Consider the following 144,179-nt stretch of genomic DNA (forward strand, 5'->3'; position numbering starts at 1 on the left):
GCTGAGCTGGCCTCATTACTGAACAAGATCAACCAGGATAATCAGGGCTGGAAACAACCATCAGATATTACAGAAAGGAATCACCCTCGGTTTAGAAACAAGCCATCTAAACGTTGCACCTTTAATTGAGTTGAGCCTTGCTCCAGCAGAATGGTAGGCCCTTATGGTGAGTGGTGCCTCTAACCAGCTTAGTCTTTGGCCATTTTGTTGGAGTGGGGCCTCTAACCAGCAGAGTTGGGGGTATCAGGGTGGATTGAGCCTAGTAGGAGCAGAATTGTGCAGCGCTGATGGTGGAGGAGGAGGAGGAATTGTAGAGGTTGAGCACACACATGAAACTTCATGTCAGGGCGCTTGACACTGGTGGATATGAAAATGATGGGTCTATCCAGTGACTGTTCATTTTGATGAAAGTCAGCCGGTCAGCACTCTCAGCTGACAGCCGGCTGCACTTATCCGTGATGATACCACCGGCTGCACTGAACACCCTCTCAGATAGGACGCTGGCGGCAGGACAGGACAGCACCTCCAAGGCGTATAGTACAAGTTCAAGCCACAAATCCAACTTCAACACCCAATACGTGTAGGGTGCAGAGGGATCAGAGAGGACAGGGCTTGTGTCAGCCTGGTACTCCCGCAACATGCGCCTATACTTATCCCTCTTAGTGACACTATGCCCCTCAGTGGCGGTACTTTGACCACGGGGTGCCATTAACGTGTCCCAGACCTTGGAGAGTGTGCCCCTGGCGGATGTGGACTGGATGACAGTTTGTCGCCTCTTGGAGGAACTCTCCTCTCTGCCGCCAGCGACAGTTGATGGAAACATCTCCATCATATTCTGCACCAGTTGCTTGTGGCAATCACTCATGCGACTGGCCCTCCCCTCTACCGGAATAAAAGACAAGATGTTATTTTTATACCGGGGGTTGAGGATTGCAAATATCCAGTATTGGTTGCTCTCCATTATTTTGACAATGCGTTTTTCACTTGAAAAGCAGCCCGACATGAAGTCAGCCATGTGTGCCAGAGTGTTACTTGGCATGACTTCGCTGCCCCCACTGGAAAGGTCACTCTCCATTTCCTCCTCTTCCTCCTCCTCCTTCCTTTCGCCCCATCCGTGCTGCAGAAATGGGACAGATTGAACTTCCCCGCTACCCTCCTGTGTGACAGTCATATCATCTTCTACTTCGTCATCCTCCTCCTCCTCTTCCTCCATCATTACAGGCTGAGAAGCGGACAGGAGTGTGCACTGACTATCTGTCACGACCTGAAGACTTGTATAAAAATTATGTGTTTTTCTGGTGGGGTTTGGATCCGGTGGTCTGGGGTCTTCTGGTGGTTTCCTTGCCATTCAGCCATCTGTTTGGGGATTGAGTATCGGCCTTCAGAATTTACTTGAGGTTCTTTGGATGGAACCTCAGGTGTTGGTTGTTACCATTATCCTATCAGATGATTCTGGGGCTTGTATAAGGAGGAGGGCTGGCTCCATTAGTTGCAGGTTTTCGTTGTTATCACCTGGAATTCGTGGCTCTGGGATGAGGATTGGTTTGTGGTATTACAGCTGACTAGGAAGTGGTGTGAGTGTTGCCTTGTGTGTGAGTGTCGCCTTGTGTGTGAGTGTCGCCTTGTGTGTGAGTGTTTCATTGTGTGTGAGTGTTGCGTTATGTGTGAGTCTGGTTTGTCCCGCCACACTTCTCCTCTCCCCTGTCCTCAGTTCTGGTTGCCTGGCACTATCTGTTTATTTGTGAGGTTTGGGTTCCAGTTTGTTTTGCCCCAGTCCTGTGTAACCCTTTCCTCACCTCTCCCCTGTCCCTCTCCTCATTCTCGTGTTGTGCTGTGTGTCTGTTGTCCAGCACATCCCATCCTGTTTTGTCGTCCTTTCCTTACCAGAGATACACTAAAGACACTTATTGTCTCTCTGATTCATTCTCGCCTTGACTACTGTAACTCCTTACTAATCCGTCTTCCCCTCACTAAACTCTCCCCTCTACAATCTATTCTGAATGCAGCGGCCAGGCTCATCTACCAGGCTAGACGCTACAGTGATGCCTCGGGTCTGTGCCAGTCGCTACATTGGCTGCCTATTCATTATAGAATAAAATATAAAGTTATCACACTCATCCACAAGGCTCTCCATAATGCCGCACCTCCCTACATTTCCTCCCTCATCTCTGTCTACCGCCCAACCCGTGTTCTCCGCTCACTCAATGACCTAACACTTACATCCTCTATTATCAGAACCTCCCACGCTCGTATACAAGACTTCTCCCGAGCTGCACCACTTCTCTGGAATGCTCTACCCTGGACAATCAGACTAACTCCCAATTTCTACAGTTTCAAACGCAAACTAAAGACGCATTTTTTCAGACAGGCCTATCACAATTCCTAATGCAAACCCTTCTTGATGCCTTTTCAGCCTAACATATTTGTCCATGCTCTATCCACATGTTAAAGGACACTACTAGTGACGGCCCATAAAGCTTTGTTTGTGTAATGGCTGCAACCTCTATTACAAAATTGTCTGAACACTGTATAAGCAATGCCGCCCCTCCTACCTCTTGTGTCATCCTCTCTACCTCATAGATTGTAAGCTCTTGTGAGCAGGGCCCTCAGTCCCATTGTGTGAAATGACGTTCTTTGTTTTGTATCTGTCTGTATCTAAACCCTACAAATTGTATAGCGCTGCGGAATATGTTGGCGCTATATAAATAAAATTTATTATTATTATTATTATTATTAGTCTGCAGCTGCACCTTGGTTTCTGTAGGGGTGACCACCTTAGTATCCCCATTCCCTAACTCTCTTGTAGCTCTCGCCCTGTCAGCTAGGCCTTCGTGATAGAGAGCCAGGAGTTGTCGGGGCCAAGGCTACCTTGGGTACAGCCAACCACCACCCGCAAGCAGGGCCTAGCTAGCTGCCGTAGCGTCAGGGAAAGTCTCCTTCTCCTGTTCCCGTAGCGGTGCAGTTTTCAGTCCCAATTCTGGGTCTGGGCATAGACACGAACATAACACTATCCTGCTGGGATGGGTCTGCTCCTATCCCGGACTCCTCAGTGTGATCTGCGTTATCCCTGATGGCAATGAGAGATTCTCGCATCACACACAAGAGTAGGATGGTTACACTCACTAGTGCGTCGTCACAGCTGACCCTCTTGCTGGACTCCTCAAACACCCGTAGGATTTCACATAGGTCTCCCATCCATGGCCAAAAACGGTTGAGAAACTGATAGAGCTGACTTTGATGAACCCTTGGGTTTTGTAGCTGGTATTCCATCAAAGGTCTCTGCTGCTCAGACACCTTACTCAGCATATGATATGTTGAGTTCCAGCGTGTGGGGACGTTATACAACAGCCGGTGCTTTGGGCAGATGGAGGCGTTGCTGGAGTGTTTTGAGGCTAGCAGCAGCTACTGTAGACTTGCGAAAGTGGGTGCACAAGCGCTGCACTTTCACCAGTAGCTTGTGTACATATGGGTACGTTATCAAAAAACATTGCACCACTAAGTTAAAGACGTGGGCCAGGCATGGGCCAGAGCTGCTACCAGGTTCCGGCCGTTATCACACACAACCATGCCTGGGCCCAGTTGCAGCGGCTCCAAGCTGCAACTGAGACGAACATGGCGGCCACTATTCTTATAAATTGTAGGTCACCTGATTTTGGCAGCCAATGGCTTTTTCCTATTTTTTTTTCAATGCCTCCGTTGTTGTAGTTCCTGCCCCACCTCCCCTGCACAGTTATTGGTGCAAAAACAGCCCCAGGGAAGGTGGGAGGGGACACAAATTTTTACTGCTTATGCCACATGATATTTGATTTGAGTATCTCGAATAGCCTGATATTTGATTGAATACCTATTTGATGGAACGCCGTTCGCTCATCTCTAACTATTACTAATAATGTAATGGTCACTGTAAATACAACCCGCACTGTTCACTCTGCAAATCAAAGAAGTCCAAGAATCCTATTCTGTAGGGGAAGCTTTTTAGAGAACGGCCCCTGTGCAGTTAATTCAGAATTTGTACTTTTTAGATGTATTTGTTCTATTCCCAGAACCGTGTAGTGTAATTGGATTGTGTAGAGATGTCGTATCCCCTCGGGTAGCTGAGTGCTGATATATGCAGCTTGGATTAGACAGGGCAGAATTCACTATGCAGGGACCGTCCTTGGTGTGTGACGCCCATTACTAAAGCACGACTGGTTAGTGCACAAGACCTGCCATGTTTGCTCCAGCAGGGGCAGCTGTCAGGACATGCTGGGAGATAGGCCGGAGCCTTCACATGTGGCAGATATGGCTGCAGAGCTCTCTGATACTGAAAATCATCTAATCCGATAACTGGCACTGATATTCAGATGCAGAAACCTGCTGTGTGTGAAGGCAGCCTTATAGTTGTACAACAGCTGGTGCTCGGCATTATAGGGCTGGATCACTCACAAGAGACCGTCGCCCCTGCCCCATCTATACCATGTCCAGACCAGTCCAACCTTCATCCCCTTATTGTCATCTCAAACTTTATTTCAAGACACCGGGCAGAGCTGATATATACAGACACCGGGCACAGCTGATGTATATATACAGACACCGGGCACAGCTGATATATATACAGACACCGGGCACAGCTGATATATATACAGACACCGGGCACAGCTGATATATACAGACACCGGGCACAGCTGATATATATACAGACACCGGGCACAGCTGATATATACAGACACCGGGCACAGCTGATATATTCAGACACCGGGCACAGCTGATATATACAGACACCGGGCACAGCTGATATATACAGACACCGGGCACAGCTGATATACATACAGACACCGGGCACAGCTGATATACATACAGACACCGGGCACAGCTGATATACATACAGACACCGGGCACAGCTGATATATACAGACACCGGGCACAGCTGATATATATACAGACACCGGGCACAGCTGATATATATACAGACACCGGGCACAGCTGATATATATACAGACACCGGGCACAGCTGATATACATACAGACACCGGGCACAGCTGATATATACAGACACCGGGCACAGCTGATATATATACAGACACCGGGCACAGCTGATATATACAGACACCGGGCACAGCTGATATATACAGACAATGGGCACAGCTGATATATATACAGACACCGGGCACAGCTGATATATATACAGACACCGGGCACAGCTGATATATATACAGACACCGGGCACAGCTGATATATACAGACACCGGGCACAGCTGATATATACAGACACCGGGCACAGCTGATATATATACAGACACCGGGCACAGCTGATATATACAGACACCGGGCACAGCTGATATATACAGACAATGGGCACAGCTGATATATATACAGACACCGGGCACAGCTGATATATATACAGACACCGGGCACAGCTGATATATATACAGACACCGGGCACAGCTGATATATACAGACACCGGGCACAGCTGATATATACAGACACCGGGCACAGCTGATATATATACAGACACCGGGCACAGCTGATATATACAGACACCGGGCACAGCTGATATATACAGACACCGGGCACAGCTGATATATATACAGACACCGGGCACAGCTGATATATATACAGACACCGGGCACAGCTGATATATATACAGACACCGGGCACAGCTGATATATACAGACACCGGGCACAGCTGATATATACAGACACCGGGCACAGCTGATATATATACAGACACCGGGCACAGCTGATATATATACAGACACCGGGCACAGCTGATATATATACAGACACCGGGCACAGCTGATATATACAGACACCGGGCACAGCTGATATATACAGACACCGGGCACAGCTGATATATACAGCTCGTTGTTCTGGTTCTCTTTGGTCCCTAAGTCTGGCTTTACCCCCTCATGCCCTGCACTGACAATAGGGCAGATTGGTATTTTTGCCCTGAGCAGATGTTTAACTAAAATGTTATTTTTTCATCAATCTGTAGTTCAGGTGCAGATAAGAAGCTTTGTAATATCATGTATTAGAGAAGTGCTGTGCTTAGTTATTCAGCCAAAACTGTACAATGAAGTCTATGCCGGGGGATGGGGAAGAAAGTGAGAGAGACAGATCGTGCAGAGAGACATCGGCACTCTATAGAGACAGCTCCTTTTCACAATACTGCTGCGTTATCAGGAATTACACCTCAGCCCTGTGATATAAACTACTCATATAATCCTGGAGACAGCCTCATAGTCTATCCCTCTTCATAGATTTCATTGTAAACTGAGACTGTCTGGGGACAGAGTAAAGGCAGAAGTTACAGCTACAACACAGACGCTTCCCATAGTGAAGGATATTATAACGTTTGTTCCCTTCATCTGCACTGAGGATTTAGGAAAAACATATGAAAGGTTTGCTGACACTTTAAGCCGTGTTCACATTGATAGAACCTGTTACTTGTCTACAAAGAGTCGGTCACATATGGATGAAGTTCATCAGGATTGTAGACTCTTTATTGTAATTTTTAGGATAATTCTCAGCTATTTCTTGGTCTTCTATGTCTGTGGGTAATAGATTGTTCTGCAAAGTATCATAGTGTTTGGTAGGTCTGAGACCGAAATGTTTCTGTGCTGAAAATATTTTTCTGGATTAAGTTTCATAAAAGGTTTTGCTTTGTTGTGTTTCTAGAGCTTGCCTGTATTCACACTACATAGCAAGCTTCAGGATGGAGTTTAGTAATGTGACATACAGCTCGATCTCAGGCCGCTCTCTTCTCTTCTGAACAGTCTTAGGGTGCATTCACACGGAGTAAACGCGGCCGCAAACATGCACCGTCAAAAACCCGGTGCAAACGTCCCGTAAACGCAGCGCATTGTGTGCCGCGTTTACTCCGTGTGAATGCACCCTTAGGCATACAGTCCTATGAAAAAGTTTGGGCACCCCTATTAATCTTAATCATTTTTTGTTCTAAATATTTTGGTGTTTGCAACAGCCATTTCAGTTTGATATATCTATTAACTGATGGACACAGTAATATTTCAGGATTGAAATGAGGTTTATTGTACTAACAGAAAATGTGCAATATGCATTAAACCAAAATTTGACCGGTGCAAAAGTATGGGCACCCTTATCATTTTATTGATTTGAATTCCCCTAACTACTTTTTACTGACTTACTGAAGCACAAAATTGGTTTTGTAACCTCAGTGAGCTTTGAACTTCATAGCCAGATGTATCCAATCATAAGAAAAGGTATTTAAGGTAGCCAATTGCAAGTTGATCTCCTATTTGAATCTCCTCTGAAGAGTGGCATCATGGGCTACTCAAAACAACTCTCAAATGATCTGAAAACAAAGATTGTTCAACATAGTTGTTCAGGGGAAGGATACAAAAAGTTGTCTCAGAGATTTAACCTGTCAGTTTCCACTGTGAGGAACATAGTAAGGAAATGGAAGAGCACAGGGACAGTTCTTGTTAAGCCCAGAAGTGGCAGGCCAAGAAAAATATCAGAAAGGCAGAGAAGAAGAATGGTGAGAACAGTCAAGGACAATCCACAGACCACCTCCAAAGAGCTGCAGCATCATCTTGCTGCAGATGGTGTTACTGTGCATCGGTCAACTATACAGCGCACTTTGCACAAATAGAAGCTGTATGGGAGAGTGATGAGAAAGAAGCCGTTTCTGCACGTACGCCACAAATAGAGTTGCCTGAGGTATGAAAAAGCACATTTGGACAAGGCAGCTTCATTTTGGAAACAAAAATTGAGTTGTTTGGTTATAAAAAAAAGGCGTTATGCATGGCGTCCAAAAAGAAACAGCATTCCAAGAAAAACACTTGCTACCCACTGTAAAATTTGGTGGAGGTTCCATCATGCTTTGGGGCTGTGTGGCCAATGCCGGCATCGGGAATCTTGTTAAAGTTGAGAGTCGCATGGATTCCACTCAGTATCAGCAGATTCTTGAGAATAATGTTCAAGAATCAGTGACGAAGTTGAAGTTACGCCGGGGATGGATATTTCAGCAAGACAATGATCCAAAACACCGCTCCAAATCCTCAGGCATTCATGCAGAGGAACAATTACAATGTTCTGGAATGGCCATCCCAGTCCCCAGACCTGAATATCATTGAACATCTGTGGGATGATTTGAAGCAGGCTGTCCATGCTCGGCGACCATCTAACTTAACTGAACTTGAATTGTTTGTCCAAAATACCTTTATCCAGGATCCAGGAACTGATTAAAAGCTACAGGAAGCGACTAGAGGCAAAAGGAGGAGCTACTAAATATTAATGTCACTTTTCTGTTGAGGTGCCCATACTTTTGCACCGGTCAAATTTTGGTTTAATGCATATTGCGCATTTTCTGTTAGTACAATAAACCTCATTTCAATCCTGAAATATTACTGTGTCCATCAGTTATTAGATATATCAAACTGAAATGGCTGTTGCAAATACCAAAATATTTAGAACTAAAAATGATTAAGATTAATAGGGGTTCCCAAACTTTTTCATAGGACTGTATATATATATATATATATATATATATATATATATATATATATATATATATACTGTCCAGTCCCCTCCCTGCCCCAACTTATGGTCTTTACACTTCTTCCCGTCCATCAGTCTTAGACTACTATCACATAACACATCAGACGTTATCCCTCATTGTGTTTCCATGTTATATCTGTCTCAGATCCGTGCGCTATTGGTGTTTCATCCATCTTATTTTTGAGTCTATAAAACCCCCCAAATCCTGTTTTCTTTCTTTTTCAGCGTCAGCAGAAATAAATGTGTAGTAAACGGATGAAACACAAGCAGCACACGGAGGTTTCCTCCCGCTCCATAGACGTCTGCTCCGGACAAGTAGAGAGAACAGACCAGACAATGATCTCTCAGCATTTCTTGCTCTGTCACTATAATGGATTTTTTTTCTTTCCACAGACGGCACCTAAACTTTTTTGGTTTTGTAATTCTCCGTTGCGTCTGACTGTCTTTCCCAAAATGCTTATTTATAGTTTGTTTGTTTTTTTTTCCAGAAATCTTCTCCTGAATTTTTAGGCTTTGCTAGAAGACAAACAGTAACACGGATCTGGACTGTGAGGTTCTTAGACTTGTATACGTTCAACAAACCGTCCCAAGATCTGGAATTGGAGGCTCTGGAGCGGTCAGTAGAGATAATTCTCTCCAACCAAGACGCTATCCTACATACAGAATACCTCACTTATTATCTGTCCTAGTCTGGAGATCTTGGCCTGTGAAGATGGAGGAGAAGAATCAATCCTTCACTAGCTTCATCCTCCTGGGTCTCTCAGAGAAGCCGTATCTCCGAATGCCCCTCTTCTCCTTATTCATCACCGTCTATGTTCTCTGTATTCTTGGCAATGTGCTGATCCTTATCCTCATCTCTACTCAGCCTCAACTCCACACCCCAATGTACTTCTTGTTGGGGAACCTTTCCTTCGTAGATGTTTTCTTTACATCTATTACCATCCCCCGGCTTCTTTATAGCCTCCTCTCTAAGGACTTGTCCATCTCATTTCATGGTTGTTTCGCTCAGATCTTCCTCTTCCACATGCTGGGTAACATGGACAGCATTGTGTTGGCCATCATGGCCATAGACAGATATGCTGCAATCTGTCGGCCATTGCATTACACATCTATTATGAGCAGGAGGACCTGTATCAGTCTCCTGACTTCTTCATGGATTATAGTGAGCCTTAACGGAACTCTGTACACTGTCATGACCTCGACTCTTTCCTACTGTAGTTTGGTCATCCACCATTACTTCTGTGATATCCCAGTCTTGCTGTCTCTTTCCTGCACAGACACATCTCCTCAGAAAATGGTTCTCTTCACTGAAGGCTCGCTAATCCTCGTATCGCCCATGTTAGTCATCCTGTGCTCCTACGTTCTCATCATTAGAGATATACTGAAGCTACGTTCTTCCAAGGGCCGCCAACGAACCTTCTCCACATGTTCTTCTCACTTAACCGGCGTCTTCTTGTTCTACACCTCAGCTTGTTTCATATACTTTCGTCCAAAGTCTCTTTATTCTCCAGACCACGATTCGGTTATAAGTGTGTTTTACAGCTTGATAACGCCAATGCTCAACCCATTCATATATAGCTTGAGGAACAAGGATATCAAACAAGCTGTGAAGAAGATAATACAGTGCGGCAGGAAAGAGAAGGAGCATGGTGGCTCAGTGGTTAATACTGTTGCTATATAGAAGTGAAGTCCTTGATTTCAACCGGACCAAAGACAACATCTGCAATGAGTTGTGCGCCCCAATGGGGAAAGAGACCGATAGGGGGTTATAACAGTAGAATACATTCGTGCCATAGAAACGGTAAAAAAAAAGAAGTGGAAAATGAAGAGTAAGAAGATTCTGATTTGTCCCCGTGATCCCGATGCGTCACTCTAGATGGGAAGAACATTGGAACGCTTTTACTTATCCAAGAAACTTTACTTATCAGAGCTTTTTTCATATCTTTATTCTGCTAAAAATGGCTTGTGTTTTTCAAAAATAAAGATAATATAAGAAAAAATGGAAAAAAAATCTGTTTTATTTATATGTTTCTTCTAAGATGGATAATAATTGCACACGTTGTTAAACAAGGTTTATTATATTATTATACAACAATATCAGTGATCAGTGTTATACTTTTATCATTTGTGTTACAGCTTCAATTTTCTTATTTCTCCATTCACCTAGACTTACCAGGACTTGTTTTTGCAGGGCAAGATGTAGTTTTTATCAGTATCAAATCTGTAATAGGTTTTTCTTAATTTTATGCAATGGTTAAAATCAGAAAACTCCCCCTCCTGATTCCATGCCCTGTAAAGTAATTATATATACTTACATTGTATACTAATACAAATTGATAATCCCCTTGGGCCTCAGTTCTTCAAAACCTTACAACTTAATCACTTCATGTAGTCTTAGTAGGGTTTCCCATGAACATAACCATACATACAGTGTTGGCTAAAAGTATTGGCACCCCTGCAATTCTGTCAGATAATACTCGTGTTCTTCCAGATAATGATTGCAATCACAAATTCTTTGGTATTATCTTCATTAAATTTGTCTTCAATGGAAAACCACAAAAAGAATTGTCAAAAAGCCAAATTGGATATAATTCCACAGCAAACATAAAAAAGGAGGTGGACAAAAGTATTGGCACTGTTTGAAAAATCATGTGATGCTTTGTGTAATTAACAGCACCTGTTACTTACCTGAGGCACCTAACAGGTGGTGGCAATAACTAAATCACACTTGCAGCCAGGTGAAATGGATTAAAGTTGACTCCATCTCTGTCCTGTGTCCTTGTGTGACCACATTGAGCATGGAGAAAAGAAAGACCAAAGAACTGTCTGAGGACTTGAGAAGCAAAATTGTGAGGAAGCATGAGCAATCTCAAGGCTACAAGTCCATCTCCAAAGACCTGAATGTTCCTGTGTCTACCGTGTGCAGTGTCGTCAAGAAGTGTAAAGCCCATGGCAATGTGGCTAACCTCCTTAGACGTGGACGCAAAAGAAACATTGACGAGAGATTTCACCGCAAGATTGTGCGGATGGTGGATAAAGAACCTCAACTAACATCCAAACAAGTTCAAGCTGCCCCGCAGTCCGAGGGTACAACAGTGTCACCCCGTACTATCTGTCGGCGTCTGAATGAGAAGGGACTGTATGGTAGGAGACCCAGGAAGACCCCACTTCTTACCCAGAGACAGAAAAAAGCCAGGCTGGAGTTTGCCAAAACTTACCTGAGAAAGCCAAAACCTTTCTGGAAGAATGTTCTCTGGTCAGATGAGACAAAAGTAGGAAAAGGCCTCAACATAGAGATTACAGGAAAAAAAGAGGCCTTCAAAGAAAAGAAGACGCCCCCTACAGTCAGACATGGCGGAGGTTCCCTGATGTTTTGGGGTTGCTTTGCTACCTCTGGCACTGGACTGCTTGACCATGTGCATGGCATTATGAAGTCTGAAGACGACCAACACATTGTGCAGCATAATGTAGGGCCCAGTGTGAGAAAGCTGGGTCTCCCTCAGAGGTCAGGGCTCTTCCAGCAGGACAATGACCCAAAACACACTTCAGGTCAGCACTAGAAAATGGTGGTGAGAGAAAGCCCTGGAGACTTGTAAAGTGGCAGCAATGAGTCCAGCCCTGAATCCCATAGAACACCTGTGGGGGAGGGGGAGAGATCTCTTGGTGGCAGTTTGGAGAAGGCCCCCTTCACATCTCAGGGGGGACCTGGAGCAGTTTTCCAAAGAAGAATGGTCTAAGATTCCAGCAGAGCCTTGTAAGAAACTCATTGCTGGTTAGCGGAAGCGGTTGTGCGCAGTTATTGTGTCTAAAGGTTGTGCTACCAAGTATTAGGCTGAGGGCGCCAATACTTCTGTCCGGACCAGTTTTGGAGTTTTGTGTAAAATGATCATGTCAGGATACGGAGTCGCCGCGGTCTCCTTGCTGCGCGGCGCCTCCCCGGGAGACGTGTTAAGAGTTCTATTGGTTGTGCTTAGGTGATTAAGGGTTAAATCTTTTCCTTGCTCTCAGTTCTCCATGCCATTAGCCATCACAGGTGTTTTCTTTGCTGCTATTTAAACCCCACCCAGGCATGGATCCTTGCCAGCCATTCACTTAGTGTTTCCTGGTCTCCTGCTCTGTCAGATATCCTGTCTGTGTGTCCTTCAGTCTGTTTATTGGTTACTGTATACCCGGCTTGTATTTGACTAATCCTTGTCTTCTGATTTGGTACTTTATTCTTATCTCCTGGCTTGACCTCTTGCTCGTCCGACCTCGCCTTCTCTACTGTGTTTTTGCTGGGACTTGTTGTCCTCCCTTGTTCCATGCTATTTTGTCTTTGGTTTTGCATTGCATTTTACACTGTGCTTTCTGCTTAGGTGTCACCCGCGTTACTCCAGCCCCTAGCACTTTCAGGGCCTCCTCTTCCCTGACCCTAGCCGCCTGGACAGTAGTGTAGGAGTTGTGGTAGGCGCACTTCAATTAGGAAGTGCATTGGTCTGCCTCATCTCAGATCTACAGCATAGTTCTAGCCTCAGGGCCTACGACCCCTTTTGTCATTAGTTGCACAGTGTTGCTTTCCCAGCTGTGTCACTCTGCACTGCCTGACCCTGACTCCAATCCTTACAGATCAATGATTTGACTTTTTTTTCATTCTCTATTGTGTTTTTTCATTGCAAGCAAAATAAATGAAGATATTACCAAAGAGTTTGTGCTTGTAATCATTTTCTGGGGGACACCGAGGATTATCTGACAGAATTGCAGGGGGGCCAATACTTTTGGCCAACACTGTAAATCATAAAAACAGGGGGGGGGGGGTTCCAAAATGATTAGCAGCACCTGAAAAGCCTTTTTAAAGGCTATTCAGGCATATGATTATCCCAGATTGCCAAAATCTAATGTTAGAGAGAGATTAAAGGGGTTGTCCAGAGCCTGAAGATAATTGATACTAATGGTTGATCCAAATGACCAACACCTGGACCTTACCCCAGTCAGCTATTTCAGCCATATAATAGGTCATATACTAGGAATACAAGTGAACAGGAACAGAACAGCGGTCCCCGGTGCCATCACTAAAGTGCAAGCGCCATATGCTGTATCCAGTGTGAACTGTAGCCCCTCGGAGGCAGCAATTCACAAGGTGAGAACATTAGAGATGAGTGAACGCCGTTCTATTGAATAGGTATTCGATCGAATATCATGGCGTTCGATGTATTCGTTCACAATGGAATACAAGGCCGCATACGCAGTAAAAATTCGTGTCCCTTCCCACCTTCCCTGGCGCGTTTTTTTGCACCAATAACTGCGCAGGGGAGGTGGGACAGGAACTACGACAACGGAGGCAGTGAAAAAATATGGAAAAAGCCATTGGCTGTCGAAAACATGGGACCTCCCATTCATAAGAACGGCCGCCGCCCTATTCGTGTCATTTCAGTTTTGCAGTGATAGAGAGAGTGTGGTGTCAGACTGTCAGTGCGATACAGGGCTGTGGTTAGGCAGGAATTGTCAATAATAACAGCTCAGAGCTCAATAATCGCTAGCTTGCAAATCATACAGCAGCGTAGCAGCAGGGGACGTGGGCGAGGACGTGGATAACTAGTTGGGTATCCACTCCATAGTCCAGGTACTGGGGAGATTCAGTCAGCAAACAATTTCCTCTTCCTCCTCCTCCTCTTCCTACAACCCCAGCCTCTAATTCTGCATGTGAATTTTTTTTTTAATATAAAAAAATATATATATTTCCATTATCTACCCCCCCCCCCCCAGGGGGTTGCAGCAGCAGTGGACTTGGTGACTCTTCTGAGTGGAATGGTGGGATCCCCTGAAACGAAGCATTTTCTCCCATAGACTATAATGGGGTTCCATATTCATTCCAATAGTCCAATATTGAGCGGCTATTAGGAACGAATAACGAACATCGAATCGAACATCGAACTGTTCGCTTATCTCTACAGAACACTTTTTGATTCAGGTGACCCTAATATATCATCTGACATGCTGGGCTCTGGTGCCGTCACTACTGTGTATGGACCATAACTGCAGTCCCACTCCCATTCCCTTGAATAGGAGCAGGGCCGCTTCTGACCGTATACCTTATATATGGCCTCATGTGATTGGTGTGACCAATGTAATACAATGCTGTGGATAGGTCATTGGTACTAATTATCTTCAGGTCCTGGACAACTCCTTCAGCACTATGGTCCTTTCACCACATCCACCAATTCTAGTTCTTAGCATCTGTTAATAGTATCGGCTCCTCTGATTCCAGCACAGTTAGGGTTTGTGAAGATGGACGATGCCTAAGCATGACGTGTAGGAGGTCTCTGACCTAGAGGTGTGAGGTGTGAGCTGGGCTTGGTGTTAGACTTGTGTACAGACTATTTTATTAGTGGAGAAGTGAAGACCCGGACAGAAATGTGCAAAGAAATGTGTCCATTTAGCCATTCGCATTACATAGAATTTACTCTGTAGAATCTTCTTAGTAATGGCCCCCATTTAGTCACTGCAGAATTTGTATTTTATTGTTATTTCCTCTATTCCCAAGGCCTTGCAGAGGTAATTGGTCTGTGTGGGAGATGTCGTATCCCCTTGAGTGGCTCAGTACTGATAAATGTAGCGTTGATTCAGACAAGACAGAATTCCCGATATAAAGTGAGGAGCTGGGAACGCTCTTGACTCGTGATGTTCATGATTATTATCATGGCCGGCACTGCAGGTTTGTGCACAGGACCATTATTTCTGCAGCTATTGGAGATTGCATTCAAATAAAAAAACAAATTATTGGCCTGTATTGGAGTTTTCCATCTTTGTGAGGCTTTGCAGCAGCTGGAGAACAACCAGTCTACGTCATACACCATTCAAGGTAAGAAGAAGCAGAGCTGGATTTGCTCCTACTGTTTAGATCTCAATCTCTACATCCACTTGACACCTACCAGTAATCCCTGCCTATTCTCTGGAATGGGAAAGATTGGGATAAGCCTTGACATAGGTCCCTACCAGATAGGAGATTGCATGAAACTATAGATCCAAGCAGTGGTCTCCAGCTGGTGGCCCTTTGGCAGAAGTTGCTCCAGTTGAAGATCACTGGTTGAATGCATAACAAACATGAGGGCACATTAGTAGGTAATCCATCAGTGAGCTGGGCTGGATTTGTGGCTCTTGTGTAGGGGGGTCTCCACTTTGGTCTTAGGGTGCATGCACACTACGTAACGCCGGGCGTGTATGAGAGCCGTACACGCCGGCGTTACAGCAGGGCTGCCGAACACTTCCCATTCACTTCAATGGGAGCGCTCGTAAACGCCGCTGTTACGAGCGCTCCCATTGAAGTGAATGGGAAGTGTTCGGCAGTCTGCCGTAATGCCGGCGTGTACGGCTCTCATACACGCCCGGCGTTACGTAGTGTGCATGCACCCTTACTCCAAAATGCTTTACACAGTTTGTTTTTTTACTTCACGTTTTCCTAAATTTTTCGGTTGAGTAATGAATGTATTTGATATTCTCAGATTTATGGATGGTTCTCGAAGGATCTTCTCAGAACTGATCTGTAGAGACAACATGGGTTCATTTATGTTTGTAATGTTTTCATTCTGAATTTTTCCATATTAGATAACGTTCCATAACCATCTGGCATGTAGATGTCTCAGACACATAATATAGTCCATCGATGGAAGAAGAAGTCCGCCATGTTGTCTCATCTCCTATGCAGCTTTTATTGTATGGTGTTTATGGCAATGGAATATCCGAGTTTCCCGATCTTTATATTCACCACTGTCCCTTGTCCATAATATATCTAGAATAGTATATTACTCCTACACCTGAGGCCTAAGTCGTCTTATCACTGACTATTTGTGCTCTGAAGATATGGATGTGAAGAATCAGACCTTCGTTGGCTTCACCCTGCTGGGCCTTTCAGAGAAGCCATATCACCGATTGCCCCTTTTCTGCTTTTTCATGGTAGCCTACATTCTCTGTATTATTGGCAATCTGCTCATCCTTCTGCTCATCTCAACTCAGTCACAACTCCACACCCCGATGTACTTCTTGCTGGGGAACCTTTCGTTTGTAGACATTTGCCTAACGTCTATCACCGTCCCCCGGACTATTTCCAGCCTCCTCTCCCAAGACTTGTCCATCTCATTTAATGGTTGTTTCACTCAACTCTTCTTTTTCCACATGGTGGGTAATATGGACAGCTTCTTGCTGGCTGTCATGGCCTTAGACAGATATGCTGCAATTTGTCAGCCATTGCATTACACAACCATCATGAGAAAGAAGACATGTGTCAGGCTACTGATCTCTTCATGGGTTATAGTGAGCCTTCACTCCGCTTTGTTCACAACCATGACCTCTACTCTTCGCTACTGTGATTGGTTCATCCACCATTACTTCTGTGATGTCCCGGCCATGCTATTACTCTCCTGCACAGACACATATGCTCAGCAAATGGTTGTCTTCATAGAAGGCTCACTAATAGTCATGGGGCCCATGTTATTTATCCTAGGTTCCTACATTCTCATCATTAGAGCTGTGCTAAAACTGCGTACTGCCAAGGGTCGCCGGCGGACCTTCTCCACATGTTCCTCCCACTTGACTGTTGTCATCTTCTTTTATAGCTCAATTATTTTCATGTACTTTCGTCCAAGTTCCCTCTATTCTGCAACCTACGACCGGGTCATAAGCGTGGTATACAGCATCATAACACCAATGCTCAACCCATTCATCTATAGCTTGAGGAACAAGGAGGTCAAAAATGCCGTAAAGAAGGTAATACAGTGCGGCAGGAAGAACGGTCAGAAGTGGCTGGAAGAAAGGAAAGATAATGAGGTCTAGAGATGTATCTGCGCAGTGATTGTGGTCAGAATTTTTTATATTGATCTTATTCATTTAAGGGAATGTTCAGATTCAGGACGAAAATAAGAGACAAATGTTATTGTTTGTATAAAGAAAAGTTCTACAAATTTCCAATATAATTTCTGTACCAATTCCTCGCGTGTTATTTATTCCTTCTTAATCCCATCAGATATAAATCAGTCCATGGTCATGTGATATATAGTCCATGGTCATGTCATATACAGTCCATTGTCATGTGATATACAGTCCATGGTCATGTGATATACAGTCCATGGTCATGTGATATACAGTCCATGGTCATGTGATATACAGTCCATGGTCATGTGATATATAGTCCATGGTCATGTGATACGCAGTCCAGGTTCATGGGATATACAGTCCATGGTCATGTGATATACAGTCCATGGTCATGTGATACACAGTCCATTGTCATGTGATACACAGTCCATTGTCATGTGATATACAGTCCATGGTTATGTGATATACAGTCCATGGTCATGTGATACACAGTCCATTGTCATGTGATATACAGTCCATTGTCATGTGATATACAGTCCATGGTCATGTGATATACAGTCCGTGGTCATGTGATATACAGTCCGTGGTCATGTGATACACAGTCCATTGTCATGTGATATACAGTCCATGGTCATGTGATATACAGTCCAGGTTCATGTGATATACAGTCCATGGTCATGTGATACGCAGTCCAGGTTCATGTGATATACAGTCCATGGTCATGTGATATACAGTCCATGGTCATGTGATATACAGTCCATGTTTTATGAAAATTATCAGTAAACCATTATAAACCAGTCTCCAGAGTCTGTTGCCACTACCCAGTGGTGTGAGTAAAGTCTTGTGGCCCCCGATGCAATCTTATGTCCAGGGCCCCGCACCTCATCCCTACAGTGAATTCTTGATAGTGATGGTTACGGGTGCTAAGGACTTTAATCATCCTTAATGTGGTCGGGTAATCTGGGGGTCTTCGTGGCTTATGGGCCAGATGGAAGCTGCAATCTCAGTACTGATGCCGCTGATTATGGGCCCCCTAAGGCTCCTCGGCCCCAGTGTACTGCACCCTCTGCACCCCCACAAGTTACACCCCGCCAATACCCCCGCACTACATGAAACTATTAGTGTTGTCTGTTCCACTTTTGATCAATGCTAATCTTCAGCAAACACACGGGCCTTTTATATTTGTGGAAAACTTATTTTTCAAAATGTGTTATGAAGATTTTTTATGTAAATGAGAAGACTTACGTGTAATCGCAACCAAAACTCACTGTCATAGAAATCAGTTCTACACCCAGGAGGAAGGAGACTCTTATAGGACTCTATCCTGTAATTCTCATCTATAAATTCTTAGAGAAGTCTCAAATAGATGAAACTAAAATATCACCAAAATGTAAAAATACATAACAGAGAAAACCAAAATGACAGGTGAGAGGCCGCCTACGCCAGGTTATTCTACTCACTAATATTGCACCAGGTTGTGTTTACAGCCAAACCCCTAAGGATATTAATTAAAGGGTCTCAACCCACCCCCGTCACTGGCAAGGACTGAAAGTGTCTCTTATTAAAGCTGCCCCTATACACAGACAGATCTCCAGACTCTCTCCTATAGATATAGAGGATTTAAGATCGCAACTAAAAAAAGACCAAAGTGCTAAAGATTGTCTTAGTCCATCCCTATAAATCAGGGGTCAGCAACCTTTGGTTCTCCAGCTGCTGTGACACTACAACTACAAGCTGGGAGTTGTAGTTTTGCAACAGCTGGAGAGCCATACGTTCCCTACCCCTGCTATAAATGAATTGTAGGGTAACTCTCCTTAGCGCCCCCTATTGGAGCTGCCCTTATACAGAGACAGATCTCCAAGTCTTCTCCTATAGATACAGTGGGTTTGAGATTGCGGCTAGCAAAAGACCAAAGGGCTAAAGATTATTTTAGCCTATCCCTAGAAGTGAATTGTAGGATATCGCTCCTTAGTCGCTTATCCCTATAAGAATTACAGCCACTCAGATATGGCAGCAAACACCACAACACATGTCTTACAAGAGCGTTCCATGAGACACAGACTCAGATATATTTACCCTCGGACTTCCATACCAGGCTAATGGCTAGTGTCCATATTCTATCATATATCACTATAGTGTCCCTACAGATAATACACAATACAGACATGAGGGCTCATTTACACCTGATATCCCTATCCTATGGCTTTAAGTATCTGTATGTGCGCTTCCCTGTATGTTGTTTCTGACATAGTTCACTATTTGTCCTCCTTCCGCAGACACATTAGTTATCCCTATGTAATAAAAAGAGTCACGCCGCTGGTTTTTGCTGTTTCACCTGCCAAAAATATTGGAATAAAAAGCAATCAACTAAAATGGTCCGAATAAAAAACACATCTGCCCCTGCAACATATGACGCCCTGTACAGCCCATACACAGGAATATTAAAGAAGTGACAAATAGCTAAGAAATGTATTTATTCTTTTTAAAGTTTTTTTTATTATTACTTATTGAGACCTAAGAACAGCTGTACACCTCTGGCATTCTAATCACCCCCATACTACACATATACAGACGTCATATTTGCTTCACAGTAATTTCCATAACAACAAAGTCGCGCAAATGCAATTTTTCTAATTCTTCCGCATTCTGAATTTTTTCCAGTTTTCCAATGCACCATATGGAATATTAAACAGTATCCTAATGAACTACATTGTGTCCTGCAAAAATCTGGCCCCCAAATGGCCCAGTGAGCAGAAAAATAAAGGCGGGGAGTAAAAAACAAAAATTGAAAACTGGATGTGGTGGGAAGGGGTTAAGGCATTTTTTGCAACACAAGTATCAAAGCGAACAGTTGAAGTCAATATTCTGAATCTGTATACGGTCTTAACCAACAGGTGCTGAGATGTTTTTGAAAATATTGTGTTAATATTCCCCATTACTAACATGGGTGTCAAGGACTTGCCGGGGTGAGGGGGCTCCATACTAGGAAAGCAGTCATGCAAACATCCAGGCAAGTCTTGCAGCCTTCACTATTCTTAAGGGTTCTTAAGGTGAGTGCAAATGTTTTTTTTCTTTTTGCACACCTCCCCTGCGCCTCCACCTAATAAACTATAGGGTCTGAGAAGACCCTAAAATATTTCACTTCCATTTCAATCCAAACAAGTTCAGACTGAAACAAACCGGAGGTGGATGAACCTGAGAGAAAGCGAATCTTCGGAGGTTCGTCTATCTCTAGTGGGCAAGGACAGGACAACCAGTTCTGGAGACTGAAGAGCTTAATAATAAGCATCAATTTTCTTATTAATTCTCTCACAATCGCCAGTGATTTCCCTACAAATCTGTGAATGAGCTTCTGTAATTGGGTATTCTGGGACATCCACCCTCTGTGGAGCACTGCACTTGCTTTCTATGCCCCTGAGGCTTAGAATTGTCACTAATGGTCAGGGGGAGATGTCCGTGTCCTCTACTGAGGATCTGTGAGACAAGTCTATGCACAGAGGTGGCTGGATGTTCTACCAGATGTTCTCTGGGATCGAATGGATTTAGAGTTCACTGACAATGGGCAGATTTATGAAGGCCGGTGTATTGTATGGACCAAGAGATTAAGGAGAGAGTGCAGCCTGCTGGAGGTCTTGATGTCGGGATGGAAATCTACACCACGTAGGAACATTTCTGATGAATTCAGGGCCATTTTTCAGTAAAATGGATGGAGTTACCAGACACACAGACAAGCAAAGGACACATCGTAGGTGGAGATTTAACAAGCAAAGTGTGTCAGAATTCTTGTGTAATTTGTGCCCATAAAACTATTGTGACCAACGTTCATCAAGGCCATAGACAATAGGGATTGTGGTATAAATTGCAACACCATATGCCATAAATGTGCCAAGAAACTTTAAGCCCCCTACTAAGTGGTCCAATGTCAGACTCGACAGTCACACTCGATTCATCAAACAGGACCAGACATTTGCACAGTTTAGAACTGTCTAGTGCAAACCTACACTGACCTAATACTTCTACACTATTAGTAAATCTGCCCCAGGGTCCCCATAATAATGACAGCTACACAACCCCCTATAGACAGAGGTCGCCATGAGCCACCATAATAAATAATGGCCAGGTGATCACCTAAACTGTGACCCCCATACACAGACTCTACAACGGGTCCTGCCAACGGCTCCTGCCAACGGGTCCACAATAACCAAGACGTGACCATGGTAGGAAGCTATATGTAATGTAGAAATAATGTATTACAATGTTTGATGATTTCTTCACTAGGAATTTAGTAGAACCAGGGGTGAGACCCTCAGATGGCGCCCTGGGATCCCTGTCCTCGTACGCATTTTAGCTGACCATTAAGTTTGACCAACATAATCCCCAAGACATGACAACCAATATAAAAACATGGTTTAAAAATGTTAAGAAAGCTAAAACATCTAAACACATAAAAAAAAGTGGCAGAAGGGGAAAATGTTATATTCTACTTATAAATGACTACGGTAAAAAAAAAATTTTGTACTAAAATTAATCCGACATGAGAGAGCATAAAAGTTCTTACAGAGCAAAGTCAAAGAAAAATTAAAAAATGCAGAGAGTCCAATCTTTTTAAAAAATATGATCTTTAGGTAATAATATATCATGGTGTATATGAGGGATCATGGTGTCACAGGGCAATGTTTTTCCACTGTTGAAATTTCTAATTTCCCTTTTGGTCGGTCTGATTTGTAGAATGTAATAGATCTTTCTTTTTCCTTCTCGGCTCCCTCGATGTTTGGACTAATAATTGGTTTAGTGGGAATTGTTGGGATTCTCCGGGGTCCTCCCAGTTGGATGAGGTTAGTTGGTGAGGGACATGTTCTGCTCCTCTAAGGATCTATTAGAAATCTCAGTTATTGCCATAGATGCTCGTCTGAGGGACCGCTCCTCGTATTCTGGACAATATAAATTCTGAATATTTGTATATACTGAATGATACATTGAGATCAAGAAGGAGACAATAGAGGACGTCAGTGAAGATCATATACAGGTAACAGAGAGAACATCTCCTGCTCTTATCATGGGACCTGAGATTGAAGGTCGGCCCCTTACCCCCGTTATATTCCCATACATTTATCTAAATAATGTTTTAGAAAATGGTAAAATAAAAAACCTCTTTCCCAGAGTTTCCCATTTATTCATTTTACATTTTCTATTTTCTTTTGCTTTTAGCTAAACATTCCATAAGACAGAAACAATTTTGCAGACATACACAATAAAAGAGATGACCTCAACTTCTAAAACCAGAAAATGTTCCAACAAAATAAAGTAAAATAAATTCTGCCACTTCTTAGGGCCAATATGGAAGACTTTACAGCTCATCTTTTTTGGAAACTTGGTTGGAATATTTGCTTAATTTTCCATCAATACAGGAGAGGCTGTAGATAATGTGAGCACAGACGTGTGTGATATTCTAGGAGAGATGGGTAACCATAAGATAACAGAATACAATGAAAATGAATTCCTTTATGGCAAACCTGATAAGTTCGCCCAGTACATCTTAATGTCTGGTCCATCATTTTTGCACATCATATTTCCTCCTCTCTAGTGACTAGTCAGTTTTGGGCTGAGGTTTCTTGACCCCAGCAAAGAAGATACTTTTTTGGATCACCCTCCATCTATAGAACAGATTATATGCATTTATTAAATTGTGATCTTTCTTATCACTTGATACATCATCAGTATGGCTGGATTCACACGGCTATAATACATCCATGTTATACAGACAGTATTACAGCTGACCCAACCTAGATCCAAGATCTCTGCAATGGGTTAACCTTCCTTACAGCAGCCGGGCGTGGTCGACTGTTTGACTGACTGCGGTGTCAACCAATGCGCGCTAGGCATGGGCAGCTGGGCTGTTTACTTGGGACCACCCCTTGCCTATTTAAGGGGGCTGGTCTGGACGCCCGGCGCTCTAAGATCAATTCTCAAAACCTGAATGATATGTGTGTATGTGTGCGCGTGCGCACGGGCGGGCGCGTGTTTGCGCCTAGGCTCCAGCCTGAACAAAATATCAGTTGGCCTTAGCTAGCAAATACCCCTGAGATAGCAATGCCATTGTTAGTTGGGCAGCTTTCTGCCTTGTGTGTTGTCTGTGAATAATCTCAGCTGGCCTTAGCTAGTTTTACCCCTAGTCAGTATTCACACTGACAGCTGGTTTGGCAGTAGTTGCCTTGTGGGTTGGGTGGAGCTGTAGCGCCCAGTGTTAGTCGGTCTCTGTCTAGTCCAGGTGTTCCAGGGCCACTCTGATCTGCGCAGGTCTCTGGTTAGTTTTGTTTAGCTGGCGGTGACACTAACTGCTAGACTGTGTTCACACCAGAGTGTTATAGCAGATCAGAGTCCAGTAGGCTCCGCAGGATATTAGTTTATTTTAGTTTTTTTTCTATATCCTGCTGACTGTAACAGTCCATTAGACTGGCAGACATGATGAGACTTGGGGCTGTAATATGGTCTATATAATACAAACCTATTCTATCCATATGAATCCTGGATGGGCCATTTCTTGGTCCTCAAGTGCTCGAATCCTTTGACAAACTATTTGGAAACTACATGTGTGGCCGTAGTGACTGTCACCGAACATTCCCCTTTCCTGGATAAAAATGGCTGAGGAGAATTTGTAGTGATATGAGTGAGATGGATTCCTTTTAGGGGGACGTGGTGTTTCTCGATAGATGATGATAACCAATGAGACATTTGTAGTAGATATTAGAGACACCGAGACATTGGCTGAAGAGGAACAATTGGCTGGATAATTTCTCAGATGTTTTCTTACATTTTTCTCTGATCCTCTTCCATATACATGGACCTCTAGAAGACGATATCAGAAACCTCAATAGAATAAGGACCTGTCGGCTTAAACTCCTATTACAACTTCCTGACCCAATTCTCAATATTCTTTTAATGTGATAATATTGATCATTGCTATCAGATGTGACTCATATTTTGATTGTCTCATGTAGACATGGAGTCCATGAATGAAACTCATGCTGGGTTCATACTGTTGGGCTTCACCTTCACTTCCAACTCTTATCTTTCTTCTTAGGTGCCTACACCATCTGCATTACAGGGAATTTCTTTATTTCCTTCCTTATCGTCTTACAACATCAGCTTCACACCCCGATGTATATGTTGATTGTAAACCTGGCAATGGTGGATGCTACGTTTACCTCTATCATTATACCGAGGGCCTTGTATGGGCTCCTCTCTGGAGACACCTACATCTCCTTCCTTGGATGTTTTATGCAGCTTTTCTTTTTCTTGGCAGTGGGTAACATGGAGAGCTTTCTTCTGGCAATCATGGCTTTTGACCGATACGTTGCAGTCTGTCATCCATTACGTTATTTATGTAATAATGAACAGAAGGACATGTATCTGCCTGGTGGCCTCCTCCTGGATCATCGTGAGCCTACATTCCACTTTGTACACGGCCATGGCTTCTACCCATTCCTACTGTGGTTGGGTTCTTCAGCACTTCTTCTGTGATTTTCCCATCATCATGTTGTTGTTCTGTCCAAATAATGTAGCCACTGAACAAATGATTCTCTTCATTGAAGGAACATCCATAATTTCTAGTCCATTGCTCTTCATCCTGGGGTCCTATATCCTCATCATTAGAGCTGTGGTGGATCTAAGTACATCACAAAGTAGGTGGAAGACCTTCTCCACCTGCTCCTCTCACCTCACCATGGTCATCTTGTTCTACGGTACAGTCATGTTTATGTATTTCCAACCGATATCCATCTATTCTCCAACTTATGACCAGGTGATCAGTATAGTGTACACTTTTTTCTGAATGTCCCTATTAAAATTTAACTTTTATTATTTTTAGTTAAAACGAAGATCCCTAAACAATATGTTACTAACTGTGCAGGACATGAGTTTTCTGATATGGGACTTCCTTATAGGGTTAACTGTAGTATTCAGCCCTCACTCAAACACTTGTAAATAAACCACTTTCACTGCATTCTTGCATAACCCTATATTCAGATCCAGTATCCCTTTACAAGTCACCAGCACACCGATATCATTACACTAAATGTCCCCTGGACACTATTGTATTTGTAACAATTTTAGTGAGTAATGTCCCTGTTATATTGCTATTTAACCTGGTCCTGTCGATCCTAAAGAACCAGGCTGCCAAACACTGGACCCTCACCCGATATTCACTATAATATACATGCCTCGACGCGTTTCCCTAACTGTTCATCAGGAGGTATATATGAGAGTAGCGTAATTGCACGATAGATGTGCAATTGATAGGACTCCTGGCAATGGTGGATGCTATGTTTACCACTATTATTATACCAAGGGCCCTGTATGGGCTCCTCTCTGGAGACACAGACATCTCCTTCCATGGATGTATCATGCAGCTTTTCTTAGCAGTGGGTAACATGGAGAGCTTTCTTCTGGCAATCATGGCTTTTGACCGATACGTTGTAGTCCGTCATCCATTACGTTATTTGGTAATAATGAACAGAAGGACATGTATTTGCCTGGTGGCCTCCTCCTGGGTCATTGTGACCCTTCATTCCACTTTGTACACAGCCATGGCTTCTACCCATTCCTACTGTGCTTGGGTTCTTCAGCACTTCTTCTGTAATTACCTGTCGTTATGTTGTTGTTCTGCCCAAATAATGTAGCCACTGAACAAATGATTATATTCATTGAGGGAACTACCATCATCTTCAGCCCAGTGCTCTTCATCCTGGGGTCCTATATCCTTATCATTAGAGCAGTGCTAAAACTAAGTACATCTCCAAACAGGTGCTCTCCGCCGCAAAACCGTTTTTTTAAAACCGGACACAGAGTACTGCATGTCCGATTCTGTCCGATTTTAAAAAATCGGTTTCGCAGCGGAGAGCATAAAACGCTCACTGGCGCTCATGGTCGGACGTCTTTCAATCCCATTCAAATGAATAGGCTTGAAAAATGCCGGCAGGTTTCCGTTTCCTGCCTCTGTTTTGTGCAGGAAACGGAAACCTGCAGAACGGAGACCGGGCGCAGATGTGAACGAGCCCTGAAAGTGACAGTGACATAATACAATGACCCAGTATTACAGAAACCATAAGAAGGCTTGTTATTTAGTAAAACCACATATGGGTACAGGAGACCAATTTTAGCTGACGAAAAAAGTGTGTGACAAGCTGCGACTCCCAGGCAGGTTCCCCTGTACAGATAAAGGATTGTGTGTCATACTATTAATAAAATGAGTCCATATGTAATAGTCCAGCCAGTCTGCGACCCACTGACCAGAACGGGTGGTGTAGTCGTGTCAGAGGGAAAATCACCAGAGGCTCAAATACAAATATACAAATACAGGAACCAACTTTACTATGGTCGATTGTAACTGGGCAAGAAAACATATTTACATGCAGAAGATAAAGCAGAGTATGGTCAGTAGGCACACAAGATGGAGGACACTCCTTACCACACTCTCAGGCTACGTCTTCAGTTCCATGTGATGTAGGTGTTTTCTGGACCAGTGTGGGCCGACCAACCAGATCAATTCCCCTGACGACGTCTCCCAGAAGAAGCAAAGCTTCTCCTATTTATCTACTTCTGCAAGAAAACAGAGGAATCTCTACGTTGTGTTAACCCATCGCTATAATAGTCCGTGAGACATGTGCAGCATGGAATAACCACCATTAGGCCCCATCTTGTGGAAATGCAGCTTTCTTTGGTGCACATATTTCTGTGTTTATTGAGCCAATATCAGGATTGGATTGGAGAGAAGTAAGAAGTAGAAGAGATTCCTGGATACTTCCCATTCTTGGAAACAAAATCTGCAATAATAAAAGCTGCACAACATGGGGCCTTAGCCTTACTTTTGGAGTCTCACTTGTCTTGGGTCGGGACTTGTATATGGTCCTCCACTATCTCCCACCTAAGGAGAATATGTTTATGTCGTACACCAAGGTCATACATGTGATTCCTCAGACACAACATGATGGAGATGTTCCTGATCCCCTTCGCTCTCCTACATTATAATAGAATGTGGGGTCACCAATTATAGCCAACAACTGTCACCCAAAAAAAGTCAAATAGAGTCAACAGTAAAAGCGTCTCGGTAACGAAAACCACAGTCGCACAATGGCGGCTTATCTTCATATATATTTTTTATCTATTTGACCTTTATTTTTTGCTTAATTTACCCCTGTAATAAATATCCATTGTGCCGTCAGTAATTGTGTCTAATGGGAATTACTATAATATCTACGATTATATCGATGTTGTCAATAATTCTCTCAATTACGGATGATTTCCCTACATACTTGTGAATGAGCTCTTGTAATTGGGTATTCTGGGAATTGTCGTCTCTGCGGATCACTGCACTTCATTTATATGTCCCATTGGCTTAGACTTGTCATAGCTGATCAGGAGGGAGATGCCGTGTCCTCTGCTGAGGGTCTGTAAGACAAGTCTATTCACTGAGATGGTTGAATATTCTGCCCGATGCTCTTTTGTACATGAGATATCACTGGACTTGGAGTTCAGTTTTGTCTTCTCCATAGTCTTTAGAAATTTCCACTAATCCAGACCATAAGAGCGCTCAGGACCATCAGTCACGATGGGGATGGTGAACGTGTAAATGACTGAAGTTCAGTAGAAACTTTGCTCCTCACTTCTGTCCGTTGTCTCATCTCACTTATGATGGAGGTGAAGAATGAGACCCGGAGTGGCTTCATCTTACAGGGATTTTCTGAGATGCCGCACCTCCTCCTCCCTCTCTTCTCCGTCTTCTTAGGAGCCTACATCATCTGCATTGTAGGAAACGTCTTCATTTCCCTGCTCATCATTTCACAACCTCAACTCCAGACTCCAATGTACGTCCTGATGGGGAATCTCGCCCTAGTAGATATAAGCTTCACATCCACTACCATTCCAAGGGCCTTGTATGGGCTCCTCTCTGGAGACACCTACATCTCCTTCCATCACTGTTTCATACAACTCTTTTTCTTTCTCGCAGTGGGTAACATGGACAGTTTCCTTCTGGCTATCATGGCCTTTGACCGATACTCTGCAGTGTGTCATCCATTGCGATACTTTATTATTATGAGTAAGAGGACATGTGTCAGTCTGGTGGCCTCCTCCTGGGTCATTGTCAGCCTTCACTCCACTCTCTACACAGTTATGAATTCTTCCCGTCCGCACTGTAAATGGGTGATACCTCACTTCTTCTGTGACTTGCCCGTGGTAATGTTATTGTCTTGTTCAGTGTCTTCTGCCATTGAACAAATGGGTGTGTTCATTGAATGCGCTGTAATAATCTTTAGTCCAGTGCTCTTCATCTTAGGGTCCTACATACTGATCATCAGAGCTGTGCTCAAGCTCCGCACCTCAAAAGGAAGATGGACGACCTTCTCCACCTGCTCCTCTCACCTCACCATGGTCGTCATCTTCTACAGCACAGTCATATTCATGTATTTCCGACCAAGCTCCATCTACTCTCCAGCCTATGACCGAGTGATCAGTATCGTCTATTGTCTATTTATCCCAATGTTTAACCCTTTTATATACAGTATGAGAAATAAGCAGGTGAAATCCGCTGTAAAAAGAGCTTTAGTACGAGCGTCCAGCTGAGAGAACCTGCCAGATCCTAAATATCGTCTCTAGAAGATAGAAGATGCTGTGACTCTATTTAGGGGAATATTTCTATTGCAGGAAAATGTTAAAATCTTGAAATATCTGAAATTCTGTTGTCAATAAATATGATATGTATGTGTGTGTGTATATATATATATACACATACATATCGTATATTGTTTGCTCCATGATATGTGAGTTACCTGGTATGGAGTTCTAAGACCAAAGACACGTCCTTCAATGGTGACAGTTCTTTATTGTATTCTTTATGTTGCTATTAGTCTATATGGTCAGATGGAATATATTTTACATGATAGAATATCACACTGCTGTAATATACATACAGGGTGGACCATAAGTAAGGCTACACCCTGATATGGAAACATCCAAAGTCTCCGAATCTCACTCCCTTGGACTTCTAACTCTGGGGCCATTTGAAGGCCATGGTGTCCTCTGTGAAGATCCAGGACATGGGGCATCTGAAACATCCTTTAGTGGGTTACTGTCATTGCTCCATGTCATAAACTGTTAGGACTGTGCAGCACGTGCGGCCATAACATCAAAGTCGCAGCCTGTTCCTCTGCGCAGTCCGGCAGTCATAGGGTTAATTCTCTTTGCAGCAGCCGGGCGTGGCCAACTGTCTGACTGACTGGGGTGTCGACCAATGTGCGCTCAGCGTGGGCAGCTGGGCTGTTTCCTTGGGACCGCCCCTTCCCTATTTAAGGGGGCTGGTCTGGACGTCCGGCGCTCTAAGATCAAATCTCAAATCCTAATTGGTGTGCGTGCGTGTGTGCGCATGCGCGTGTCTGAGTTCCAGCCTGTATAATCTTAGTTGGCCCTAGCTAGTAAATGCCATGAGATAGTAATGCCATCATTAGTTGAGCAGCAGCTGCCTTGTGTGTTGTCTGTGAATAATCTCAGTTGGCCTTCGCTAGTGTTCCCCTCAGTCAATATTCACACTGATAGTTGGTTTGGCAGTAGCAGCTTTGTGTGTTGGGTGGAGCTGTAACGCCCAGTGTTAGTCGGTTTCCGTCTAGTCCACGAGTTCTGGCTACACAGTTTTATTGTAGCGGCCGCTCTGATCTGCGCAGGTCTCTGTGATTTTGCACCCGGTTACTTTGGTTCTCTGGCAGTAACTGCCAGGCCGTATTCACACCAGGGTGTTCAGCAGTTCAGAGTCCAGTGGGCTCTGCAGGGTTTTGTTTTTTTAATAAATCCTGCTGACCGTAACATAAACTTGTCAATAACCCGATTCAGAATAAAGCAATGTTAAAGATGAGCACACCATTGTTTTTCTTGTGCAATTCTCCATGTGTTTGATGTTTCACATGACGCCATTGAAAAAAGTAAAGTTGAATCCAAAATGGCAGCTTTGCAGTTGGCCATCATGGGTGTCACCAGCCTCAAATGTTTCCCCCCTCCCATGTACTAATATGTCACAAATGGTAAGGTGATATCAGCGACCACCTCCATTTTCTCTGGGTGTATCCATACTTATGGCCCGCCTGTACTTCTTGAATCTGCACATGAAAATGTTGCTGCGTCTCTCACCTAAATGTCAGGGCTGGACAGAAAAGCCAGTCAGATGTAACCACGGTGGTCCAAACCCCTTCAAGATGTCTCCTAAGCCAGTGCTATGCAGGAGGCACAGTCTATGGAGACCCAGTTGATATAAAGTATGACATGGACATGAACCAGGACCAGTATCAGGGACTAGTGAGTGCTGCTGGGTGTAGGTGTGCATGCACATGGGCAGGTGATACCTAAGGTGGTTTACTGATCGATTCAAATGTGCACAGGCAATGCGTTTCGACAATGAACCGGCGTCATCATCAGTCCAACTGGAAAATGATAACGATAGATAGAAAGGGAAAGATAAATAGTTACAAAAATAGATATAAAATAATAGATATAATAATATAAAAATATAAAAATATAAGTATTGAAATAAATTATATAATAATAATAATAATAATACTACATCATGAGCCACTGAGTCGTGTAAGACGTGAGACAATATACAGATTATGGCTATTAGAAGAGGGAACAAATATCCAAAAATACAACTTCTCTGTGGCAGGGTGGGGATAAACGGAGGCATCTGACAGATGTAAGGTCTTGTTTCATTGGAAGGAATGGGGTTTATATCATAAATTGCCAGACACAAACTTTCACTCTCGGACATACAGCCCACAGACAAGCAAAGGAGACCCCATAATAAGAACCCTCTAATATTGACAGCTACACGTCCCCTATTATCAGAGCTCTCCATGGGCTTCCATACACAGGGTCCTCCATAGGCAGATTCTACCAACACTACAGACTCTCCTGGCAACAGGCCCAACATAACTAAGACGTGATCATTGTAGGAAGTTAGATTTCTTAAGAATGAAGGACCTCAGATAGATCCCTCATCTAGTCCAACATCAAGTGGACCAACATAATCCCCAAGACATATGAGAGGCCCATATCTAGAGAAATGGCTTTAGGTGCCGGGACCTCGAGGTCAACCACTTGGCATCTTGTGTATGACTTTAGAAGCTGTACAGTTACAGTGATGGTTGCGACACCATCTTAGAATACTGTTACTAATAATTGCAGCATCATAGAACAGCAAGGTCAAAGAAAAAAAAAGAAATGTAACCCCCAGAATGCAGAGAATGGAAAAAAAAGATGACCATAAGGGGTTAATATACCAGGAATCATGGTACCACAGGGCGATGTTTTTCCATTCTTAAAAATTGAAATCTTATTTGGTCTAATTTTTTTTATTTATTGCTTATTTCTTTTTCCTTCTCCTCGGCTCCCTCGATATTTGGACTAATATTTGGTTTAGTGGGAATTGTTGGGATTCTCCGGGGTCCTCCCAGTTGGATGAGGTTAGTTGGTGAGGGACATGTTCTGCTCCTCTGAGGATCTATTAGAAACCTCAGTTTTCGCCATAGATGATCGTCTGAGGGATCGTGCCTCGTATTCTGGACAATATAAACCCGGAATATTTGTGTATACTAAATAATACATTGAGATCAAGAAGGAGACAATAGAGGACGTCGGCTAAGATCATATACAGGTAACACAGAGAACATCTCCTGCTCCCACCATGTTATACACAAGTCCCCAGATTCAGGGAATGTCACTTACACCAGTGATACATGTACAGGTATATACTGCTGTATAGTGATAGTCACATATGTTTGTCTACATAACATTTCAGCAACAAAAAATTTAATTTTCACTGTCACTCATTTCTTTAAGTTTTATGATTTTCTTTCACTTTTCGAAAACCATTACATAAGCCAAAAACTATTCTCAACACACAAGAAAAAAAGATGGCATCTACTAAAACCAGAAAACCCCAAAACCAACAACAAGGTAAGTATGACACCTTCTTATATAAATAACAAAAAAGCAACTATTGCAATTTCATATCAAAATTTATTAAGTATCAAAAATATGGACAAACATGAAAAAACAAATGCAAGTGCAAGGAAAGAATTGGAAAAATAGGGTACCAAGATGGAATCAGGTCCCCATGTATTGCTACATAACACCTAAGGGAGGTAAGTACACTAGTATAAAATGGCAAAATTGAGATAGTCTAAGGCCATAAGGCGGCCAAAGTTAATGTAATTCCTTTATGCCAATATATCAATAGTCAAGTACCCCTAATTCGACAGAAAAACATATCCTGGACCACCGATAGCTGTAAAAACAAGTCTGCATCTCACTAAAAGCAGCACAAAATGAATATGACTCAGGACTTACCCATGTGGGTAGTGTGGTATGAGCAACCAAGGGACCGGTCCCTATTCTCCAATGGCCCGACGCGCGTTTCGGCACGCAGCCTTCCAATTCTTTCCTTGCACTTGCATTTGTTTTTTCATGTATGTCCATATTTTTGATACTTAATAAATTTTGATATGAAATTGCAATAGTTGCTTTTTTGTTATTTATATAAGAAGGTGTCATACTTACCTTGTTGTTGGTTTTGGGGTAACTGTTATTATGGTAAGGACACAAAAGTGGGTATGGCCAGTTAATTTTAATTTTTTTAGGGGATACAGTACACTACAGTTATATCCCTATTTGGTTTTGTGCATATTTTGTTCGATATTTGTCTCTTAAAACTAGAAAAAGTCATAATAAATAAAATAAAGCGTAGGAAAGTGAAATAAAGTCCTATAGTTGCCCCCTTCTAAATTCTGCCACTTCTTATGTCCAATATGGCGGCCACTACCGCTCTTGTTCATCTTTCTTGGAAGCCTGCTTGGGATATTTGCTTATATTTTCACCAATACAGAGGAGGTTGCAGAGAATGTCTATTGTATTTTGTGCATCAGATCTCTTACTCCTAATGACAAGACGGGTTCAGGTTTAGGTTCCTTGACCCCATAGAGGTGACAATTCTTTGGATCTCCCTCCTCCTATAGAACAGATTGTATCCACTTATAATTACATTGTAGTCTTTCTTATCACTCGATACATCATCAGTATGGCTGGATTCACACAGCTATAATACATACAGCAGTCCCAACCTAGACCCAAGGTATCTGAGATGCAGTTGGTTTGGTCCATGATGATATTGGGGGCCGTAATATGGTCTATATAATACAGACATGTTATAGCCATATGTTTCCAGTCTGGGCCCATTAGGTGATACTCAAGTGCTCCAATCCTGTGACAAAGCACTGTATTTGGAAACTGTATTTGTGACCATACTGACTGTCACCAAACATTGGTTTTAATATTAAGGGGGAGTGGACTTTCTTGAGACATCTCTATTGCAGATATTACAGGAGATTAAAGCATTGATTATATAGGAATGATTGGCTGAATTCCTCTCTAACCATATGGAAAATCTCTTGAATGTTTTCTTACAATTTTCTCAGCTCCTCTTCCATATCCATATACATGGGCTTCTAGAAGAAAATCATGGCAACCTCCATTTGTTAGACCTATCCCTCCATCTTCCCGTCCTCTCCCTTCTCTCTATATTATATTTTTCTGATCACATTATTCATCACTATTGGATTTAACTCGGTGAATCTTTTCAATAGATTGGAGTCACATGGAGTCCATGAATGAAACTCATGATGGGTTCATTCTGTTGGGTTTCTCCGAGATGCCTCACCTTCGCCTCCAGCTCTTGTCTTTCTTTGTGTGTGCCTACACCATCTGCATTACAGGAAATTTCTTTATTTCCTTCCTTATCCTGACACAACATCAGCTTCACACCCCAATGTATGTATTGATTGTAAACCTGGCAATGGTGGATGCTATGTTTACCTCTATCATTATACCGAGGGCCTTGTATGGGCTACTCTCTGGAGACACCTACATCTCCTTCCCTGGATGTTTTATGCAGCTTTTCTTTTTCTTTGCAGTCGGTAACATGGAGAATTATCTTCTAGGAATCATGGCTTTTGACCGATACGTTGCCGTCTGTCATCCATTACGCTATTTGGTAATAATGAACAGAAGGACATGTATCTGCCTGGTGGCCTCCTCCTGGGTCATTGTGAGTCTCAATTCTCTTTTGTACACAGTCATGGTTTCCATCCATTCCTACTGTGGTTGGGTTATTCACCACTTCTTCTGTGATTTTCCCATCATCATGTTATTGTCCTGCCAAAATAATGTAGTCACTGAACAAATGATTGTCTTCATTGAAGGAACTACCATCATCTTCAGCCCACCACTCTTTACCCTGGGGTCCTATATTCTTATCATTATAGCGGTGCTGAAGCTAAGTACATCACAAAGGAGGTGGAAGGCCTTCTCCACCTGCTCCTCTCACCTCACCATGGTCATCTTGTTCTACAGTACAATCATATTTATGTATTTCCGACCAAGGTCTGTCTATTCTCCAGATTATGACCGGGTGATCAGTATAGTGTACAGCGTCATCATCCCAATGCTTAACCCATTTATATACAGTCTGAGGAACAAGGAGGTCAAGTCTGCTGTAAAGAGGCTTTTCAGACTAGTGTAAGATGTTATCCAGACTAGTACGTAGGTAACCTCCAAGCCGGACCTCTGGCTGATCTTCTCGTCCTCATTTCTTGCTTCCCACCTAGAGTATGTTGAGCGCATTGTATTCATGTCATGCACATTACATAGAATTTGTCCATGACCATCGCAGACAATCCTTTATAGTATTTTTTTCAACAATTGTTTTTAGAACCAGTCATTTCAGGAGAGTGAAATCTAATTCTTTACTGTCTATATTTTGGTGGTAACAGCTGGACCCCTCTGATCAGGAATTACAGAATTGCGAGGGCCTCAGTGTTACATTGTATCCACAATACAACCAGTTCTACTCAGTTAGGGAAGGAGCCGAGATTTATTAATACATTCAATACTCATTGGATAACTGATAGCAGTGGCCTGTATTCTAGGACATTGTGCACATCATACTCATTAAACATATGGGAAAGATTTTCTGAAAAATATATCCAAATGATCCAAATTAGTCAAAAGGAGAATGAAGTAAATTATATATTATAAAATAAAATAATCCATCCTCTATGTTATGGCTGAAGGTTTTGTATACTGTGTGGATTGGTCAGTATGTGGCGAGTGGATGTCTGAATCAGTGAGATCTTTAGGAATAATGTTATCAGTCCAGTGTCAGACCAGCCCACCAGAATATCAGAGGGTCTTCCATGGGCCCAGCGCTAACACAATAAGGGTAATGGTTCCACACAAAATTCCTCACCATTTTCCTCTGTGTGAATGGACCCGAATGATCCAGAAGAAGACCTCAACCTTCAGGGTGACTACCTTGTATCATTATATCTGGTGAGCCCATGGAACTTCAATCTGACACAGTCTCAGTTCATTTCTAATATTGATGGTTTTTTTTTGTTTCTTACGTGGCATGGTGTTTACATGTATCAGGGAGGCGTCCTGCACTGCAATGGCCGGGGCCCCATTGTTACTCCAACTAGGGCCCTGCTTTTCCTATGTGCAGTTCACTCCATTGACTTTTAGAATAAGTTTCGACCTCACTGTATGCACAGAACAGTATCCCCAACGAGACTCCTAAAAGACACAAGAATACTTCTATTATAGTAAGACTTTGTTGTATCAAGTGAAAATGTAAGTAGGCTGTAGTTCTGGAAGTTAGAAAGACACCACCTGATACATCGCCTATGGGTGCAACATCGCACTAATCCAGAACATGCTAGAACAAGATGTGGAGTCAGCTGTAACAACTGAACTGACCGTAGGATAATACAATGATACAGTATTACAGTAGCCATAAGAGTCATCAGCAATGGTGAACATGTGGTGTGAGGTCTAGCATGAGCGGGGACTCCTACCTATAAACTACATGTCCTCCGTATGGGACACTACTGTGGCCGGGGTAACTTCCACCACCTTCCATATACAGAACTACTAAGTGCGGCTATAGTACAGTCATTGGTAAGTTCTTTGGTGTATTTACCTACATCTGCCCTGACTGACAATGCAAGGATAGAAAATATTGGGGCAGATTTACAAAACCAATCCTAACAATATGGGGGCACCACAGATTTTGTCTCTTTTTGTCCTTTCAGAGTTGGGAGGTATGAGGCCGGGACCCTCATACATTGGGAAAACAACATTTTTATTCCCAGTCTTGTAAGGCAGCCAGGTCTTGTGTCTTGTGTCATGCCCATTGTTATAGACCAGGGGTCTCAAACTCAATTTCCCCCGGGGCCGCTGGTGGTAGAGTTTGGGTGAGGCTGGGCCGTATCAGGTTTTCCCAAATTTTTTTTTTCTAAGAGTCGCCATATTCTGACAGCTGTAACTTTTTTATACGTCAGTGTATGGGGATGCATAAGGCGTCTTTTTTTGCGGGGCCGGGTGTACTTTTTAGTTCTACCATTTTGGGGAATTGCTTTTGCTTTGATCATTTTTTATTAAAATTTTTATCAGAGGCAAAACAGTGAAAAAACGGCAGTTTGGCACTTTTAACTATTTTTCCCACTATGGTTTACCGTACAGGAAAGATATTATTATTTTTTTTTTTAAATGTAGATTGTGAGCCCCACATGGAGCTCACAATGTACATTTTTTCCTATCAGTATGTCTTTTTTTGGAATATGGGATGGAAATCCATGCAAACACGGGGAGAACATACAAACTCCTTGCAGACGGTTTTATGCCCTTGGTGGGATTTGAACACCAGGACTCCAATGCTGCAAGGTTGCAGTGCTAACCACTGAGCCACCACGTGGCCCCTCAGGAAAGATATTTTTATAGATTTGTAGAGCGGGCGATTTTGGACACGGTGATACCTAACATATATGTGTTTCACAGGATTTAACTACTTTTATATGTGTTCTAGGGAAAGGGGAGTGATTTGAATTTTTAAAACTTTTAATTTTTTTTTTTAACTTTTTTAAATTTCTTTTTGCATTTATTAGACCCCCTATGGGTCTTGAACCCCAGGGGGTCTGATCACTAATGCAATGCATTACAATGCTAATGCATAGAGCATCCTGCAAAAGAAAATCACTGCAGACCGGCCAGGGAACCTTTACAAGGCTCCCGGCTGTCATGCCAACGTGATGTCAGCCCTGGAGCATGCTCCAGGCACTGGCGATCACTGGCAAAATGGCCTAGGCGCCTGAGGGGTTAATGCCTCCAATCGGTGCCTATCTACAGCAGACCGGCACCGCAATGGGGAGCAAAATGGCGCCACAGTACGTTAATCTCTTCATGGCCAAGCTTGAGAGTGACTTCCTCTCCACCTGCACCACCAGGCCTCTGGCCTACTATCGCTTCATTGACAATATCCTAATCATTTGGATTGGGTCTGAACAACAGCTGAAAACCTTCCATGAACAATTCCACCAGTCCCATCCCACCATAAACCTGACGCTCAATCACTCCTTCTCGGAAATAAACTTCCTAGACGCAGTCATCAAGATACAGGACAACAAAATCGTGACATCGCTGTATCGGAAGCCGATTGACCGCCCAACCTACCTAAGATGGGATAGCTTTCATACGAAACACATAAAGAACTCCATTGTCTACAGCCAGGCCATCAGATACCATCGCATATGTTCAGACCCTGCAGATAGAGACAAACACCTTGGAGGCCTCAGAAACACATTCCTGAGGCAGGGTTACCATCCAAGAACAATTGATAACCAGATCACCAGGGCCACAAGAACACCACGATCGGAGATATTAAAATACAATACCAAACAGGAGAACAATCAGTGCCCCTGGTTGTCACATATAACCCCCACCTGGAGTCGCTGAGAGGAATCACACGCAAACTACATCCACTACTGCAAAAAGACCACCGTCTAACATCCATATTTCCAGACCCCCCTCTCCTGTGCTACAGACAGCCACCAAACCTCAGGAATATGGTGATTAGCAGCTCACTGTCACCTCCAACTAACACAGGAACATTCCCATGCGGACAGAAAAGGTGCAAAACCTGCCCCCACATACTGACCACTGACAGGATAGATATACCAAACTAACAGGGAATATAAAATCCCAGGTACGTTCACCTATAACACACCTAATGTAGTGTATTTGATCATGTGCACCAAATGTTCCACTGAAAATCTGTATGTTGGAGAGACCGGCCAGAAACTCAGAATGAGAATTAATTCACATCGCCATACAATTAGAGAACAAAGATTGGACCTTCACGTATCAAAACATTTCTGCCAGGAAGATCATAATATCACCGATCACATGAAAATTTTGATTTTAAGAGGGAATTTTAAATCAACAAAACAGCAACTGATTTATGAGTACAAGTGCATGACCCTATTCAAGTCTCTGGACAGTGGTTTGAATACATCACGTGGATTTATGTCTTTTTATACAAATCATTGAACTACTCTGTTTCCCCGAAAATAAGACACCCCCCCCCCCCTTCACCTTCTGGATCACATACAACCGGCAGTCATGCCGGCACTCCGCTAATTGTTCCCCGCTTTGTTTGCCGATTGTTCCCTGCTCCAGCCGCTGCATAAAACATCCCCCGAAAATAAGAAAGGTCATATATTTCGTTAGCTAATTAATTATAAGAACATGTCTTATTTTTGGGGAAACAGGGTAAGACAGCCATAAAGATAAAGACTCTGGGGATTGCTGATTTGTTTTTATATGTATATAGTAATAAGCCTCTTCCCCCCCCTCCCCCTCCTGTAATCCTGTCCCTGTATCCAGTTTTATATATATATATATATATATATATATATATATATATATATATATATATATATGCAGCCCGCAGAAAGTGTTTTTAGATGTATCTGAAGAAGGAGTTCAGAGTAAGCTTTGAAACGTCATATTTTGTCATCATTATGAGTTAGCCATTAAAAAAGGTATCACCTACTGAAGACTTGCAAGTTTTTTGTTTTTTATATTTAATACCCACTGGCTAACACGGTACAAGAACAAACATTTTCCTTATACCATGGTGGCACATAGACAATGCATTTCCATTCTTGCCCCGATTTACATTGAATATTTCTTTTTCCTTCTCCTCGGCTCCCTCGATATTTGGACTAATATTTGGTTTATTGGGAATTGTTGGGATTCTCCGTGGTCCTCCCAGTTGGATGAGGTTAGTTGGTGAGGGACATGTTCTGCGCCTCTGAGGATCAATTAGAAACCTCAGTTATTGCCATAGATGCTCGTCTGAGGGATCGTGCCTCGTATTCTGGACAATATAAACCCGGAATATTTGTATATACTAAATAATACATTGAGATCAAGAAGGAGACAATAGAGGACGTCGGCTAAGATCATATACAGGTAACACAGAGAACATCTCCTGCTCCCACCATGTTATACACAAGTCCCCAGATTCAGGGAATGTCACTTACACCAGTGATACAGGTACAGGTATATACTGCTGTATATGATGTTCTAAGAAAGCTGGAGAAGAAGTGAAAGGAGCCAAATAATTTTATATATTTACAAGTCAATAGAATATAATGAGAATGAATTTGTCTATGTCAGACCTGGCGATCAGTTCCCCCAGAGATTCCTAATGGCGGCTTCATCATGTATCGTATACTGTCCATCAGTTTCAGGTTTGGGTTCCTTGACCCCAGCAGAGAAGATAATTTTTTGAATCGCCTTCTAACAGATTACGTCCACTTATATTCACATTGTAGTCTTTATTATCACTGGACACGTCATCAATATGGCTAGATTCACAAGGCTATAATACAGACACATGATACAGACTGTATTACAGCCACAAGTTCTGTCCCAACCTCCATCCAAGATCTCTACGATTCTGCTGGTTCAGTTCATTAGACCAGTAACCGTGATGGGATGTGGGGCTGTAATATGGGCTATATAATACAGACATATTCTAGGCAGGTGAATCTAGTCTGGACCCATTGGCTGATCCTCAAGTGCTCCAATCCTGTAACAAACTATTTGGAAACTGTCTGTGGCCATACTGACTGTCACCAAACATTCCTGAAATAAAGAGAAGTCTCCAGTAGTTGATATCTTTTATTAATGGCTAACTTAAAATATGATGACTAGAGATGAGCGAACAGTGTTCTATCGAACACATGTTCGATTGGATATCAGGGTGTTCGCCATGTTCGAATCGAATCGAACACCGCGTGGTAAAGTGCGCCAAAATTCGATTCCCCTCCCACCTTCCCTGGCGCCTTTTTTGCACCAATAACAGCGCAGGGGAGGTGGGACAGGAACTACGACACCGGGGGCATTGAAAAAAATTGGAAAAAGTCATTGGCTGCCGAAATCAGGTGACCTCCATTTTAGACGAATAGTGGATTTCAAATCCGGGTCATATGAGAATGTGAACTTTGTGACTATGAGACAGGGATAGCTGTACAGGCAGGGATAGCTAGGGATAACCTTTATTTAGGGGGGAATGTTATTAAAAATAACTTTTTGGGGCTCTATCGGGTGTGTAATTGTGATTTTTGTGAGATAAACTTTTTCCCATAGGGATGCATTGGCCAGCGCTGATTGGCCGAATTCCGTACTCTGGCCAATCAGTGCTGGCCAATGCATTCTATTAGCTTGATGAAGCAGAGTGTGCACAAGGGTTCAAGCGCACCCTCGGCTCTGATGTAGCAGAGCCGAGGCTGCACAAGGGTTCAAGCGCACCCTCGGCTCTGCTACATCAGAGCCGAGGGTGCGCTTGAACCCTTGTGCACACTCTGCTTCATCAAGCTAATAGAATGCATTGGCCAGCACTGATTGCCCAATGCATTCTATTAGCCCGATGAAGTAGAGCTGAATGTGTGTGCTAAGCACACACATTCAGCACTGCTTCATCACGCCAATACAATGCATTAGCCAGTGCTGATTGGCCAGAGTACGGAATTCGGCCAATCAGCGCTGGCTCTGCTGGAGGAGGCGGAGTCTAAGGTCGGACCTGAATGGAGACTGGTGTGGAGCGATCTTAGACTCCGCCTCCTCCAGCAGAGCCAGCGCTGATTGGCCGAATTCCGTACTCTGGCCAATCAGCACTGGCTAATGCATTGTATTGGCGTGATGAAGCAGTGCTGAATGTGTGTGCTTAGCACACACATTCAGCTCTACTTCATCGGGCTAATAGAATACATTGGCCAATCAGCGCTGGCCAATGCATTCTATTAGCGTGAACTGAGTTTGCACAGGGGTTCTAGTGCACCCTCGGCTCTGCTACATCAGATTGCTACATCTGATGTAGCAGTGCCGAGTGTGCATCAGATGTGTAGTTGAGCAAAACTGACTCAGCACTGCTAAGTCTCTGCATTCGCATAGGAATGCATTGGCCAGCCTTCGGCCAATCAGCGCTGGCTCTGCCGGAGGAGGCGGAGTCTAAGGTCGGACCTGAATGGAGACTGGTGTGGAGCGATCTTAGACTCCGCCTCCTCCAGCAGAGCCAGCGCTGATTGGTCGGGTTCCGTACTCTGGCCAATCAGCACTGGCCAATGCATTTCTATGGGGAAAAGTTAGCTTGCGAAAATCGCAAACTGACAGGGATTTCCATGAAATAAAGTGACTTTTATGCCCCCAGACATGCTTCCCCTGCTGTCCCAGTGTCATTCCAGGGTGTTGGTATCATTTCCTGGGGTGTCATAGTGGACTTGGTGACCCTCCAGACACGAATTTGGGTTTCCCCCTTAACGAGTTTATGTTCCCCATAGACTATAATGGGGTTCGAAACCCATTCGAACACACGAACAGTGAGCGGCTGTTCGAATCGAATTTCGAACCTCGAACATTTTAGTGTTCGCTCATCTCTAATGATGACTTATTGAGAGCTTTCAAGATATTACAGCTATCCCTTCATCAGGCGGTATAACACAATATCTGAAGGCTGCATATTTATATAGGAATAGAGTGTTAGATGCAACATCGATGGAAATGCAGAACATGCAAATACACAGTTCAGAAAAACATATCTATCAGTCACAGGAAAGTTCTCAGGGTTTATGGCTCCGTTGATCAGTGACGTGGTGTCTACTTGTTGTAAAGCGTCATAAAACCCTGTGACTGGTTTAACACCATTTGGAGAGTGTCAAAGGTCATCATGAGTTTATATTCCCAAATCCTCCGATCTTTTTTGTTTTTGAAATTTCCACTTAAAACCAAGATCTTCATGTCATTGGTGGTATTATGATTGTGATTGCAGAAGTGTTTTGGCACAGGGAGGTCCATTCTCTGTTCTCTAATCGTATGTCTGTGTGAGTTCATCCTCATCCTAAGTGACTGTCCTGTCTCACCTACATACAGGCCTCCAGGACACTTGTTATACAATATCAAATACACTACATTGGGTGCACTGCAAGTGAAGGTACCCGGAATCTTGTAGTCCTGATCAGAGTTGGGGATCTTTATCCTGTCAGTGGTCAGTATGTGTGGGCAGGTTTTGCACCTCTTCTGTCCACATGGGAATGTTCCTGTGTTAGTTGGAAGTGACAGTGAGCTGCTGACAACCATATTCTGAGGTTTGGTGGCTGTCTGTAGCACAGGAGAGGGGAATCTGGAAATATGGATTTTAGACGGTTGTCTTTTTGCAGTAGATGTAATTTGTGTGTGATTCCTCTCAGCGTCTCCAGGTGGGGGTTATATGTGACGACCAGGGGCACTTAGGATGAGGATGAACTCACACAGACATACGATTAGAGAGCAGAGAATGGACCTCCCTGTGCCAAAACACTTCTGCAATCACAATCATAATATCACCAATGATACGAAGATCCCGGTTCTAAGAGGAGATTTCAAAAACAAAAAAGATCAGAGGATATGGGAATATAAACTCATGATGACCTTTGACACTCTCCAAATGGGGTTAAATCAGTCCACTAGCTAACACGGTACAAAGATATTTTTCCTTATACAAACATTCCTGGTTATTTAAAAAATGGCAATGTGATTAATATATATTTTTTAATTTTAAAAGGAATCCATCTTTCTTGATAACTGGTAACCAAAGAGAGATTTATATTACAGGAATTGGCTGAATTCTCTTCTAACCTTCTGGATGAATACTTGGATGTTTTCCTTCATTCCTCTTCTAGAAGACAATGACACCAAACCTCAATTTTCCAGACCTGGTGGCTTGAAAACTACTCCAACTTCTTGGCCCTCTCCCTGTTCCCAACATTATTATGATCATATTATTCATCACTATTGGATGTGACATCTTTTTGTTAGATTGTTCCATGTAGACATGGAGTCCATGAATGAAACTCATGATGGGTTCATTCTGTTGGGTTTCTCCGAGATGCCTCACCTTCGCCTCAAGCTCTTGTCTTTCTTCTTAGGTGCCTACACCATCTGCATTACAGGGAATTTCTTTATTTCCTTCCTTATCCTCTTACAACATCAGCTTCACACCCCGATGTATATGTTGATTGTAAACCTGGCAATGGTGGATGCTACATTTACCTCTATCATTATACCGAGGGCCTTGTATGGGCTCCTCTCTGGAGACACCTACATCTCCTTCCCTGGATGTTTTATGCAGCTTTTCTTTTTCTTGGCAGTGGGTAACATGGAGAGCTTTCTTCTGGCAATCATGGCTTTTGACCGATACGTTGCAGTCTGTCATCCATTACGTTATTTGGTAATAATGAACAGAAGGACATGTGTCTGCCTGGTGGCCTCCTCCTGGATCATAGTGAGCCTACATTCCACTTTGTACACGGCCATGGCTTCTACCCATTCCTACTGTGCTTGGGTTCTTCAGCACTTCTTCTGTGATTTTCCCATCATCATGTTGTTGTTCTGTCCAAATAATGTAGCCACTGAACAAATGATTCTCTTCATTGAAGGAACTACCATAATTTCCAGTCCATTGCTCTTCATCCTGGGGTCCTATATCCTCATCATTAGAGCTGTGGTGGATCTAAGTACATCACAAAGGAGGTGGAAGACCTTCTCCACCTGCTCCTCTCACCTCACCATGGTCATCTTGTTCTACGGTACAGTCATGTTTATGTATTTCCGACCGATATCCATCTATTCTCCAACTTATGACCGGGTGATCAGTATAGTGTACAGCGTCATCATCCCCATGCTTAACCCATTTATCTACAGTCTGAGGAACAAGGAGGTGAAGTCTGCTGTAAAGAGGATGATCAAAGAAGTATAAGACATTATCCAGACTACACTTCTGCATATGTACATAACCTCTAGGCTGGACGTCGGGCTGATCATGTCACTACCTGTTCTTCGTGTTCTTTTTTGCTCTCGCATCTACAGTAGCTTCTTCTTTGTTCTCCATTCGATCCCACTTGTTTTGGGTTAGGACTTTATTCTTTCTTAGTGACTATGCTCTAAGGCTCTATTCACATGAGTATTGTATTCATGTTTAGGACCAGCTGTACAGATTAGATAAAATCTAAAAAAAAATTTTGAATGATTGTTGTCGGAAATTTTTGCTGACTAATGTTTAATCTGTGCTGCCATTTTTACTGTCCATATTCCAGATTTAACACCTGGACCCCTCTAGGCACTGGTGCGGCTACCTGTTCACCTTCTGTTCTGCCATTCTCTTATTTGTAGGCCGCAAGCTTCTTCAAGCCTGTGGTACAGGGTAGCCTCACTGCAATTGGGACTTCTGCGCCCAGTGCGGGGGGTTACAATGATGTCATTACACCACCGCCCCTATGCTGGGACACAGATGTCTTGTAGAGGCTTGCAGCCTACAAGTAAGGAGGCGGCAGAAGAAGCATGGCTCCAATCCAACACCGAGCATCAGGGATCTGGAGAGGAGGTATTATTTTTTATTTTATTATTTTTTTACACTTTGGGGGGGGGACATTATTCATATCACAGTGGAATTTGGGGTAGGATGGATATATAGGACAATAATATAAAGGGACATTATCATGGCAGTCCAGATGGACTCCAGAGATGAGAAATGTGAACAATTACAGTCATAGATGTCACCAGTAACTCAGTACATTTTTCCTGTTTTGTACTTTGGCCCGCAGACACGGCATATACTGCTATATAGTCACCATATACTGGAAGTATTGGTATACCTGGGTATGGCGCCCACTTAGGTGTGTTTGTCCCTCTTGTATCGAATCCCTAGCTATGCCTCGGACTCTGTGGCTCTACTGAAGAGGAATTAAAGTATTGCCGGGACTCTTGGGTGTTACATTACATATGAAATACACACGAGGGTCCGATACTTATTAATACATTCAATACTGTTGGCAGAGCGGACTGTAATAACCTAATCTAGGCCAGTGATTCCCAACAAGGGTGCCTCGGTAACCTGCCAGGGCCACAACACTCCGGTAGGGGATGAACATGCCTTCGTGCAATGCTAGCTCTGTCCTTAGGATATTCTTTGTCTTTTGGTAAAAATGATTTGATAGCGGTGCCCTGAGGAAATCGTTTTTGTTCCCCAGGGGTTCCCTGAGTCTGAAGATGTTGGGAAACATTGCTCAGGCTCTTGTGTACAATATACACATATATAAGCATATGGAAGAGATTTCTAGTAAAAAAACCCCTAAATTTACAAAAATAGCAGAACCAAGTAAATGACGGAATTCCATCGGTTATATAATAACTTATGATTAAACTTCTCAACTCATTATCAGGATCTTCTATAATTCACTTCTTCTCCTTATATTTCCCATATTGTGTCTCGTTTTCATCACGACAGAATAAAATGATTCCCCCAGTAGTTCCTAGATCTCAGACAAGGCTGGAGTTTTTGGAGAGACTCTCTGTTCTTGTCCATGGTTGGTCCAATCACCTGGATACCAGAAATATGCCATGAGCACGATGGGTATGTAAATATAAGGCTACGGTTCTCTGCAATGGCCACTGCATGGAAAGACATGGAGATGAAGCCAGTGGTGAACCTAGCCTCTCTGCTGCCTGAGGCGGACGATCAAAAGACGCCCCCCCCCCCCCCCCGTATTGAGTCCGGGGGGAGGGGGTTGTTTATCTTTTGATCGGCCGCCTCAGACAGGGGGGGGGATTGGGGGTGCTAGCAGTAGCATTACAATAAATTACAACTTTACAATAAATACAATGCAATGTGATATTTTGTGCAGTAATACTCACAGGAGACGTCTTCCCACATTTCCCGTCTCTTCCCTTTGGACCGCCATGACCACTTCTTCCAGCTGTGACTTGACTCAGTAAAGTTTGAAACACAGACATCTTTGACTCCTCACTTCTCCACACATCCAACCCCTATATATATATATATATATATATATATATATATATATATATATATCGAGAGAGAGAGAGAGAGAGAGAGAGAGAGAGAGATATAGAGAGAGAGATATATAGATATATATATAGATCTCACAGCAGCCCCTGCAGCCTATATTATGCCCCACAGTGTATGAGCTGACAGAGGTGACGCTGCTGTAGAAAGTAGGGGAGGATCCAGCAGGAGAAGGAGGCGGCGCAGGATCTTGTTCTCGCATTTTCAGCGCTGAGGCCCGCCCCCATCGCTGCCAGAGAACTAATTTACATACCGGTAAAAAGTGGTATTACTTGGGAACGGCGCGGCGGAGATCCCATCTAAAGGTAGGAGACAAATAGCCTTTCTAAAGGCTATTCCGACGTGTTAGCCACAGAAAAAAAAAGTTTTTTAATGGTAGAATCCCTTTAATAGAGGTTGCAGGGGGGCCACTGTAGGGCATAATAGAGGTTACAGGGGCCACAGGGGACCCTTCAAGCTCTATTATGCCCCACAGTTGCACACTCATGAACTATTATTATACTCAGGGGTCTTTTCAGACCCCGAGTATAATAATCGGATCCCCAGGGGAGGTGAGGGAACATAATAAACACTGTTACTCACCTCTCCGGGATCTGATCTTACTCCTAGCAGGCTTCGGGTCTGTATGGTAATGTGTCAGACGTCACGTGGTCTGGGATATTACCAGATAGGCCCAAAGCCTGTGGTAACAGTAACAGCCTGTAACCATACAGGCCAAAAGCCTGTGCTAGCAGTAACAGGCTATTACTACTAGCACAGGCTTCGGACCTATATAGTACTGCTAGCACAGGCTTTGGGCCTATATGGTAGTATCCCAGACCACGTGACGTCTGACACATTACCATATGGCCCCGAAGCCTGCTAGGATTAACACCGGATCCCGGAGAGGTGAGTATCAGTTTATTATGTTCTCTCACCTCTCTGGGGCTCCGATTATTATACTCGGGGGTCTGAAAAGACCTCCGAGTATAATATCAGCGGCAGTGGGATCACGGCCTGGCCCGGGCCTATTCACTACCGCCTGCCGCGGCCTAAAGTACAAGGGGAAGCGGGGGCGGCAGTGAGCAGGTCCGGGTTGGTAATAGGCCGCTGCCTGCTGGTAGATACTCCAGCAGGCAGCGGCCTATTATAAAACAAAAAAAGAGTTACTGTATATACCACGCGCTGCTGCTGCTCCCGCATCCTCTTCTCCCACAGGACGTCTGTGTATCAGCGTAGGCGGCGTCATCACGCCGCCTACACTGATACGTAGATGTCTGAACCAGCGCAAAGAGAGCGGCAGCTCTCCTTGCGCTGGTTCTGAGGGGGGAAAAAAAACAAAAAAAAAATGCCGGGCTGCCGCCCGCCCCTGGACCGCCGCCCGAAGCGGGCACTTCACATTGCCTCATTAGAGGTGTGGCCCTGGATGAAGCTACTGCTGCAGTGATAACTCTGGTTCTTGGCTGTTACTTAACCAAGGGCAGACTAACCGCATCATGGATGCCATGATCAATAGCAGTCACACCCCCTAGAGGGTCCAAGGGCAAGATCGCAGGATCCGAGGGGTTGCCAAAGCAGCCAGGAGGCCAGGCATTGGCCTATGCACAGTTCCTATACGGAACTTATGTGCGATGTTCTGCAGTACTATGTATTGCAGTACATTGCACTTGAGATCTGAGATGGTTAATGGGGTCCATTGGTTTAATACTGCAGGACTCTCCTCTCTGCCAATTTTAGACGGAGTCTCCAATGCAGATGTGAACCTGGCCTAAAAAATATATATTCAAAAAGTTTAAAATAAAGAATAATAAATAATAAAAAGTAATAAAAATACACCTTTACATTTAAGAGACATAATGTCAGCTAACCCCGTGTGCATATCAGCCCCAACTATACAAAAATAGTGTTATTTATCCCGTACGGTGAACACTGTAAAAAAATGTAACAATGTATACCATAATGCTCAAACTAACGTATTTTGGTCACTTTGCTTTCCCCCAAAAAATAACAAAAAAAAAATTATAAAAAAGTCACATAACAAACATTGGTAGCAATAAAAAAAGTACAACTTGTCCTGCAAATAAAGAGCCCTGACGTATCTGTCCACAGTACGGGAAAACAAATTATAGGCGTCAGAATTTGATGACCCCGGGAAATTCCTTCATTTAGAAAAATAAAGTTTTATTTGTATAAGCCGTAAAACGTAATAAAACCAAAATCAATCAGTTATCGCGGTAATCGTAATGGCCCACTGGAGAAAGTGAGGAGAGTCCAGAAATAAGTGGCGCTATTGTACACCTTATAGTTCGGAGAACCAACTCCCGGGTGCTGCTCTGCATCCCAGTATGGAGTCAGATGAGATACATGGAAGAACAAAGACAAGGGGGCGCTCACCTATTCAAAGAAATTTTCTTTAAAAACTTATTTCTTTGAAAGCGAAGAAATAAAACAATCCAGGAGGGAGGAATGACATGCAAGGCGTGCGCAACAGGCGTGGGCAACAGGCGTCAGCAACAGGCAATGGGCAACAGGTGTGGGCAACAGTCGTATCACGCCGGCTCAGGCGCTTTCTCAAGCCAAGTATGTGTCAAACAACAAGCAAAGTTAGACAGGTATATACAGTCCCAGAATAACAAGGGTTTATGCACTAACACCTGGGCGCTCGTACGCATCACAACAAAGACATTTTTGAACCTGAAAACTTTATAGTGAAACAGGATTTTTTGAATCGTCTTCTCTCATGTGTTTTCAAACTAAATAAAGAGATGTTGAATTAAACGGCTTATCTGTCTTTTACTATTTCATAAATTTCACATTGAGAAAAACCTTAAAGGGATTATAGAACGTTTAAAAGGGACAAAAAAGGCAAAAGCCTGATTGCGCATGTGCATACATGAGCGGTCCAGATTTCAACCAATCAGAACATTGCCAACACTGGACAAAGCTACCATGTTAATGGAGAGCGAACGCCGTATAAAATACATGCAGGAAATTATGGTGTGACCTTTGCACTTTGGAGGAGGAGTCCTGGAAGTGATGATCCCGCCCCCACAGATATCATCCTGATCTCATCATTCAGTCTGTCTGGGATCACATGAAGAGACAGACGGATTGGAGCAAGTAACATCCACAGAAGATCTGGGCTTTGTCCTCCAAGATGGCGGCAGGAGCAACCTCCCTGCTAAGTTCTGCCATAACCTGCAAGAAAAACTGATGGAAGGCAAAGGGTAAAGGTCACACTGAATATTGATGGGATCTACATTTCTCTTCATTCACAAAAATAAACTATTAACCCTTCTATTTCTGGAAACTTTCTTACTGGGCTGCATTTTCTCCAGAGACATTCCTAGGTTTATAGCTTGGAAACCAGAACCGCTTCTCTGTTACGGACTTGGATTTGTAACCACTGAGCCATCAGTTTGTCCATCAGAACTTTTGGAACATTTTGTTGTTTTCCATTATACAGAATTTCCTGAAGCAAAGGAAAACCCTGGAGGAATTGGCCGATTTCACATCAGGAGTCTCCGCCGTGCTCATTAACTTTCTTGTTGTTGAGGGAATTTCTGCCCTCGGGAGACGACACCATCTCCCATATATACACACATACACATACATACATATATATACCCTTCATGTTCCGGATCAAACGTCCTAATGAAACCAAATCTTTCCATTTTTATCCTATCACCTCCCACCCAGATTATTCTATGACACGTCTTCATATCCTAAGTGTCCGGCTCCATCCTCTCCGCCCTGACCTCCTGAACTTCTCTCAGCCTCAATTCTTCTACTTTTTAGGATTTCTTGCTACTTTCTCCACTTTTTCCATGTAACTAAAAAACTGATCTCTTTCTGGTCTGATCCAGATCTAGGGCTACAGCTCTGAAAGATTATCAAGGACAAAAAGCAAACAAGACTCAGGTAGGAAAGATGGGAGGAATGACATGAGATGAAGGTCTCATGAGGAGATCACATGACATCTCCACCATTTCTCCTTATAAAGCCTCGGCACGCTTGGATTTTAGCTTTATCCATCTTTTTTGTGCATTTCTCCACTTTGGGCGCGGTGTTGACAGCTCAATATGATTGTTCAGACTCCACTGACGCCATGTTCCCGTAGATCGCACTGCCTCCACCGACGCCATGTTCCCATAGATCGCACTGCCTCCACCGACGCCATGTTCCCATAGATCGCACTGCCTCCACCCACGCCATGTTCCCATAGATCGCACTGCCTCCACCGACGCCATGTTCCCAGAGATCGCACTGCCTCCACCCACGCCAAGTTCCCAAAGATCGCACTGCCTCCACCCACGCCATGTTCCCAGAGGTCGCACTGCCTCCACCGACGCCATGTTCCCAGAGATCACACTGCCTCCACCGACGCCATGTTCCCAGAGATCGCACTGCCTCCACCGACGCCATGTTCCCTGAGATCGCACTGCCTCCACCGACGCCATGTTCCCAGAGATCGCACTGCCTCCACCCACGCCATGTTCCCAGAGGTCGCACTGCCTCCACCGACGCCATGTTCCCAGAGATCGCACTGCCTCCACCCACGCCATGTTCCCTGAGATCGCACTGCCTCCACCGACGCCATGTTCCCAGAGATCGCACTGCCTCCACCCACGCCATGTTCCCAGAGATCGCACTGCCTTCACCCACGCCATGTTCCCAGAGATCGCACTGCCTCCACCGATGCCATGCTCCCATAGTGCACCCTGATGCCATGTCTGCCCCCGGTAACTAATGCCCCCGCCATCCACATGATATAAACATGGCACAGGCCTAGAAATAGGGAGAACATGTAGTCCTTGTGACACGATGACTGCTGCACAATGACCGCCCTTGTTTCCTCTTACAGTAATAATTTACTGCTACTGTTTGTTATTCTGTCCATAACAAGAATCCGTCCTGTAAAGCGGATCTGTCCTCCCGTGGTCTGTCACCCTAATCTAAGAAACTTCAAACCTGATGTCAAATATGGCTTATTATTACAGACATTGACAGACTCCATATTTTTTCCTTTTCTTGATCTTGAGAATCATTTTCCATGAATTAATGATATATGCTTAACCCTTTCCTGCTCTGAGCCGTACTATTACATCATGTTGAACATATAGTAAATGTCATAGTCAGCTGTCATGACGTCTGGGTCTCAGCTATGTAAAGCCGGGATCACACTGGGCATTTTGGTCAGGATTTTAACACGGAATCCGCGTAAAAAAAACACCTCCCATTGAATTTAATGGGATCTGGAATCCACCGCAGTCTGCGGCACAAACACTCCGGAGCGGAATGCCACGACTTGATGCCGCTGCACTGTATGCTAGTCTTTTTTTGGACCGGATTCTGACACGGCCTCCACCTCAAAATCCGGTTCAAAAAACCCCATGTGAACCTGGCCTTAAATGATCAGGAGCCAGGACAAGCTGCAGGAGTCGCAAAATGCTCCAATTCTGGAGGCCTAATCCTTCAGATGTCGTGATCAATAGTGATCAAAGCATCTGGATGGTTACGGGATCACATACAGAAGTATTGTAATGCATTGTACTGGGAATCAGGAGAGATCAGTTCCCCCCCCCCCCCCAAAAAAAAAAAAGAAAAAGGTAAAAATGTATAAAAATAAATAAAATTAAACGTAAAAAATTGAGAATTTTAAAACATAATGTAAACAAAACAAGTTAACAAACCTATTCAGTGTCTGCGCACAAGTCCACACTATTTAGAATACGTGTAATTTATCCGGTGCAGTATACGCCATGAGATATATATATATACCGCAATGTGCAAATGATTGTGCTTTGGTCACCTCGTCTCCCCAATAAATTGTTATAAAAAATGATTAAAAGTTCTACATACACAAAATTGGTTCCAATAAAAACTACGACTTACCTCGCCAAAAAAGAGCCCTTAATATCTCCGTCAAAAAACAATTTAAAAAAATGATGGATGTCCAAATTCGCTGACCCCAGGAAATGTATTTTTATTTTTGAAAAAAACTGCATTTTATTTAAAGTGGTAAAAAATAATAAAACCAATATAAATATGGTATCGCCGTAATCCTAATGAGACGCTATGTCAGAGCACACACAGAAAATAATGATAGAAATGATGAGTTTTGGAACACGGAGATAGAAAATATAAAAAAAAGTCGATAAGCAAAGCGGTCCAAGTTTTTAAATGGTTAATTTTGGTCAGTGGTTTGAGGTGTGTTCCAAAACCCCCCGATCGTTCTGCCTTTGCACTCACATTGGCTCCACATCTATTCATGTGTGTATGAAAGTTTTGTGATTTGAAAAATGAAACATTTATGTTTGCACCAAAAAAATGTGAAAATTGACTGTAACTGGGTGAGCAGAGGGCAGGATTTTGCAGCCTATTATATCTGTAGTCTGGTGTCAATGTTAGTTTTTGGCACAGACATCTTGGAAATATATATATAGCATATCACCCCAGACCCGCAGATAGATAGGTTAGTCTGCAGGGCTGCGGTGATATGCTGGTTCTGGTGACAGTAACCTATCTATCTGCAGGGCTGGGGTGATATGCTGGGTCTGGTGACAGTAACCTATCTATCTGTAGGACTGGGGTGATATGCTGGTTCTGGTGACAGTAACCTATCTATCTGCACGGCTGGAGTGATATGCTGGTTCTGGTGACAATAACCTATCTATCTGCAGGGCTGGGGGGATATACTGGTTCTGGTGACACTAACCTATCTATCTGCAGGGCTGGGGTGATATGCTGGGTCTGGTGACAGTAACCTATCTATCTGCAGGGCTGGGGTGATATGCTCGTTCTGGTGACACTAACCTATCTATCTGCAGGGCTGGGGGGATATGCTGGTTCTGGTGACAGTAACCTATCTATCTGCAGTGCTGGAGTGATATACTGGTTCTGGTGACAGTAACCTATCTATCTGAGGGGCTGGGGCGATATGCTGGTACTGGTGACAGAAACCTATCTATCTGCAGGGCTGGGGTGATATGCTGGTTCTGGTGACAGTAACCTATCTATCTGCAGGGCTGGAGTGATATACTGGTTCTGGTGACAGAAACCTATCTATCTGCAGGGCTGGGGTGATATGCTGGTTCTGTTGACAGTAACCTATCTATCTGCAGGGTTGGGGTGTTATGCTGGTTCTGCTGACAATAACCTATCTATCTGCAGGGCTGGGGTGATATGCTGATTATGGTGACAGTAACCTATCTATCTGCAGGGTTGGAGTGATATACTGGTTCTGGTGACAGTAATCTATCTATCTGAGGGGCTGGGGTGATATGCTGGTTCTGGTGACAGTAACCTATCTATCTGCAGGGCTGGGGTGATATGCTGGTTCTGGTGACAGTAACCTATCTATCTGCAGAGCTGGGATGATATGTTGGTTCTGGTGACGGTAACCTATCTATCTGCAGGGCTGGGGTGATATGCTGGTTCTGGTGACAGTAACCTATCTATCTGCAGGGCTGGGGTGATATGCTGGTTCTGCTGACAGTAACCTATCTATCTGCAGGGCTGGGTGATATGCTGGTTCTGCTGACAGTAACCTATCTATATGCGGGGCTGGGGTGATATGCTGGGTATTGGACACCATAGATGATCATTGACAATGGACTGATGTAAGACAATATATTTCTTCTTATAGATGGATCCTGATCTCTCACTTTCTCTCTTGGCACCTTCTGTGATCTCCAATTCCTCCAGCATCCAGTTTGTCCTCCTGGGTTTCTCAGATGTTCCTTACATCCGGTTCTATCTGCTTTTCCTCGTCTTCATGATGTACCTGTTTACACTCCTGGGGAACCTGCTCATCATCTCCTGTATCTTGTATAACAGAGCTCTCCATTCCCCCATGTTCTTCTTCCTTGCTAACCTCTCTCTTGTGGACATCTGTTTTGTCTCCAGCACCATCCCAACCCTTCTCTCCACTCTACTGTCTGACATGAGATCTCTCAGTTTCCTGTCTTGTATTGCACAAATGTTTTCCTTCATCTCCTTTGGAAACTTGGAAAACAACATCCTCGCTGTCATGGCCTATGACCGGTACGTAGCCATCTGTAGACCGCTGTGGTACCAGTCCAAGATGAGTAGTAGTTTCTGCATTGTGCTGGTGGTCATCTCCTGGGTGGCTGCCTGTGGTCACTCACTTCTCCATACTCTCATGGTAACTACACTTCAATACTCGGGAATAAAGCAAGTCAATCATTTCTTCTGTGAAATCGCCCAAGTCTTGTCAGTTTCCGATTCTGACACTACAACCAACTTCTCCCTCATCCTCACGGAGGGGGCTGTATCTGTGGGCGTCCCATTCCTCTGTATCATCCTGTCTTACACCTTTATTCTTCTGGATCTCATTCACCTTCACTCCATGGAAAGTATGCAGAAGACCTTCTCCACCTGCTCCTCCCACCTGACCACTGTCTGTCTGTTCTATGGGACAATCACTGCTGTCTATTTCCGTCCTTCAGCCAACTCTGTAGGTCTAGGAGAACGAGTAACCACTTTAGGATACACTCTGCTGACCCCCATGATGAATCCCATTATATATGGACTGAGAAACAAAACCATGAAGAAAGTCATAAGCAAAGTGATCCAGTAGAGTCGCCAAAATCTTACGTCTTCATGTGGTCATCTCCTACCCAATGTCACCAGCTCCATTCTAGTAATCATTGTACAATTATATAGACAATAAACGAGAATTCTTACATTATAGTAGTTACATTCTTGTACATAGGAGTAGTATTATAGTAGTTATATTCTTGTACATAGGAGGTAGTATTATAGTAGTTATATTCTTGTACATAGGAGCAGTATTATAGTAGTTACATTCTTGTACATAGGAGTAGTATTATAGTAGTTACATTCTTGTACATAGGAGTAGTATTATAGTAGTTATATTCTTGTACATAGGAGCAGTATTATAGTAGTTATATTCTTGTACATAGGTGTAGTATTATAGTAGTTATATTCTTGTACATAGGAGGTAGTATTATAGTAGTTATATTCTAGTACATAGGAGTAGTATTATAGTAGTTATATTCTTGTACATAGGAGTAGTATTATAGTAGTTATATTCTTGTACATAGGAGTAGTATTATAGTAGTTATATTCTTGTACATAGGAGCAGTATTATAGTAGTTATATTCTTGTACATAAGAACAGTATTATAGTAGTTATATTCTTGTACATAGGAGGTAGTATTATAGTAGTTATATTCTTGTACATAGGAGTAGTATTATAGTAGTTATATTCTTGTACATAAGAGCAGTATTATAGTAGTTATATTCTTGTACATAGGAGTAGTATTATAGTAGTTATATTCTTGTACATAGGAGCAGTATTATAGTAGTTATATTCTTGTACATAGGAGGTAGTATTATAGTAGTTATATTCTTGTACATAGGAGTAGTATTATAGTAGTTATATTCTTGTACATAGCAGTAGTATTATAGTAGTTATATTCTTGTACATAGGAGCAGTATTATAGTAGTTATATTCTTGTACATAGGAGTATTATAGTAGTTATATTCTTGTACATAGGAGTAGTATTATAGTAGTCATATTCTTGTACATAGGAGTAGTATTATAGTAGTTATATTCTTGTACATAGTAGTATTATAGTAGTTATATTCTTGTACATAGGAGCAGTATTATAGTAATATTCTTGTACATAGGAGCAGTATTATAGTAGTTATATTCTTGTACATAGGAGTATTATAGTAGTTATATTCTTGTACATAGGAGTAGTATTATAGTAGTTATATTCTTGTACATAGGAGTAATATTATAGTAGTTATATTCTTGTACATAGGGGCAGTATTATAGTAGTTATATTAGATTGCCTGTATAATACCGTCCTCTACATTTAGTACAATAACTCTGTAGTTGATCATTTTCTTTCTCAGTGCGGTTTGGTTGGTTTCTTCCTGATGTGACGTCTGAGCCCTCCTTTGTATTCTGGGGTTATCTTTGCAGCTTATGCTCTTTATCCGTCTTCTTCGCATCTCCCGTTTATGTTATTACACTATTTTATTTTGCTATATAGCGCCGTCATATTCTGCAGTGCTGTCACATTGTCACTATAGATCTGAGAGGGTTTCTGATAACAGTAATAACTACAGGCTGCAGGAAATTGATGATAAAGTCACTTTCCTGATAACGAGATCATTACAAAGACTGTTAGAAATCGGACATGAAACATACAGCTTAGGCCTTACATACATGGCTATATTATGGCACCGTGTGATATTGAGCTGTAGCCCATAGACTTCCACCACGTGCCACTGATTTTATACACCAGCCCTATTCCAAAATTCTTTTCTACAGCAGCACCAAGATCCCCTTTGCATCTACTATGAATTATACAGATCACGCTACCGGGAGTTACATGGTCGATTTGGAGGTTTTCATGGTAACTTTAAAGTATAAATTTCTTTCAAAGAATTTATCCCGATATAGTGCTAAACAGATTAAGGTCCTGCACTGCCCCCCGCAGGTTGTCTGAATAACTGCGCAAATACTTCCTGACAGATAATAAGCAGTGCACTAGTAATTGATAACACAATTGGTTGCACCACCAAAGATCACTGCTACCCTACGACTACTCGGTCACACTGTGATCTCAAGGAGACAGTGACTGCAAATTCTAATTGCAAAAACATTGAACATCTTCGGATCGCAGTGCAGGTCCATTCACTTAGGGCAACACTGTGATCTTTGGTCACACAAAAGAAGTCACGGTCATAATAGCTTTGTGGCCTATCCTAAAACCAACTATCGCGGTGGTCCCTCTGGTGATGCCAAAACAAAAATTCTTCTAAAGGAGTCTGTGGGTTCTAGCACCAGGATGTGAGCAGCAGATCCTTTACGTCTTGCAGTGGTTGCTGTGGATCTTGAGATTTACATTTTGTTAAAGATCTTTTTTTTCTCCCTGTCTGAATGCTGAAAGTAGCCAAAGTACAGCACGTGGGTATCTCTGGCACTCCATTAAAATTAAGAGGTGTGCGAGCTGCCATCACGCCATTCAGAAGGGGGACAAAAGTTGCCCCTTCTCCTGATCAGTGGAGTACGAGTAGTCGGACCTCAATGATCTGCCAAGTTCTATCATTTGCTTTGATGAGTAATCCCCTTTAGATCATAAGAAAAACACAATATAAATTTGGGATCGCACAACCTCATTATCGTTGCAGCAAAGTGAAAAGGCGTAAATTTGTAGTCGGAAGGGTTTAAGTTGCACCATCAAAAAATACATCTCATCCCTAAAAACATGAGCCTTCATGTGGCTGCACTGTCATTGCTCTTGGAAGAAGAAAGTACAAAATTGAACAAATCTAAAATTGGTGGAAGCAGAAAACTAAAACGCACAGGAGCCTCCTCGCGAGATCCTTATGGTCAGTAACAAGAACAGAAATCGGTTTTGTTTTTTTTAATTTCAGACACCAGAACTATGATTCTATTTTACAGACAAGCTCAGAGTGTAGGATACAAAATCTGATCTTCGTATTAATACATTAGTGTCGTGGCCTCAGTAGTCCCCCAGCAGCGCCACACAAAGGATCTGACTACTCAGCGCCAACAGAAGCTTATATTTATCCCGAGTTGTCAGTGATCGAAGTGCCCGAGATAACATCTCCGTCTTGTCCTGTAAACTCAGCGCCATCAGAAATCTTATATACGGCTCTCTTCATAAGATAGAATAGGTTGTCAGGAGTCAATGGTAACAGGTAATTGCCAAAGTATTTTTTCCCAGGAGGAGAACTGTAACGTCTCAAATCTATAAGGAATTTCCATGTTTAACCCCAATCACAAGGCATTACTATAGAAAGGAAGGAAAAGAAAAGGAGGCAAAGATAAAAAAAAATACAAACCCACCATAACAATTTCCTAATCACGAGGTTACCCCATAATACAGGACACTAACAGAGGCTTAGAAAATGACCAGAGGACCTGGAGGAGAAGGTCGGCCTCTCACACCATAGCGGCAGATTTCACTCACGTACAGTATTGTATAGTGCAGAAGATATCGGTACAGGGGAAATAAGAATACATTCAGAAATAGAAGGGTTAATAGTTTATTTTTGTCAATTACAAAAAAAAAAAAATGAATGCAGAAAAGAGAAATGTAAATCCCATCAATATTTCGTTTGACCTTTGCCCTCTGGAGGAGGAGTCCTGGAAGCGATGATCCGGCCCCCACAGATATAGCCCTGATCTCATCATCGTCCAGGCTGTCTGGGATGACATGAAGAGAGAGACGGATTGGAGCAAGCAACATCCACAGAAGATCTGGGCTTAGTTCTACAATTAACCCTTCTAATTCTGAAAGTATTCTTTGTTGCATTTCTTTCCACACCTGCCTAAAACTTTTATACATTATTGTATTTTAGATGACGACTGTCTTTTGCACTAGACACAGACGATGCCCCTTTAAGAACCTCCTCCATCTCCAAAGCCCTAGACCTGCCATACTGGTATCCGCTATAGCAGCGGCTGCTCCACCCAGTCTATTACATTGTACTGATCAGTATCTAAACTGTAGCCTGCAGCACACACAGAGCGAGGGACATGCATCCCCCACCGGGCTCCTGTACGGGCTTCATACGAATACCATAACCACCTAAACCATGGTCATAATGACGGGATCCATCAGCTGCAATCGCCAGATACTACATCAAGGCAGTAATAAGTGGGACATCACCTTTGGCGAATTCTATGGACAGTGTCTGCCCACCGGGCTCCATTCCTCCAGTACAGGTACTTGGGGCCCTTCCATCGCTGACAATATGGGTGGAAATCCCAGAAGTCCTATCAACAATACTTTTATGACCATAAAAAAAAAAAGAAATGAATCAGTTGAAAAAAAATAAATAAACCCAAACTAAAAGGAATTAGAAATATTTGAGAAAACAAGTTATGAGGTACAAGTGACCCGGCCAATGGCGTCATACCTGGTCTCATATACCATTATGGCACCTGTCTATCGGCACAAGCGGCAGGAAAGACATTCAGGCACATTATCTACAATGTGATGGGCGCTCTTGGTAGCTGATCTAGGGCCAAATGGTGAAGTTCCAGAATGGGAGACCCTACTCTATTGCCTTAGGGTATATTCAGACTCGGCAGATTTGTGGTACAAGTTTCAGTGACTCAAAATGAGTTCCATACTTGTTAATGGATTCATTTCTGTGCACGTGCAAGGATATTTCGCAAATCCGATTTAGATACATGAGACGGCTGCAAATATTTTTGCAACAAAACTGCCGCATGTGAATTTACCTTATGGGCGGACTGGAATATGGATCCTCTAAACTAGACATTAAAGGGGATCTCTGGGGACAGCTTCAATACTTACTTCTCCAAGTTCTGCTTTGGATGGTTTCTAGGTTGGTTCCAACTCCATGTGATCATAACCAGCACTAGGCCCCTAAATCACCTGTGCCCTTCCTCCTCTCCAGTGTTCAAAAGTGGTTACCTTTATTATTGGGGCTGGCATTATAATATCAGCCATTACCCCTCAGTGCAGGCAGCAAGCAGTGAACATGGATGAGAAGGGAGGAGGATGGGTGCTGGTTCTGATCATGTGACCTGCCCCAAAACCTGAGGTTCAATTGCAATGAAACCAAAAGTAAGTAAGTATTAAACCGCCCCTGGAGAAACCCTTTAAGGGATTGTGCAGTTATGGCCACTTATCCTGTGGATAGGGGATGGGAGTCAGATCGCGGGGGGGGTCCGGCACTTTTAAGTCATATTGCTTCAAACATGTCAAGGATTTGACCACCTTATACCAGGCTGTTCTACGACACCCACAGATAGGTCTCCCTTATGTGGCACAAATGTTAAAAAAGAAACAGACACCGGCAACTACAGAGAAAACTTACAACAAAAGCAGAAAACCTACAAAGCTAAAATGAATGGTAGGGGCGATAAGCGATCACTATTTGGATCAGTCACCTGAGGTTGTTCAACCAGTGAAGGAATGGGCTTGAAAAGTGACAACTACCTTAAGTGAGCTGGAAAGGTGCCGAGTAGTTGTCAATTTCCTGACCCGACTCCTGTTAGATTGACTAAAATTACTCATCCGGGGATGACACTGAGCCTCGGGATGGGCACTGCACTTGCACTGTACCCCGAGGTATCATGGGAAGGACAACTGGGGTAAACATAATAATAATAATGGACACATTAACCATAGATCTCCACCTCTTGTCTCATTGTGGATGGTGCCCAAACGTCATTCATAAATACTCGTCTATATGTCTGCCTTTACCTACAGTCCCCCTCAATACTACCTCACATAGCGGGCTCCTGATACCCCACCCCAACCCCTGACATCACAGCTGATGTTGCTTCTCCTCGGGGCTCTACATTATTGCAGGTTATCAGTGTTACTAACACATTTCTCTATGTACACCTGTAATGACATACGTTATGCTACGTATATATGCACACAAGACCTCAAGGCATATCTGCTGGCCATATGTTGACAACACGTATCACTTTTCTGATCGAGACAGTAATCCAGTGACACCACCTCAGAGTATGGGTCATCTGTAGACCTCAGTCCACCATGTTTTGGGACTCCAGCAGATCTGCATCTCAGAGGTCCTACATAAAACAGTATAAAGACTCTTTGTTAAAATATAAAAGATGATGTGATGCCGATATCTCATAATATACCACAATAAAACCAACATTTTTATAGACCTCCAGCAAGTACAGTCCAGAAGAGGGCAGCACTCAATACACGGCAGCTCTAAATGCAGTCTCCAGGCTACAATAGTACAGATCTAGGACTACTCCTGGTTATACGGACGTGTTCATTCCTGGAAAGGTCCAGAAAAAGTAGCTAATGTCATTTTCTAGAACAGAAGGCCCCTGTTTATTCTTCTTGGGTTGAGGGGTTCTGGAGTTTATTTGTAAGTCCAGCATGCCCCCGCCCACCTCTGTCCTTTGCAAACTTCCTTGTGCTTCTGAAAGCAACTTTCCATCCTGAATCTGCGGCCACAGTCTTCGCAAGTGAACAAGTTTCCACCATGTGTTTTCATGTGTTCTGTGAGATGATGCTTTAATTTGAACTTCTTGTGGCAGACAGAACAGCCGAAGGGGCGCAAACTGAAGGTCAGCATGATATGGCGGTCACGTTTAGGCTTTACTGCAAACCGCTTCCCGCACAAGCAGCCAAATTTTTTCCCATCTGGGGCAGCCACAAGCTTAACAGGAGCATGAACAGTTTGAGCCTGAAGAGCTTGGGATACAATCTCATTTCCATGAAGGTCTACAGGTTTAGAAATTGTGAAGGAAGTTGGTTCAGAGGCACCATAGAGTTTCTGGGGGATGCAGAGAGAAACATCAGAAGATGATGGAGATAACGTAGGAGGGATGACGTAGCTCAGCTCTGATGGATACTCGGACTGCACCTCAGTGACTTCAAAAGCCTTCAAATAAGCTCCATCCTCTTCTGTCCGCTCATGCTTGATATAGATGACTTTGGGGCTTTCAGGTGATGAAGAAGAAGAAGGGAGAGCATAAGAGCAATTGGTGGCAACAGACTCATCCAGGACATTTCCACCACTCTTGGAATCCTCTTCCTCCTCCTCTTCTTCCTCCTCCTCTTCCTCCGAAACACGAACCTTGATCACTTCGTCATCATCCGAGCAACCCAACGCGACTGTTGGCGGTGCTGGTGGTAGTGGCTCATCACGTTGCAACTGGAAGCTGCTGCTCGGAGATTGGCTTTCACTGGCACGGCTTGACCAAGAGTGTGGGACATAGGCTTTCCGCTCTTTAAGAATCTCAGAGCATTTGTCTACCACTTGCCACATCTGTAGACCACTGGCCACTAGGAGATGTGCTGGTAATGCCTCCATTTCAAGACAAAGTCTACCAGAATAAACAAGTTGCAAGAGATTCTCGAAAGCCTCGGGCTGAATGACACTAGGCAAAACCAAACAGCTGGTGTCATTCAAGAGCAGCTTGTCATGGAAGTAAGGAGAGGAGGCGGCCAGGACAGTTTTGTGAGCTTGGAAGACACGATCTTGGACCTGGACAGACAGATCACAGAACTTCCCCTCCAGTCGCTGCTTATTCAGTGTGTCCAGGAGCACAGAGCTGTAGTGTGGGAAGTCCAACTGGACGCTCTCAGTGCCAGACATGGTGATGATCTAAGGGACACAAAAACAGACAATGAGATACAAAAACATTTATACAATTGTCATTACCATTCTTCAGACCACAAAACTGCTGCAATGTTGTATCAGTTTGGAGACAGAATTTGTGTCACTAATAAATTGTGTAATATATTTTAACATATTTGACTCCTTCCTGTACCTTATTTATTCTTGCCCTGTTTCTCTATAGGCAGCAGAAATCCTCTGACTGCTATTTACTGTGAGTATGGGGGTGCTGAGGCTTCTTACTGTATATTATGGGGGGCTGAGGCTTCTTACTGTATATTATGGGGGGCTGAGGCTTCTTACTGTATATTATGGGGGGCTGAGGCTTCTTACTGTATATTATGGGGGGCTGAGGCTTCATACTGTATATTATGGGGGGCTGAGGCTTCTTACTGTATATTATGGGGTGCTGAGGCTTCTTACTGTATATTATGGGGTGCTGAGGCTTCTTACTGTATATTATGGGGGGCTGAGGCTTCCAGGAGTCACTAATAAATCAGGAATTCTGTTTGATGAGCATCGCCCTTATACTTTACTTCCAGAGATATCACCAGTTGATCTCCATACTGATCATCCAGAGTCAGAGCTGGAAGCAACTGGAGCGGTCTATAAATATGCCAGTCCTGACTGTTTTGTCAATTAGCACTCAATAGGAACCCTTTAACTACAAAAATTTAGTTAGGCCTTATTCACATGACAGAGCCGTTCATCACGGAACTAATGTCTGTAAAGTTGGCTGCGTCAGTCCGCTGCATGGGCTTATTCACATGGTAGAGGGTAATAGCCAATCAGCTGCTTTAATACCCCCAAATTGTCTGATGAATGTCTAGGGGTCTATTCACATGGCTCTATCTATGTCCACATGAATGGAGCCCCTCAGTGTTTATGATGCCGTATAAAGAGAACATGTGAATAGCTCCATAGACAGTCATGGTTATTAGAAGGTCATTTCCCAGCCTAGGTTACACCGTTTTCACTGGATTCAAGGGTCCTGCATTTAAAGGCTCCACAATTTGATCACATTATGTACCAGACACCATTGACTAAGCCTACATTCACACAAACATTGCAAATTCTCGACAGTCAAAGAATTAAAAGTTTGGTCTTTTTTCTTACAGCCATTTTGGCTGACCCGCAGGCAACCCGATTTCACAGATCCCTCACATGAGTCTACAGTTTCATTGAAAACCGTAGACATCAAACATTTGTTGTCGTCCTCAAAACGGCTTTAGTTGACTTTAGAGCCACTTGCTTTCTGTCCGTTGTTCTGATTCATTATAGAATCAGAACCGACTGAAAAGCGAACAAAATGAAGGATGAAGTTGGAGCCCTTTCAGTCTGCAACTGTCGCCAAAGATGAGAGCCTTCGTCCTGCTCATTTGTTATGCTTGTAGATAGAACATAAAAGAAGTCGTGTCATCTAACATTTCGTGCACGCAGGACTTTATCTTCCGTTTGAAGAGTAAATCAACAAGAAAAAAGTGTCCATCTTGTCTTTAACATGAGAGCAAATGGGGAACAACGCAAATGGAGGATTCTACGTCTGTATTCGTCAATCTGATTCTATGATGGATCACTGGTGTTCCCTACTTTAGAGAAGCACAAAACAAAAGCAACGCGCGGCCTAGAGCATTACCTTTAACAGTATGGTATAATAAATGTTAAGGTATAACTATAATCACCTTATGATATGGTCACAGCAACTAAATAGTCTCACACATAAATCAAAAATACTAGGGTGTAAAGAATCTCAAGAACAGGACCAATCCAAACTACACAATTCACATGTAGAGGAAGACAAATAGATCCGCGCTTACCAACCGTAGTCTTGTAAGAAATCTTTAACAAAACCCTTCACACACAACGCGTTTCGAAACCTATGGCTGGTTTCTAAAAAAAAATTCTGTAGTTTGGATTGGTCCTGTTCTTGAGCTACTTTAGAGAAGAGACTGGAAACCCGCACTGATCATTGACAAGTGTGCTCTGATAAATCCAGGCCGAGCTGTTCCCATAACGCCTTGCAGAATAGAACGTGGGCCACAGGAATTGCCGGCCGTCTCTGCCGTCTTCTTCCTTGTAGGCCACGTGTTGTGGAAAAAACGTGTTTTCTAACATATCCTGTAAGCGTGACCATGAAGTATTAATATGAGGGCGAGACAAATATCCGCACTCCGGCTGTAGAATCTATTATGATCAACTTTCAGACAAGACAAAGGTGTTGTTTTTCATCAGAATTTTCCAAATTTTTGTCTATCAACACAGTTTGATATTTCTTCATTACAAAATGTTTGGGCGGAGCTGCGAGCCGCTGTCTTCACCTCTTCATCCTCGTAGGGATTCTTTCAGAGGACAAAACAGGCGATCGGTTCACATGCACGCTCAATGTTGTCGTGGTCTGCGTCCGACTCTTTCTTTACAGCGGACACTTTCTGGAACTTCTCTATCCATTCTCACACTTCTAACACTTTCTCCAACCTGTTCAAAGTCCTCGCTAAATATCAGCACCAGACTCCCCCTCTGACACACAAAAGCAATCGCTGATCTTCCTTCGTGCAAATCACATGTGGGGCCGCCATTTTTTCCTCACACCGCATTCAAAAATGAACTGAAGTAACATCATTGAACCTGCACAGCAGGAACGGGGAGACGGCGACCTCGTACGGCGAGCGACGAGAAGACAGCGCGACCAACGGAAGGTTTATTATAACCTGCAGATCATTTCTGACAACCTTGTAGGTATATAAGAATATCACACATCTATATATACAATTATATACATCTCCGTACATACAGTACACATACACCGGGTCATATCGCTATATACACATATACATAGAGATTACTGGATATTGTAACACACCTAGACATGTAACTATATACAATCCAAAGACGTGCGCACCCCATGCTGCCGCTATCCTGTATATACTGCTACTGACAGCACTAAATCTACTTATATCTAGCTATAGCCCTATATTGTATATAACACACATAATATATTTACAATGTGTGGAAATATAATATGTGTATATACAGTAACATGTCATGTATAACTCTATATACCGGTGTGCTTGTGTGTAGAATATATATACAGTATATACACCTCTCTAGCTCACTGTGTTTACATTTTGCCTTATAGTCACACACCCAAGTATATTACCGTATATACACACACACACATTACCGTATATACACATTAGAGTGGGATGAGGGTGTCTCTGTATACAGAGGGCTCAGACCCCGGTACTCTCCATATACTGCAGTTTGGGGCACTCGGTACCGGCCCCGTACTCAGGCCGCCGCCGCCGCCGCCCCGGCTCTCAGTTACCTGTCTCTCCCCCCGCAGATCCGCACTGCTCAGCTCTACACTGCGGCCGCCCCGGGACACGGTCACAAGGACAAACATAAGCTATCCCTGCGCCTCTGCTGGGTAGCCAGGCCCCGCCCCCTAGCCTCAGGGACAAACATAAGCTTACCCTGGGTTAGCCTCAGGTCACGTGTCCCCCTTGTGACGTATTACGTGTGAGGACAGCGCGCTATTAGCGGGAGAGGCGCGGGCTCCGGGGATGGGGTGACCCCGCTGGGGTTGTGGAGAGGAGCTCTCCTAATGTCATTGGTTGTGTAGCTGTGACTATAGGGAAGAAGCTAAGTGCCCCCCAGGAGGGGGTGGAGGGGCCGGGCACTTATTTCATGAGGAGAAGCTTTACCTTTGGGCCGTATTCACACAACAAGTTACTCAGCAGTGTTGTAACATGGGCCGTGTGCAGCGGTGTGAACACTCCCTTATAGGCTGAGGCCCAGGTTGTGGGAAGGCTGATTTTTGGCTGTCGAGTCGTCTTCAGTTATAAATCTACCTCTCAGTTCTAACCCCCCCCCCCCCCCCCCTTATAAATAATGGCTCCTCCTCATAGACGCCTAGTGTATAACAGTTTCCCCCTTTATAGGCCTCTTATAGATCACTAGCCGGAGGACGCGGCTTCGCACGGGTAAATGTCACGTTCTGTTTGTGTAGCGGCCCCATAAGAATTACCCAGTCTTGCACTGCTGTATTTTGTGTATTGTTTGTGTCCATAAGCGCTATGTGATCATGTGTATCTCAGTTTGGATATCAGTGAAAAACCTGTTATTGGTTGTTATGGAGACCTGGAGTAAAGCTGTGTGAATGGGAACTTGTGTAACAGTGTCATCAACAACGCCCTGCCCCTGTATTTACTCCTCTGATGTGTGATACTGTGCGCTGAGCTGTGTATCTAATCCTCTGATGTGTGATGCTGTGTATCTAATCCTCTGATGTGTGATACTGTGCGCTGAGCTGTGTATCTAATCCTCTGATGTGTGATACTGTATACTGAGCTGTGTATCTAATATTCCATGTGATACTGTGCACTGAGCTGTGTATCTAATCCTCTGATATGTGATACTGTGCACTGAGCTGTGTATCTAATGTTCCATGTGATACTGTGCACTGAGCTGTGTATCTAATGTTCCATTTGATACTGTGCGCTGAGCTGTGTATCTAATCCTCTGATGTGTGATACTGTGCGCTGAGCTGTGTATCTAATCCTCTGATGTGTGATACTGTATACTGAGCTGTGTATCTAATATTCCATGTGATACTGTGCACTGAGCTGTGTATCTAATCCTCTGATATGTGATACTGTGCACTGAGCTGTGTATCTAATGTTCCATGTGATACTGTGCACTGAGCTGTGTATCTAATGTTCCATTTGATACTGTGCGCTGAGCTGTGTATCTAATCCTCTGATGCGTGTATCTCAGCTTGGGTATCCGTATTGGATACACCTGGAGTAATGCTGTGCGCATGTGGAGTGACCATGTGTATGGCAGTTGGAATATGAACAAAAGACTTGCAGGTCTGTATTGGCTAATTCAGGTCATTGTTTTGGGAATACTGTATCTCAGGAACTGTGTGCCCGAGAGACTTGAGGTCCGGTCTAAAACCTTTCCAGACACCTAATGTATCCGTGTGCCAAAGTTGGTGAAGTTCGGTCCAGTCGTTTGGTCACGTATAGAGGACAGACAGAAACTTTATATGTACGAGGAGGTACCCAAAAGTTTCCAGAAAAGTTGTTTTTGAAGCGTGTATTTATTTTCTTGCACAAAATTCCTTCAAAGTCCTCTCCTTTAGTGGCAATACACTTGTCAAATCTCGTCTGCCATTGTTCAAAACATTTTTTAAACTCATCCACTTTGATGTGTGCAAGCGCCTCCGTCATTTTCCTCTTCACCTCCTCCACATCGGCGAAACGCTTCCCCTTGAGGTTCCTCTTCATTCGTGGGAATAAAAAAAGTCACTGGAAGCCATATCAGGTGAATAGTGTTGGTGGGGCAAGACAGCCATGCCGTTTATTGCCATGAAAGTGGTCACCGAGATGGCGGTGTGGGCTGGGGCATTGGCGTGGTGGAAAAACCAATCACCAGACTGCCACATTTCGGGCCTTTTTCGCCGCACACTGTTGCGCAACCTCTTGAGAACCCCCAAGTAGAAAACCTGGTTGACGGTCTGACCTGTTGGAACGAATTCCGAGTGCACAATTCCTTTTGCATCAAAAAACAAATGACCATTGTCTTCACATTGGACTTCACTTGACGAGCCTTTTTGGCGCAGGGCAAGGATGGTGTCTTCCAGTGGCTTGATTGTTGTTTGGTTTCCGGGTCGTAAGCATAGCACCAAGACTCATCTCCTGTAATAATTTTAGAAAAAAATTCTGTGTCGGTTTCAGCATGTTCTTTCATGGCATGGCATTTCGATGCGACGCTCTTTCTGTTGATCAGTCAAGAGCTGTGGCACAAACTTTGCAGCGACCTGTGACATGCCCAAATCCTCCGATAAAATGCTCTGAATCGAGTTCCAACTGACTCCAGACAACTCTTCGAGTTCCTCAGTGGTTCGTCATCGATCTTCACGCACGAGCTCGTTGATTTTTTTTGGACACTTTTGTCCATTCAGGAAGATGACGGATGTCCAGAAGGCGGTTGATCATCAATTGACATTTCACCATTATTAAAGCGGGTGAACCACGAGTAACCTTGAGCTTGACACATAGCGTCATCCTTGTAAGCAGTCTTCAACATTTGAACGGTTTCTGATGCTTTTTTCCTGAGCAGAAAGCAAAACTTCACAGCCGCGCGCTGCTCATAAAACTTCTCCATGAAGAAAAACAACAGCGGGACAAAACAGCTCTTGCAAGAAAATTCACTGCGGGTAGACGAAACCTTCCGCATCAACGCAGCTTGGCACACTGACTGAGAAGGTGTGGTTGAACAAATAACTATCTGCAGAATTGCATACTATGAAAACTATTCACGCAGCAGCCTCATTCTGGAAACTTTTGGGTCCCTCCTCGTATACACACACAATTATACATGTATATACAATTTGTCATTTCACACATTGCCTAGGCATTCTATACAATGCTGAACGAGAAGCCGGCAAAGTATGACATGATAGGCGACCTTCGTTCTCACTTCGCTTTTAGTATGAAGCCGCTTCTGCGCACGCACGTTACATACGACGGTCTCTCTCTGCCGTTACCTCAGGCTTACACTTCATTCAACAGCATCTCCGATCATCTTTCTTGCATGCACTCTTCACTTCTAGCATGATACCTGACGGTCTTCTCTGCTCTGCCGTTGCCTCAGACATTTGAAATTCCGCTTAGTTTGGTTTTGTTCATAAATGAAAATGTGGGGAGGAGGAGCAAGCTGGAGGGTCAGAGAAGGACATGAAACAATGATTCAACAAGGAACTGTCCAAAATTCAAGGGAACGCTGCCAAAAACAGTATTTGCTTAAGCCAAAGTACTTACCAGAAGTTAATCGATGATGTCCAAAAACGCCAAAATGACTAAGAAGGAACCCAGGGACTATTGGTTGCTGAATCGCCACGATGTTATGATTGTAGGAAACAAAAGTAAACTCATTCATCCTGTTAACCCTTTCCCAACGTACTAGTACGGCGCATGTCGGGTGTTTAACTATGGCGGCCGCCGGGTGTCTACTGTGTTACACAGTAGATAGCCAGCGCTAATGCCTCCAATCGGTCCCCGGACCGATCGGAAGCATTAACCCCTCCGGCGCCATTTTGCCGGTGATCGCCAGCGCAAGCTCCAGGGCTGATGTCACGTTTCCATAACAGCTGGGAGCCTTGTAAAGGCTTCCAGCCGGTCCACAGTCTTTTTCTTTTGCAGGCTGGTCTATGCAGCCTGCAAAATAAATGATTTTTTGCAATGCATTAGCATTGTAATGCATTGCATTAGTGATCAGACCCCCTGGGGGGTCTAATAAATGCAAAAAAATTTTTTTAAAAAGTATTAAAAATTCAAATCACCCCCTTTCCCTAGAACACATATATAAGTAGTTAAATACTGTGCCACACATACATGTTAGGTATCCCTGTGTCCGAAATCGCCCGCTCTACAAATCTATAAAAATATTTTTCCTGTTCGGTAAACACCGTAGCGGGAAAAATAATCAAAGGTGCCAAACCACCGCCGTTTTTTTACTGTTTTGATTCTGATAAAAATTAGAATAAAAAGTGATCAAAGCAATTGCATTTCCCGAAAATGGTAGAACTAAAAAGTACACCCGACCCCGCAAAAAAGACTACTAAAAAAGTTACGGCTGTCAGAATATGGCGACTTTTAGAAAAAAAAAAAATGTTAACGCAGTTTTGGATTTTTTTTAAAGGGTTTAAAATGTAATAAATAAAACCAAATAAATTTGGTATCCCCGGAATTGTACCGAAACACAATACAGGGGACATGTCATTTTAGCTGCACAGTGAATGCCGTAAAACCGAAGCTCGTAAGAAAGTCGCAGAAATGCGAAATTTTCTTCAAATCCTCCCCATTCTGAATTTTTTTCCTGCTTCCCAGTACATTATACAGAATAATTCATGGTGGTATCATGAAGAAAATTTTGTCCTGCAAAGATTAAAACCTCATATGGCTCTGGGAGTGGAGAAATAAAAAGTTATGGGGTTTAGGAGGAGGGAGTCAAAAACAAAAATCAAAAAATGCTATTGGCAGGAAGGGGTTAAAGAAGGCTATTACTATAGTACTGTATAGTTATTACTGTATATTATGGGGGGCTGAGGCTAATTCATGGCTAATTCAGGTCATTGTTTTGGGAATACTGTATCTCAGGAACTACTAGTATATATACTATTATACTATATATATACTATACTACTATACAGTATGGCGTCACGGACTGTTTTCACTACATTTCACGGAACTCGTTTGGGGGGGGGGGGGGGAGTAGCATACCTGTATTGTATTCTATGCAATGTCTAGGCAACGTACTTAATGATTCTCCCATTTCGCACATTGTCTAAATGCCTGTAATATAAATATATAAATGAAGAGCTCAACGGAAAAATGGCCTAAGTCCACATTTTGTCATATTTCAAATTATTACCTAGGAAGCTTCTTTGTACCTCGTTCTATGCATTGGGTTTACAAGGTACCTAGGATTAATGACCTAAGTCCATATATTTCAATGCAGAAGAATTTACATTCAATGGAATAATGGCCTAAGTCCAATACAAACTTACTTACTTCACTCTCGTTGGTCATTTTTTCATTGAAATCGTGACTTCCGGTCTGTTGTTTATATTAGTGTAAAAACTTTGTCTTATTGTTTAAAAGGCTCTAAATCGACTTTTGCACATATTTAGCGCCGAAAAGGGAGGCAGGTAATTATTATTCTTCATCGTTTAATAATAATAGTAATTAATTAATAATATTAAATAAATAATATTTATACATGAAGCTGCAATTTTTTAAATAAATAATACAATTTATGATTAGGATTAACGGTGTTCATTAGCTGATTACATTGGATAGATATATTCCACAATAATGCCCGTTTGCTTTAGGCTAAAACTTTAAATTTCGTTTTTCTCACAATATTGATTTTTGGACTTAGGCCATTTTTCCGTTGAGCTCTTCAAAAAAAAAAAAAAAAAAAAAATATATATATATATATATATATATATATATATATATATAGTTCACCCTATTAATAGCCCCCTTATATGACTAGTGGCTCTACACAGTATAACATGCTCCGCATACTGCCCCTTCCCCCCCCCCCTCTCCAGTATAATGCTCCTCAGTAAAATATGTTCCCCAGAGGGCCCCCTAGTATAATGTGCTTCATAGTGCTCCCCTCTATATTGAACCATAGTGACCTCACATATCGTATGCTTCCCAGAGGGCCTTCTTAGTGGCCCCACACCAATATAATATGCTCTCCAGAGAGTCCCTCTAGTATAATGCTAAACATAGTATAATGTACTCCCCAGAGGGGTTTCCTCAGTATAATACCCCACAGTGGCTCAAAACAGTATAATGTACTGCTCCAGTATAAAGCTCTACACTTGCCCCACAGAGTATAACGTGCTCCCAAGAAGCCCCACAGTAAATAGGCTGCCCGTGCTGCCTTACCCCCAATATAATATGCTCTCCAGAGGGCTCCCCTAGTATAATGCTCTGCCGTGGCCCCACACATGATAATATGCTCTCCAGTATAATGCTTCACCGTGGCCCCACACAGTATAAAATGCTCTCCAGAGTGCCCCCCCAGTATGATGGCTCCACACAGTATAATATGCCCTCCAGTGTGGCCCACTAGTATAATGTTCCACAAACTTCCTCAGTGCTATTATTATATTATACTCTGGGCTCTCTTCAGACCCCAGAGTATAATAATTGGAGGCCCAGGGAGGCGAGGGAAAATAAACAGTAATTGTTGCCTTGCTACTTCTGGGCCTTCTCACGCTGCTCCATTGTCCCAGTTGCCACCGACTTCCTCTTCTCTACAGCTGACGTCACGCGTTCTGGACGTCACCGCTGAGGCCTGTGATTGGGTTTCAGTGGAGACATCCAGAACCTGACGTCGGTCGCCTAGGACAAGAGAGTAAAAATGTTTATTTTTACTCACCTTGGAAAGGGGCCCTGCGGTGCAATTAAAAAAATATATCCCATCCTTAAAAACATGAGCCTTAATATGTCTGTACTGTCATTACTCTTGTAAGGAGAATGTATAAAAATTAGCAAAAAAAAAAAAAATTAGCGAAAAAATAAGAAGCACAGGAGCCTCCTCGTGAGATCCTTATGGTCAGTAACAAGAACAGAAATCGGTTTTGTTTTTTTTTAATTTCAGACACCAGAACTAGCGATGATTCTATTTTACAGACAAGCTCAGAGTGTAGGATACAAGGGGGACAGTTAGTAAAAACAGACAATGCACATTGGTAGTAAAAAGCTGATCTCAGTATTAATACATTAGTGTCGTGGCCTCAGTAGTCCTCCAGCAGCGTCCACAGCAAGGATCTGACTACTCAGCGCCAACAGCTTATTTTTGTGCCAAGTTGTCAGTGCTCAAAATGCTTGAGAGAACACCTCCTGTCCTATAAACTCAGCGCCATCAGAGATTATTTATGTGCCAAGTTGTCAGTGCTCAAAGTGCCCAAAATAACAGCTCTTCATAAGATAGAATAGGTTGTCAGGAGTGAATGGTAACATGTAATCGTCAAAGTATTTTTTCTCAGGAGGAAGAGAATTGTAACCTCTCAAATCTATAAGGAATTTCCATGTTTAACCCCAATCACAAGGCATTACTATAGATCCTTCCAGAAAGTCTCAAGAAAAGGAGGCACAGATTAAAAAAACCCACCATAACAATTTCCTAATCACGAGGTTACCCCATAATACAGGACACTAACAGAGGCTTAGAAAATGATCAGAGGGCCTGGAGGAGAAGGTCGGGCTCTCACACCATAGCGGAAGATTTCCTACATGTACAGTATTGTATAGTGCAAAAGATATCAGTACAGAGGGGATGTGGGGAATTAAGAATGCTTTCAGAAATAGAAGGGTTAATTTTGTCAATTATCTAAAAAAAATGAAAAGAGAAATGCAAATCCTTGAAATGCCTTTGGAGGAGGAGTCCTGGAAGTGATAATATGGCCGCCACAGATATAGCCCTGATCTCACCATCATCCAGTCTGTCTGTGGTGACATGAAGAGACAGAGGGATTGAAGGAAGTAACATCCACAGAAGATCTGGGCTTAGTTCTCCAAGATGGCGGCAGGAACAACCTCCCTGCTGAGATCTGCCAAAAACTGTCTGCAAGTATCAAGAAGTAGTGATGGAAGTCAAAGGTCACACCAAATATTGATGGTGTTTACATTTCTCTTTTCTTCATAGACAAAAATAAACTATTAACCCTTCTATTTCTGAAAGTATTCTTTGTTGCATTTCTTTCCACACATGCCTAAAACTTTTATACATTACTGAAATTTCCCCACTGTGGAACTTAAATGATTACACCATGTAACAATTTTCCCAAAAATTTTTTGTTCCCAGTTGTTAAGTGTGTTTTCCTGATTGTTTGTACCTTAAATGAATAGAAAAAAGTTATTCCTTGTAAACTTTACTTTTGTGGTCAGCACAATATTTTGAAATTGATCTATTTTTCAGGATATTTGCAATATTTCAAGATACTTAAGAAGCTTCTGGAATTGTGAGAACTATCAAGAAGTTTCTAGAACTGTCCAGAACTTTCTGGGACTGTACAGAATTGTAGGTAGCTGTATGACTACAGTTATATAGGGCAACTATAGCCCTTCCTGAGAGACAGGATCTAATTGATTGGGATTGCATAGTAAGTGAGCAATGGCCATCACAGACAAAAGGGAATTGACCTAGACAGCCAGGTGTGAATTCAATATCTATTCAGATTCTGATAAGGACAGTATTCACACTTCACCCCACACCCATTACAACAGGAGCTTAGGAATGTAAATGTACATATTGTGTGTTACTCTGGTACCGGGTGATCAATCTTGCTCTGCTGAATCCTCAGTACACTCTTGTACTTTAATACTGCGTGGAATAAAGACCATTTTTATCAAGTTTGGGGAGACATCCTTTTTTCCTTACAGTACACAGCAACTTAGTCAATTTAGATGGCATCAAGAGGTTGCATACATCCAGCAGACGCATTTTGCTACGCCTGTGGCCAGTTTATAAAGATAAGAGCGAAAAAGTACTCTGTGGAAGCATCTGCTAAGATGTGTGAGGCCTACAAAGCATACTTCGGCATGCCTGTTGGTGACCAAGACAAACCATGGGCTCATTTCACATGTGAGCACTGCAAGAAAACTCTTGAAGGTAAATGGATAAATGCTCTAGATAAGGAGTCGAGAGCTTTCAATTACCTCCAAGATCTTTTCCCTAAGCTGTCTGAAGCAAAGATCAAAGCTGGTGTCTTCATCTGATCAGAGATCAAGAAGATGATAGAGTGCAGTGAATTTCCCAAGAAGCTGAATAGGAAGAAGAGAGCAGCTTGGAACAGTTTTGTCGCAGTGGTTCGTGGATTCCTAGGCAATCATAAAGATGAAAACTATGTACAACTGGTTCAGACTCTGATAAAGAACTTTGCTGCAATGGGCTGTAGGATATCACTCAAAATCCACATCCTTGATGCTCATCTTGATAAGTTCAAAGAGAACATGGGAGTTTATTCAGAGGAGCAAGGCAAGCGCTTTCACCAGGACATTATGAACTTTGAACGCCGTTACCAAGGACAATATAACAAAAACATGATGGGCGACTATATTTGGGGATTGATTTGTGAAACTGATTTGTAGTATAGTCGTAAATCTCGGAAAACCGCACACTTCGGAACAGTTTTTGGTAATCTGTGTAAATTTGCAATACATATAGTGTTCTTAGTCTGACTGTATAAATGAGAAGATGCCAAATTTTCTGTTTCTATAGTAAAAATGCATCATTTTCGTTGCTGTGGTCACAAAAGCGAAGTTTATGATGAATGTAAGCAATTTTTAATTTGTTTTAGACATAAGCAACTGAAATATAACATTTAAAAGCTGGGAACAAAATTTGTGTTACATAGTGTTATCTTATTTTAGATGACAACTGTCTTTTGCAGTAGACACAGACGATGCCCCTTTAAGAACCTCCTCCATCTCCAAAGCCCTAGACCTGCCATACTGGTATCCGCTATAGCAGCAGCTGCTCCACCCAGTCTATTACATTGTACTGATCAGTATCTAAACTGTAGCCTGCAGCACACACAGAGCGAGGGACATGCATCCCCCACCGGGCTCCTGTACGGGCTTCATACGAATACCCTAATCCATGGTCATAATGACGGGATCCACCAGCTGCAATCGCCAGATACTACATCAAGGCAGTAACAAGTGGGACATCAGCTTTGGCAAATTCCATGGACAGTGTCTGCCCACCGGGCTCCCCTATCTTCAGCATAGGAAATCTGTGCCCCTCACTGACAGTATGAGTGGAGATCCCAGAAGTCCTATCTACAATACTTTTTAAGACCAAAAAAACGGAAATGGAGCTGTTGTGAAAAAAGATAAAACCAAACTAAACGGAATCAGAAATATTTGATAACTTCTGAGGTACAAGTGACCCGGCCCAATGGCATCATATATATACCATTATGGCACCTGTCTTTCAACGCAAGCGGCAAAGACATTCAGGCACATTTCCTACAATGTGATGGCGCTCTTGGACTGGTGAAGTTCCATAATGGGAGACCCTACTCCAGGAGTCAGCAACCCATGGCACTAGTGCCAGAATCGGCAGCCAAGGCACATCTACTTAGCACAGGACTCTTGCTCCAGGTGGAAATCTCTCTCTTATGGACCATAGAAAGCCAGAGGAGAGGATGCACTGGGGCAGGTATGTGGCATGATGCCCTAGTGTCCAGACCAGTACGCTAGTCAGAAGAAAGAAACTGCCTTTACAAAGTACAATATGGCAGCTAAATTTTCCTTTATTCATTTCAGTAAGGCTGAAAAGACTTGTTTGGATTTCTTCAAGAGAAAGACTAGGCTGTATGAGGAGCCCTCTTCTGACCCTCACAATGCAGGCTCACTGCAGACTATTCTTAGCCCCATGTTCTGCCAAAATCCATATCCATTAAAAAGGAATCATTTTTACAAAAAAAGTTAGGGACAGAGGTCACATTGAAACTTAACTTTAATCGACAAACTAGTCAGTTGCTGTTATGGTTTGTGTTATGACTTGCATATTGCTCGACACGGTTAAATTTATTGCATGGCACACTGACTATTCCATGTTCTACTTTGGATGAACCACAGGTTTCTTGGTTGGTTCCAACCCCATGTGATCATAACCAGCACTAGGCCCCTAAATCACCTGTGCCCTTCCTCCTCTCCCATGTTCTCAAGCAGTTACCTTTATTATTGGACCTGGCATTATTAGAATATATTCAGCCATTCACCCTCAGTGCAGGCAGCAAGCATTGAACATGGACGAGAAGGTGGAACAACTCAGAGGACGGGTGCCATTTCTGAACACATGATCTGCCTCAAAAACAGGTTCAATTGCAATAAAATCAAGAGAAGTATTAAACCCTTTCTGGAGAAACCCCTTTAAGGGATTGTTAAGGCCACTTATCCCGTGGATAGGGGATAAGTGTCAGACCACAGGTGGAAATCCGGCCGTCTGGTCCTCCAGCAATCAGGACAATGCAGGACCTAAACTCCCACTAAAGCCTTCTTGTGGAATAAGGAGCAAGTGTCCTTAAGGGCCCAACCCTTTTAAGTCATATTGCTTCAAACATGTTGAGGATTTGACCACCTTATATCAGGCCTACAAAGTTAAATGAATGGTAGGGGCAATAAGCGATCACCATTTGGATCAGTCACCTGAGGTTGTTCAACCAGTGGAGGAATGGGCTTGAAAAGTGACAACTACCTCAGTGAGCTGGAAAGGTGCCGAGTAGTTGTCAATTTCCTGACCTGACTCCTGTTAGATTGACTAAAATTACTCATCCGGGGGCAACACTGAGCCTCGGGATGGGCACTGCACTTCCACTGTACCCCGAGGTATCATGGGAAGGACAATTGGGTTAAACATAATAATAATAATGGACACATTAACCATAGATTTCCACCTCTTGTCTCATTGTGGATGGTGCCCAAACGTCATTCATAAATACTTGTCTATATGTCTGCCTTTACCTACAGTCCCCCTCAATATTACAATACTACCTCACATAGCGGGCTCCTGATACCCCAACCCCTGACATCACAGCTGATGTTGCTTCTCCTCGGGGCTCTACATTATTGCAGGTTATCAGTGTTACTAACACATTTCTCTATATACACCTGTAATGACATACGTTATGCTACGTATATACGCACACAAGGCCTCAAACCATATCTGCTTGCCCTATGTTGACAACACGTATCACTTTTCTGGTCTAGACAGTAAACCAGTGACACCACCTCAGAGTATGCGTCATCTGTAGACCTCAGTCCACCATGTTTTGGGACTCCAGCAGATCTGCATCTCAGAGGTCCAACATAAAACAGTATAAAGACTCTTTGTTAAAATATAAAAGATGATGTGATGCCAATATCTCATAATATACCACAATAAAACCAACATTTTTATAGACCTCCAGCAAGTACAGTCCAGAAGAGGGCAGCACTCAATACACGGCAGCTCTAAATGCAGTCTCCAGGCTACAATAGTACAGATCTAGGACTACTCCTGGTTATACGGACGTGTTCATTCCTGGAAAGGTCCAGAAAAAGTAGCTAATGTCATTTTCTAGAACAGAAGGCCCCTGTTTATTCTTCTTGGGTTGAGGGGTTCTGGAGTTTATTTGTAAGTCCAGCATGCCCCCGCCCACCTCTGTCCTTTGCAAACTTCCTTGTGCTTCTGAAAGCAACTTTCCATCCTGAATTTGCGGCCACAGTCTTCGCAAGTGAACAAGTTTCCACCATGCGTTTTCATGTGTTCTGTGAGATGATGCTTTAATTTGAACTTCTTGTGGCAGACAGAACAGCCGAAGGGGCGCAGACTGAAGGTCAGCATGATATGGCGGTCACGTTTAGGCTTTACTGCAAACCGCTTCCCGCACAAGCAGCCAAATTTTTTCCCATCTGGGGCAGCCACAAGCTTAACAGGAGCATGAACAGTTTGAGCCTGAAGAGCTTGGGATACAATCTCATTTCCATGAAGGTCTACAGGTTTGGAAATTGTGAAGGAAGTTGGTTCAGAGGCACCATAGAGTTTCTGGGGGATGCAGAGAGAAACATCAGAAGATGATGGAGATGACGTAGGAGGGATGACGTAGCTCAGCTCTGATGGATACTCGGACTGCACCTCAGTGACTTCAAAAGCCTTCAAATAAGCTCCATCCTCTTCTGTCCGCTCATGCTTGATATAGATGACTTTGGGACTTTCAGGTGATGAAGAGGAAGAAGGGAGAGCATAAGAGCAATTGGTGGCAACAGACTCATCCAGGACATTTCCACCACTCTTGGAATCCTCTTCCTCCTCCTCTTCTTCCTCCTCCTCTTCCTCCGAAACACGAACCTTGATCACTTCGTCATCATCCGAGCAACCCAATGCGACTGTTGGCGGTGCTGGTGGTAGTGGCTCATCACGTTGCAACTGGAAGCTGCTGCTCGGAGATTGGCTTTCACTGGCACGGCTTGACCAAGAGTGTGGGACATAGGCTTTCCGCTCTTTAAGAATCTCAGAGCATTTGTCTACCACTTGCCACATCTGTAGACCACTGGCCACTAGGAGATGTGCTGGTAATGCCTCCATTTCAAGACAAAGTCTACCAGAATAAACAAGTTGCAAGAGATTCTCGAAAGCCTCGGGCTGAATGACACTAGGCAAAACCAAACAGCTGGTGTCATTCAAGAGCAGCTTGTCATGGAAGTAAGGAGAGGAGGCGGCCAGGACAGTTTTGTGAGCTTGGAAGACACGATCTTGGACCTGGACAGACAGATCACAGAACTTCCCCTCCAGTCGCTGCTTATTCAGTGTGTCCAGGAGCACAGAGCTGTAGTGTGGGAAGTCCAACTGGACGCTCTCAGTGCCAGACATGGTGATGATCTAAGGGACACAAAAACAGACAATGAGATACAAAAAGATGTATAACCTATCATTGGGAAAAGTCATTTTTAGCTAAGCATATCCTTGCATAGGCTTTAGAAAGGCTATTCCACGCCTCCCTTTTGTATGTAAATTACCTCAGTTGTTTTTGAATAAGTCAATTTTTTTCATATGCTAATTAGTCGTCTCCGTGCACTCCAGAAGTGTCTGTGATCACCGTCTACTATTCTCTATGTGTATGAGAGCAGGGAGATGAGTAGCAGCCTCTCTGCTCTCATACATATAGAGAATAGTAGACGGTGATCACAGAGAAGGCTAATTAGCAAATGGATAAAAACGGACTAATTAAAAACTACTGAGGCAATTTACATACAAAAGGTATATATTTCTAAAGGCTATACAGTTTCCTCCCCTCATGATAGTACTGGTCTATGGACGAGTACTGGGGGGACATTCCTCCCCGCTCTCACAGTACAGTGCTATAGACTCTGCTGTGAGGAAGGGCATTCCTGAAACACCCTTCTGACGGTGAAGAGCTACGGTACCGGTACCAATAGCTCTTAACCGGGGGCACAGATCGTGAAAGCCGACAATGCACTGAATTCAGTGCACTGTCGGCTTTCTAGCAGTATATAAAAACGCATGTGCCCCAAGTGATGAAAGCTCCTCTTTAAATAAAGAGGAACCGGGTATATACTTTAGGCGAGAGCCTTGTACGATAAAGGTAAACACAGGCTACCTTCCTCTAGGTGCCTTAAGTACTAAATATACACCAAGGCTACTAAACCCCTTTCCACCAACTCATGATAGACACATCTCCAGGGTAAACCAGGGCAATGCTATAATATGTAAAGCGCTCATTGTATTGATAAAGAAAGGGGTAAGCATTTTGGAATACAGATGAATCCTCTGCTAAATATACATGTAGCACGGTTAACAATATCTACCCTTCTTAAAAATGGTACAATTAGTGCTCCTGTAAAACATCAGAGCTGCATGATGGATGTGGGAAGTGAAACTACTACTAATCCAGATGGCAGGCAACTGTTAAGCGCTCCCCCACAAAGACTCGCAACGCGTTTCAATATATAAGTTCATCAGGAGATTGGTATAGCCAATGGTAAGCTGATATTGAAATGATGTGGGGTAACAAGCACAGTTCCTGGTGCCCTGAAGGTGGACGCCAGTACTATGATGATAGCTGACACCGAACGCTGTATATCCGGGGCCTTATGTAGTGCCCTGGTCTTTAAACAAACCCTAAATGGTGACGTCACTTGGATCCGACCAATAGGCATGTGGGATCCAACCCTCCACGGGGTGGCTCATCTAACTGGGGGGTGGTCGTTGGTATAAAGACCAGGATGCCAAACCAAAGATAGTCAGTCACATGATCAGAAGGAGAAGGAAATGGAAGTAATACTCTGTAAAGGAGGCTGTATTCCCTAACCAGTAAAAATGTCATTACTCTGTGGGAAAATAATATTAAATTATTGAATAAAAAGGAAGAAGGAATCTCAATGGGGGTGCTGAAAATATAAACAAAAAATCCCCATAAATTGATGCCTGCAATCCCCTTAGTTTTGTATAATCACCTCTTCTTTATATATTGCCACTTAGACAATGCTAGGTCAACGACGTTTTTGGCCGGAGTATACAAGTAGTATGACCAAAGATCATGTGGTTATAGATTAGACTACATAGATAAACCCATCAGAAAGTCACTTATCAATGACTATTTCAAGAACACACGGGCCCTAGATAAAGGACGTGAAAGAAATGGACTCATTGAGTCCTAGCGGTTTAACACATGGGAAACGAATTATCCATCTTGTCTTCTGCTAGAGAATCGTCCTATCCCAGTTTCCACCTCTTACATGTTCTAAGCCTTGAAAGCTCAGACACTTATGGTCCACCATGATATTCCCACATAGGCGTGGAGAGAGTTTTATATTAAATTAATACATTTTGTAATATATCTTATTAACAGATTTGACTCCTTTCTGTACTTTACTTATTCCTGCCCTGTTTCTCTGTAGACATCAGAAATCCTCTGTTTCTTACTGCAATTACGGGTATTTGGACTCCTCCATAGTATAGGGGTGCTGAGGCTACCGGGAGTCACTAATAAATCAGTTATATCTTAGGCTGTAATAATGAGCATCGCCCTTATACTTTATTTCTACAAATCTCCATACTGATCACCCAGAGACAGTGCTGGGAGCAGATGGAGCGCTCTATAGATATCCCAGTCCTGACCGTATTGTCAGTTAATGACATATCTGGAGATCCTTGTGTTGTATGAAAGCTACCAATCTCATTCTCCATATGACACCAGAACCACAATGTTGTTTTTAGTGTGCCCAATATGGACTCTACTTGAGGTTACCCCTCCCACACCCATCTTCAGCAGCGTTATACAAGAGCCCATACACTAATACTCCTTACGAAAGCAGCATACAGACTTCATCTGACAATAGAAAACAGAGGACTGAATAATGGAGGGACAGAAAGTGAATTTCAGTGCAGAATTAATAAAGTATTAAAGTCACAAGTACAGACTGAGAAACATAAGTTGCTCAAAAGTTTAGACCCTTTAACTGCACAAATTTAGTTAGGCCTTATTCACATGACAGTGTCGTTCATTGTGGACCTAATGTCTATAAAAATGGCTGCCTCAGTCTGCTGCATGGGCTTATTCACATGGTAGAGGGAAATAGCCAAACAGCTGATTTAATACCCCAAACTGTCTGATGAACGTCTATGGGTCTATTCACATGGCTCTATCTATGTCCACATGAATGGAGCCCCTCAGTGTTTATGATGCCGTATAAAGAGAACATGTGAATAGCTCCATAGACAGTCATGGTTATTAGAAGGTCATTTCCCAGCCTAGGTTACACCGTTTTCACTGGATTTCATGGATCCTGCTTTTAACCACTTCAGTACCGGGCCAATTTCTCGTCCAGGACCAGACACATTTTAGTTTTTTTTTGGTACGTGCTGTAACATTTTTCTCCTACGTCTCATTCAACTAATTTCTGCGTCTTTTTTCGGGGACACGTACGGCTTTATTTTTATGTTGTTTTTATTTTTTAATGTGTTTTAATTTTTTTTTTATATCCGAGAAAATATAAACAATAAGAGGGAAATTGTGTCTGGTTTTCACTTTCTTTTTTATGTACCGTATTTTACGGACTATAAGGCGCACTGGACTATAAGCCGCATTGCCCATGAGCGCCTTATAGTCCGTCTCGGTTCATATATAAGGCGCACCGGACTATAAGCCGCAGTCCGGTGCGCATTATATGTTATTGAAAGCGGCGGCAGGCAGACTTTGCCAGCGGCCGCTTAACCCCCCGCGTGCCAGCCGCTTCTATTGGAAGCGCTCGGCAGGCGAGGAGGGGCTCTATCAGCAAAATCATGCTGATAGAGCCCAACCGTAATGTTGTGAAACTTACCGAGCGGTGCAGGGTGGGCGGGCATTCAGGCCTCCTCTTCCTCCGATGTTCCGTCCTCCTCCTCCGCCGCTCGCTGATAATGGCCTGGGCGCATGCGCAGTAGTAGAAGCATTATGATATTGCGCATGCGCCCCGGCCATTATCAGCGAGCGCCGGAGAAGGACGGAACATCGGAGGAAGAGGAGGCCTGAATGCCCGCCCGCCCTGCACCGCTCGGTAAGTTTCACGTTCTGTTTCAGCGTGACAGCAGGGCTGCCGGACACTTCCCATTCATTTCTATGGGAGCCGGCATGCGAGCGCTCCCCATAGAAATGAATGGACTGCTTTTTTCCATTCATTTCTATGGGAGCGCTCGCATGCCGGCTCCCATAGAAATGAATAGGAAGTGTCCGGCAGCCCTGCTGTAACGCCGGCGTGTACTGCTGTGATACACGCCGGCGTTCCGTAGTGTGAATGCCCCCTTACGGTGCCTTTTATGTATGTATGGAAGCGGCACGCAGACTTTGCCGCCGCTTCCATCCATATATAAGGCGCACCGGACTATAAGCCGCACTTACGATTTCTGAGGAAATCGTATTTTTTTATGTGCGCCTTATAGTCCGGAAAATACGGTAATAACACAAAGTGCTAATGAAAAACTTTATAAAATTGTTTTTCTTCTCCATTATAGTAATTTTTATTTTGTATGGTGTCGTCGAGGGTGGGGCTATAACCTTTAATAACGGCGTTGTATTTTATTTACATTTTTTAAGATTTTCTATTTTTTTTAATTTCTTTTTTTACATTGTGTCCCCATAAGGTAATAAGAGACCTTTGGAGACATCTGATCACTTTTAGTTTGTATTTAGAGACTGATTTCCCTTATAACTGGGGCTGGTACATTTAGCCCCAGTTGCAGGAGAAATACAGCCTCCTGCACGCTACTATACGGCTTACGCTAGGTTCACACTAGCGCCCGGAGTCCGTTCTCAGCTCTTAGAAGCCTGCATAAGACGGAAAACTGTCAGACCGGGTCCGGCCGTGAGCGGCGGTGAGCGTTTTATGCTCTCCGCCGCGAAACCGGATTTTTAAAATCGGCCACAGAGTACTGCATGTCCAACTCTGTGTCAGATTTAAAAAAAAAAAACGGTTTAGCACCGGAGAGCATAAAACGCTCACGGCCAGACATCTTTCAAACCCATTCAAATGAAAGAGTCCTGCAGGTTTCCGTCTCGTGCTCTGTTTTGAGCAGGAAACGGAAACCTGTATGAACGGAGACCGGGCGCAGATGTGAACGAGCCCTTACAGATCTGATATGGGTCCTGTAGGACCCAGCAGCTCTTAGAAGACGCTGAGCCCAGCGGATCACGTTACTGCCGGGTCAGAGGGCGGCCGCATCATGGTGGTGCCCATAGCCGTGTATACAGCGCTCATTGCTCACTGTATACTCAGTGATCAAGAAGGCAGGGAAGGGAATAAACCTTCCTGCCATCTCTCTAGGAGCTCCGGCTGAAGTTACAGCCGCTCCCAGTATCAGCAGCTGGAGATCTCGTGCAGCTGCTGTGTTCTGCTTGGAGGTACAGGTTCATCCTGACAGAACAAGGCAACCACTTACTGGACATAAATATTCTATGGACGGTCCGGAAGTGGTTAAAGGATTTGAACACATTATTTACCAGACGCCATTGATTAAGCCGACATTCACACAAATATTGCCGATTCTCAACAGTCAAAAACAAAATTAAAAGTTAGTCTTTTTTCTCATGCCCTGTTCACATCTGATTTTGTATTCCGTCCGGGGAAAGTCCGCATGGAGACCCCCTGTACAGACTACAATCGCAATTGCAAGCGCTGCAAAAGCACACAGACCCCATAGACTATAATGAGGTCTGTGTGCTTGCTGAGCACTGCCCGCAAGAATCATGCAGACATGATTCGTGCGGCAAGCACAGGGACCTCATTATAGTCTATGGGGTCCGTGTGCTTTTACAGCGCAGCGCTTGCAATTGCGTTTGTATTCTGTTCAGGAGGTCTCCATGCGGACTCTCCCCAGACGGAATACAAAAGCAGATGTGAACCAACCCTTACAGCCATTTTGGCTGACCCGTGGGTAACCCAAGTTCACAGATCCCTCTCATATTTGAGTCTACTGAGGGATCCATGAACATGTGACAGTCCCCTATAACATGTGGTCATGTGAATAGCCCCATAATAATCTATGGGTCCATAACATGTGCGCTGTCCACATTTCATCCATTTTTCAGATTCATTGCAAACTGTAGTCATCAAACATTTGTTATCATCCTCAAAATGGCTTTAGTTACTTTCGAGCCCGTTTCTTTCAGGGCGATGGGTGATAATCTGATGGGGTGAGATCGGTTCACATGCACGCTCAATGCTGTCGTGGATTGCGTCAGGCTCCTTTTTACAGCTGACACTTGTGCGACCTTTCTTGAACTTCTCTATCCATTCTTACACTTCAGACTCCCCCTCTGTCCACACAAAAGCAATCGCTGCTGTTCTTTCGTGCAAGTCACATGTGGGGCCGCCATTTTTTCCTCACACCGCATTCAAAAACGAACTAAAGTAACATCATTGAACCTGCACAGCAGGAACGTGTAGACGGCGACCTCGCACGGAGAGCGACGAGAAGACAGCGCGGCCAATGGAAGGTTTATTATAACCTGTAGATCATTTCTGACAACCTTGTAGGTATATAAGAATATCACACATCTATATATACAATTATATACATCTCCGTACATACAGTACACATACACCGGGTCATATCGCTATATACACATATACTTACACATTACTGGATATTGTAACACACCTAGACATGTAACTATATACAATCCAAAGACGTGCGCACCCCATGCTGCCGCTATCCTGTATATACATACATAGGTATATAATTATATATGTTGTGATGTTAAAGTGTGTGAATATAACATGTGTATATACAGTAATATGTATAATGTATGACTATATAATATATACACCCCTGTGATTACTATATACTCATATCACTGTATATACACATGTAGTAATATACAACATCTATATTACGCATACATACATATATACACACACACAGCCCTAAACACACATACATATATACACACAACCCTGCACATACATATACAGTATATCTATATGTGTACACAGGCAAACAGATTACCGTATATACACACACACACACATTACCGTATATACACATTAGAGTGGGATGAGGGTGTCTCTGTATACAGAGGGCTCAGACCCCGGTACTCTCCATACACTGCAGTTTGGGGCACTCGGTACCGGCCCCGTACTCAGGCCGCCGCCGCCCCGGCTCTCAGTTACCTGTCTCTCCCCCCGCAGATCCGCACTGCTCAGCTCTACACTGCGGCCGCCCCGGGACACGGTCACAAGGACAAACATAAGCTATCCCTGCACCTCTGCTGGGTAGCCAGGCCCCGCCCCCTAGCCTCGGGGACAAACATAAGCTTACCCTGGGTTAGCCTCAGGTCACGTGTCCCCCTTGTGACGTAGAAAGTGTGTGGACAGCGCGCTATTAGCGGCAGAGGCGCGGGCTCCGGGGATGGGGTGACCCCGCTGGGGTTGTGGAGAGGAGCTCTCCTAATGTCATTGGTTGTGTAGCTGTGACTATAGGGAAGAAGCTAAGTGCCCCCCAGGAGGGGGTGGAGGGGCCGGGCACTTATTTCATGAGGAGAAGCTTTACCTTTGGGCCGTATTCACACAACAAGTTACTCAGCAGTGTTGTAACATGGGCCGTGTGCAGCGGTGTGAACACTCCCTTATAGGCTGAGGCCCAGGTTGTGGGAAAGCTGATTTTTGGCTGTCGCGTCGTCTCCATTGTAAGTATAATGGCGGCCTCGGCCTGTGTGTGATCTGCGCCTGCAAACTACAACAAATAACGCGGCTTCTCCACAATGTGAGGCCTCGGCCCCTTGGAGATGACTGGGGGGGGGGGGGGGGCAGGGACATATCTGGGGTTTCTGGACACTGCCCGGACACATTCTGTGTTATATGGATCCGTGTGCGAGACGACCGTCCGGCCGCCAAACTCACCACAGATCCTATTCATGGACTGAATGCGGCCACAGAAGCACGTGTGACACACGGATAACATGTATGTGCTGTTCAATCACAGCAAGCCCACAATCATCTGCAAGGGGCCGCACCGTATATTCACAGCGAAGATCAAATGTCACAGAGCGTCACATCCAGGCCATGACTGCGGGAGCCGGGAAACATGGATGATTGTCGTGCACCATGGCCATGTGAATATATGCTGAGGGCTTCAGGCTATGGCAGTAGTAATAACTATTAGAGATGAGCGAGTATTATTCACAACGGCAGTTTCATATAGCACACACCCATAGGAATGAATGGAGTCGGCTGGCACGCAGACATGGCCGGCGTCCTGCTGCTTAACCCCCTGCGTGCCAGCTGCGTCCATTCATTCCTATGGGTGTGTGCTATTCAAAATAGCCGCTTCGAATAGTTCTCGCTCATCTCTAATAACTATAATTATATACCGTGTTTCTCCGAAAATAAGACAGTGTCTTATATTAAATTCTCTTCCAAAATACAGGGTGGCTATAAAATAACTTCAGGTGTTTGGAGTTGTGTGCAAGCTGACCCAATGGACGGAATTGCCTGAAAATTTGTATGTGTGCTAATCAAGGCATGCGGAAACGGACGGCATGGAAAAAAATGTAATACCAAAACTCCCCACCAGGGGATAATGTGGCGCTGTACAGTAAACGTCCCTTATTCTCTACTCAGTCGTCACGATGCCTGTCTCTTTGCCAGATCGTGCGCGTCTAGTGAGGTTGTTTTATGAGAATGTCGGGAACGCCACAGTTGCTCTGAGAGCTTTTCGTCGTTTGAAAGACCTGCATAGAGGTGCCGGCCCAATGTCTGTAATGTCGCTGAGACAAATGAAACGTTTTGAGGCAACTGGGTTACTGAGTGTGCAACCAGGCCGACGACCTGTACGCACTGAGGTCATGGAGGATATTGCTGCAGCTGTTGAGGAACAGAGCACCAGTATTCATAGCGGTAACTGCAGTGCACGCAGTGTTTCCAGGCAATTGGGCCTCCCATACAGTAACGTGTGAAAAGTTCTGCAAAAAGTCTTGCTGGCATACCCATCCAAAATTAGCCTTCATCACCAGCTGCTTCCTCGTGACAATGACACCCGCATGACATTTGCATTAATGTTTCTGGCCAGAGTGGAAGTGGATACCAATTGGCCATGGAATATCCTGTGGAGCGACGAAGCGCATTTTTACCTGAATGGAACGGTCAACACACAGAACTGTCACATATGGGCCACCGAAAACCCGTGTGTGCTCGAGGGGGTTCCGCTGCAATCGCCCAAGGTGACCGTTTGGTGTGGGTTCACCTCATCATTTATAATCGGACCGTTCTTTTTTTGAAGTTTTGGGCCCAACTGGGGTTGCCACCTGTTCCGTCACAGCAGCGAGGTACCGGATAATGCTGGAAACAGTGGTCGTTCCCCAACAGTGGCAGTGTCTGCAGACGATCACCTGCCTGTCCTCAAAGACCGCATCACATTGGAAGTGCGCAGCATCTCACCAGAGACGTTACACGCAAGCGTCGAGCACGTTCTGCATAGGATGACCATGCTCACCATGCATGATGGCGGCCACATTGAACAGTCATTCTAGTCGGTGGTCCAAATGGGACATCCCCAAGTATTGACAAACGGGTTTTGTGCTGCGCGCTCACTGTAAAGCGCTACATTATACCCTGGTGGGGAGTTTTGGAATTAATTTTTTTTTTTCATGCCGTTCGTTTCCCCATGCCTTGATTAGCACACATACAAATTTTCAGGCAATTCTGGGTCAGCCTGCACACAACTCCAAACACCTGAGGTTATTTTATGGCCACCCTGTATATCAGGCATGTCAAGCATGCGGCCCTTTACAGGCATATCTGCGGCCTGCACAAAAGTCTCAAACTTTGTCTCTAAACATTAGAGACAAAGTTTGAGACTTTTGTGCGGACCGCAGATATACAAAACTCACGATCAGCAGCCGACCAACTAGCTCCGTGTCAATCCATGACGTGTGTCCTTTGGTTGACTGCTGATCACGTAAGCAGGTCATATGCAGGAATATGGGCCAATGAATAACAACCCAGAAGTGCTGATCGTGAGTTTTGTACATCTGCGGCTCGCGTGGCTGCTGATGCACCTAAGTCAGTTTTGTTGTGAGCGGAGGAAGAGTCGTGGTTGAGAGTGACTGGGATACTGTGACCGTGCTGAGGAAGAAGGGACCCACTGCCGCACAGGCAAAGTCCAAGCAAGTGAGTGGCCCTCCTGTATGTAACCATTAACTGTATTTTGGCAAGCTGTGTGCTTAGGCTTATTCTCAGCACCATTCACCTTTGATGTTGCAAAGGCAGAAGAAAGCCTGCAGATGGAACTTTTAGAAATACAATCTGATTCTACACTCAGAGCAAAGTATCTTGAAGTGGGAATACCTGGTTTCTTTTTATACCTTCCTGAAAAGTTTAACAACTTTAAAAAGTTTGCCACAAAGATTATGGCAATGTTTGGTTCAATCTATGTTTGCGAACAGTTATTTTCTTTTATGAAACTAACAAAATCTTCTCAGAGAACAAGGCTGACTGATCACCACTTATCATCTTTGATCAAAGTAGGCACTGCGTTGTCATTTCAGCCTCATATACCAACAATTGTTAGCACAAAGAGGTGTCAAGCCTCAGGACAAAACACTAAAAATGATAGCAAATAAATGTTTAGTTTTTAATTGCTGTATTTTTGTTAAATATATTAGTTGCTGTTACATATTACTGCTTCATATCTTGTTTTCATGACTGCTGTTAAAATACGTGTGTGACATTAGCTGCTGTGTGCGGCCCTTGCAACAACCTCTTGTTACTCATGTGGCCCTTGGGGTACCCTGAGTTTGACATGCCTGCTGTATATAACCTGTCTTATTTTCGGGGGATGTCTTATGGAGCGGAAGACAATCGACAGTCATGCCGGCGCTTCCTTATATTCTATATCCGGCTTTTGCAATTTACCATTCCTGCCAATGTCCTTATTGGGTCCTCAACTCTGTAAGATCTTGGAATCCGTAAGTAAAGGCAAAAGTCATAAAAGACCATCTAATTGGTGCTCTGATAGACACAGTCTTTAGGAACAGAAGTCAAAGTAAATCTTCCTTCAATAAGAAGTCCACAGATCCCAAGACTTCTGATGGCAGGCTCATGACCGTAGGCACAAGATTATACATTTTGCTTTTCTTTGGTCACCGACCTCTTCAGACGCATTGGGTCATATCAACTATCAAAAATAAATACGCCTAAAATTCTGGAAGATTCTCCCGCAATCATTTTGTGCTGAACTCACAGAAAGATCCAGTGATTATTTAGTTAATATCAAGAGTTCTGCAGCAAAGCAGCCATAGAAGGGGTCCCATCTACATAAAGAGGGCAAGGTGTCTATTCCAGGGTGTTCCTAGGACCACAAACCAGGGAACAATTAGAAGCTGGTGATTGGTTTAGGAAGGTGAAATCTTTTTTTTGGAGATAAAAAACAAACATTCAAAATGGAGACCATCCGCTCAGTACTAACTTTAGTAGAGAGGCACGATTATATGGTGATAATCTCTCCGAGGCCTATCTATATGTACCAATCCTTTACAGTCACAGGAAGTTCCTTTGAGTAGCTATGTAGGGGCCTCAGAGAATTCATCCTGTTCAATTCACTTGCCCCCTTTTTTATATCTTGTCAGCGCCTTGAGTTTTTACCAAAATTGTGGTGGTTTTCACAGCAGCCTTAACCCTTTTCCGACATCCGCCGTACTAGTACGGCACATGTCGGGTGTTTAACTATGGCGGCCGGCTGGGAGTCGGGCGGCCGCCATAGCTGCCGGTGTCTACTGTGTTACACAGTAGACAGCCAGCACTAATGCCTCCGATCGGTCCGGGCATTAACCCCTCCGGCACCGCGGTCCAAGGCGCCATTTTGAAAAATTCAAATCACCCCCCTTTCACTAGAACACATGTAAAAGTAGGTAAATACTGTGAAACACCTACACATTAGGTCTCCCTGTGTCCGAAATCACCCGCTCTACAAATCTATAAAAATATTTTTCCTGTACAGTAAACGTCGTAGCAGGAAAAATAGTTACAGTGCCAAACCGCCGTTTTTTTCACTGTTTTGATTCTGATAAAAATTTGAATAAAAAGTGATCAAAGCAAAAGCATTTCCCGAAAATGGTAGAACTAAAAAGTACACCCGGTCCCGCAAAAAAAGACTCCCTATGCATCCCCGTACACGTACATATAAAAAAGTTACGGCTGTCAGAATATGGCGACTTTTAGAAAAAAAAATATTTTAACACAGTTTTGGATTTTTTTAAGGGGTTAAAATTAGAGATGAGCGAGTACTGTTCGGATCAGCCAATCCGAACAGCACGCTCGCATAGAAATGAATGGACGTAGCCGGCACGTGGGGGGTTAAGCGGCCGGCCGACGTTAAAGCGGAAGTACCAGGTGCATCCATTCATTTCTATGGAGCGTGCTGTTCGGATCGGCTGATCCGAACAGTACTCGCTCATCTCTAGTTAAAATGTAAATAAAACCATATAAATTTGGTAAACACAGAATACAAGGGACAGGTCATTTTGGCTACACAGTGAACGCCGTAAAACTGAAGCCTGTAAGAAAGTCGCAGAAATGCATTTTTTCTTCAAATCCACCCCATTCAGAATTTTTTCCAGCTTCCCAGTAGATTATACTGAATATTTAATGGTGGCATTATGAAGAAAAATTTGTCCTGCAAAGATTAAGACCTCATATGGCTCTGGGAGCGGAGAAATAAAAAAGTTATGGGGTTTAGAAGGAGGGAGTCAAAAACGAAAATCAAAAAATGCCATTGGCAGGAAGGGGTTAAGGGTGTGAGGGATCAGTGTGGTCCCATATCTGGACAACTGCTGGGTGAGATTGATTCTTTGAGCCACCTCGAAGAATCAACTTCCCCATCACCTGTGCATCACCCTGAACCTTCTACAAGATTACAGGTATTTTAAATCAATTGGAGAAAATCCCAGTTGGTGCCATCTCCATTTCTAAGCTTCATGATAAATTCTCAAAGCATGACTTTAAAATTCTCTCCAGGAAGGATAAGAGTAACAGGAGTTTGTATGTTCTCCCCGTGTTTGTGTAGATTTCCTCCCATACTCCAAAGACATACTGATAGGGAAAGTGTACTTTGTGAGTCCTATATGGGGCTCACAGTGTACATAAAAAATTTTCTTGAACCTAAAGTTGTAGCATCAGTTTCTTCATCAGGGGTGACTCCTGGCTCCCCAGCTCCAGAACGTCCTCACTTTGGATCCATCCTCCTGGTGTTGGGGTGCACATTAGATCATAATTGGATTCAGAGAAGCTGGGGTCCATCAAACCAGAGCCGGTCCTCCAATCTAAAGGCGTTGAAAGTGGTCAGGCTGAACTTTACTTATTTTCTCTCCCACCTAGTCAGTTGCAAAGTCTTGGTCCAGTCAATCTTTCTGAACAATCAGCAGATCTGTTGAGCTGCAACAGACTTCAGCCAGCAGAATGGGAGCTCAAGTTCAATTTATTCTACAGGATAACAATGTCATCAGGGGTTCCATCAATAGATGTAATAGCAACTCACCAGAATGCCATACTGTCTCTATTCTACTCTGAATTGTTGTGACCAAGCCCTGGATGGCTTATCAAGTGCTTAGTTAGAAAAACTGATCTATGTGTTTACTCTGCATCCCAGAGTTCTGGAGAAGATTCGCTTCAAGATGGTGGAAATTCTTCCATTCAGGTCCTGGAGGGCTTGATTTGCTCTCACATTGAGTCTTTTGAGAGGAAGCTTCCAATGATGAAGAATCTTCTTTCCCAGAATGGAGTGCGCCATGCAGAGTGACCGGGAGACCTGATCAACCTGGGTCTCTAATTGGAAGTTGTCAATGCTCTCTCCTGCATGCCAGAAAGCCATCCATGGTGAAAGTTTCTAACAGAATATGGTCAATTTTTAACTCCTGGTGCTCCAAACATGACGCACAGGTGGATTCAGTAAACTCTATTCATCAGTTGCTTAAAGAGGGTTTCAATAAGGGTCTCAAGATAAATACCCTGAAAGTGCCGGTCACAGCACTGAATATGCAATTACAGAACAAATTCTCTGACCAGCATTTAATCAATAACTTCTTCAAGGCTCTGAGGAACCTGAACCCAGTTCCACATAAGACTTTTCCCTTGTGGGATCTCTTCATGGTCTTCTCTACTTTGATGCTGTCACCATTTGAGCCTCTACAAGATATACCAATCTCTCTCGAAAAGTGTTCTTCTTAGTGCCAATAATTTCTGTAAAGCGTGTGAGTGAGCTGCGAGCCCTGTCCTGTAAAGATCCTCACCTTAGGGACCTAGGGGATTGCCTGCTGTTAAGAACCAGGCCCGGTTTCCTGCCTAAGATTCAGTCATTCAAGAATATTAATCAGGAGTTTTCTTTGCCCATATTTTTCCCCATCCACAAGAGGAGGAAAATGAGTAATGGCAAACTCTAGATGTCAAAAGAACTGAACTTCTTTATATCCAGAAAACATCATTGTTCCGGTTGGCAGAGAACCTGTTTCTTCAGTTTTTGAGTCCCAACAAGGGCAAAAATGCCAGCAGAGCCACATTGGCCAGGTGGATTAGATCAACCATTCAAAAAATTTTTATCAACTATTGGGCCAGTAATCCCCTCTTCAGATCAGGGCACATTCAACCCATGCCATGTCTACATCTTGTGTTGCAGCAGGCAACATTCTTGAGCAAATTTGTAGAGTCAGTGAGTGACTCAAATTGCCCGAACAACATCCAGGCAGTGAAGGAAATGCTCACGAAGGTGCTTGGGGTCAGGATAAGAGGATGGTAAGACTATGTCCTCATTAAAGTGAGAGGAGGAAACCACCTTAGGCAGAAAAGACGGTGGTGGACGAAGGACAACTTTGTCCCTGTGGAGAACCAGAAAGGGGGACTGCTGAGAAAGGGAGGCAAGCTCGGAGATCCTGCAAAAGGAAGTAATGGCCACCAGGAAAGCGACCGATAAAGGGGAATGCAGTGTGGCACACCCTTGAGGAAAGTCTTCACCTGAAGGCCGAAAGCCAGGGTCTTCTTAAAGATGACAGAAAGGGCAGAAATCTAACCCTTAAATGAAGAAAGATCAAGACTTTGATCCAGACCTGACTGAAAGAAAGCTAGGATGCTAGGAAGAGTAAAAAGTAGTGCGGATGATAATTGTTACTCTCACACCAGTGGACGTGCGATGGTAGATCTTGGCCAACTGGGGTTTCCAAGCCTAGAGCATGGTCTGCCTAACAGGCTCCACGACACCTCGGAATCTTTGACTTCAACAGCCACATCGTTAAACTCAGCTGATAGAAGGTGGGGTGGAATAGTGGCTCTTGAGAAAGAAGGTCTACCTGCAGGGGAAGAGGCCAAGGAGTGTCCACCAGCAGGAACATGAGATCTGTGTACCAAGCCCAGTGAGACCAATCGGGAGCCACCAAAATGGCTGGAACCCCCTTGGTCTTGAGCTTCTTGAGGACCCAAGGGAAAAGGGGAAGAGAAGAAAACAGGTTCAGTAGACGAAAGTTCGACCAGGGAATCAAGATTACGTTGGTTGCGAGTACTTGAGGATTCCGTGACTTGGCCACATAAAGGGGGACCTTGTTCAAGCGGAAGGCGAAGAGGTCACGGGGAGCACAGCTGTTGGAAGAATTCTTAATGAAATCTTGCCACTCGCCCAGGTCGAGTCTTTCTCGACTTAGGTAGTCTGCCACCCTATTGTCTATGCCTGTAACGTGGACTGCCGAAAGAGCTGGATCGTGATGTTTTGCCTACATTAGAGAGCGGGAAGCCTCCAGAAAGGTTGCATGGCTCCTGGTGCCCCCCTGGTGGTTCAAGTAGGTGAGCACAGTGGAGTTGTTGGATTGGACGCCCTTAAAGGAGAAAGGTCCAATGAGACACGGCGAGGAAGATAGCATTCAGTTCCAGCAGGTTGCTCTTATGGGAGGATTCCACTGTGGACCACAAGCCCCGGATGGTCAAGACACCGAAGACCACTCCCCTGCTGGAAAGGCTGGCATTGGTGGTGATCACCTGCTAACGGATGGGAAGACAGGACTTCCACAGGGAAATTCCTGGGGAGGAGAGCCACCAGAGAAGCTCGACAGACTCAAAGAGGCAGAAGAATCAGGAGGTTGAGGGTGGATGGGAACCTGTTCCAGGATGACAGCATCTCCTGCTGAAGAGGCTGCGAGTGGAACTGGACAAAAGGGACGGCCTTGAAGGTCGAAACCATTGTGCCCAGGACCCGCATGCAGAACTAAAGAGAACAAGGAAATTTCCTCTGAAGGAGAGTCACACCAAAACAAAGGGCCAGGATCTTGGACTCCAAAAGGAGAATCTTGCTCTGGTGGGTGTTGAGGATCACGTCCAGAAATTCCATGTGCTGAGATGGCACAAGACAGGACTTTTGCTTGTTCATGAGCCAGCCAAACCGACGAAGGAGGTCCAAGGTGATCCGCAAGCTGGAGAGATTGTCCATCTTGGAGGGAGCTTTGACCAGGAGGTCTTCCAGGTATGGAATCACAGCAACTTCCCTGAAATGGAGTATGGCTATTAGTGACTCCATCACCTTGGTAAAGACTCGGGGGGTGGCAGAGGCCATCCCAAAGGGAAGAACAACAAACTGGAAATACCGCAAACCCACCACGAAACAATGAAAACGCTGATAGCCCAGCTCAATGGGAATATGCAGGTAAGCGTCGCGGAAGTCCATGGACATAAAGAAGTCGCCTGTCTCCAGGAATGCTACCACTAACTGCAGAGGCTGCATGCGGAAGCTGCCGACGCGGACGAACTTGTTGAGTCCCTTCAGATCCAGGATAGGGCGAAGAGAGCTGTCCTTCTTGGGAACTGTGAAAAGGTGGTAATAACCCCGGAAACATTCTAAAGCAGGCACAGGGATGAAGACTCCCTGCCACCGGGGGTTGAAGACTGCAAAAAATTTGCGGCAAATTCCTCTGTCTGAAAAGACCCTAAGGGAGACCGCCCAATCCAGGGAAGCATGAGCCAGTGAGGGGCCGGAGGCTCTTGGACTGAGATGAATGGCAGAGTGAGGAAATAGGCTCAGGCTGTCCATATGGTAATACTTTGTTACAGCAGGCTCATGTATAAAATGTGCCAGCACCAGAGGGGGCCAGGGGGCAAGTTGGCTCTTCACAGGAGGACATGGTGGAGAGGGCCCAGGAAAAAAAAGACGTAGCCTACCAGACCACTGGAAAGGATGACTGCTCCCCAACTGCTGCAAGAAGGCTGTACAGAGAAGGAACCCAGGTGCTGTATTTCCAGGAGAGGATGAGAGGAGTAGTCCAGCACAGGAAAAAAAAAGAGAATAAAGCCCTCCACCTGGGTTTGGCATGAAGAGTGACTAGAGGGGACAACCCAGGACAGCTCCAATAGTCAATGGGAAGGGCTTTGGAGGGGGCAGACCTAGTTGTGGCCTAGACGATTAAATCATGGCCAGTAGCACGACAACGCCGACAGAAAAACGGAGGCTCTGTCGGGGCCTGAAGCAGCTGAGGAAGATACTGGGGGTCCAGGAGATCATTACAAAGACTATTAGAAAACAGACATGAAACGTACAGCTTAGGCCTTACATACATGGCTATATTATGGCACCGTATGATATTGAGCTGTAGCCCATAGACTTCCACCACGTGCCACTGATTTTATACACCAGCCATATTCCAAAATTCTTGTCTACAGCAGCACCAAGATCCCCTTTGCATCTACTATAAATTATATAGATCACGCTACCTGTAGTTACATGGTCAATTTGGAGGTTTCCATGGTAACTTTATAAATTTCCTTTAAAGAATTTATCCCGATAAAGTGCTAAACCGATTAAGGTCCTGCACTGCCCCCCGCAGGTTGTCTGAATAACTGCGCAAACACTTCCTGACAGATAATAAGCAGTGCACTAATAATTGATAACACAACTCGTTACACCAAAGATCGCTGTTACCCTACGACTATTCGGTCACACTGTGATCTCAAGGATTCTGTGACTGCAATTTCTAATTGCAAAAACATTGAACATCTTCGGATCGCAGTGCAAGTCCATTCACTTAAAAAGGACCTTTCACCTACTCGGGCACATGTGATGTAATACACCTCTAGAAAGCAGACAGTGCGCTAAATTCAGTGCACTATTGGCTTTCCCGTTCTGTGCCCCTGGTGAAGAGCTATCAGTGCCGGTACCGTAGCTCTTCACTATCAGAAGGGCATTTCTGACAGTCAGTCAGGAACGCCCTTCCTCACAGCAGCATCTATAGCGTAGTACTGTGAAAACAGTGAGGAACGCCCCCTCCCCTCCTGATAGTGCTCGTCCATAGACTAGTACTGGGGGAGACGTTCCTCACTGCTCAGCGTCATCACTAGGTGGTAAGGAACGCCTCCTCTTATAGTACAGCGCAATACTGTGAGGAAGGACGTTCCTGAATGACTGTCAGAAATGCCCTTCTGATGGTGAAGAGCTACGGTACTGGCAGCGATAGCTCTTCACTGGGGGCACAGAACGTGAAAGCCGAAATCAGCGCATTGTCGTCTTTCTAGCGGTATATAAAAGCGCATGTGCCCCAGGAGGTGAAAGATCCTTTTCAAGGCAATACGATCTTTGGTCACGCAAAAGGAGTCAAGGTCATAATAGCTTTGTGGTCCATCCTAAAACCAACTATTGTGGTGGTCCCTCTGGTGATGCCAAAACAAAAATTCTTCTAGAGGAGTCTGTGGGTTCTAGCACCAGGATGTGAGCAGCAGATCCTTTACGTCTTGTAGTGGTTGCTTGAGATTTAATTTTCATTAAAGATAATTTTTGGATCCCTGTCTGAATGTATACCTCCCCCTTCATTTCAATAGGAATGCTGAAAGTAGCCAAAGTACAGCACGTGGGTATCTCTGGCACTTCCGTTAACATTAAAAAAGAAGTGTGTGAGCTGCCCGGCCATCACGCCCTTCAGAATAGGGGACAAAAGTTGGAGGATGAGTATTCGGACCCCCCTGATCTGCAAGTTCTATCATTTGCTTTGATGGGTAATCCCCTGTAATTATAAGAAAAACAAACAATATAAATTTGGGATCGCACGACCTTATTAATTTTGCAGCAAAGTGAACAAGGCGTAAATTTGTAAGGGTTTAAATAGTGCAATTAAAAAGTATATCCCATCCCTAAAAACATGAGCCGTCATGTGGCTGTACTGTCATAGCTCTTGGAAAAAGAACGTATAAAAATGAACAAATCTAAAATTGGTGGTAGCAGAAAACTAAAACGCACTGGAGCCTCCTCGTGAGATCCTTATGCTCAGTAACAAGAATCTGGTTTTCATTTTTCTTAAATTTCAGACACAAGAACTAGCAACAAATCTATTTTACAGACAAGCTCAGAGTGTAGGATACAAAATCTGATCTTCGTATTAATACATTAGTGTCGTGGCCTCAGTAGTCCCTCAGCAGCGCCACACGAAGGATCTGACTACTCAGTGCCAACAGGAGCTTATATTTGTCCCAAGTTGTCAGTGCTTGAAGTGCCCGAGATAACACCTCGGTCCTATCCTATAAACTCTGCACCATCAGAAATCTTATATACGGTATAGGCTTCAAATACTTCTTTTTGACTATGTACGGTGTACCGCAATCCATGGTCATAACAACAGGATCCATCAGCTGCAATTGTCATACTATATCAAGGTAGTAACAAGCGGGACTTCAGATTTGCATCAGCATATGTATTGGGGCCCCTCGCTGAGTATATGGGTGGAGATCCCAGAAGTCCTATCTACAATACTTTTTATGACCAAAAAAAAAAAAAAAAAGAAATGGAGCTGTTGTGAAAAAAGATAAAACCAAACTAAAAAGAATTAGAAGAAGTTGAACAAAAAATAAATTTATGAGGTTCAAGTGACCTGGCCCAATAGCATCATATATATATATATATATATATATATATATATATATACCATTATGACACCTGTCCTTCAACGCAAGCGGCAAGAAAGACATTCAGGCGCGTCTCCCACAGTGTGATGGGCGCTCTGTGCGGCTGCTCTAGGGCCAACTGGTGAAGTTCTATAACGGGAGACCCTACTCTATTGCCTTTGTATATTCAGACACGGCAGATGTGTAGTACGAATTTCAGTGACTCAAACTCAGTTCCATATTTGTTAGTGGATACTCATCAGGGGGCGACACCGAGCCTCGGGACGGGCACTGCACTCCGGTCCATCCTGAGGTATCAAGGACAATTGGGTTAAAAAAAAAAATAATGGACACAATTACTATCGATCTCCACCTCTTGTCTCATTGCGGATGGTGCCCAAATGTCATTCATAAATACTCGTCTATATGTCTGCCTTTACCTACAGTCCCCCTCAATACTACCTCACATAGCGGGCTCCCGATACCCCACCCCACCCCCTGACATCACAGCTGATGTTGCTTCTCCTCGGGCTCTACGTTATTGCAGGTTATCAGTGTTACTAACACATTTCTCTATGTACACCTGTAATGACATACGTTATGCTATGTATATACGCACACAAGGCCTCAAGCCATATCTGCAACATGTATCCTGGGCCATCATTTATGGGAACATATCATTTGTGGTCTAGACAGTAATCCAGTGACACCACCTCAGAGTATGGGTCATCTGTAGACCTCAGTCCACCATGTTTTGGGACTCCAGCAGATCTGCATCTCAGAGGTTCAACATAAAACAGTATAAAGACTCTTTGTTAAAATATAAAAGATGATGTGATGCCGATATCTCATAATATACCACAATAAAACCAACATTTTTATAGACCTCCAGCAAGTACAGTCCAGAAGAGGGCAGCACTCAATACACGGCAGCTCTAAATGCAGTCTCCAGGCTACAATAGTACAGATCTAGGACTACTCCTGGTTATACGGACTTGTTCATTCCTGGAAAGGTCCAGAAAAAGTAGCTAATGTCAATTTATAGAACAGAAGGCCCCTGTTTATTCTCCTTGGGTTGAGGGGTTCTGGAGTTTATTTGGAAGTCCTGCAGGCCCCCGCCCACCTCTGTCCTTTGCAAACTTCCTTGTGCTTCTTAAAGTAACTTTCTACCCTGAATCTGCGGCCACAGTCTTCACAAGAGAGCGAGTTTTCACCGTGGGTTTTCAAGTGTTCTGTGAGATGATGCTTTAGCTTGAACCTCTTGTGACAGACAGAACAGCCAAAGGGGCGCAAACTGAATTTCATCATGATATGACGGTCACGTTTATCCTTTACTGCAAACCGCTTCCCGCACAAGCAGCCAAATTTTTTCCCATCTGGGGCAGCCACAAGCTTAACAGGAGCATGAACAGTTTGAGCCTGAAGAGCTTGGGATACAATCTCATTTCCATGAAGGTCTACAGGTTTGGAAATTGTGAAGGAAGTTGGTTCAGAGGCACCATAGAGTTTCTGGGGGAGGCAGAGAGAAACATCAGTAGAAGATGGACATGACGTAGGAGGGATGACGTAGCTCAGCTCTGATGGATACTCGGACTGCACCTCACTGGCTTCAAAAGCCTTCAAATAAGCTCCATCCTCTTCTGTCCGCTCATGCTTGATATAGATGACTTTGGGGCTTTCAGGTGATGAAGAGGAAGAAGGGAGAGCATAAGAGCAATTGGTGGCAACAGACTCATCCAGGACATTTCCACCACTCTTACAAACCTCTTCTTCCTCTAAAACACGAACCTTGATCACTTCGTCATCATCCGAGCAACCCAAAGCAACTGTTGGTGGTGCTGGTGGTAGTGGCTCATCAAGTTGTAACTGGAAGCTGCTGCTCGGAGATTGGCTTTCACTGGCACGGCTTGACCAAGAGTGTGGGACATAGGCTTTCCGCTCTTTAAGAATCTCAGAGCATTTGTCTACCACTTGCCACATCTGTAGACCACTGGCCACTAGGAGATGTGCTGGCAATGCCTCCATTTCAAGACAAAGTCTACCAGAATAAACAAGTTGCAAGAGATTCTCGAAAGCCTCGGGCTGAATGACACTAGGCAAAACCAAACAGCTGGTGTCATTCAAGAGCAGCTTGTCATGGAAGTAAGGAGAGGAGGCGGCCAGGACAGTTTTGTGAGCTTGGAAGACACGATCTTGGACCTGGACAGACAGATCACAGAACTTCCCCTCCAGTCGCTGCTTATTCAGTGTGTCCAGGAGCACAGAGCTGTAGTGTGGGAAGTCCAACTGGACGCTCTCAGTGCCAGACATGGTGATGATCTAAGGGACACAAAAACAGACAATGAGATACAAAAACATTTATAAAATTGTCATTACCATTCTTCAGACCACGAAACTGCTGCAATGTTGTATCAGTTTGGAGACTATTCCTCAAAAGTAAATGAGTGAACTGTGCTTGGGGGAAGCCTCCAGATTTTAGACTAGCACCAGAAGATTGGGTCACATGTATTAATGTGAACCAAAATCTCTGACTCAATGTTTTATCTTCTGGCAGAATTTGTGTCATTAATACACTTTCTAATACATTTTATTAACAGATGTGACTCCTTTCTGTACCTTATTTATTCTACTCATGTTTCTCTACAGGCAGCAGAAATCCTCTGACTGCTTCTTACTGCTAGTATGGGTACTTGGGCTCCTGAATCGTATAGGGGTGCTGAGGCTGCCAGCCATAAATCAGTTATATTTTGGGCTGTAATTCTGGTTCTGATGAGCATCGCCCTTATACTCTACTTCCAGAGATATCACCAGTTAATCTCCATACTGATCATCCAGAGTCAGAGCTGGAAGCAACTGGAGCGGTCTATAAGTATGCCAGTCCTGACATTGTCAATTGGCACCATCCCTGGGAATAAAGTAGAATAGTGATCCTTGTGTTATATAAAATGACACCAGAACCACAGATTTAGTTGGAGACCCCTCAGTCTGCCAAGATCAAATCTTTCTTCCGGCTCATACTTTACTTTTGACAGCCGTTTCTTCCTCCAGACAGTTGGACGGCGATGGGGAGCCCGGCCACACACAGTTTTGCTAATTTTTGGGATGTGGGAGAAGCAGCTGGTCTTTACTGACGAGATGGAGAGATGAACATCAGTGATACCCATCTGGTTACGGTATATCAGTGACATCCTATTATTTTGGTGAGAGACGCAAGACCAATTTTGGCAATTCATCGATGTATTAAATCTTAACATGAGATTTACTGCAAATGTTGACTGTAAACATGTCACTTTATTTAAAGGGGTTGTCCCGTCACAAGGATCCTCTCTATACTGCTTGTTAATGTGGATGTAAGACTTTTCCTAAATACATTGCTTCAGCAAAACTGCTTTGTTTGTCCACTATCTTACTTTATTCATTTCTCTGTTGACACAGCCCTGACTTATCTGGTCAAAAGTCAAGTGATGTATCTGCCTGCTCTCAGGGAGGAGGGGCTAAGTGCACGGGAGCGAGCGTGGAGGGGGGGGGGGGGGTAGTTTACACATTGGGGGGGAAGGGGCCGCCAATACAGACCCGGCGATGCTGCTATTCCGGAGGGGGGCAGAGGAGCGGAATAGCAGCATCGCTCCTGCCGCTGCTGGCTTCATGCAGGGCAGGAGCATAGCGATGTTGCAGGCATCTGTGCTGGCGTCTAACACTCCCCGGCATCCGCCTCTCTATTACAGCGGATGCTGGGTCTAAATTGCATTGTAAAGGCTGTACGTCCGATGCCTAGCTGCATCAGGAGCGCACACGCAGGGCCAGCGGCATAGAAGCGGCGTCTTCTCGCCGCTGGCTTTGCATATGTAACCCCGCCCACCAATGATGCAACAAAGCCGGAAGAAAGAAGAATTTACAGCATCGAAGACTGGTGAGTATGCGACGTGGGAATACCCCTTTAATGTAGATTGTGAGCCCCACATAGAGCTCATAATGTACATGTTTCCCTATCAGTGTGTGTTTTTCAGAATATGGGATGGAAATCCATGCAAACACGAGGAGAACATACAAACTCCTTGCAGATGGTTTTTTTGCCCTTGGCGGGATTTGAACACCAGGACCCAGCGCTGCAAGGCCACAGTGCTAACCACTGAGCCACCGTGTGGCCCCTAAACATGTCACATTTCTTGACCTCTCCATTAATACTGACCGACAAGGTTGTGTTTCTATAACAGTATTTCGCAAAGACACTGCTACTAACAGTTTGTTCTCGTGGAACCGTCACCATCTACTGCCATTACTTAGAGGAACATCGAAAGGTCAATTAATAATAATAATACATTTTATTTATATAGCGCCAACATATTCCGCAGCACTGTTCAATTTATAGGGTTCAGATACAGACAGACATACATAACAAAGAACGTCATTTCACACAATGGGACTGAGGGCCCTGCTCAAAAGAGCTTACAATCTATGAGGTAGAGGGGGTGACACAAGAGGTAGCAGGGGCGGCATTGCTTATACAGTGGTCAGACAATTTTGTGCATTAGGAATTGTGATCGGCCTGTCTGAAAAGATGCGTCTTTAGATTGCGTTTGAAACTGTAGAAGTTGGGAGTTAATCTGGTTGTCCGGGGTAGAGCATTCCAGAGAAGTGGTGCAGCTCGGGAGAAGTCTTGTATACGAGCGTGGGAGGTTCTGATAATAGAGGATGTAAGTGTTAGGTCATTGAGTGAACGGAGAGCACGGGTTGGGCGGTAGACAGAGATGAGGGAAGAAATGTAGGGAGGTGCGGCATTATGGAGAGCCTTGTGGATGAGAGTAATAACTTTATATTTTATTCTATAATGAATAGGCAGCCAGTGTAGTGACTGGCACAGACCCGAGGCATCGCTGTAGCGTCTAGCCTGATAGATGAGCCTGGCCGCTGCATTCAGAATAAATTGTAGAGGGGAGAGTTTAGTGAGGGGAAGACCGATTAGTAAGGAGTTACAGTAGTCAAGGCGAGAATGAATCAGAGAGACAATAAGTGTCTTTAGTGTGTCTCTGGTAAGGAAAGGACGTATTCTGGAGATGTTTTTGAGGTGGAGGTGACATGAACGTGCGAGTGATTCAATATGAGGGGTGAAGGAAAGGTCTGCGTCAAATATGACCCCGAGGCAGCGGGCCTGCTGCCTAGGAGTTATAGTAAGGCCTGAGACTGCAATGGATATATCAGGGACAGATCTATTAGATGGTGGAAACAGTAGTAGTTCAGTCTTAGAGAGATTTAGTTTCAGATAGAGCGAGGACATGATATTAGAGACAGCAGAGAGACAGTCACTGGTGTTCTGTATGAGTGCAGGGGTGATGTCACGGGAAGATGTGTATAATTGGGTGTCATCAGCATAAAGATGGTACCGAAAGCCAAATCTGGCAATGGTTTGTCCAATGGGGGCTGTGTAGAGAGAAAAGAGCAGGGGGCCGAGGACCGAGTCCTGAGGAACCCCAACAGCAAGGGAAAGCGGGGAGGAAACAGAGCCCGCGAATGATACACTGAAGGTGCGGTCTGAGAGATAAGAGGAGAACCAGGAGAGCGCAGTGTCATTGAGGCCGACTGAGCGGAGCCTATTGAGGAGGAGATGATGGTCAACGGTGTCAAAAGCTGCAGAGAGGTCCAGAAGAATAAGAAGAGAGAAGTCACCATTAGATTTAGCCTTTAGTAGATCATTAGAAACTTTTGTGAGAGCTGTTTCAGTAGAGTGCAGAGCGCGGAAACCAGATTGTAAGGGGTCAAGCAATTCCTAAGAACGAGACGCAAATGTTCATCTTTTAGCAGCAGCCGACAAAATGGAAGATTTATTAGGAGGGGCAACTCAGAAGCTCTGCTCCGAAAGGCCTGTACTGCATAGATATATAGTATGGGGGGGGGGGGGGGGGGGGCTATATATATATATATATGCACACTCACATTTACCTCTTAATAGAATGTTTTCAGTGATCACACCTCAATGAAATGTTTCTAATATATATATACACTACTGATTACTATATATTGATGTCACTGTATATACACGTAGTAATATGTTATAGTGTGTGACTATAGTAGAACATCTGTGTGTGTATATATATATATATACCAGCTATCTCACCATATATACAGTATTGCCATATGTACACACAGACATTACCGTATATACACATTAGAGTGGGATGAGGGTGTCTCTGTATACAGAGGGCTCAGACCCCGGTACTCTCCATACACTGCAGTTTGGGGCACTCGGTACCGGCCCCGTACTCAGGCCGCCGCCGCCGCCGCCCCGGCTCTCAGTTACCTGTCTCTCCCCCCGCAGATCCGCACTGCTCAGCTCTACACTGCGGCCGCCCCGGGACACGGTCACAAGGACAAACATAAGCTATCCCTGCACCTCTGCTGGGTAGCCAGGCCCCGCCCCCTAGCCTCGGGGACAAACATAAGCTTACCCTGGGTTAGCCTCAGGTCACGTGTCCCCCTTGTGACGTAGAAAGTGTGTGGACAGCGCGCTATTAGCGGCAGAGGCGCGGGCTCCGGGGATGGGGTGACCCCGCTGGGGTTGTGGAGAGGAGCTCTCCTAATGTCATTGGTTGTGTAGCTGTGACTATAGGGAAGAAGCTAAGTGCCCCCCAGGAGGGGGTGGAGGGGCCGGGCACTTATTTCATGAGGAGAAGCTTTACCTTTGGGCCGTATTCACACAACAAGTTACTCAGCAGTGTTGTAACATGGGCCGTGTGCAGCGGTGTGAACACTCCCTTATAGGCTGAGGCCCAGGTTGTGGGAAAGCTGCTTTTTTCTGTCGAGTCGTCTCCATTGTAAGTATAATGGCGGCCTCGGCCTGTGTGTGATCTGCGCCTGCAAACTACAACAAATAACGCGGCTTCTCCACAATGTGAGGCCTCGGCCCCTTGGAGATGACTGGGGGGGGGGGGGGGCAGGGACATATCTGGGGTTTCTGGACACATTCTGTGTTATATGGATCCGTGTGCGAGACGACAGTCTGGCCGCCAAACTCACCACAGATCCTATTCATGGACTGAATGCGGCCACAGAAGCACGTGTGACACACGGATAACATGTATGTGCTGTGCAATCACAGCAAGCCCACAATCATCTGCAAGGGGCCGCACCGTATATTCACAGCGAAGATCAAATGTCACAGAGCGTCACATCCAGGCCATGACTGCGGGAGCCGGGAAACATGGATGATTGTCGTGCACCATGGCCATGTGAATATATGCTGAGGGCTTCAGGCTATGGCAGTAGTAATAACTATAATTATATAGCACCAACATATACCACAGCACATTACACATCAGATGAATAGACAATAGGAGACATTACAGTGTGGTAAAGAATTAGTCTATGAGGAGATACAAGAGGTCGGAGGGTTTGTTTCGTACAATGGTCCGGCCATAAGTAAGTAAGTAAGGTCGTGTAACTGAACCTGTCTGAGCCGTCACCAGCCGGTGTATGCGAATATACAGAGTGCAGAGTCACTTCTAGATGTAAGGTTCAGGATCTGAGGAATAGCGGAGGAAGAATCGCTTAGGGTAAGACATATTAGTGTAGTGTGCAGGACCATGTGATCAGGTCATGTGATAAGCCTGACCATAAAGATGTGACATTAGTTCCATAGTTGGGGATTAATCGGATTGTCTGGGGTAAAGTGCTCAAGAGCACCGATGCAGCTCAAGAAAAGACTTGGAGACAGCAGTGGGTAGTTCAGATAATGGAGAGTACAAGGCTTTTATAGAACTGTAATTATTATACAAGGAGAACAGTAAAGGAGAGACAATGTGCCAATCCCCTTAAATGCAAAGAGTCTAATACAAAAACCTAACAACACAGAAAAAAGACAAGGGGGGGAACAACCAGAGAGGACAGAAAAAAAACATCAGGGTGGGAGAGGGGAAGACAAAGATCAGAGACCCCCAAGGTGCAATACGTGTCCCGTATGTCGCGAGGCGAACCCGCCTGAAAGAATGAGCATGTCGCTTCTTTTTCTGGGAGTCGGAACAAATGGCTCCCGGAAGAAAGACCTGAGCGGCTCCCATTGTCTTTTTGGTCAGGAGTTTGATGTGGATACGGCCTCAAAATCCTGACCAAAAACTCTGTGTGAACTTACCCTGAATACTACAAGCATCTGGAAGAAAGCATCAAACAGAATGAGGCCGGAATAAGCTCAGACTTTTCCTTTGTTGTTCAGGATGAAGCGCAGTCATTTAACTGGAACAATGAACAAGTAACTGCGCACCTTCTGCGATCTCTTACAATGATAATAGAGGAGTAAAGTGCGACAGTGTAGTTCTGATATCGGAGCGCTTACGTCAGGATTCAATAGCTGTTCATTTGTTCCAAAAAAAATTTGATTTCAGTGATAAGAACGGCCATCTACCAAGTGTGAGCAAGGTCTGCTACGTCTCAGATGGCTCTTCTGCACAGTATGAAAACAGGAAAAACTTTATAAACGTATGGCGCCACAAGAAAGATCTTGGAGTGGAAGCTGAATGGCACTTTTTTGCTACTGCTCATGGCAAAGGTGATGGGATGGGTTAGGAGGCCCCGTGGAACGCCTTGCAGCTCGAGCTAGACTCCAGACGCCATATTCACACTGAATCTTACCACCCATGCAACTTTTCAAATGGAGTGAGAACAATATTCTTAACATCCAGTTCATGGATTGTACAAACCAGGACAACAAAGAGGAGGAGAGTTTGTCAGAACATCGGTCACAGGAAGTAGAACTCATCAAAGGAACTCAGCAACACCGCACTGTCATCCCATGTGGTGAAACAGAAATAAAAAGGATTTTTTTCATTCAGCCATACCAGTGACGTCCATGAAGTGGTAGAAGGCGGCACAAGATTGGTAATGGACGACATAACATATATATATATATATATATATATATATATATATATATATATATATATATATAGTCCTATGAAAAAGTTTGGGCACCCCTATTAATCTTAATCATTTTTAGTTCTAAATATTTTGGTGTTTGCAGCAGCCATTTCAGTTTGATATATCTAATAACTGATGGACACAGTAATATTTCAGGATTGAAATGAGGTTTATTGTACTAACAGAAAATGCGCAATATGCATTAAACCAAAATATGACCGGTGCAAAAGTATGGGCACCTCAACAGAAAAGTGACATTAATATTTAGTACATCCTCCTTTTGCAAAGATAACAGCCTCTAGTCGCTTCCTGTAGCTTTTAATCAGTTCCTGGATCCTGGATGAAGGTATTTTGGACCATTTCTTTCTACAAAACAATTCAAGTTCAGTTAAGTTTGATGGTCGCCGAACATGGATAGCCCGCTCTCAAATGATCTGAAAACAAAGATTGTTCAACATAGTTGTTCAGGGGAAGGATACAAAACGTTGTCTCAGAGATTTAACCTGTCAGTTTCCACTGTGAGGAACATAGTAAGGAAATGGAAGACCACGGGGACAGTTCTTGTTAAGCCCAGAAGTGGCAGGCCAAGAAAAATATCAGAAAGGCAGAGAAGAAGAATGGTGAGAACAGTCAAGGACAATCCACAGACCACCTCCAAAGAGCTGCAGCATCATCTTGCTGCAGATGGTGTCACTGTGCATCGGTCAACTATACAGCGCACTTTGCACAAATAGAAGCTGTATGGGAGAGTGATGAGAAAGAAGCCGTTTCGTCACGTACGCCACAAATAGAGTTGCCTGAGGTATGCAAAAGCACATTTGGAGAAGCCAACTTCATTTTGGAAACAAAGATTGAGTTGTTTGGTCATACAAAAAGGCGTTATGCATGGCGTCCAAAAAGAAACAGCATTCCAAGAAAAACACTTGCTACCCACTGTAAAATTTGGTGGAGGTTACATCATGCTTTGGGGCTGTGTAGCCAATGCCGCCACCGGAAATCTTGGTAAAGTTGAGGGTCGCATGGATTCCACTCAGTATCAGCAGATTCTTGAGAATAATGTTCAAGAATCAGTGACGAAGTTGAAGTTACACCGGGGATGGATATTTCAGCAAGACAATGATCCAAAACACCGCTCCAAATCCTCAGGCATTCATGCAGAGGAACAATTACAATGTTCTGGAATGGCCATCCCAGTCCCCAGACCTGAATATCATTGAACATCTGTGGGATGATTTGAAGCGGGCTGTCCATGCTCGGCGACCATCAAACTGAACTGAACGCGAATTGTTTGTCCAAAATACCTTTATCCAGGAACTGATTAAAAGCTACAGGAAGCGACTAGAGGCTGTTATCTTTGCAAAAGGAGGATGTACTAAATATTAATGTCACTTTTCTGTTGAGGTGCCCATACTTTTGCACCGGTCAAATTTTGGTTTAATGCATATTGCGCATTTTCTGTTAGTACAATAAACCTCATTTCAATCCTGAAATATTACTGTGTCCATCAGTTATTAGATATATCAAACTGAAATGGCTGTTGCAAACACCAAAATATTTAGAACTAAAAATGATTAAGATTAATAGGGGTGCCCAAACTTTTTCATAGGACTGTATATACCGAGGAGGAAAATAGGGGAAAAAAATTTGAAGCAAAAAATGGTAAAATATTTAATATATGGGAGTTGTAGTTTTGCAACAGCTGCAAGGCCACATTGACAGGTGACCCTGCAGCTGTACGGGGATGCATAGAGTGAGTTTTTTTGCGGGCCAGAAGTACTTTTTAGTTATACCATTTTGGGGAATATCTATTGCTTAGATCACCTTGTATTGAAAAAAACCCCGGTGGTTTATGACATATGATTTTCTACTTTTATATATATATTCTAGGGACAGGAGGTGATTTAGAACTTTTATTTTTCATATTTTTATTATATATTTTTAAAGGGTTTTTTTTTTTTTACTATTTTATTCCCCCCGGGGGCTTGAACCTGCGGTCACTTGATCGCAAGTCCCATAGACGGCAATACAAGTGTATTGCCGTCTATGGGACATTCTGTCTATTAGTATTACGGCTGGTCATAGAGACCAGCCGCAATACTAATACAGCCGTGACAGGCCGGGGAGCCTCATTAGGCTCCCGGCTGTCACCCGAACAGGTCGGCTCCTGCGATATCGCCGCGCAGGAGCCGGCCTGCAACTTTACAGGTACGGGGCCGGTGGGGACCGGCCCCGGGGGAGAAGAGGCCGCTGACAGACTGCAGACCCGGCATCCGCTGTACTAGAGAGGCGGATGCCGGGGAGGGATAGACGCCGGGGCCTGATACATCGCTCCTCTGCCCTGCCTGAAGCCAGCGGCGGGGGGACGGAGGAGCGGAATAGCATCACTCCTCCCGCTGCTGGCTTCATTCAGGGCAGAGGATCGCAGCGATGTCTCAGGCCCCGGCGTCTATCACTTGCCGGCATTCGCCTCTCTATTACGGCGGGTGCCAGGCCAGGCACATTCAGACTATAAGACGCACCCTTCTTTTCCCCCAAAATTTTGGGGAAAAAAAGTGCGTCTTATAGTCCGAAAAATACGGTATATATATATATATATATATATATATATATATATATATATATATATATATATATATATATAGTATAAAGCTCCTGTAGGTGTCTGGTGGAGCTGACCCAATACTTTTCTCCATATTGTGTGGCTCAGGCCCATATTACATGATAAATTCCCTTCAATGAATGTGCTTATTGACCAAAGAGTCAGGAACCAAAGCCCCTCACTTAAAATGATATGGCAGATGGAAGCGCACCCATTACTCTAATACATAATTGTAACAAATTAATACTCAAGACTAGAGATGAGCGAACAGTAAAAACATCTCAATATTGGACTATTGGAAGGAATATGGAACCCTATTATAGTCTATGGGAGAAAATGCTTAGTTTCAGGGGACCCCACCATTCGTCTCAGGAGAGTCACCAAGTCCACTATGACACCCCAGGAAATGATGCCAACACCTCTGCAATGCAACTGGGACAGCAGGGGGCACATGTCTGGGGGCATCTAACAAACCAAAGACCCTCTATTACCCCAACATCACAGCCTAACAACTACACACTTTCCACACTCAAAAAAACCTCTACCAAAGTGGGAAAATACATGGAAACCTTCTTTACTCCCCAAATGGATGGACACAAACCCCAATTTAAGCTCAACAAACATTAACAAGCACCCCTTTATATCACATTGCCCATGACAACCACAGATGGAATAGGCAATGGGAAATCCTTCAGTCCCCCCCTGACCTGTCATTGTGGATGTGTGTGATGTGGTGAGACCTTCCAAAATTCACTTTCAAGGCCCTTAACATGAGCCCTTCCAAATTCAGTTCCAGGCCCTTAAGCTGAGCTCCCAGCAGAGATTGAGGCCCTTCACGTGACTTCAGCCTCTACCTGCAGAGTTTTAGGCCCTTTAACTTAGTTCAGCCTTGTACCAGCAGAGATTTGTTGGCCCTTTGGGTGAGTTGAGCCTTTAAAAAGCGGTGTTTTATGCCCTTTTGGTGACTAGAGCCATGCAGCAGCAGTGTTTCATGTTTTGGCCCTTGGGGTGACCCCTATAAAATTAATTTTCAGGCCCTTGGGGGTGAGCCCTAAAAAATTATTTTGCAGGCTGGAGCCCTAAAAAATTGAGTTGCAACCCCCTGGGGGGGTAGGAGATAATGGAAATATATATTTTTTTTAATATAAAAAAAAATTGCATGCAGAATTAGGGGCTGGGGTTGTAGGAGGAGTAAATTGTTTGCTGACTGAATCTCTCTAGTACCTGGGCTCTGGAGTGGATAGCCAGCTGGTTATCCACGTCCTCACCCATGTTCCATGCTGCTGCTGGCAGCCCCTCTCCAGTACCTGGACTGTGGAGTGGATATACAGCTGGGTATCCACATCCTAGCCCACGTCCCCTGCTCATAATGACGAAAGACATTGGTGGCAGCCTGTGGACTAGACACTCAGCTGGGTATGCACGTCCACGTCCTCTGCTGCTACTGACGAGAGGCAATGCTGGCAGCCCCTCTCCAGTAGCTGGACTGTGGGATGGATATACAGTTTGGTATGCGTGTCCTCGCCCACGTCCCCTGCTGCTGCGCTGTATGATTTGCTAGCTAGCGATTATTGAGCTCTGATCTGTTATTATTGACAATTCCTGCCTAACCAAAGCCCTGTATCGCACTGACAGTCTGACACGGCACTCTCTCTATCACTGCAAAACTGAAATGACACGAATAGGGCGGCAGCCGTTCTTATAAATGTCACATGTTTTCGGCAGCCAATGGGTTTTTTCAATTTTTTTCACTGCCTCCGTTGTCGTAGTTCCTTTCCCACCTCCCCTGCGCAGTTATTGGTGCAAAAAACACGCCAGGGAAGGTGGGAGGGGACACAAATTTTTACTGCGTATGCGATTGTGAACGAATACATCGAACTCAAGACGTACTTGGCCGGCTCCTGACTTTTGACTCATGATTTGATTTTCCATTCATTGACCTTTATTCCTATGCAAATGAACAGAAAAAAAGTTTTAATGGCGAATCTTTCCATCAATGGGCTTTACTATCTGCTTCTGCTAAATGCTGCTCAGCTTCACCCACTCACTGCATGTCTGATGATGTCACAGCTTCCTCCACTTCCAGGTGCAGTGTGACATCATCAGATGTGCACAGAACAGTTAGTGCTGTGTACTGAGGCTGAGAGCAGAGATGTCAGTGTCTAGTGGGGGCAGAGCTGAGCAGTAGCAGATAGTGAAGACCACTGATGGAAATCCACGGCCCTAAAGCCCTTTTCTGCTCATTTGTAGAGATGAGCGAACACTGTTCGGATCAGCCATTCCGAACAGCACGCTCCCATAGAAATGAATGGACGTAGCCGGCACGTGGGGGGTTAAGTGACCGGCCGCCGGCACAGTGTACGTGCCAGCTGCTTCCATTCATTTCTATGGGAGCGTGCTGTTTGGAACGGCTGATCCGAACAGTGTTTGCTCATCTCTACTCATTTGCATTGGGATATAAGGAGGATTTATACAAGAATGGAGCAGTCGTACTGAATTGTTTTTATTTGTTGGTTGCTTGCTGCCAGTCACAGGTAAGGATGGATGGTCACCTAGTGGCAGCCCCATGCCCACATACTGTATAATCATGCGATTATTGCTCAGGATTCGGCACTGTTCACTGACAGCAGAGAGAGAAATTACAAATTCTGAGGACGTGAAAACTCCAGAACTTTTATTTCATCTATTTTTGTACCAGATTTGCCATTTTGCTCTTCATAATGAGCAACTTTACTTTTAAGAAAAAAAAAAGAAGGGGGGGGCCCTTTGTAGCTCTGTCTGTTGGGGAACAGACTTGCATGTTTGAATGCACCGTGTCTTGAGTTCAGTCCTCATTGTGCCCTACCAGGTGGGCAACTGGCTTTTTTAACCTCTTGGCTACCTGCCTAGTGCCATCTGTAGTGTCTGCTTGACTGTTGGCTACCTGCCTCTTATTTGAATGTTGGCCATCTGCCTGCTGCCACCTTCGATGTCTGTCTATTGGCTACCTGCTACCTGTGGTGACTACCTGCCTCTTGGCTACTTTTTGGCTACCTGCCTGCTGCCACCTGCGGTGTCTGCCTGACTTTTGGATACCTGCCCACTGTCATCTGCAGTGTCTGCCTGTCTGTTGACTACCTGCCACCTGTGGTGGCTAGCTGCCTCTTACTTGTTGTTGGCTAACTGCCTGCTGTGTCTGCCTGACTGGTCGCTATTTTTCACATGGTATGAAATTCTGTTCCAGTCCCTAAGGTACAGTGTTTGGGTACTTTTGTGCCTGTTTGACCTATCTAAAGTATTCTGATACCTTAGAGGTCATCCTCTACCTCTGCTCCTAAGGGGAGCATTTGAGTGGAAGCATCTGGAATGTGCAGATTGTGGTACGCCACTTCCTGACGGCTATGACTGGTCTTGTTGCCGCTCCTTCTGTGAGCTTCCTAGGGAGGAGCCTTCAACCCATGATGTTGTAGTCTGGGTTGAAGACATTTTGGAGGGTTCGCTAAAGGACATCTGTGGCTCCATCTCCCAGTTTTGAAAAAAAAAAAAAAAGAACAATGTATTGATATGCGCTCCCTCTCGTTATCTTCCATTGAAGACCTGCTGGTAGTGGATGAGACTATCTCTTCTAGAGATGAAGACTCCAGTTTTTCCAGACCTTTTTTTTCCTTTGGACAAGGTTTTTTTTTAGACTGCTGAAGTCCATCCGGTCGAGGGACCAGGATGTTGATGGGGAAGCCTTTTCGTCCACCTCTGGGTGATAGAGGGCCCTCAATGTGGACGCAGCTCGAGTGGAAACACCCTGAGAATCTCATCTGACCTCCCGGTACTTCAAGTCTATGTACCCTATATCACCTTCTCAGTGGATTGATGGGGTCCTCTTCAAAAGGTTGACATGGCGCTGAGCTATCCTGCCGTACAGTTGTCCCCGTCGAAGACGGGTCGAATCTACAGGATCCCTTGGATCGTTGCATGGATGGAACCATGCGAAAAGGTTATGGGGCTGCCACAGCCCAAGCGTCTGTTGCTATAGCATCTACCGGGGTCTCGGACAACTTGCGGGCCCAGTTGGCGCATGATATAGATTCCAGGGTGCCTAGAGATTACATCATAGCCTTGATGAGTTTCTTGTTTATGGCAGCCGACTTTCTGGGCAAAGCTTCGTGTCAACAGCTGAAACTAGCTTCAAAGCTCTGGCCTTGTCTACTGCGGCCAGGAGGCCTTTGTGGCTCAAGCCCTGGAGGGCGGACATTACTTCCAAGTTTACATTGTGTGAATTGCCTTTTAAGTCTGGGAAGATTTTCGGCAGAGGCCTCAATGAGCTGATGGAGGGTCTGGCAGACAGTAAGGGTAAGTACCTGCCCCAAGCTGCTAGAGGTAGAGGACGGGGGTCCTTGTCTCAATCCAGATCTCGGCCCCAGAGGCGCTACAGATTCCACCTTAGAGGAGTTGGGTGTGGGCTCCTGAGGGGTGAGCTGAAAAAAAAAAAGGCCCAACTTTTGACGGGGGTCCCCTCTCTGTGACCAATGTACTGCTGGAGGTCGCCTCTTCCGCTTTTTATCCATGTGGCAAGATTATAGTCAAGACCCCTGGGGCTTGCAAGTTGTGGAACGCGGTTACGCCTTAGAGTTTCTCAGGAGACTGGAGGATGATCATAGACCTCAGGTAACTAAAACAGTTATAAGGAAAGGGCGGTCACAAGGAGCATTACCAGTTGCCGCTCTGCCATTCGGCATCTCTTCCGTCCCCCCACATGTCCACCTAAGGTGGTGGTTCCAGTCGCTGCTGCCCTCAGGCTTCAAGGCCTGTTCGTTGTTCCCTACCTCGACGACTGGCTGATAAAAGCCAAGTCCATACCAGTCCTTCTGCACATCTTCAGATGGCTGTATCTTTCCTTCAGAGCTTGGGGTGGCTAATAAATTGGGAGAAACTGAAGGTTGTGCCATCCACCCAGAGAAAGGTCCTGGGGTTCCTCTTAGATTAAAAAAAAACTGCAGATCTCTTTGACTGTTCCAAGAAAGCTAAAGATAATAGCTGCCGCTTGGTTTCTACTCAGGACACAGTGTGTATTCAGCAGAACCTATATGAGAATCCTCGGCCTGATGTCATCCTCAGCTATGGCGATCCCTTGGGCTGTATGGCATTTGTGTCCCCTCCAGATGGAGGTATTGAGTGCCTGGAACCGACACTCAATACAAGAAGATCTGCCTTTCTCCCAGTACCAGTCTTTTACCCAGAAGATGGATATACCTGAAAGACGGAAGGTTCTCGGTCCAACCTCATTGGACCCTGTTGACAACCGATGCATCCCACTTGGGATGGGGAGCCCATCTGGATGACAGGACTGTACAAGGTTGATGGAGCAAAACAGAGGTGGGAACATCCAATCAGAAGGAACTCAAAGCTGTTTATCTGACCCACTTATCCGCCGTTCACATCAAGGGCTCCCTGAACATAGTAGCGGATTGGTTGAATCGGGGTTCTACCATATCAGGCAAATGGTCCTTCAATCCAGAGGTGTTCCAACAGATCGTCCATAGATGGGGTCTCCCAGAGGTCGATCTCATGGCAACCCGACTCAACGCCAAGATGGAGAAGTTCTGCTCGTTGTATCAGGAGGACAATCCCTTGGCAGTGGATGCCATGTCCATCCCGTGGAGGTTCAGGCTGGTGTACATATTCCCTCCCATTTCCATCGTACCCAAAGTATAGATGAAAATCAGACAGGACCAAGTCTCGGCAATTGCCATAATCCCATTCTGGCCAAGGAGAACTTGGTTTGCCAAGCTCATGCTCATGAGTCAAGGCATACTCTGGAGGCTTCCCCCCTCCCAAAACCTGATCCAAGTAGCTCAGAGGTGCCAGAATCTGAGGAGATTCAACCTGACAGCCTGGAGGTTGACCAGTCCCTATGGAAGGATAGAGGACTGTCAGAGGCCGTCCTGAAGACTGTCGCCTATGCCAGGGCAGAGACGACCAATAAATGTAATCTCAGAATTGGTAACATTTGCAAATCCTAGTGTCTGGACCATGGTATGGATTCCTCCGATCCCCCAGTGGGGGTGATCCTGGATTTTCTTCAGTACGGTTTAGACAAAGGGCTATCTGCTGCCACCCTGAAGGTGCATGTTGCCACTTTGTATATGGGGAGGTGTTTATCTCAACACTCTCTGGTGAGCGGGTTTCTTAAAGGAGCCATGAGGATTAGGTCCTCAGTGGCCATAACTGTGCATGAGTGGGACCTGGGCATGGTCCTGTTGACGCTTTTTGATCTGCCGTTTGAGCCTCTGGAGGATGTTGACAAAGTGTCTGACTTTCAAAACTACATTCCTCTTGGCTATTACATCCGCCAATAGGGTAGGAGAACTCCAGGCGTTTTCCTCAGAAAAACCCTACATTTCTTTTTTGAGTACAGGGTCCAACTAAGGTTCCTTCCAGGGTTCAGGCCTAAAGTATCTTCCCTACCTAAGGGCCCCTTCACACGGCGTAAGCGCTCGGCTCATTCCGAGCCGTACACGCGAGCGCTTCTAAACACTCCCCATTCACTTCAATGGGAGCGCTCGTAAAGCCGGCTTTAGGAGCGTTCCCATTGAAGTGAATGGGAAGTGTTTAGAAGCGCTTGCGTGTGCAGCTCGGAATTAGCCGAGCGCTTACACCGTGTGAAGGGGCCCTAACATTAACCAGTTTGTTTCCCTTCCTCCTTTTGCCCTGTGCCTTCTTCTCCTGAGGAGATGAGGCTCCACGCTTTGGACCTTGTGAGATAATAAACTCCCCACCAGGGGATAATGTGGCACTGTACAGTAAACGTCCCTTATTCTCTACTCAGTCGTCACAATGCCTTTCTCTTTGCCAGATCGTGCGCGTCTAGTGAGGTTGTTTTATGAGAATGCCGGGAACGCCACAGCTGCCCTGAGAACTTTTCATCGTTTGAAAGACCTGCATTCAGGTGCCGGCCCAATGTCTGTAACGTCGCTGAGACAAATGATGAAACGTTTTGAGGCAACTGGGTTACTGAGTCTGCAACCAGGCCAATGGCCTGTACGCACCGAGGTCGTGGAGGATGTTGCTGCAGCTGTTGAGGAACAGAGCACCAGTAGTCATAGCGGTAACTGCAGTGCACGCAGTGTTTCCAGGCAATTGGGCCTCCCATACAGTAACGTGTGGAAAGTTCTGCAAAAAGTCTTGCTGGCATACCCATCCAAAATTAGCCTTCATCACCAGCTGCTTCCTCGTGACAATGACACCCGCATGACATTTGCATTAATGTTTCTGGCCAGAGTGGAAGTGGATACCAATTGGCCATGGAATATCCTGTGGAGCGACGAAGCGCATTTTTACCTGAATGGAACGGTCAACACACAGAACTGTCACATATGGGCCACCGAAAACCCGTGTGTGCTCGAGGGGGTTCCGCTGCAATCGCCCAAGGTGACCGTTTGGTGTGGGTTCACCTCATCGTTCATGATCGGACCGTTCTTTTTCGAATATTTGGGCCCAACTGGGGTTGCCACCTGTTCTGTCACAGCAGCGAGGTAGCGGACAATGCTGGAACCAGTGGTCGTTCCCCAACAGCGGCAGTGTCTGCAGACGATCACCTTCATGCAGGATGGAGCCCCTCCTCACATCGCAAATCCTGTGAACACTCTTCGTGCACGTTTTCCTGACAGGATTTTGAGCCGCTCATTCCCTACAGCGTGGCCACCGCGCTCTCCGGATCTCACTTCATTGATTTCTGGTTGTGGGGACACTTAAAGGAGCGTGTTTATCGGGTGAATGTCGAAACCCTGCCTGACCTCAAAGACCGCATCACGTTGGAAGTGCGCAGCATCTCACCAGAGACGTAACACGCAAGCGTCGAGCATGTTCTGCATAGGATGACCATGCATGATGGCGGCCACATTGAACAGTCATGCTAGTCGGTGGTCCAAATGGGACATCCCCAAGTATCGACAGACGGGTTTTGCGCCGCGCGCTCACTGTACAGCGCCACATTATCCCCTGGTGGGGAGTTTTGGTATTAAATTTTTTTTTCATGACGTCCGTTTCCCCATGCCTTGATTAGCACACATACAAATTTTCAGGCAATTCCGTCCATTGGGTCAGCCTGCACACGACTCCAAACACCTGAGGTTATTTTATAGCCACCCTGTATATAATCTGTTTTCCCTTAGTCTTAACAGCAGCACAAGCTTCCCCTCCCTATATATTGTAGTATTTTTGTATTAACAGGTGGGGGGAGGTCTCTGTGCCCTCTTACATAGTTGTAGTCATGCATATTCATTTATGTTGATTAACAGTTCCACCTGTCCTACCAGCACACAGGGGCAGAAATGCGCCATATTGTGCTGCTGTTAGGACTAATGGAAAAAAGATTATCTACATAATGAATGATTCTCTGCTGACCAACAGCAGAGTTTAGTCTGCCAAAAGCAGATTGGGCTACCTGGATATTTTTCCGGGGTTTAGCATGATCATCCACTTTGGGCCAGTCATCAGCCAGCTGCGCTTCCTTCTCTAATCGGCCAGTGTAGTTGTTAATGTTGATGGTGGGATTGTCCAGAGGAACCCCATCACCAATTGGCCACATGACCACTATCCAGAATCTAAAGTGTATGGCTAGCCTTACTCCACCAACTATGGCATATGTGACCTAACAGCTGAATTTAGACCAGGCCAAACCAACAGCTCCTCTATTTTTCTACAGTCCAACTCTGACTCCTGCATAATTGGCTGACAACCATGGTAGTAAAGATCCTCTAATTCATTAAAAACCCAGGGATTGACTCCTCAGAAAGTAACAAACTAAACAATTCCAATAATTATGTTATATAATTCAAAATAATTGTTTTATATTAACCTGGAGTCACTATTATTTTTCTGACTCCACCCAGACTTGGTCCTGACTACGACTACACAGCCTTTAGATGGGAATGAACAAAACCTAGTGTAACAATGGAGAAAATAATATACGTAGTTCCTGACTTAGAAATACTGTGAAGCAGTGGATTGTAACCTGTTGTCAAACTACAACTCTCAGGATGTCCTGACAACTTCGGCAGAAACAAAGGCAGAAGATTGGTAAAGCGTGCAGTGTCCAACCAAGTCCGACTCATCCTCACGAAGGGTAAAAACACTTTGACAATTCATTTACATATTTAACTTTTTATTTTATTTATTGTTTTAAAAAGTATACACCCAAAAATAAGTTCGGCTTAGTCACCTTATGATGTGTAGTTTCTCCTGTCACCATTAGGTTTTGATATGCAGCCACCTGGTTTTATTTTTATTTGTGGTCAAGCAAACCTCCGGCAGACATTTTGCTTGATCTCGGATCTCATCAGAGGGACCTAGCTGTACATTGCTAGAGAAAAATTATTGATATCACAGTTTAGAGACACAATGCAAACAGGAATCGTTACATGGGATCGACAATCAGATCCTGCTTGGCCACATATCAAGAGTATTACATCAGATTTGGGGCAAATTTCCAAGATCAAAATATCAATCACTAACAGGCACTAAATAACAACCATCTGCATATACGTCATGGTCATAGAAGGGAAGTAGAATGCCATCTCTGCATTGACTGGGAGAACCGTGAGAGTCTTGGCCTCAGACATGACCGAAGACCTTGTCCATGGACAGAACTCACCCCAGGCCCAACTAGTAACCTATCCTAAAATGTGGTTTCCTTCAAAATAGGAAATAGAATAGGAATAGGTAGATAATCCTGCCTGACAGTGGAGGTCTTGGAAGAATCTTTGTCCTAAATTCACATGGCAAAATTTAGAGAGCAATTTTGGCCCCAAATTCCCGCCCTGTGGAACTCTTCCACCTGATTAACCCCAAAACACAGTGGGGCTCACCATAGTGACCCTCGTGCCGTCCGTTCTACAGCCTAAGCAGGATGCTTCTTCTTTCAGAGTCTCAAAAAAGGAGCATCTGCCATTGTCTCCCATTGAAAATAATGGGAAACAGATTCCACCAGAATTTGTAGTTGATTTTGTGTACAAATTTGCCTTAAAATCAGCTACAAATTCCACTGTGTGAACTTAGTCTAAAATACTAAATGGTTTTGACACAGAAGATGTTAATCTCACAGCACGTAGATTTTTATCTCTGCCTTGGATTCCCTTGGTTGGCTAATGGTAGAGCAGGACGTCTGTCTAATGAGTATGGAGCTTTCTCCACTTTCTCTTAATAATAAAGGATGAAAGAAGGATTAGACAAATTGAATTTTGACTTCTGATCTTTCTTTTCTGGTAGGACATAAGGTGTCTGGCATGTGCCCACTAGGCCAAACCAAGATTGTATGTGTATGAGGGAGTTGGGAGGAATAGCATTCAACTGAACAAGTAAGTCCTCGTAATAGTTTAGAGAAGGTTTCTGCCCATGGACTTCATGGTCATATGTGGTACTGCAAAACTCCAAGACTCATAAACTGTGATAAAATGGGGAAGTTGTCTCTAGCCTTGGAGTAGCCCAGAAGAAGATCTTCTGGTGATCCAGGCTCTAGCACAATAATGGTCCAGCAGAAGACAACCAAATTTGAAGAGGGCCCAAGGAACCTGAGTCCAACAATGGCTGTCTTATAAATTGTGATATGAATTTGGGTAGTCTACAGTTTTCCACCAGTTGTAGAACTTGTCCACAGTAACCAATGGTCTACAAAATCCATTCAAGTTGGACTGAGTTGTAAACCTTCTCCACCCCACTGGGACAGATTCCTAAAACATTAACCAATGGTAAGTGACTAAATTTAGGGTCCTTCAGACAATGCCTTCCTGTTCTGCCAGTTCTTCACTATGCGGAGAGACATTCTACTTCCTCTATGAACCCCGTCCAACCTCCAGACCGTATAACTTTATTACGAATCACTTTGGTTAATCGAGGATTCTGCATTCATCCACACGTGTGCATTCCTGGCTTATAGCATGAGAACAATGACCTTTAGTGGTGTTGTGGTCACCTCTGGAGATCCCTGTGGTGAGATGTGACCGGACTGTCTGATGGGAGATAGTGACATGTTGAGCAGACAATGGACGTCAGCACCTGTTGTCATGTTCAGTAAATATATAAATATAATAAATAACAGAAATCAGTGACTGTCTGAGCTCTGGACTCACAGAACGACTCTGAATTCTCTTTTTTTTTCTTTAAATGTTTTTATATTTACACAGAACGTCAAAAAGAACCAAGTACAATCAAAATTATCTTTACTGACACATTCATTTCGGGCCCGGCTGCTCCTGTCACCGAGGTGAAGAGGGGCCCTGCAAGTTTTATGGCACCAACCTCTGATATGGATGAAACTAACGCCCTTCCCACCTCCCTCCCCATCCAAACGCAAGTTCCATGCGACCTTTGAGGCCAAGTTATTTATAAACTCCCCGTGTCACAGGAAGTGGAGTTAAGATTGTAAGCTCTTTGGGGCGGGAGACTCGGGTCACTGGTTTTGGCTCCGCGCAGACTGACAGATTTCGAGAAATAAATAAAGTTCAATAATAATAATAATAATAATATTCATAATTATAATAAAGGATCTCTATAGTCTCCCGGAACAGCTGCCCATAATAGGAGGTAAATGCACTATGTCCCCGTGTAACCAGCTACAAGAGTCCATCCCCGGGAGCTCCTCTTGTTTCTAGTTTCTCTATTTTCTGACATTTTTTGGCTTTCTCCAATCCTCAGTTCTCCCAACCTCTGATCCTTCACCTCCCTATGCCAACCCTGGATCCTGCACCTTCACCATGACCTCCATCCACACGGCCCTTATCATACATGGTTGTGTGGCCATCACTATTCCTCCGTCCTATGTTTTATAGGCCTCCTGATCTAACACTCAGTTCCCCTTGTAACAGGAGTTACCTCCGCTGGTCAGCTCAGATACTTTTTGCTTCTCTCGCACAGAACAGAGGGGGGGGGAGGGGGGAAGGTCACAAATGGCAATGGGCAGATGACAGATGAGGAGAGGTATATATGAGAGGGGATGAGCCGGGGATGAGGGTAGGTGTATGACAGTATGTAGACTGGAGTAATGGTTGGGGAGGTATCCCCTACAGTGCAGATCTGTCAGTGCGAATCCCAGGGCCTCAGACCTGAGACAGAGAGCTTGGAGGTGGATTGAAGGGGGACTTAAAGGGTCAATGAAAGTGGAGAAGAATAGGAGGGAGGGACAGAGAATCTGATAGATTTAGGAGTCCAAAGTGAAGATAGGTTTAGGAGATAGGAGTCATATGGTGAGGGTCTTAGGATAAGTTCAGTGCGATATCCCCTTCTCTCTCCTCTCCACTTCCCACGTGTGTCCGGGGTCACACAGATTGTCTGCTGCAGGTCTGGACGGCACAGAGGGAGGGTTTCAGAGTCAGGGAGGAAAGGGGGTTCCCAGCCCCCTCCCCCATAGGCTTTTGGGCAGATGCCTCAGTGGGGGAATCCCAGTCCCCCTTCCTCCCTCCAGGCTCCTGGACGGACCCCTCAGCTCTGGTTAGTGATGGTCACTTGAGTTTAGAAAGTCTCCATTTTCTGTGATTTGGAGTCGAGGAGGCAGAGGTGGAAGGGCCCCATTCCATGGAGTCGCCAGCCTCAGACGCGGGTCTGCTGTACCCACGGAGGGAAACTTCTTCTCCTGTTGGGGAAAAGAGGGAGAGAGAGCTTACTTACAAATGTAACAGAAAGACACGACTGACAATGCAGACATGTAAATGTTACATATAGACATACATCGGGTAGCGTAGCCACGTACAGACAGAAGACGCCCTGCTCTATACACCGCTGAACAATGAAGCGCGTCTTATCATTACCACATTACTCAATATTGGCTTATAAACACGAACCCCGTCTACTAGAACTGACACCTGAAAGAAATGTGACCAACCAAAAAAAGCATTGCACATGACACATAGAAGTGGCATACGGCGATATCCCTAGCTAGATTCGGTGTATGAGGTCTCATAGGGTGATATATATTGGGTGTATATAGGGCGTGAAGGGATGGGGCATGTGTAGAGCTCCAATGTACTATTATACGTTCTGTCAACACTTGGTGCCTGAATCCTGTGATTGCAGAGTGTTTATGTCTGTCTATGGACACCGGGAAGGATTGGACTGCTGTGTATGGAGAGGTGGGGGTCTCGATGGAAATAAATCGTCCACATCTTTGTCCATACAGAGAATGATGGTAGAACCAGGAGAGGACCATGTGCTGGCTTCTTCTCTGGTCCTTGTTCGCCTTCCATTCCCCGACTGTCTGGTTGACATCTTCAGGGAATAGAGGAGTATATATATATATATATGTATATGCTCATCCTGTGATGGTGTCTGCTTTTTTCACTCATTGTAGTGCATGTGCCTATGGCAGGGAGAGGGTTGCGTTTTGCGGTTTAAAGCACACCTTCACACAAACCTGACAGATCAGATGCAGTTCATCTTAATCCCAACTCCTCCCTCCAAGTCATACTCACAGGAGTCCAGTTAGCAGAGGTAGGGGCTGCTGTTTGCAGGGTCATCACACTCGAGAGCTCCTTAAACTGTCCTGGTGCCTGCAGAACTGATATGAGGGAGGGAGGTTGTCACCAATGAATGTCTTTCCCTAACTAACAAAATAATGACCTTGCAGGGTTAAAAATAAAAAAGCAACACCGATCCTTCACTGGTTATTCCTGTAGAGCCATTACTTTGTCGATATGACTTGGGGGACGTTTTAGGACGCACCAGTCATTGTAGGTTTTTCGTGAAGGTGTGCTTTAATGGTGTTGTCTGCCCTACAATATATGGGGTGGGGTTCCCTGCTCTGATTTTAAGGTCTGCTGTATAATTCTGATAGGAAGTGATGATCTAATATGGACAAGCAGATTAATGGAGAACATTCAGATCCTGGAAGTGATGGAGCCCTTTTGGCATTGAGCGTCACCTACGACTCACATGAACACTGCTTACAGCGTCACAATGTAATGTCAGATCCTGAGACGGGGACACGGACATTAAGTTCTCTTCATTTTCCTCTTACATCCAAAGCTGAAATATTAGCTATGACTATAAATCAGATGTAGGGAAAGAAGCATTATGCCAGATTTTTATATCTTGTTTCAATTCCATTCAGTTCTTGAACCCGCTGTACTGACCTAACCTCAGGGAAGACTATGACTTCAGTGGTGTACAACCTCTAGCCCTTGTGACCGCAGACTATCAAGATACGTTGGGAGTTGAGGAGCAGAAATTGAGGCATTGGAAGGTTTTTGTAGCCCTAAAAACTAGAACATGTGACTCTCCATGTCCATGGTAAATACAGGCAAATAATGGAGAATACTGAAGGCTTATCTGTATCTGCTGAATAACGTCTCCACAAACTCCCATCTCAGTTTAGTGTCTTGGAGATGTTTGACTTCCTGTGCCATGACCTTCGGCTTCCTGTTGTCTGAGTGGGAGGGGCCTAAAGCACATCTGCATAGTATTACTAAGAGGCGGGGCTTTGTATCAGATAGAACTTCCTGTGAGCTGCCTGTACCAATGATGGTCACCTTGGCAGGAAGTCAGGCGGTTGCTAGGCAAAGATAATATACTAAGTGTATAATACCTAATAACTGACGTGTATTCAGGAATCTCGGGGGACCCCTCACATAGGTGTTTTTTGGTATAAAGACATACCAGGGATTTGGAAAGATTTCTCCATGACTAAGTTTGGCAGAGCTGTTAGAGCCGTGGTAAAGGGTTGTGATGACAACATCAATACGTGGCTAAGTCATGGAAACTGTGACCTATGTACGAGCTAGAGGTATAATTGTCCTCTTTGGTAATACTGACCAGGCAACGTTAGAAATAAAGTCCAAACGGGAACCATTCAAGAATATCCAATATGGTGGACTCTACTGGAAACACCTCATAATATCAATGCCAACCACAATATGGAGGCATCTCAGATCTTCAAATGCATCAATCTTGTAATGGCCTGTCCATACCTGGCAGGGGTCATTGAGGTTCATATTGGGTATGTGGACAGTCTGGGCTGGGTCTCATTATTTTAGGCCTTGTGGTGTGTTTCAGGCCCCTTAGGAGTTTCTCGCTCCATGTTAAGCTCTTGATACAGCTTATTCCATGTGTCACTGTGACTGGGAGCGATGTCCAAAACAAAACAAAAAAATTACGGTAAAAACAAAAAGTGAAATGGCCGCCCATAGCAACTAAAAAACCTGGTAACCTGATCTGACTGGTTGCTTTGGGCAACTGTTTCACTTTTTAGCCCCCTGTGTTCTTAGGTCACATCTTAAAAAGCAAAAATGATATACAGGTTAATGTCAAAATGTTAAAGGATAACTCCACCCGTAGCAAAAATATTCACTGTAATATTCACAATGGGTGGCGGCAGAAGCGCTCAGTTTTTGGTTGAGTCTGGGATTTTGGAGAGTTGCAGTAGACCCATGTTCCACCATTGGGCATGTTGGGGTCACCAGAACCCAGAATATCATCCCAGCCCACAGATACATAAGCGAGGATCATCGGAATCAGTGTTTTCCCTTGTGAATCGCCAACTCCATTAATAAGGTGTCACTGATTTTGTCTATATATGCAAATGAGCTCTATGGATCAATGAGAGAGTTGCGATTGCCCTAAAGAGCTCATTTGCATATTAACAAAAACAGTGACATCTCGGCACCGGAGCCACCGATTCACAAGGAGACAACATTGTGCGATTCAGGTGACCCTGAGCGATCTATCTGCAGGGGGGGCTTCTGGTGACAGACTCCCTTTAAGGGTTAATAAGATTTTACAGCATCTAATTGCTCAGTAAATATTGGGGTAGAGTTACCCTTTACTGCCCAAACCATGCATTCTTATAGTACCAACCTAGCAAAAAAGAGCAACTCCACAGCTAAGGAATGCGTGGATATATGTACAGAAAATAGAAGGAAATCATTGCCCAATTTCTCTAAGACTAAAAGGCCCCCATTGCCCCTTCTTCTGTATCGGAGAGGGACAACCCTTGTGAAGGCTTTGACACTACTGAGTTATAATCTTGGGGGACTGTGCGACTATTACAAGACGGCAGATTTGTAAGAAGGGGTGGAGTTGCTCTTAAAGAAATGTTGATATTATAGTCGGAATACTTCTTTACATGGTTGCGGCATCTGGTGACGGAACAAGCTATGAATTATATCTATGAGCGTTCGGCATATCATTACTGTTATCGGACGGGGTGATCATGAGATGATTCAGACAGGAGACAGGTGATATAATGATATTCGCCCTTCTTACCATCCCTTACTGTTTTCTTCATTAATCATAAACCTGCGCACTTTCCCTTCCCAGCGTGAGGCATTACTGCGCTGTGGGATATGTTGGCGCTATATAAATAAAGGATAATAATGGTAATAATTCTTCATATTGGCAATCTTCCTCACCTCATCCCCTCTGATGTCCATCTATCCCATGTCCTCGCTGTGATCTCTTAAAGGGCTTTTACGTGATCTAAGCTTCAAGGGCTTCTCCAAACAGCAATAGTTAGAAGAGTCCCTGGACAATGGGCTGGTTACAAGGTCCCTGCTGCTCGGACACCCAGAGATTCGCTGTAATCTGTGGGGTAGTCTGGCAATAAGGGTTCCCATTTATCTGTAGCGCCACCACAGGGGGAATGAAGCATTACAATGTCTAATCAAATCAATGGGATGCAATGCAGGACAGGACAGGACAGGTCCTCCAAAGCAAGATCTACAAACTTTGTAGCCACTCTCCACTCCAGAGATGAGCATGCTGAGGAGAAGACGCTTCATATTAACTCAGAAGTGCCCAATATTATATACAAAATGGGTATTCTGATTCTGGATAGTTTTGGGATATGCACAAGGGTGCACTGGCTGCGCTTATGGAAAGATCTGACCAAACAGGATTTTAAGAGGATTCTGTCGCCAGATCGCAGCCCTGTAGATAGGTTAGTGTCACCTGAATTACGCTATCTATCTAGATCTTCTCCTTATGTGAAGATCTTGCTTTTGTCAATATGCAAATGAGCTCTTTAGAACAACAAGGGTGCTGCACCTTCCCACTTTGGAGCAATGGCAACTCCCTCGTTACACCAAACAGCTCATTTCCATATTGACAAAAACAGCAAAATCTAAACAACAAAGGCAACGATTCACAAGGGAAAAACACAAACTGATTCCGGTGACCGCCAATCTATGTACAGGGCTAGGTTCTAAACCGAGGACTAAATCGACAAAAGGTCAAAGGTCATCAGACACCTGACTTCTCTACAGGTGAGGGGGCCAGAGGTGGTTCTGTGTCTAGCACACATCTACAGCACATCCAGTTGACGTGCCATATAGTCACAAAGCAGGACTTACAGCTCCCCTGTACAGTCACTCACTGTGGACTCTCTGTAGCCCTATCCTGGGCCATTGGCCAGTAGGACACAACATCTCCATTCTCTTGAGACGTATTGTTCCATTAACAGTAAGGGCTGGTGGTAAGTATCCATACATGGTACCAGCACTTCCCATCGCTAAAGTGGGTCATGGCCTCAGATTTGTGATATTGAAAAAGTCTGTCCATAATAAAAGACAAGGAGGACATAAAGGTCGTGCCCCATGCCTGTCCTTCCACCCACAGGACACGACCCTCCCTTTATTCTTTCGTTCACGTCACATTGCAGTAAGTACACAAGAAGCATCTTCAGTATATTTCCATCAGGAGAGAGATATATAATGAAGGTGGGCACATATGGTCGGATGTCCCACAGCTATCAATGTCCTCCGGCCCCATGGGCACCTCTTGCGCATGGGGGCCCAATCCTCCCTTCTCTATGAGAAAAGAAGAGGATAGGGTCATCGCACAGAGATTTTCCAGCATGTCAGAGAATCTGTGTGTGTGATATCGAGCACTTCCAACCCGCATGTATGGCCGGCTGAGCAATCTTTAATAAACTGTCACCTGGGGACTATGAACGGATCACATTATATCGCGTCCCCTTTAATATTAAATCATTGCTATCCGCTCTCAGTTTCTTTTACTTTTCCTCTCAATCTGCAGATTTGGTCCTTGCCCACCATAAATCTCTGCGAATGTTGCTCCACTTTCCCTTAGCTTTTTTGCTGCCCTCCCTTCTCTTTCCCCAGATGACAGACAGGACAGGGTGTGATGGTGATGTCACACACAAAGGCACAATGACATTGTAATTTCCACCTGAGCCTCGATAAGTCTCCTCTTCATATCGATTGGTTCTTGCGTGTGGTCCTTCCGGATCTCCTCCTCCACCAGCATCAACCTGAATGAAGGGGGGTGAAAAAAAATGGCCGCTGAAAGCACCAAACCCACAGGGACAAGATACTTGGAACCTTCCCAGTAGTCTAAGGATTGTGTCACATGAGGAGATATCTGAGCACTCCGTATAATAATCAAAGCTATAGATATAATAGGTAACAATGAACATGGTGGACATTCAGATCAACGGCAGAAGGAGTATCTGAGAGTTACCTCATACTCCATTCATCTCTATGGGTCAAGACACAACCCGAAAACAGTCCAGAATTCACCCTCAAGTGACACCACCTTGAGAAGATCACACAATACCCAGAGGAACATGTGTGTAATATGTTGCATGGTGTAGTCAGTGAGTAGTAGATTTTTGCAGCCTCCATGTTGGCATAGTTAGTGGCCAATGTCTTTCCCAACAGGCCCAATAATTTGCTCTCCATGTCTTAGAAGCAGCAGATGTAAGTATATGTGGTGAGAAGAACATACTCAAGAGGGAAATATTAATATTAGTCTGGCCTGACTCCTCCAATGTTGCGAATTCTGGTCACTTAGGGTATGTTCACACGATGGAAAATGGATTCTGCGTGTGAACATAGCGTGCGGCTAGCCACGACAGAATGCTGATGCTACAATCTATCCCATCATGGCATTCCACTTCGGATTAGGCCCGAATGAATTCTGCGCCAAAATCTGCTGCCAAAAAACACTCTGTGAACTATCTCTTAGAACAGGGGTCTCAAACTCGCGGCCCGCGGGCTGCATGCGGCCCCCCGAACAATTTTGTGCGGCCCGCACAAGCCTAGGGACGCCAGATCCGAGTTGAATACATTGCGAGATGATTATATCCACTAGCCGCTACGTTCTGGCTAGTGGACATATAGGCGCGATGTGATGACGTCACATCATCACATCGCGCCTACAGGTCTATTAGTGAAACTGCAGAGCGTGGCGAGGGAGCGTTGGATGGTGAGTATAAGTGTTTTTTTGTGTGTTAAACATTGAGGTGGAATGAAGGGGCTCATGACACTGGGGGCAGACGAAGGGAGGGGGGAGAACGGCATGACACTGGGGCAGAGATGGAGGGACATGAATCTGGAGGCAGAGATGGGGGGACATGAATCTGGGGGCAGAGATGGGGGGACATGAATCTGGGGGCAGAGATGGAGGGGACATGAATCTGGGGGCAGAGATGGGGGGACATGAATCTGGGGGCAGAGATGGGGGACATGAATCTGGGGGCAAAGATGGGGGGACATGAATCTGGGGGCAGAGATGGGGGGATATGAATCTGGGGGCAGAGATGGGGGGACATGAATCTGTTGGCAGATGAAGGGTGTATATGTAACTGGGGGAAAGATGGAGGGGGGGCATATAGTTTACGGGTGACTGTAGGAGGATTATACAGTGTGGGGGCACATGAAAAATGAATGAGAATGGGCGGAGTCAACATAAAAGTGGGTGGAGTTAAATTTGCCGCGATGCGGCCCGCCAACTGGCTGGGATCTTGCTCTGCGGCCCACATGCTGAGTTCAGTTTGAGACCCCTGTCTTAGAAGGATTCCTGGGAGACTCTTTTGGTTTTGTCACCCCTGACGTTTGGTTTGTTATAAGATGCAAATAGAGAAGAGAGAGAGGAGGAGACGTATTCACTGGGGTCCGGCTGACGAAAGGTTCCCAGATGAACTGGTTGGACAGCTAAACATCTCAACCTCCATCCCACACGGGGGGGGGGGGGGGGGGGGGGGGGGGGGGGGGGGTGAATTAAACAAGAACAAATATATTTTCTTTGTGGGATTTTCCCGCTTTGATCCAGTGTCCAAAGACTGACAGAGGAGAAGAATAATGACCCAGAATGGCGGCTCTGACCCTGAGGCAAGGCCTAACATTATAAACCTTGGGGATAAGCAGAGGAACTTGGTCACACATATGGGGTCCGTCAGGCCAGGTGCGGCGGTCTTGTATTCTTCCCAAGGCTCTCAGGATCAGAAGAACTGGAACTTGTAAGGTTTCTCAGTTTTTCTCACCTTTTATTTTTATAACTGTTTGCTTGTATGTCATTTTTATTCTGTCTGTTTAATTAACACTGAACGTTTGGATATTAAAGCGTTACCTTTAATGTTAGTCCTTGTAAGCTCTATCGATTTATTGCCACTTAAAGTGTTTGTTGTCTAACTGCGGAAGAGAAGAGTACATGTGTCTGTCCCAAATCAGTGGGTGGTGGCAGCGTGTATCTGGAGTGCATGAGCTGTGGTAAGGGCTTGATTTTTGATCAATTTGCAATCTGAGTGAATTCACAATTTACTCAGGCTGAAAACTGTGCAAAAATCACACCCCAACACAATCCATGCACCCAGATACACGATGGCACCATGCATGGATTTGGGTAATATGTGGCGCAAAATGGAGAGAGTGGAGGAAATTAGCCATGATGGCCAAACATTCATGTGGTGCAATAGTGTGGTACCGGTGTGATAGTGTGCTACAATGTGGTACTGGCAATGTTATAGTACAGTGGTATAGGATTTGCGTGGTGTGCTACTGTAGTGATATTGGTATTGTACAGTGATGGTATGGTACATGTGTGATACTGGTGCAGTGTGTAGTGCGATGATATAGTAGTATTGTGATACTAAGGTACAGTCATGATATGATAGTGTCATTGTGATTTGGTACTATGCTGCAGTACTCGTGTGGCACATTAGTTCAGTACTGAAGGTCTGCTACGTTTTTCCTGCCTCACCATTCTGTATAACACTATATTATTCCCTAACATACAGACACTTCTCCACCTTCTTTAAGCTGTCCATATGCCCTGATATGCGGTAAGATATCCCTTTAAGAGCAGCTGAGAATAAACTGTACCAGACTGTAATGACAGTGGGATGTGGACTCACTGGGGCAGATTTATTACAATGGTCTAAAGTCAAAACCATCTGAGTGGTCCCGGTGTTGGTGACAGATGACCGGGTGGGCCATGGACTACGATGCAGACTGTGAAGACAGTATCAAATCTGAGCAGACGGCATACATGTAGAGAGAGTAAGCAAAGAGATGTTCAGGACTTGAAACAGAAGAGGAAGAGGCCGGGACATATAAAGGAATCCAAGGCCGGAGGTCAGGACAGATAGCACAAGTCCTTACTATACCAGAAAGCCATAGCAGAAGAGACCAGGACAAGTAGCAAAGATAAGTTATAAAACAAAACCCAGGAGTCCATAGAAGAAACAAATGAGCCAAGATTACAGAAGGAAAAGTGGAACAGACTCTGACTCAAGGAAAAAGGGATGCAAGATTTAAGATATAGGCCCAACTCCAAGCCCCGAGACAAGATACATAGCTCAGATACAGAGGGAGAATTGAGGTCCAACTCCAGGACTCAGAGTACCCATTAATATTCAAGGCTCTTGCATACAGACAGAAGGAGAGCATACAAACAGAAATTCCAGCAGAAGGACATGTATCCAAACAGAAGGTCATCACACAAGAAATGCAGACAGAAATTAGAGCATTGCTTGGACATACAGACAGAAGGACATGTGTCCAAACATACACACAAATATAGACAGAAACTAGAGAACAGCTCATCATACAGACAGAAGAAGGTGTCGAAACAGGAGATCATGACACACACAAGTACAGACAAAAAGTAGAGCATTCACCTAGAAATCCATAGCAGTAGCTCAAACATTGCTCAGGCAGGGTGTGTCTAGGGAAGCAGACTTATTCACATATGCAGAGGAAACTTGCACACTATAAGGACACAAGAGCACACACAGAAGTAACCAGGCAGCTAGATATAGAACCTAATGCAACGCAACTACAGCAGTTACTAGTAAGGTACCTGACTGTGGTCGGGGGAACCAGCTAATGAAAATGGTTCTCCGTCTAATGGGCACTTGTGTGTGGACGGCAGAGATCTGCATAGCCAAGTCGTAACCGTGCACATTTATTCCCCTATGAAATTAAAATCAGAAAATGGTGTCCATGTCCACGATAGGAGGAGAATCGAGAAGGCGGCCAAAGTTATTGCAGAATATTATCAATTAAAAAGAAGAATCAAAACATTTTCTCCAGGCCTAGGCTCTAATACCCATGAAGGAAAAAGCACCACATTTGAAGGGCACTATTGTCTACTTGGTGAAGCCAACACTGAACATAAAGCGTCGTGTGTAATTCTAAAAATGATATGACTGATCCAGAATCAGGACAAGCCCCATTGGCAAGACTAGGCCTGAGCTGCAATACCAGGAACACCCGAAGGACAAGAGAGGCTGCAAGGAAGACTCCAGGTTTGGGTTTTATCTTAAACAATCCTATGAATTAATGATTTTCTTCAAATTCTGATTCTTCAGTGGGGATTGGAGCACTAGAACCCAAATTAATGAGACCTTGGCTCAAATGGGCCCCAACTATGTCCCCGTGGGGGCTGTAAATCTTTATAAGTATTGGAAAATGAGTAAACTAGAGATAGAGGGGTTCACCAGAAGATTGAGCATCAAAATCACCAGAAGACCTTGTCAGACATCTCCTATGGGGGCCCGTGATGGTCTAACTTCAGGAGAATGCCTCGTAACAGTATTTAGGAGACATCTGTCACAGCTGGGTGCAGTCTGTGGTCTCCATAGGCCCTGAGAGGGGAGATCTCTTAGGTCTGACAACTGCACCCTGCACAGATCAGTGGAAATTGATTTGGGGTAAATTTCCAAAACTGGACTTGTCTTGCAGGCTGCAGCAGGTTACTTTTTAGTAGTTCTTGTCTTCTATCCTTGGTCTTGTCCTATCACATGATTCCTCCACCATCTTGCTCTACGTTGGGGGTGGGATATTTTCATGGTGTTCAGTGTCTGGCTTCTTCTAAGCAGATAGATTATTATTTATTAATGGCTAAAATGTTCCATTCTGGTTTTTACAGACTATAGAATTTTTTTTCATCTCGATTCCCGATTCTCCTTTTTTCACAAATTATAACCAGAAGATCTTGTTGACTTTCTCCTGGATTGTAAGGAATATTAAATGCAGTTTTCTTTTCCTTCCCTGACTTGTACTTTTCATTCTCCTTGTCACTCAGTTGCTAAGAGGTTTCCATGGAATAAAAACTATATTTAAACCTGCTCTGAATGCAGGTCCTAACATAAAGAAAATGGAGCTCGTCCTCAGCAGGTCCCGCACGTCTGCAGCCTCCACCCTGGTCTCTACTTCCTGATGTCTCTGCACACAGGAAATGCCTGGGATGGCGGCTCAGCCAATCACAGACCAGGTGGGACCCCAATACATTTACAGTATGAGCAGGGACTGCACTGTGCACCACTCTTTATGTTGGGACCCACATTCTCAGAAGGGGGAATATACTTTTTTGATTTCTCTGGAAACCCCTTTTAATACTGGTCTATCTTCAGATACAGCTAGACTTACACCACAACCTCCATGTGGTATATATGTGAACATTGTGTGTGTTTTGGGGATGTCACTAGTACAGGCTCACCATGAGTGGCACCCCAGATTTCTGGCCCATTGCCCTAGATCTCCAGGTGCCCACACTTTCATCTGTATCAGTGTCCTCAGGGCACTAAGGTGGGTTATAGAGTTTCAGCTCCCTGCACCACCATTCACTCTTATAGGCAATAGGTTACTTCAGGCTCAGAGCCTCAGAGATGTCAGACAAGACCTCTAAGGAAGACACCACAATGGTAGAAAGAAGACGTCCATTTGGTCCATTCCCACTGAATAGCTAAAGTAGCACAAATTATTGACAAAGATTCTGCTGGCTATGGGACAATGGTGCCGGAACACACACGGAACCGCAGCTTGCTATGTGTGGGCCAGCATAGCCACAGACTGGCCAGAGTGCCCATATTGACTCCTGCCCACTACCAAAGGCTTCTACAATGAGCATCAGAACTGGACTACTTTTGCATCACATGGTCGGGCGAGGGGTGTGTCACTAATCTGGGACACAAGAAGACACCTAGATGCTGTATGTGAAGAAGCCAACCCGGCAGAGGCAGAGTAAGATGCTCTGGGCAAGGTTCTGCTGGTCTCACTGCAAGAACTGCTCAGGAATGGTGTAAGGAACATGACAACGAGATCAAGGTGGTGACTTGGCCCCAAATTCACCAGATCTCAATCCTGTCAAACACCTATGGGATGTTCTGGAAAAACAAGTCCAATCCATGGAGGCCGCACCAAGAAACTTACAGAGTTTAAAGGCTCTGCTGAAAAATACCAGAGGACACCATCACAGGTCGTGTGGAGTCCAGGAGAGGTTCTGCAGCCTTGATGGACCTTCACAATATTACTGGTTTATATGTAATAACTGATGCCAAAGAATTCCAAATCATTCTATCAATGCCGAGAAGTGTATATGTTTTGTATACTTATATGGCTATTGTGTTATATGTTTGTAGATGAATATTGGTATATTGTGTATGTGTGGTTGTATATTGTGCAAATGTATATATTGTTGTATATGTTGTGAGAAGGTGACAGGCAAAGTGTTGGAGTCACGGTATATCTCCCCCAGATTTCTGTGTGGTCCAGGGCAGGTCTTCAGTAGGCCTCAGCCCCAGGTCCCCGGCTCATTACTGGGCCATAAAAGGCTGCAGAGCTTGCACTTGAGGGAGGATTCTGGGAGGAGAGGGGGCGCCTGCGCTGTCCTGATGCACTGAGAGTCTGCGCTATATTTGTTTACCCGTGTGGTTGGTAATAAGCCATGTAATGTACACTTAGTACTTGTTTAGTTAGTGCTCAGACGAGCAGGGTTTTGTTTGATGTTTTTGCCTGAAGTTAAGGCTGTGTCTTATTTTGCTCATTTTGTGCCTGAGGTGAAGGTTTATTTATTTTGTTGTTTTTCTCAATAAACCTGTTTGCTGCATAGTTTGTGTCCCTGTCTCCAACTAGTTGGGTTCGCACCGTTCCTGCTACCCAGCTACTTTCCCCACAATGTGAATATTGTGTATTTACTGTGTATAGAATAGTATATGTGTATAGTGTGTTCATATAGGATTGTATGTTGTGTGTGTTTCTATAGGATTGTGTATACAGTGTGTGTATAGCCTTAACAAACATATGCCTTCTCCTTATGGTCCCCAAGGGCCGAGTCTTGTCTGAATTGGGTAATGAAATGGACTCGCACTCTCTGATTGTTACAATTTGCTCTTAAAAACGTTTTCGCTCTTGTCTAATAAAAGACACGCGGCAAATTACCCAGCGAGGAGATTAAGTGTGGGGTGACTTGGAAGCGACAGGAGAGATGTGATTATCCAGGCTGGAACATGTTGTACGTTACATTCTCCTACTGATTCGAGGAATAAGAATTCCCTGAATTTAGCTTCAGGAAGGGAGGGATGTGGGAGGCCTGTGAGTTAGGCCGCATTCACAGCCTCCATGTCCATGAATAACAAACATGTTGCTCCATCTTAGGGGTTTATTCACACAACACTGAATGTCTCGAGGTCTAGTCACACCTGTTATCAAAATGGACAAGGATCAAACATGTCAGGTTTTAATGATGGCCATAAGATACAATCATCAAAAAACCAAAGGTGAATAGACCCGTGCGATAAATGTGATTTCTGGGACACAGGCCCCGCTCATCTCACACTGATGGGGGATGGACTGAGATTGGTGTAGTTACCGCTGTGGTCACCAGTACAGAGCTCACATATTGGTGACTTGTAAAGAGGGACAGTGCTGGATCTTCTGGGCTACGAAGAGCAAGTGCACATGTAATTTTAGCTCCCCCTAGTGGTGGTTCCTAAAAGCCAAAATGTTATCACGTAACGCTATGGCTGTGTGACCGGGAGTTTTTGCAGCACATCAGCCTATACTGTGACATGAATAAGCACAGAAGTTTTGGCCTATTTATCATACAAAAAGAATAGGAACACGTCTTCTGTTGTCTTACGTCACCTATGCCAGTCTTAATCGATTCCTCAGTTGGCCTCAGATGTGCCAGAATTATTAAAATGCTCCATTCTCTTAAAAATCCTGGCACATCTCAGGGGATCCCGTGTCGATGTCCTCTGTACATCCAGCATGAATTCTAACAAAGTCTGTATAATATAACATGACTAAGGCACACATCAGGAGGATGGACATGTATGGCCTCTGTATCACTAAGTGGACTGATATGTCACATATGACTTACTCTGAATTTATATATCTGTGCGGAGACCCCTAGGGGCCATGTGAAGGAGGTAAGTTCAGGTCCTGGTATTTCAGTACTAGTGTATATATATATATATATATATATATATATATATATATACAATTATATTATATAGTGTATATTATAAGTGATATTATTTGTATGTTCTCTCTGGATATTGCCGTTAGAGGGGATCCCAGTTCCAGAGGATCCCCTCTCCCGCCTCCCCCCGATCCCCAGAAGTAAATAATAGAGTATTTACCATTTCTAACCTGTTTATGATGCTCTTGATTTGCGTGTCCTTCTCCATCTGCTGCTGCCGCAGCCTCTTCTCGCTCTGCTCCAGGCGGGACTGATATTGCTGCAGCATTTTATTTGTTTGCTCCTCCTGAGTGAGGAGACGCCGCTCATATTCCTCCAGCTTCCGGTTTGACATCAAGAGTCGCTCTTTTAGGGAATAGATCTCCTCCTCATATTCCTTCACCTAAGAGGATTAGTGGGGCAGGGAGAAGAAGAGAGTGGAGGAAAGATGGAGGAAAGAGACAGCGCAATGAAGGATTTCCAGAAATAACGAAAGACACTGAGAAGGTTAGAAGAGAGAATGGAAGAACAATGTGACATCAGTCCACAGAGAAGAGAATAGACCATGGCAAAAGTCAGAAGAAGATGGTGCAGGAGGTGAAGAGAGACCAATGTGTAATGTCCAGGGTCATGATGGAAGGATGAGGTTGGCAGAAGTTGTTCTCACCCTCTCCAGACGACTCTCATCCATGGATTTCGAATATTCTTTCAATTTGTATTCTTCTCGTTCTATATGTGCGCTCTCGATGTCCGCTGAGAGGTGAGGCATGTTTGACACCCAGGCGACTGTGCGTTCCGAGGCTGGAGTGACCGGGTTCAAAGTGGACTGTGTATGTGAGTGCTGTGGTGAAACAGGCCCATGTTATCTAGGATAGACTAAGAGTGAAGGCCGTACATTGAAGGGTACAACTAGGTGGTGGCTTGGTGACGTACCTGCTTGGTTATGCTGGGTTTGAGCCCTCCTCCATCTTTCTCCACCGACTGCTGCCTCATTCTGGCCGCTCCATACATTGGTTCTGGGCTTTGCAGCAGGTTACCGCTGCTTGGTCGGGGTTTATGGGCGGCCTGCACCGTCAGTTGTTGGGATTTGCCCCTGTGTAGGGGAGGAGGCTGTGTTTCTTGCCTCCTCTGTACTCCGGGGCCAATGGTGATTTGTGGAGGTGACAGCATATGTTGCAGATTGTCTTGGAGGGAAAGCTGCCTCTTACTGTAATGTAGAGAAGATATTAAAATTGTAAAGCGGTAAATATAACAAGTAGGAGATCAGGCCACTGTCTAATATACCACATCCATATAACAAACACAGACTCGACACCAACACTATACACAAGCACAGACGAGCCATCTCTGATCACAGGAGGTGACGGCAGTTTCCAGGATGACTCAAGTTTTTTTACCAATGTGCTCACAAACCCCGGGGCGGGCTGGCATCACAGCCACAAAATGTTATCTCATCCATTGTCTGCTGAAAATCTTAGAAAAATCCCTAGATGTACTGGATGTCTTGCAGCCAGAATGATGCGTATACCCTGCATGTTCTAGATCCTTCTCTGTCCACGTTACATCATCTGGGTCATCTGGGTATGTTTTGTGCCCCTTGTCTCTGTGAACCAATCAGACGTCTCACGGCAGCACCCCTCTCCTCCATATTTTCCACTTACTGTTTTACCCAAGATGGGGGGGTTTTTGGTGACTTTGGAAGTTTCTGATTATTTTGCTGGAACTCCAGACTGGTTAAGGGAGAGGAAGAGGCGACTTTCCCAAAATACGATAACACTTCCCAGGAGGCTCCTGAAGAGAAAGAGTTACCTCCTGTGCTCCCAGAAGAGCGGACGTATCTCCTGAGCCACCAGTATAGTGAGACAGTCAGGTCTGAAAAAGGAGCCGTGTCCAGCACATTTTAGGGGTGTGCAGAGACGCCCACAAGGCTCATGGTCACATAAATGGGAATGACACCATTCTGCCAGATCTCCTGTGCTCCCAAAGTTTAGGAAGAACCCTAGTACAAACTAGCTATAATCTCTCAAGCACTACCGATACGTGACTAGCAAACCAAATACACCCACCAATTTGACCAATAGTTGCCTGTTTTTGTCTCCTGTTCTCAAGAAGCACTGCCACCTTCCTACATGAGGAAGAGGAGTGAGGAAGAACCTGTGGACCATTACCTTTCTATTTTACACAATTGTCAATTTGTGACTGTAACTCTTTGTGTAGTAGTGATATTGAAATGACACAAATAACTCTTTGCAGCAGTAGTAAAATGAGATGTTCTAAGCCAGTCTTACGGTGACCTCTAGTGGTCAATATTAAAATCAACCACATTCCATTGCTGACTTTTATATTCCAGATCAGAAAACAAACACTTGATGACGGTTTTTAGGGATTTTTGGTCCGAGGATTCTCTTAGTCTCTTCACCTCTTCCCTTCAATCAAAGACCACTCGTTTCTGCCGATACGCACACAAATATAGCGGATATACCTATAAAGCTCGGAACAATAAGCTGTGGTTAATTGCAAGGTAAACTTGAAAACTTACTTAATTCAGCCCCGATATGTCTTAATTTAAGGCGCTGCTCTAGGTTTGTCTGAGGGCTCTTCGCCCACAATGCAAGTGATTGCTGCATTACATTGACCTGCATTGTGACTCCCCAATTCCTCACCGCCCATCTTTTTATTTTCACACCTACAACAGAAAGGCAGCTCTGCCACCAGGCAGCTCACAAAAGGGCTGAATCAGTCCAAAAAAGAAGATGTTTTCATACAAGAACAACACCTTCGTCTACCTTGTATCATGTACTAAGTGTGGGACACAGACTTGTGACATATATATGGAATAACTATATATAAATATATAGTGGTATATACATATATGATTATATATGTATATAGAGTGATGTGTTATACCACCTCTCTACTCTTCCCACCTGGACCCCAAATCTTGCGCCCCCTAGCGGGGCTGGTACCTGAACTCTGACCCCTGCCGGCTGAACTCGTCGCTGTAGCTGTGACTGTGCAGCATGTGCTTTCCGGAGCTTAAGTCCTCACTCTTGCTGTAGCCATGGAATGGGGCAAAGGCATCAGCTCCAGGGTCCGGCCGATGAGGAGCCGAGTGTTGGGGTGGTGCAGCTGGGCCATCGGGGGCCATGTGGAAGAGCGGGTTCTGGAAGGACAAGGGAATGCGCAGCTGCTGAGCTGAAAGACCATCGGTGGTGACTCCCATCTGACTGAGCCGCAGACCAGCCGCAATGCTAGACCCGCTGCCCTGGGAGAGCCGGCCCCCTGGGCGAAGTCCCCCAGATATGGAGGCCTGGCTGGAGTTGAGCAGGTCCCCTACGGCTTGCAGGTTGGACACACTGTTCATGCGGCTATCCTGCAAGTCTAACATGGAAACACTTTTGTTCACGCTCAGCATCTTCTGGTCTGGCTCGGTGATGTCTGAGCTGCTGGTGCAATAGGCAGGTGAAGAACGGGTGAGAGGGCGACGCGACACAAAGAACATATCCTTGGAGGACTTGTCCTTGGTCGGTGAAGGTAGACGGGTCATGTCAATGGAGCTGTGGGGAGAAAAGAGTGAAAATGAGGATAACTATTAAAGAAATGGAACAGAATGAGGACATCTTGATTGATAAAGTGAAGAGCCGGGAGGTCAAATGTCTGTGTTGAACATCTGGTCCTCCAACATCTCCGAATCACATAGGGGCAAATACAAACAGCATGGAAATGATCCTACAGGGAATCTGATAAATAACCATTACAGCTTATACTAATTATATACAGTGATGGAAATTATTATTTCATCCCTTCCTGATTCTTTACAGTCTATAAGGGTAAGTTCATTTTAAGAGTGAGAGACAGAATATCAAAAATAAGATCCAGAAAATCCCATTGTAGAAGTTTTAGAAATTTGCATTCTGTATAGAGAAATTAGTATGTGACCCCTCTGGCACACAAGAGTTAATACTTGGTGGCAAAACCCTTGTTGGCGCGCACAGCAGTACCATGTACCGAAAAATCCTAAGTGACAACGTCCTTCCATCCACCATGACATTAGGTTGTGGCCGGGTCTTCCAGCAAGACAATGACCCAAAACATAAAGCCAAGGCAACAAAGGAGCGGCTCAAAAAGCAGCCCATTAAGGTCATGGAGGGGCCCAGCCAGTGTCCAGACCTTATGGAGGGGCCCAGCCAGTGTCCAGACCTTATGGAGGGGCCCAGCCGGTGTCCAGACCTTATGGAGGGGCCCAGCCAGTGTCCAGACCTTATGGAGGGGCTCAGCCAGTGTCCAGACCTTATGGAGGGGCCCAGCCAGTGTCCAGACCTTATGGAGGGGCCCAGCTGGTGTCCAGACCTAAATCCCATAGAAAACCTAAGGAGGGAGCTGAATCTCCGAGTTGCCAAGTGACAGCCTCAAAATCTTAATGATTTAGAGATGATCTGCAGAGAGGAGCCGACCGAGATCCCTCCTGACATGTCTGACATGTGCGCAAACCTCATCACCTCCAAACCTCTGACTGCTGTGTGCGCCGAGTCTGCTTTGCCAGAGGGGTCAAATACTTAGTTCTCGCTGCAAAATCAATTATAAAATTTCTACAATGTGAGTTTCTGGATTTTATTTTTGATATTCTCTCACTGTTAAAATTAACCGACCCTTAAGATTATAGACTGTTCATGTCTTTGTCAGGGGGAAAACTTACAAAATCAGCAAGGGGTCATATACTTATTTCCTTCACTGTATATATTGCTTATGAACAACTTGCTATATTACTGTTATTTTCTGATGTGTCCTTGGTTCTGTTCCTTTGTCTCTACCATCTCTGAAGACCTTAGTACCAGGCTGACAGCAGAGCTGTAGTTAGGCTTTGTATCACCTATGGCATCGGTTCTTCTCATGGCCCTTAGTCTGCATTTAAAAACATAAAGGTGGCTTGTCGGTGCCCCCTGACAGCCAGAACCTAACACACATGCCCCGTTTGCCCCCTCCTCATACACCCTGCCTATAACATGGTCCAGAGATTAGACCAGGGGTTTCAAACTCATTTTCACCAGGGGCCACTTCAGCCTCACGGGGTACCTTGAAGGGCCAAGACTGTTTTAGATGTGGGGAGATATTGGTGCTAAAAATATCAGCACCGATATCTTCTGCCCCAGGGGACATACTGGGAAATATCAGCACCAATATCTTCTGCCCCAGGGGACATACTGGGAAATATCAGCACCGATATCTTCTGCCCCAGGGGACATACTGGGAAATATCAGCACCGATATCTTCTGCCCCAGGGGACATACTGGGAAATATCAGCACCGATATCTCCTGCCCCAGGGGACATACTGGGAAATATTAGCACCGATATCTCCTGCCCCAGGGGACAGACTGGGAAATATCAGCACCGATATCTTCTGCCCCAGGGGACATACTGGGAAATATCAGCACCAATATCTTCTGCCCCAGGGGACAGACTGGGAAATATCAGCACCAATATCTCCTGCCCCAGGGGACATACTGGGAAATATCAGCACCAATATCTTCTGCCCCAGGGGACATACTGGGAAATATCAGCACCGATATCTCCTGCCCCAGGGGACATACTGGGAAATATCAGCACCGTTATCTCCTGCCCCAGAGGACATACTGGGAAATATCAGCACCGATATCTCCTGCCCCAGGGGACAGACTGGGAAATATCAGCACCAATATCTTCTGCCCCAGAGGACATACTGGGAAATATCAGTACCGATATCGCCAGGGGACATACTGAGAAATATCAGCACCAATATCACCAGGGGACATACTGAGAAATATCAGCACCGATATCGCCAGGGGACATACTGAGAAATATCAGCACCAATATCACCAGGGGACATACTGAGAAATATCAGCACCGATATCGCCAGGAGACATACTGAGAAATATCAGCACCAATATCACCAGGGGACATACTGAGAAATATCAGCACTGATATCACCAGGGGACATAGTGAGAAATATCAGCACCGATATCACCAGGGGACATACTGAGAAATATCAGCACCAATATCACCAGGAGACATACTGAGAAATATCAGCACCGATATCGCCAGGGGACATACTGAGAAATATCAGCACCGATATCGCCAGGGGACATACTGAGAAATATCAGCACTGATATCGCATGGGGACATAGTGAGAAATATCAGCACCGATATCGCCAGGGGACATACTAGGAAATATCAGCACTGATATCTCCTGCCCCAGGGGACATACTGAGAAATATCAGCACCAATATCTCCTGCCCCAGGGGACATACTGAGAAATATCAGCACCGATATCACCAGGGGACATACTGAGAAATATCAGCACCGATATCGCCAGGGGACATACTGGGAAATATCAGCACTGATATCGCCAGGGGACATACTAGGAAAAGTTACAGTGCGCTGACTTCATATAAAACACTGTACAAATAGAATACATGGTGTTATACAGGATACATGACATTTTATTTTGATCATCATACATCCTACTTGTACAATGTAAGTCCTATGGGGGTGATCTATCTCAGCTTGTGTGTGTAAGATTCTCTGCGTTCTTGAGTTCTTTGTTCAGTATGGATTCTTCTCTGTCTATACGGGTAACAGAACATACATACCTGTTGAGGTCTCGCACCAGGTAGCTCTGAAGCTCCGCTGATGGCCCCCTCAGGATGACGGGTTTTGGAGGTGGTAGCCGTTCTTGATGACTTGGCTGCCGCTGGATGTGGGGGTTCCTGAGCGCTAGGCTGATGTCGTTGAGAAGGCGAGGGAGGGGCCCCAACTTTATAAGAGCATCCTGATCCAATAGTTGTAATAGAAGAAAACATGATCTGTGAGATGGGGCAGCTATAGAATAAGTCTATGAAAGTGGATGTCCAGAATGTTATACAGCATAGAATA

General features: G+C 44.4%; 10 protein-coding genes across 20 annotated transcripts in view; 6 read left to right on the forward strand and 4 right to left on the reverse strand.

Moving 5' to 3' along the window:
* Positions 1 to 9,233: 9,233 nt before the first annotated feature.
* Positions 9,234 to 10,202, forward strand: LOC142185512 (olfactory receptor 1L4-like). The gene has a single exon (XM_075260938.1). The coding sequence runs from the start codon at positions 9,234 to 9,236 to the stop codon at positions 10,200 to 10,202; it is 969 nt and encodes a 322-aa protein (XP_075117039.1).
* A 6,155-nt stretch (positions 10,203 to 16,357) lies between these two features.
* Positions 16,358 to 17,326, forward strand: LOC142185513 (olfactory receptor 1f45-like). Its single transcript, XM_075260940.1, has one exon. The coding sequence runs from the start codon at positions 16,358 to 16,360 to the stop codon at positions 17,324 to 17,326; it is 969 nt and encodes a 322-aa protein (XP_075117041.1).
* Positions 17,327 to 28,054: 10,728 nt separating this feature from the next.
* LOC142185514 (olfactory receptor 1L6-like) lies at positions 28,055 to 28,984 on the forward strand. Its single transcript, XM_075260941.1, has one exon. It carries the CDS (start codon positions 28,055 to 28,057, stop codon positions 28,982 to 28,984), a length of 930 nt encoding a protein of 309 aa, XP_075117042.1.
* Positions 28,985 to 34,055: 5,071 nt separating this feature from the next.
* LOC142185515 (olfactory receptor 1L4-like) lies at positions 34,056 to 34,979 on the forward strand. The gene has a single exon (XM_075260942.1). It carries the CDS (start codon positions 34,056 to 34,058, stop codon positions 34,977 to 34,979), a length of 924 nt encoding a protein of 307 aa, XP_075117043.1.
* An 8,691-nt stretch (positions 34,980 to 43,670) lies between these two features.
* On the forward strand, positions 43,671 to 44,594 carry LOC142185516 (olfactory receptor 1L6-like). The gene has a single exon (XM_075260943.1). The coding sequence runs from the start codon at positions 43,671 to 43,673 to the stop codon at positions 44,592 to 44,594; it is 924 nt and encodes a 307-aa protein (XP_075117044.1).
* Positions 44,595 to 49,199: 4,605 nt separating this feature from the next.
* LOC142185517 (olfactory receptor 1f45-like) lies at positions 49,200 to 55,281 on the forward strand. Its single transcript, XM_075260944.1, has 3 exons — positions 49,200 to 49,291; positions 50,546 to 50,600; positions 54,328 to 55,281. The coding sequence occupies exons 1-3, from the start codon at positions 49,200 to 49,202 to the stop codon at positions 55,279 to 55,281; spliced, it is 1,101 nt and encodes a 366-aa protein (XP_075117045.1).
* A 2,855-nt stretch (positions 55,282 to 58,136) lies between these two features.
* On the reverse strand, positions 58,137 to 66,278 carry ZBTB9 (zinc finger and BTB domain containing 9). The gene is made up of 2 exons (XM_075260001.1): positions 66,180 to 66,278; positions 58,137 to 62,842 (listed from the first exon to the last, which is right to left on the reverse strand). Exons 1-2 carry the CDS (start codon positions 66,255 to 66,257, stop codon positions 61,592 to 61,594), a joined length of 1,329 nt encoding a protein of 442 aa, XP_075116102.1. The 5' UTR covers positions 66,258 to 66,278; the 3' UTR covers positions 58,137 to 61,591.
* A 6,742-nt stretch (positions 66,279 to 73,020) lies between these two features.
* LOC142184875 (zinc finger and BTB domain-containing protein 9-like) lies at positions 73,021 to 86,679 on the reverse strand. The gene is made up of 2 exons (XM_075260000.1): positions 86,602 to 86,679; positions 73,021 to 79,813 (listed from the first exon to the last, which is right to left on the reverse strand). The coding sequence occupies exons 1-2, from the start codon at positions 86,677 to 86,679 to the stop codon at positions 78,563 to 78,565; spliced, it is 1,329 nt and encodes a 442-aa protein (XP_075116101.1). The 3' UTR covers positions 73,021 to 78,562.
* LOC142184878 (zinc finger and BTB domain-containing protein 9-like) lies at positions 73,021 to 105,694 on the reverse strand. Its single transcript, XM_075260002.1, has 3 exons — positions 105,617 to 105,694; positions 99,374 to 101,640; positions 73,021 to 76,374 (listed from the first exon to the last, which is right to left on the reverse strand). Exons 1-2 carry the CDS (start codon positions 105,692 to 105,694, stop codon positions 100,414 to 100,416), a joined length of 1,305 nt encoding a protein of 434 aa, XP_075116103.1. The 3' UTR covers positions 73,021 to 76,374; positions 99,374 to 100,413.
* Positions 105,695 to 121,087: 15,393 nt separating this feature from the next.
* The window catches only part of SYNGAP1 (synaptic Ras GTPase activating protein 1), a 152,618-nt gene continuing 129,526 nt past the window's right edge, over positions 121,088 to 144,179 (reverse strand). For 6 of the 11 annotated variants that reach the window (XM_075259216.1, XM_075259218.1, XM_075259217.1 and 3 more), the window contains 8 exons: positions 143,897 to 144,075; positions 140,248 to 140,826; positions 138,203 to 138,476; positions 137,937 to 138,110; positions 137,451 to 137,672; positions 128,972 to 129,053; positions 124,261 to 124,346; positions 121,088 to 123,425 (listed from right to left, as the gene is read on the reverse strand). In XM_075259216.1, coding sequence (XP_075115317.1) covers positions 123,285 to 123,425; positions 124,261 to 124,346; positions 128,972 to 129,053; positions 137,451 to 137,672; positions 137,937 to 138,110; positions 138,203 to 138,476; positions 140,248 to 140,826; positions 143,897 to 144,075 — 1,737 coding nt within the window. In that variant the 3' untranslated portion in view covers positions 121,088 to 123,284. Of the gene's footprint in view, positions 123,426 to 124,260; positions 124,347 to 127,048; positions 127,138 to 128,971; positions 129,054 to 137,450; positions 137,673 to 137,936; positions 138,111 to 138,202; positions 138,477 to 140,247; positions 140,827 to 143,896; positions 144,076 to 144,179 lie in introns of all 11 variants that reach the window. The other 5 variants (XM_075259222.1, XM_075259223.1, XR_012711823.1 and 2 more) reach the window with 5 other exon arrangements.

The sequence above is a fragment of the Leptodactylus fuscus genome, chromosome 11, assembly GCF_031893055.1.
Source record: "Leptodactylus fuscus isolate aLepFus1 chromosome 11, aLepFus1.hap2, whole genome shotgun sequence".
NCBI lineage: Eukaryota > Metazoa > Chordata > Amphibia > Anura > Leptodactylidae > Leptodactylus > Leptodactylus fuscus.

Excerpts from the sequence above, each read along its gene's own strand:
- LOC142185512 (XM_075260938.1), top strand. The coding sequence starts at position 9,234 with ATGGAGGAGAAGAATCAATCCTTCACTAGCTTCATCCTCCTGGGTCTC.
- LOC142185513 (XM_075260940.1), top strand. The coding sequence starts at position 16,358 with ATGGATGTGAAGAATCAGACCTTCGTTGGCTTCACCCTGCTGGGCCTT.
- LOC142185514 (XM_075260941.1), top strand. The coding sequence starts at position 28,055 with ATGGAGGTGAAGAATGAGACCCGGAGTGGCTTCATCTTACAGGGATTT.
- LOC142185515 (XM_075260942.1), top strand. The coding sequence starts at position 34,056 with ATGGAGTCCATGAATGAAACTCATGATGGGTTCATTCTGTTGGGTTTC.
- LOC142185516 (XM_075260943.1), top strand. The coding sequence starts at position 43,671 with ATGGAGTCCATGAATGAAACTCATGATGGGTTCATTCTGTTGGGTTTC.
- LOC142185517 (XM_075260944.1), top strand. The coding sequence starts at position 49,200 with ATGGGCAACAGGTGTGGGCAACAGTCGTATCACGCCGGCTCAGGCGCT. Across the intron at positions 49,292-50,545 it reads CAACAAGCAAAGTTAGACAG|ATCTAGGGCTACAGCTCTGA; the intron begins GTATATACAGTC and ends GGTCTGATCCAG. Across the intron at positions 50,601-54,327 it reads AAAAAGCAAACAAGACTCAG|ATGGATCCTGATCTCTCACT; the intron begins GTAGGAAAGATG and ends TTCTTCTTATAG.
- ZBTB9 (XM_075260001.1), bottom strand. The coding sequence starts at position 66,257 with ATGTTTGTCCTTGTGACCGTGTCCCGGGGCGGCCGCAGTGTAGAGCTG. Across the intron at positions 62,843-66,179 it reads ATCTGCGGGGGGAGAGACAG|ATCATCACCATGTCTGGCAC; the intron begins GTAACTGAGAGC and ends TGTGTCCCTTAG.
- LOC142184875 (XM_075260000.1), bottom strand. The coding sequence starts at position 86,679 with ATGTTTGTCCTTGTGACCGTGTCCCGGGGCGGCCGCAGTGTAGAGCTG. Across the intron at positions 79,814-86,601 it reads ATCTGCGGGGGGAGAGACAG|ATCATCACCATGTCTGGCAC; the intron begins GTAACTGAGAGC and ends TGTGTCCCTTAG.
- LOC142184878 (XM_075260002.1), bottom strand. The coding sequence starts at position 105,694 with ATGTTTGTCCTTGTGACCGTGTCCCGGGGCGGCCGCAGTGTAGAGCTG. Across the intron at positions 101,641-105,616 it reads ATCTGCGGGGGGAGAGACAG|ATCATCACCATGTCTGGCAC; the intron begins GTAACTGAGAGC and ends TGTGTCCCTTAG.